Source organism: Athene noctua, chromosome 4 (assembly GCF_965140245.1).
Source record: "Athene noctua chromosome 4, bAthNoc1.hap1.1, whole genome shotgun sequence".
Lineage (NCBI taxonomy): Eukaryota > Metazoa > Chordata > Aves > Strigiformes > Strigidae > Athene > Athene noctua.
The window spans coordinates 28,098,721-28,242,899 of record NC_134040.1 but is presented as its reverse complement, the minus strand read 5'-3'; the positions used below and the strand labels follow the sequence as shown (position 1 = coordinate 28,242,899).

The following is a 144,179-nucleotide window of genomic DNA, read 5'->3' as shown; positions in this document are numbered from 1 at the left end:
GGGCCACTGAAACCAGCCAACTTGCCTGAACCTGAACTATCAAAAAACAGTAGTAAAAAATCGCAGTATCTTTTAATCTTGAATTTTCAAGCTCTATATTCAGTATTTATTAATAAAATTAACAGTTAGAAAATTTATAATTAAAATTTAAACTAGTAATTGTTAGCATTGTCTATATGACTATGGCATTAGCTGAACTTGTCTGGACATTACTTTAGTTGCTGAACCATGTTTAATGAGGAAGGGATTCCATTGTGTGACTAGAGGGAGAATGAATGCAACTTATAGTGTTCTAAGAGCTTGTATGAAATTGTCTTGCAGTGTATTTTAACATTAATTAACTGTATAGATACAGTTCAGTATATGGTGTATGCATACAAGTAGGGTTTTACGAAGTTGTGAAGTACCTGCATTTATGATCATTCCAATATTATATACTGCATCACTTATAGTAAAAATGAAAGGGAAGCATCTAACCCTGACACATCAAACTAATTAAAAGTAAATAAAACCACAATTATATATGATTTAATTCTTTCAGACACTCAAAAGCTCTATCCAACTGTCGCACTACACCACCAATAAAACAAGATACTGAGGGGCATAAGTCATGACACGCTCCTCTGCAAAGACCTCTTCTCCATGATGGTCCTCATGAAATGGGAGGGCATGGGATAATGAGCTTGCTCCCTCTCACTGTGGTAATCGAAATATTAGGTTAATTTTCATGGGGATAATTTTGCTTCATCACTTTTTATCAAGGAATATATACTCTTACAGTATAACAAGATCCAGCCCTTGGTTAGAAGAGAAGAAAGTTCAGAAGGAAGAATCAAGTGGGTATCAGAGGCTATGTCTGCATCATGGGACATGGGAACGTTGCCCAGCCCTTATGCTGTGCAAGATGAACTCCGGGCTTTCTGACTCCATGCCAGGATGAGACCTGAGCATGTATCTCCTGCATTTACACACCTTGATTTCTGCAAGGGCTGGCCAGGGGGGAGCTGCCAAGTGTCCTGCTGGGTATCTGACTCAAACTATCAGTGATCTCAACAGCACATCAGGGTCATCTGATCTTAAGGCTGATTAGACGTTTCCTCCCATTTGTGTACTCTCTTACCGCAAGGAATTTAAGTATATGAATGCCTCCTCCCTATTCTGAAAAGCCTATAAACATCAAATAGCTGTGGATTCCTGAACCGGTTTTCTGTAAAAACATCTCCCATCCCTTTGTCAGCTGGAACAATGTCGTGTTCCCTCAAAGGGAAGGAAGATAATGTTCTATGCAGGGGGGAGGAACTAAGGAATGTTATTTGGTTCACAGTAGAAAATTTATAAGAAGATTTTGATTGGTTTGATTATAAATGGTCAAAAGACTTAAAAGGCTTGAGTCTCTGTTTTCTTGATTTAAACAATTTGTTTGCTTGTTTTTTAGTAGTAATCACCTATTTCTGTAGACAAAAAACTTATCAACCCTTCATTATTTTAGGGAGAAGTTGAAAAAATCAAGCATGGTATTTAATAAAAATGTAATATTTAATAAATTTATTTCAGAGAAAAATAAACCCAAATAATACTGATCACCTCTGCTGAGATGTGATTTTTGGTGAGAAGATGCTCTTTTTTTATACGCATATTTATACTGATAATATTTGAACATGGCTCATTTCATAAAAGCAAACATTGAAATCAGTCATTAAAATTCAGTCTGTTTCACCAAACCCCATATATGGAAAATGATAATCTATTGTAGGATAATTCTGCAGACAGTATATAATGTAAGAAATGTCATTATTGTTACAATAACTCTTTATAGAAGTATTTTAAGGACAGTTAATTCTGTCAGTAGTTACTCTGTCCCTTTTCCCTACCAAGTAAAAGAGTCAGGTTCAGAAATATAAAAAAAGTCATATATACATAATTATTCATCTTGAAGTTGCAACAGAAGTGGTACATAGCAGCTAGTCTTTTTTAGTGGAAATTGATGGAAAGTACATTTAATGTGGATAATTATATTGATTTGCCATTTTAAATATCTTGACTGTTTTTTTTTTTAATCTTTGCAGTAATTGTATGAAATAAATGACAAGTTGATATAAAAAATAATGATTAAGGCAGGTCCAAATAAACAATTAAAAGCTAGTTCAAGGGGAGAAAATTTGTTTACAAAACATAACTGGATTTTAAATTCTGAATTATTTTGCTGTCTATTCTTTCCCCCAGTATCTGGGTATTGAATTCTGCTCTGCTTCTGTTGCTTTCACAATTGTTTTTTAATGCAAAGCCTATGAAGGCACACACTTGTTTTGCAGGGGATTAACAAAAAATATAACAAAAAGCAAAAAGCAGTAATTTGTATAGTCATTTCATTTTGCTCAATAGAGCGAAATGGAGTTACTCAAAATTCCTGTATAATTTGTGGTGTGTATCATAAGAATAGTATTTGTCACCATAACTACATAATAGGTAATTCTCTGGTATTGTCATGTTGTAACTGTTAGCTTTTATATAACCTCTGGTTTGTCAGTGTGTTGCTCTAAGTCATGAATTGTTGGTGCTAAAATAATTAACAAATTAATTTTTGGGTATTAGCAAAGCAGAACACATACCCAAATTGCTTTGCTTTTTTTTTTTTTTTTTTTTTTTTTTTTATTCCCTACTGAGGAAATGGCATAGCAGGAACCAATCTAATACTTATGCAGAACAGCATCTATTTTTAGTAAATCAGTTTTCACTAGATATAATTTGGGCATTCTGAACAGTATATGTGAACCATTGCAAATTTAACTCCTCTAGGTTAGGAAATAAACTCCATAGTGTATGTGACTAAGATGATTTTCTAACTTTAGGATATGATCTTGGTTTTGATCTATGTTGCAAGGTCACAAATTATAAGAGACTCCTGTATAAGCAAACAAACATTATATTTCAGGTATGTATCCTATACAACAAGAATACACATAGATAAATGGAGTGACCCAAATTAATGCAAATTCACGTAAGTTGTTTTAATGAGAATAGATTGGCCCCAAATATCTATACATGGAGGAGGCATCCCAGCAAAGCACAGATATTTTCATTTCACATTGAGTTTATATATATTCTACATTTGTTTCTTCCATCCTCAAATATAGTTCCAAAGAAGTGATTTGTATTTGTCCATTGTGGGTTCAGCCTATTAACCCTTATCTATTTATTTGCCTGTATATGTAGATTTTTCATATGAAGCCTGTGAAAGTAGTATCTAAGCAACAGCCTGAACATTTCAGCTTTGTCCTGAGGACTCTATTCAGCATTTAGAATGGAGCATAAATGTAGGTAAGCTGTAATGGCTATGGAGAGCTTAACCACTATATTATCTTACCTTGGCTTGTGCTAAGCAGCTGTAAGCAGTGTGTTATTTAAATGGTTACTATTTCCTGCTTGAAACAGCACTCTCACTGTTGTTGCCACTAATGAAACTACCTCAGAGGTGCTAACGTAGAGAAATGTTAGGAGAAGGAAGCAAATCACACAGGGGGGGAAAAAAAAAAAAAAAAAAATCAATGTTATACTCTGTTATAGTCTCTGCATCTGGTTGTTGGCATATGTGGGATTTATCAGGATTTACTTTTCAGATATTCAAATCAGGCTAATAAGTTTTGAGAGCCTATGATGTTGTTTGAATTTTATTTATTTATATATATATCTCAAAGACCTGCTGTATTTTTTTACCTGTAGGCCAGTGTGTTTCTTGGAAGGCTTCTCTAAGATTTCCTGCTCATCCATGCCTCTTCCCCACCAATACCTGAGACAGTGTGGTCCTTGGCACCATGGTAGATTTGGTTCTCTCAGCTAGAAGGACTATGTATGAAACATGAGCTCTTCTGGCTGGCCATATATCATGAGAAAGTTATTTGGCAGACCCATCTTGAATTTTTAACAATTGTGATGAAAAATAGAGTAAAAATTGTTTGAAAGATGACATGAAAAGAACTACTAACAATGGTGTGTGAGACTGAGTTTCTGTTGTTGGATTCATTTGCTACCGGTTTTGAAGGGAAGAAAAAGCCCACAGTCTCAACTGGGCTAGCAGCAAAACAATTCCCTATATGTAGATCTCATCTATATTAGAAAAGTCACATTGATTATATTGCAACTTTGACAGTGCTTCCACAATTTTTGCTGCAAAATGTGGGGACATCAGATGCGAAAAATTTTCAGTTTAGAGAAGGACTGGAATATAATACTCAAAATTTGGCCTTAGGCTAAAGCAAAGCTGAGGTTTACCAATATTAAAAGTGAGGGCATGAATTTAGGGCCTTAAAGCTAGAATTTCTCCTACAGACAGTGGGCTCTTCTGCCGGAAATGACAGAGTAGTAGAAATACTTGCTTTTCTATTAAATAACTTATTGCATGCCACCAAATAAAGATAAGATGCCAATGTAATATTGCCATGAAAAAGAAATGGAGGATTTATCTGTGAGAGAAACCTAAAAGACTTGGTTTGATGTGTTTACCTGTAATAATGAGCAACTAAAATTGATGACCTGGGAATTTTCTCCAAACAAATTCCCAGTCACTACATGCCTCTGGGACAGTGGTGATTCTTTGGACTCTCTGTTTTAGCCCTTACGATACAAATTCTTACTTTCTATGTATACTGAAAAGTATTTTGTAGCTTTGTGGTCACAGAGCAGTACAGATGTACACGTATACTTCTGAATTGAATGTTTATAACATAGTTATTTGCAAAATTTTCTCAGAGAAAAATAAAGTTGTTTATGAATAACCAAAATTTTCATGGCCACAATGTCACCCTTGAGTGTGGGAGTACAAAAAACATATATTTCAGCAAAGCAGAGAGAACTTAAGGATGGTTAGTAGAAATAAGGCTGAGAAAATTAATCTTGAATATCTTGGCAAAGGTCCATATTTTTACTGTGCCTAATAATGTCTTTGTATATATTGACAAGCTTGGATTATAGCTATACTATCCTGTAATAATTAATAGTTTTACAGAATAGGTTTGATTCAGAATTATTGCCCATCCTTGCCTGTCCTGTACTTATATTCCCAAATTAATAATGAAAGCTTTGCTATCATTTCAGATATCCAAAGGCAAGCAAGTTACTAGTAATAATCATTTCACTGGAAATGCACTTTGTTATTGTTTTTGTTGTTGTGCACTCTTTGAGTCCCTGTTATTATTTTCCATCTCTTTGAACAGGAGAAAAAATCACTTAAAAGAGATGTATTAAAACTGATGGTTAGACTAGATAGCCAAAGACTGTGGCTATTGTGTTATGAATTGCACTGATGCATAATGAAGGTTGATGCACCATAGCAAGAAAGTAGGATGACCCAATAATCTAGAAAAATACTAGGATACAGGTCTGAAAAAGAAAATAGAAGTTACTCAGAAAAAAATATGTGGCAAAGAATTTAATTATCACACGGAAGGAAAATACGAAGAAATGGGGGGAAAAAAAAAAAAATTACAAGTTTTTCTTATCATCTTGTCTTTCTGGCAACTGTGTGCCAACATAACACTATTTTAGTAGATATTATTTCAGATTTTAAAAAAAATACCCTTTTTTTTCACCAATAACTTCCATTTTAAGAATTTTTTCATTTTAGATTTTTGCTATTTTCTCTGCTCATTTTCCGTTTGCTTCTTAATGTCTTATTTATTTTCCTGTGTGTTGCCATATTTCTTTCCTTATTTTCTATTTCATTATTTCCTCCTTTGTCTCTCTTCTCAGTCTCTTTCTCTCACTCCAATCTTTTTTTTTTTTTTTTGGCTGGCCTCCACAGAAAATACTGCAGTATTTTTTTTTCCATACTATTCTTGCCAGTAAAACACTATCCTTGACAAAGGGAAAAAATAAGCTGCTGCTCTGGAGGTGGCTAGAAAACTGGCATAATACCAGTGAACATAATCCAAGCCTGGCATGGGACAGACTAGACAACCTAAAAACTTTTTCTTATATCGAACTTCAAGGCTTTCGTGGATGTAGTAAGGGAAGGGGACAGATTTCAAAATATTAAAATCTGTCATGAAGTTTTAATTGTGCAGGGCTTAAGGGACTCTGGAGAAACTCTGCCCTAAAACACACATTTCACTGTCAGTTATTTTGCATTTCATCTTGTTTTAAATAAAATAACAGTAAGATTCCTACTTTAACTACTTCAGCTCAACCTTTTACTTTTGCCAAGCAGATGAGAACAGTTTCTGTGCCAGGGGCAGAGGGAGCCACTCCTAAGCAAACTTTTCTCTGGAAAACAGTGGTTTAAATCCTGGATCAGCACTATAGTGCAGTGCACATGGGTAAGCCTTCTGGCAGTACATGTAAGGTGGAGGAAGGGCAGAGTCAAAGATTAAGACAGCGCCCAGAGAAGTTAATACTTTGGGGACTGTAGCACGTCCATATATTTCCTTTCCTTCCTTGCTTGCCTGTTGCCAAGACTGAAGACCTGTGTAGAGGGATCTGGGGGGTTTCTTCTTGCCTTTGTTTTGAGGATCCATGATTTCTCTGGCCTTCAAGAAGTACCTATGTATGTTTGGGTAAGTGTATTTAATTATTTCAATTCCTGTTTCATTAGTTTTAAACACACCCTTCTGAAAGACTGCAGATATATGCCATATTTAATAGAAACCAAAATATCCTCTCTCATCCAAGGTCATAACGTGTCAATTCCTCGGGAGACTTCAAGCTCATTTATTAGCACAGGAGCCAGATAAGTACATGATAGAAGCCATCACTGACACTGGCACATTAAACAGTCTTATGAAAGTTCAACAAACCTTCAGACACAATAATTTGACATCTTATTTTTCTTCCTCCTTGGTCAGCTATCCATCTCTATGTAACTGAAGTATAAAATAACCATTTGATTAAGAACTCTTATTAATAGAAATCCAAGACTAGAAGCTGTGCAAAAATAAAACTAACAGCACTTGAAAAAGTGAAGGATTCATCCCAGATTTGGAGCTAGTTTGCATTGCCATTTCTAACACATAGGACGAGCCTTTTATTTTCATATCTTGCTGTAAGTCTTTGCCAGCCTGCTTATATTCCCCAAATAGCTTCTGCTTCACTACATTTCCATCTGTACAGAAAGGGCATGGACATAAACACTGATAAACAGTGAATGAAATCTTCCCGACCTCCCAGCTACGGCAGGATACTGGCAGGCCATATTTTTCTTTTCAGAAAGTATTATGCTAGGGATTGAGTCTTTTATTGTGATTTAAGAGGGATTTTTACCAGGAAGCTGGCAGCATCAAGCGTTTTTTGCTAGATGTTGCACTGCTCTATGATATATTGGTGTGTGTCGCTTGGCTGCTGTAACAACCTTCCTCAAAACTAACAAAGTACCATTAACTATATCATCACCATTTAATCTCTGCAGTAGATTAAAGTAGATTTAGTCTTACATTTTTTTGTCTTATATTTTTCCTCTGATTAAGAACGAGATGGAAAAATGTTGTATAGCTATACTCTCCTCTGTGGACCAGTTGCAGCAGGAAGATATCATCTGTCTGTGAGTAGAAAACAGATTTCACGGGGAAGTTGTTTCCCATGTTAATTAATCAAGAAACACTTGGAAGGTTAGAGTTTGGTGGAATCCCGACTTCTTTTTGCCTATACCATTACTATACTGGTAACAACTGGTAGAAGTTTATCTGAGCCTGTTGAACAAATAACACAGTTATCCCCCCATCCGTCTATGACAAAAATCAAGCTCCTAAATTAGAAACATTTTAGGATATAAAGAAAGGTGTGGTTAGGGATTATAACTTCAGGTAATAACAATTTGATACAGAGTTTTAAATATCAGTAGAAGTAGATAAATCACGGAAAAAACCCACTTTGCATCTGTAATTCTGTTTCCTATGAAAGGAATAGTACCTTCCAGTGAGGTACCAGTGTATCACATCTTCAGAATCAAGCTGTTTGAAGTGATAAGAATAATAAGGAAATAAGGTCTGTATTATATGTTGAAATAAATATAATACGGTATTTAGCAAGTGTTAGTGTAAACCACAGGGACATTTACTCATGAAAAAGGGTATGTCTGTGTCCTAGAAAATTATGGTTAGATGAGAAAAGAAAAATGTTTTTCTATAACTAAATTAATATCACCATAACTAAGCTCACATAATTCTCATTAATATCAATAGGAAGATGATGCCTAGAAAGAAGATAATAGAACCCTTACGCACTTTTAAGAAGCAGATTTGCAGCTGATTAATTAATAAAAAAGATTAAACTTGCTTTTATACCCTGATCCTACACAACACACTTGCAAACACATATACATTCTGTGCCCTGCATTTTCATAAGTCAGCATGGATTCCTGAGTCCTGAACCCTCTTGTAACATAGACTAATAGTAGAAAACTAGGAAGAAAGGCAAATAATGTTCTCCTCCATTTAGCTGCTTCACTTCTAGACTGTTCATCTGAGCTGCTCGAGTTTGCAGGTGCTTTCCCACTTTCTTCAGAGTCGTGTTCAGAGAAGCCCTCAAAGAGTTCCTATGATGTGCAGTGGAGGCAGCTGCAGAACGTGCTGGGGGAGCCTGCAAGAGCAGGAAGACTGGGCAAAACTGCAGTTAATACAGTTCTTGAGAAAATTATTTTCTTAATAATGCTAATGAAAGAAAACCATGCTATGGACCTGACTGCAAGAAAGAATTGTATCCTTTAATGATAGATGCATGAATTCAAATAATATCTGGATTTTGATTTTGAATGAAAATGAAATTGCAAATGATTGGAGGGGCTACGAGTGATAGTTACGGTGAAGGGTTTAAATTGTCTGAAAGATAGACACCTGTAATGTTGCTGTTGTTTGCCATGACCATATGATGGAATAGGAAGGAAAAGACCATAGGCACTGTAGACATATTATCTTAGTGCTTTCCATTTTTCAAAACCATGGTGAATATAAATCCCCATTCCAAAAATCAGTGTCAGTCAACCTATCTTTTGGATGTGATTTGTAGTTATTGGGGGTATTGGAATCACATTTAAACAGAGCTCTGGAGTGCAAACATTGCCTTAGTTTGTCTGAACATGACGTCCTTCTGCAGCTGTGCAAGAGCAGAGTGCACAAAAAGCACATTACATTGTGTCATGCAGAGGTTTGATGATGTGGACAATGGCACTTTGTGAAGTCCTACAAGACTTCTGTCACATAGCAGTGAATCTTCAGCCTCTTGAAGCCAAAGAATTCAAGAGTGATCAAAATGCTTCAAGTGATAAAGAAAGTAGAAATCTCCCCACCCCCTCCATGAAATTTTGCATGCCTCACTGTTTGGTGAAATGCCAGACAAAGTAATCCCAAAGCAAGAGCATTAAAAGATTTCTGTGAAGGTTTTTTCCTTCTCAGACTTCCTGTGCGTATGTCATGAAGCAGCAGTCTGTGCTAAGAAGAGAGAAATTCCTTAATTTCTTCTGGGGTAATAGTCTATCCTTTCTTGGTTCCTCCTGCTATGGAGGTCCATAAGGAGATGGGGAGACAGAGAAAGGATTTACCCTTCTTACAAACATTTCCTTCAATTCCTGAAGCAAAGAATCAAGAAAAATAACATTTTCACCTATTGCTCCTATAGAATGTCGCCTGACACTTCCACAGAAAAGTGGAAGGTCCCTGAAACTTAAAGAAGAGGGCCCAGATAGTAATGGGGGAGTGACAGGAGGCAAAGGTGCAGTATGGGAGAACAGGTAAGGCAGAAACCAGAGAAAATGCAGAAGGGATCTTGTGCATTATATCATGCATCTTCCTATTACCATCTTTCACCATTCATTCATTACTTGCTAATTGATTATTTACTTTACTGATATACTAAGAATGCATTCAGGATCTGCTCATTGGACAAAACATATTCAGTTCATATTATTATCTTTAAGTGCCATATTTGGACTTTAATTGATTTGTCTATTGTCTTTTGTACAGTACAACATATGTACAATAATTAAACTTTTTAAGTGTTTATGGAAATCCATATTCTACACTACGAAAAAAATTTTTAAAAGATAGGAAGAAATGTATGGAAAGAGGAAAGAAAAAAAATTGAGTGATTTAATCAGCAAACCTGGAAGACAAATTCCATCCAAAATACAGATTTAATCGCCAGATAGAAAATCCCATGGCAAAATCCTATGATAAAATGTGTTCATTATACTGTAGAGGAAAGGGGCCGACAATCTGTCCATTTCTGGTAGATGAATAAAGAAATGTAGTTATTGATGCACATGAAGCAAAGGAAACCTTTTGCAGACTTCTGGAGTAGGGGTCCAGGTGTTGGAACAACTGATTCCTGTTTGTTGGTATCTCATTAGACACTAATTAAATTAATTAGTTATTTTTTATAAAATCTTTTTCCTGTACTATCTTTAAATCTCTTGGAATGCAGGGAATTTTACTGCAATCACAAGAATATCTAAACATAGTGAAGGCAGTTTTGCTTCCTAGTTTATCATAACATTTGTTTCTATAACAAAAATAAGGAAGATGGATCTATATGTAGTACTTTTCTATCTGATTTTCTAGATCTTCATTTAATGATGTCTGCTAAACAAATTGGACTTGAAAAGGGCTATTTTTCTCTTTAATTGTTAACCTTCCACTTTTAAGAAGAGACTGTGGATTGGCTTGGTGTCTTCTGTTTTCCAAATGGCTTTGAGAAAGGACATCAGGCAAACTGGGTCAGTTAGGATTCTGAAGTTAAATACCCCTTGAAGTACACTACTTCAGTTTCATTTAATAGCTCTTTGGGTTTATATTACTGTATAAAATGTCCCCACTGCTTAGTGATATGATGTTGTTTTAGATGCCTTATGTTGATAGCATTCCAGACCAAGCCTAAATTAATCCTGACCCTGCATTTGTAGTTTTGAGAGCCACTCTAGGTGTTTTTTGTAATTAGACCCTCCCAGGTAGCAGGAAGCTAGAGCTTTGGCTCCGTAGTTAGCAGCTGTGCTCCCAGCTGGGTGTGTTTATTATAAATGAAAAAGACTCCTCAAATTTCCATTCTCGGCATGACCATGCTTGGCTTCAGTCTCCGTTTCTGGACGTCACTGAAGATAAACATTAAAGGCAATCTGAATGCTGCCTCATAAAGATTTGGTTGACATAATGTACCATAATGATATATTTCTAATCAGTCTATTTAATGCTATCAAAGGATCTTTTAAAAAATGAATCATGACTTGTCATTTGAATATAAATGTAACCTAACTCAGACAACTCTCTGTATAACGAGCCTATGCAGTATAGAAACTGAATATGAAATGAAATATTTGCCTAAAGCATGCAGGTGATAGCAAAACAATAGGGCATTGTTGACCCATGGTGAGAGTATTTCATTGCTCATTTGAAGAAAAAATGACTTGTATTTCAATCTCATTATAAAAACTGGAAAATGTACTCTGTGGTTTTATTCACAACAGTGCACAGCATTTTATCGTCTCACACCCAATTTGGAAGGTTTAAGTGAGTTTTAAGGAGTACACAGGCCCAGTACTGGTTCTTAACATGGGAGGATTTCATCATTAATAGCTGTAGATCAGATATAAACCTCCATAAAACCAAGACATGGAAAAACGGCATTTAAAATTAGTTTTCCCTAAAGTCTCCAGAGTATATTTTTGTAAAGCTGGAGGTTTTTGTTTCAGGTGATATTTTTACATGTTCAAAAAATGATTCCTTTCCACTCTTCCTTCTATTTAATTCTCTAACAGGCAATCTTTCCCTCTGCACCTCCTAGCACTTTCACTGCTTTTTTGCATGATTCATTGAGCTTTTTGTCTCACATATTTCATTCAAGTGTAACAAATCCCCTCAAGCCAGCATTGGTATAGAAAAGGCTGAGAATGGGAAAGCAAAGTTATTTCATATCAGGGTTAAAGTCTTTAGATTATTGTTCTGCATTATAATAACTATAAATTTGTCTTTTTTTTTTTTTTTTAAATCAGAGTTCTACTTGAGATGCACTCTAGATTTCTCAGGCAAATTTCTCTCAGGGTAAATGAGAGTTTTGAAGCCAATTTCAGGGAAACTAGGTTTTCACTCAATTTCTTTGCTTTTCAGGTCTCTACGAGATAAACCTCCATTCTGCTGTCCTATTCTGTAAGTGCATCCTCCTTTTCAGCCTTCACATGGTTATTCTTGTAGATCAGTGGAACACAGAGGTGCCTTCTTCCAAGGTGACTTCCATGCTATCGAAAGCAATCACTTTCTTCCCTAGAAATATGCCTCTCAATGACCAGGTAGTCTCATTCAGCTATTTAGGAAGCATTATTACCCATCAGTATGAAAATGTATTTGATGCACTGCTCTATTAAGAATATATCTGGTCCATCACTGAATTTATTACCTCTCCTCAATAATAAGCTCCTCTGGACAGTGTCCATTCTTATCTATGCCCTGAGCCCGTTATCATCACTGAACTAATAGAGATAACACCAAGCATAACCATAAGAAAACCAAACTGGGAAGCTTTCAAGAAGACCAAAGGTATTTTGTCTCTACCTCTTTCCAAACAGAAGAGTTTAAAGGTGTTGATGCTTTGGTCATGACACTGTTAAAATGTAGTTATGTGCTCCTAGGTAGGACACTCTCAACCACAGATATGAATATGAATTTGACACTATCAACAAATTTTCTTTTAATGCAGTAGAACTGCATGGATGGCAGCCAGCCTCTCTACTTCATCTGAAACTAGTTCTATGATTAGCTATGTAGTAGAAATCTAATTATATGTTGCAGCATAATGCCTAAAGGATGAATAAACTGGCTGAGACCATATTCCTTCTACATGTGCAAAGTTTGGACATGCTCATTCCTTGTTTAACATTACAGAAAAAGGTGTGCTTTTTCTCCCAGAGATAAACATGATCCCATAGGCCAAATTCTCCTCTGACTTCATGCAATGCAGTCTCTCTGGGCTAAACAATTAGAATATGCTCCTTTATCATATTGTGCCTTAGCACAATTCTCTTCTTCTATCATGCATCTTAGAAATAAGATATATTTCGCTTTGGAAAGGTGAAGTTGCTCTTGTGTGTGCCAGCACAACCTGTCATCAGCTTGACAGATAGGAATTAAACCAAGAAAAAGTGTGTAAGTATTCATGTACGTCACAGCCTGAAAAATCAGTCCACGAAATTATACTGAAGATATTTTTCTGCTTCCTTCTCCAATTCAGTTACAAAAGATATTTGCAGTAATTTATTGCACAACACTAGAACATGTGAGAACTAAAGTTAGCTTTATGTTAGTATAGGCAACTGCACAATTTTAAACAGCCTCTGGACTACTCTGAGTTACACTACCCTGGAAGAACTTGCAAGAATAGATGGGAGTAGTGAAGAATTGTCCAATAGATTCTTCTGCATAGAGTTGCCACAGTGGTTGCTACAGTAGCTTTCATTATCCAAGTAGTGCAAACATCCCACAATAGAACTGAGGGACTTACTTGATAATTTTACACTATAAAAAGCTCTGAGATGATAAAAGTAGGCCACTTACACCTATTGTGAGAAAGATAGATCTTCATCTAAGATGGTGGTTTCAACTTCTTTTGATTATCATCCCCTGCAAAGGGGTATGACCTACTATGTAGTAAGCTTAGCCTCACAGCATTAATTCTGCTTACCATAGTCACCTTTTGGTGACCCCAAGAGCTGACAGAACACAGGGTGTCAACCCAGGTCTAAGATGCATTTGCAACGCATACAAAAAATAAACAAATATAATATAAGAAAAGAGTCAGTTGGAAGATTTGAATGTTTTGTGGGTTTTAGGAATATGATCCTTCAACTCCCAGTTTCCAGCAGATGGAAAAATGAGCAACACCCGCACTTCATAAAACTGAAACCAATGATAAGACAAGGTTTATCAGTCAAATCTAAAATTAGTTGGCCATGTTCTTAATTCTGTGTTAATACTTTATGAATGGGTATTTATATAACATTTACTACCTGCTTGAAGCACAAAGTACATTTAGTCTGTTCAATAATTGCATTATAATCTCTTTGTATTCCCTAGTATCTCAAGCCACTGGATTTTATTTATTAGTTCCTGAAACATGTTGGTTTGATGTTTAATAGGACACCCCTCTGTTTCACTTCTGTTTTTTTTTTAATCCCAAGTTTATGCTTGACAACCTCTATACTTACTCTCCATATTTGTAGGTTTTGTCATTCTCAGCAGTATTTGTGCTAAAAAGTATTTTGAAACTTACTATGTAGAAAATAGCGGCTGTGTTTCATCTCCACATGTATACTATCAGCTTCATTTCTTCCACTTGATTCTTTCAAATCTCTGACTAGGTTAAGAAAATCTCCCATTACTCCTACAGCTCTCTTGACCTTTCCATATGCTTTTTCATTTACTCATTTCACACTTGAGCTGTTGTTTCTGGAGAAGGCAAAATACAGCATATTCCTGCAAGTAATTTATTCTCTGAGACCAATTCAAACTGATCTCTGAATGACACTGCAGCCTTAGGAATGACCAGGTCGCCACTGTTCTTCACTCAAGGAACAAGAAAATCTATGCCCGTATGAACACCTGCTGTGGGAAAACATGAAGAAGGGAATGCTTTGACTATCCCTCTGCCTTTTCTCATAGCATGGAGTGGACTAGCCAGAAGGAAAACCAAACATCTCCTCTCCTTGTTGAATCTGCTGGCTCATTTAAGCTGATATTACAATTTTTTTACCCTTCTCCAAGTTCTCTGTCCCAAAGTAAAATGGGATGAAGTACTCTCATTCCTAAGGGCTGTTGCTCACAAGGAAAGTGCAGGATTCCCATTTCACAGACTTCCCATTTCACATTTCCGCTGGATTCATCTAATCTATATCTTTTATTTTTAATAGCCCAGCTAATGTAATTTTCGAGCCAGATTTAAGTTATGCCCATAATACCCTACTTTTCTTCATATGACTAGTTCTCTCATTCTCCTAGCCACTTTGTTAGACTTCTTTCCATTTTTACATTGGCATTTTAACAGCTTTTTATTATTGAGCTTACATTACTGTATATTAATGTCTATAAATTCCCCATTAATCTCTTATATAGCACATTTCCACTACAAAAAAAAAATAAAATCCTGTTAGCATTTACTCTATCGTTTTGTTTTTATCTTCTCTATGTACATATTTGGTAGAGAGGGCATATTCAGGAGAAAGATTTGGGTTTGCTTGAATAGGCTCAGCTGACTGTAAGATACTACCTTATTGATCATAAGATATTCTTCTAACAGTAGAATACCAAAAGAATTCTCTCAGCTACTGATGCACTCAGATAATTTCTAGATGTCTTTCCTCCCCTATTCAATATATTAAATCAGAAAGGGTCAGCAGGAATCAAAGGAGTAATTCACAGTAGACAGGGCAGTTGTGTGACCTTTTAATATCTTAAATATATATATATATAATTGCCTATTTTGATATAAAAACCTTGTTACAGTGAAGTAGTTATGTACAGGTCATTAGCAGCATTTTATATCCCATACTTTAACATAAAGAACAAATATATATATATTTATATATATGCCTGTTAATATATTTGTTCCTTAAAAAAAAAAAAAAAAAAAAAAATCTGTCAATCACAACATAGAACAGTTATGAATTATCAACATGACAGTAAGGGAAAATAATGTGGTACAGCATTTCAACTCAAATACGCCTTTTACGATGTTATGTGTTCATGTGTCTGGTTTTGTCTATTTTCCCTAACAGCTGTGAAAATCCTGGCTTTTTTTTCTATTGTCTTCTCAGACGTGGGAGGCAGCCATCTCTAAATCCTTTTGGGCAGCCACCACTACAAATTGTACTTTATTCTTTTTACTTTATTCTTTTTCCTTTATGGCTTTTATTAATACTATTTTGATAGTGACAACAATTCATTGGCTGCAAAATCAAACGCACATTGTTATTAGTACTTAGTACTGACTTTTGCATTCACGTGTTAATTTACTGTGCTATTCACTGGAGCCTTGTCACTTTTAAAATTTTTCATTTAAAGCTATCATTGATTTATCATTATAATACCTTCTGCAGCTTTCTTCTGTGAATGAAGCCCCCTGAATGACAAAAAACCCCCAAAACTATATATTCTGATTTTGTTCTTAAGTGGAACAAAATATCAAGTACACAAAGAAAGAAAAAAAATATATGGAACTTACAGACAAATATTCATATTTCACTATGTTATTTTGTCTCTTGCAGAATGAAATGAGTAGACAATAAGCTCTAAAGCATTATGAATTATGATTTTATGATCTATATAAATATTGTTTCATACTAAAGAAACATCAGTGTAACTGACACAGAAGTGAAGGTTTGGTATAATCTCTGATCCTGCATAGCATGTGAATACTTTCACATTGATCACTACTCTCATCATAGCCAGTCTTCAAAGATTGCAAAAGCATTTATATGTCCAGTGCCAAAACGGTATTGAAGCACTTACCTCCTGTTTAGGCACTTCACTCATAGAAATTCCAGTGAATCAGGATAGGTTCTTGTATATTCTATTACAGATTTGGCCTTAAGTGTTTTGCAGAAACAGAGCCATGACTGACATTTCCTCTTCCTTTTTCACTTAGCCAACAGAAAAGTTGATGTACAATATGGCAGGTTAGGATATTACCAGAAACATGACATGTCTTGGGTTTTGTGCATTTAAAAACTCAAACATAATCTTATACCGAGAAATACTGTGTATTACATTTTCTTTGATATTTTCTCCCTTAATGAAGAAGGAAAAGATCATTATGATCGTCCATTCCAATATTAGATAACCTACAGCCAACAGGAAAAATCTATACTGAGTTTAGTGGAGCCATAACTTGTACTGCTGTAGGGAGTTCCTGAAATAAACACTGCAGCATTAATTTCTGTGTGCTAGACTGTAGATATATACCCACTCAGACATTAAGTACCTACTTCTCAGAACTCCTGAATACCACAAAAGAAAGCTGAAGCCAAAGGGAGCTGTGATTATGTAGACTCTATCAAAATATAGGAAAATCCAAATATTTATTTACAAAACAGTTACAGTCGGACTGTAGCTGCTCCAGCACAAGTGTGTGCCACTACACCTATGTCCTGTCAGTACCTGAGGTTTCTGGATTTGATTCAATTTAGGTGCACAAAGAAGTGGTGGTAAGAGAATATGAGAATCCCTGTTCCGATGACAGCAAAAAGGTACATAATTACATAAAATCTGTTGCTATAACAAGCGACCATATTATATGCTTTAATATTCAGGAGCCAGGTGTTAATGATATATAACCTAACTTCACGATAATGAAACAATGAGGTACCAGATACATATGTCTGTTCTGTCGAGCTGTTCATTTTAGCAGGCTCTGGGAAATTGCTGCTTGAGAAGAAGAAAGAAATGAGCAGCTGAGCGGAACGTCAATATGCAGTACTTCTATGGAGATCACTTCACATTGATCAACATTTAAAAGATGTTTTTTTTAAAAAGATAAATGAATGAAGACAGAAAAAAACCCAGTACATTCAAATGCTAAATACAGCCTACACTGAGAAAAGTGAGAAGAATGTCATTGTCACACTCAGGATACACTTGCATAACTGTTCAGGCTATTAGGCCTAATTAACAATAAGTTAACAGATTCTTGCTCTGGGGGTGTTTATATGCAGAATATGCTAAATGTAGAGTTTGATACATAGCATTCAGTTAGATTCAGGTTAGTGCAAAATCACATAGAAGACACATTTGTGCTCTGAAAAGGAACTATGAGTCTAAGTACTTTTGGAATGCTAATTCTTAGTGCTAATCTTAATGATAAAAAAGAAATTGTGCATTCTTCATTAAACAAATCAAATAACATGTCAAATTATTCTTATGTATGCTTGTATAAAATAATATAATTGAAATATTTTAATGAAGCTAGACTGGCTTATAGTTACTGCGGTTGTTCTTTGTTTTTGCTTTCGTGTTGTAGCATAGTGTACAGAATACTCCAAACATCTACAATATGAAAGAAGTTGTTTTATTTTAACTTTCATAAATGACCCTGGACCCAAAGAACTTGTCAGGTAAAGCTAATGCAGCTGTTGCTGTGAATAATTCAAACAAATCACTTCAGCCCCAGTACGATGGAGCTGACTTCACAGTGGTAACCTCCATAAATACTGTCAGAAAATGGATACATTAACTATTAGTGACTGAAACTCCCAGTCCTTGGGAGGCGAAACTGGCTAAATTCTTTCTTGATTAACCTGACTGACAAAACTTCTCACTAAACCTTTTTTTCCTGAGAATGCATCAACTTTGAAACCTTAATAACTACTTGCTACGTTTCAAATGCAACTTAAATTAGAGCAATGAATTAATATGGACTGTAAAGCAGAAAGTTCCCGCATTCCCAGACTCAAGCGTGAAGACTAATTTCTTCTGATTTCAGTCCCAACAGTGCAACTAAATAACCTATAATACTAATCTAAATGTATGCAATGTTGTTTAGGTCATGAATGTACGAATTCCCACAGCACTAACTTTACACGTATGAGTGCTTCCATTTAACTCCGAGAATTAATTACATAAATAAAAACATTTCTAAATTATTGTAGGACAGAGTTCCCATCATTTTGGAATAATGAATGTTACATATAAATACCTTTCAGCTTTAAAAAAGATGAATTTTGGGACTAGAAGGATAATATGGTATGGAGAAGAGATGATACGGAACAAACATAACATATATATTGAAATGACTATTAGGTGGATGGAAAATTGACAATTTCAGAGTCTTTAGAAAAGCTGTTTCTTTGGAATGATACTTTGATGTCAACAGAGAATAAAAAGTAAAGGAATAAGAAAGATCTAAGAATTTAAACAGGAAAATATTAATAGCTGGGAAAATGACAGAAATTACAGCCAAAAGGAGGAGAGAATCATGAAAGTGGCCAAGACTTTTAGGACTTCTTGAGCCAGAGTACAGCAGTGTCAGAAATATGGTTTGTCACACTCTTGTCTACAATTTTAATGTTAATTTTTGGGCTGATAACTTTTTGAAAGACAACATAATCTTAAATGCTTATTAGGTGATTTTTGTAATTATTGCAGACCTGCTCATAGTAATCACCTGGAAATTTTTCTGCACGATGAACTATTCCTGCCTGGTCCTGCAATTCAGGACAAAGGAACAATTCCCTATGACTTTACTGGGAGCCTGCCAGAAGAATCTTCTCCTTAGTAAAAAAGTTCACCTAATTTATTCACTTGCTGGCATTACAGAATTTTCGTATCTCTAAGAATCTCCATTTAACTGTCCAATTTTCAGTAGAGAAATAAGATGTATTTTACAATTTAATTTGAAAAGTGGTTAGGTATCCTTCATTACATGTTATCCAGTGACATTAAAAAATAAGACTGTAATCGTAGGAATCACCTTGGATTGTATTAGTGAACAGTTTTTTGGTTTGTCTTTTTTTTTTTTTTTTTAAATAATGCTGATGTGCATCTTTAAAACAAGTCTCTTGTGAAGTAAACTCTCACTTTCACCTCTCACCTTCTCAGAAACCCTAAATGTTTTATTTAACAGTTTTCACCAAGTACAATTTCACAAGAGATTACTGAAACATTTTTAAAATGTAAAAAAGTTACCTTTTGCCGGGTATATCAGTTCAAAACCTGACTGAGCAATAAGCCAAGTAAATGTATTAATTCCTGACATCCTAATTTCCATTTCACAGCTGGACAGTCTGAGCAGCAGTAAATGCATACTTTTATCTACATGAATTTTTCATAAGGATGACCTGGTTGATCTACATGATGTGGTCTGGATGATCTTCCTGACCCTCCTTTCTGTCGTTTCCCCCTCTCTCAGCATGATCCTCTCAGATAAGTCTAGATTTATCATGTAGCCTGGTCAAATCAGCACACTGACTCCAGGGCAGGAAGGACTTCAGTGAAAAGAAGTTTTTTTGCTGAGAAACATGTTATGCCTGAGCCCCTCGAGGTTGTTTTCCAAGGGGGTGGTAGTGTTGCCTGCTGCTTGCATCAGTGTGTCTACCTAAAGGAATCTCCAAAAGAAATTCTCCCTTACATGAAGTCTTCAGCCCTATCTCAAAACACTCCCACATATAAGGAAACAGATCATGGTAGATTTTCACATGCATTTTTTTTTCCTCTGCTTTAAGCATCAGAAACCCTCACATATCTGAAAGCTTAAGGATATTTACTTATGTACTTGCAGATTTATTTGTTTCCATTGTACTGGCCTTAGACTTCACTCAGATGGCACTGCAGGATGCTGTTGTGCTACACACAATATAAGCATGTAAGAAGTTGTTTCTTACCCCACAGAGCACAAATATGTTCTCTCTGCCCGTTCTTATGAAAAATTACCTTTGGAGTTTCCATCAGCTTTTTTCATCAACTCAAAGACATTGTTGGGCCTAGCATATACTTATTTACAGAGGAAACCATGAGCTGACCAAATAATAGGCAGCATAGAGCACTTTAATACAGAAATGACTGAAAACATTTGATATAAAGATTTTTCAAGTGCTTCAGGCAATGGCTGTTGAGCCTAGAAAGAATGAAGCACTGATTCTCCCTTCTTTCTCTGATAATCCTGGGAAGAATTTTCTTCTTTTCCTGAGTAATATGTTAACATTTACTTTATGCATGACTTCTATGCAACCTGCCAAACTTGGGCAATCCTGTGTGGTAAATGATCTCACTCTAACATTTATCAAGATTGCATAAACACAAGTCACTAGAAAGAAGGTTTAAGATACAGTTCTGCTGCGGCCATGGGCTTCTGGAGATAAGAAATGCAATTGTCCCCTTGCTAATGGCACTGCATTGGGTATGGCAGTAGCTCAGTGCTGCTCATCAGTGTGATGCCGCAGTGACACAGCCATGCCGTCCTCTGGCACAAGTTGTCTTACACGTGGGCAAACTGTAATTCCATATTACACAGAAGAGGGTGGACAGAAAATATGTCCTCTTAGAAATCAGCAGAAACATTTCAACTGAGTCATCAGGAGAAACAATATCCCCTACAGGCAAGAACAAGACAATGAAAACTGTGTCCTCTCATGTCTTAAGGATTTGAACTTAAAGAAACATACGACAAAATGGTCAATAAACAACGATGCCCCCCTTTCTTGTTGCCCAGCAGTTTGAATGACTTTTCTGACCTTTAAGACATTGTAAACAAAATAACCAAGGAAAGAGAGAGAATTTTACTTACTTGACTATAGTCATCCCATTTTCAAAACTGTAAATCGGTTTCACTAAGTGGTCAAGAAGGGGCATCTTTCCTGCACATTTGCTCTTGTTACAAGCCCTTTCACTCCCACATAATTCTTACGTCTGAAGAATGTAATTCTTATGTTTTCTAGGAGTCTTTGCTCAGTCTTTCCAACACTCCCCACCCAGTGCCTCCCCTAGCATTAGCCATGTAAAAGCTAGGTGTTCTCTCTAAACATAGATTTAGGGTCTGTCTAGCAAATGGAGGGAGGAAGGTAGCACCACAGACTGATTCATCCCACCTTGAAAGAGGTATCTAAGATAGGTGAAATGAAGTGCTGTTGAGCTGTTTATGTTACTGCTTTAAAAGTGAGAAGTCTACACAAGTAGGTTAAAGAACATGACTAAGCTTTGGATGACTGGTCGCCTCGGTCACTGCACACCACTGAGGAGGTAACAGGCTGCAACTCTATCTTCCTGCGGAATTATGACTTTTACCCCTAGGCCTGAAGTGAGCCTTGTTTAAATGAGGCACAATTAAGGGTTGAAACCTTAACTTTTAAAGGTTTATAAAAAAATCTAAAGTGTTACCATGCATGAACCACCCAGCACAACAGTCACACTTAGATCTGGCACTGGTAGTCAAATGCAGTCAGGTTTAGGCCTCTGCTTTTACCGGCAAGAGCAGTCACACATCTCTCATCTGATACATGGGCCCAAGCCTGTGTTCTAATACATTCCAGCAGTACAGCCTGAAAGTACATGCATCAGAAATCTGGATGCAGGTGAGTTGTGGCTCTGGCTAAAAACAAATAAATAAAAAATTTTAAAATCTATTGCTTAAATAGAGTACAAATTTAGTTGCTTCATGGCCAAGAATCCAAATCAAAATCTGTCTGACATCCGGATCCTGACGGCAGCTGACTTTGACCCCAATTCCACCGTTAAGCTAGAGAGCATGTTAAGCATATCTGAAAATCAAGATCCCAGTGTGCCGTGCCCCAGCGAAGCAGCAGGACACCAAATAGCGTTTGTGTCCCGCCAGGGCCTGTTAGATCTGTACCACCAGCCCAGCTGAACACCGGTTTCATTTGTGCCCTCAATGAAATCCCTCCCTTCCCTCATGGTGAGGGCATGGCTGGTATAGGGAAAATGGTGAAAAATGCTGTCATATGCACCCTACTGGATGCTACTTTTGGAAAGACGACCATCATTCTAGCACTCTGCAAGTGCTGAACGGAGCGACAGTATAAGGGAGGCAGAGGGCTTTGGGGGGAGGCCGGGAGGTTTGGGGTTTTTTTTTGGGGGGGGGGGGAATCCAAAGCGAACCATGAAAGCCACCCAGCCGAGCCGAGAAGAGGGGAGGAGCCGGGGTAGGGGCTTGGCTCTTCCCTGGGCCGAGCCTGGCAGCGCGGCAGCGCTTTGCCAAGTGGCAGCCGGCTGCTCGGCCTTGAGGCCAGCGCGGCTGCGGGCCCCGCGCCCCCCGCCGCCGGGCGAGGCGGGGCAGGGGCGGCAGCGCTCGGGTCCGCTCGGGTCGTGCCGGCCCGGGTCACGCCGAGCCGGCCCAGCCCCCAGCCCGGCCCAGCGCTGCGCGGCCCGGCCCGGCCCGGCCCGGCCCGCCGAGGGGCCGCCGCGGGGCAGGTGAGGGCCGGCGCCGCGCCCCGGGGCCGTGCCGCCCGCCGCCGTGCCGGGGGGCGGCGGGAGCAGCGGCTCCGTCCAGGCGCTTCCGGGCGCGCCAGGCGGCGGGGGAAGGAGGAGGAGGAGAAGGAGGGGAGAGGTGGGGTGGGTGGAGGGGAGGGGAGGGAGGCCGCCTTTTTTAGGAGGGAGACCCTCCTTCGCGGCCGCCCGCTCGCAGCCATGGCTTTGAAGGAGGCGGGCGGCAGCATCCTGCCCATCAGCGACATGGTGTCGGGGCCGTCGGGCTCGCCGTTCCCCGAGGTGGTGGAGCTGAACGTGGGGGGCCAGGTGTACGTGACGAGGCACTCCACGCTGCTCAGCGTCCCGGACAGCACGCTGGCCACCATGTTCTCCCCGTGCCGGGGCGGCCCGGCGGCCGCCCGGCAGCTGCCCAGGGACAGCCGGGCGCGCTTCTTCATCGACCGCGACGGCTTCCTCTTCAGGTACGTGCTGGATTACCTGCGGGACAAGCAGCTGGCGCTGCCCGAGCACTTCCCCGAGAAGGAGCGGCTCCTGCGGGAGGCCGAGTACTTCCAGCTGGGCGACCTAGTGAAGCTGCTCTCGCCCAAGGTCGCCAAGCAGAGCTCGCTCAACGACGAGGGCTGCCAGAGCGACCTGGAGGACAGCAACTCGCAGGGCAGCAGCGACCGGTTGCAGCGGGCGGCGCTGGACAAGCGCTCGGGCTTCCTCACCGTGGGCTACCGCGGCTCCTACACCACGGTGCGGGACAACCAGGCGGACGCCAAGTTCCGCCGCGTCGCCCGCATCATGGTGTGCGGCAGGATCGCCCTGGCCAAGGAGGTCTTCGGCGAGACCCTCAACGAGAGCCGCGACCCCGACCGCCCCCCCGAGAAGTACACCTCCCGCTTCTACCTCAAATTCACTTACCTGGAGCAAGCCTTCGACCGGCTCTCCGAGGCGGGCTTCCACATGGTGGCTTGCAACTCCACCGGCACCGCCGCTTTCATCAACCAGTACAGGGACGACAAGATCTGGAGCAGCTACACCGAGTACATCTTCTTCAGTAAGTGCTGCCCGCGCCCCCGCCGCCTCCCCATCCCCGGGGGGTGCGTGGCGGTGTGCAGTTAAAAGTACCTCCGCACCCCCCCCGCTCCAACCCTTGCTGTCCCAAAGCAACATGTAGCTCGAGAGGAATTGGGGCAGCCACCTTCACCCCCTCTTTCGGCGCTGTCACCGCCACAGTTCAAATTTTCTTTTGGGGGGGGGCGGAGGGCGGGACAGGGCTGCCTGATGCCGCCGGTCGGAGCGCGGCCAGGGCGCAGCTCCCCCCGCTCCGTGGAGCCATCGGGGCTGCTCCCACCTTTCGGTGCCGAGTGTGCCGCGGGGAGGACCAGCCCCCCGGTCCCACCTGCCCCGTGTCGGGGTCTCCCGGCGGGGCGTCGCGCCGGTGCCGGAGGCTACGGCGGCGGGGAGGGGTCCCAGCCCCGCTGGCCGGGCGGGGGGTGCGGGCGAGGCGCGGGCGCAGCGCTGGCTCCGCCGCGGCGGGTTGCGGCGCTCCCTGCCAGCGAGGCGGTGCAGAGACTGCCACGGCGGAGCCCCGAGCAAGGAAGGGTTTTAATATTTTATCGCTGCGTTACCTTCCCAAGTGAGCGCACTGCGCCTGGGCACAGTCTCCGTGAGAGAAGGGGCAGCCGGGGCACGGCCAACTTCCCGAGGAGCATGAAAGGGTCTGGCTCCAAGGTGTTAAAAAAAAAAAAAAAAAAAAAAAAGGAAAGAAGAAAATAAACCATGCCGTAGCCAGTACACAAGCTCCTAAGCAACTTCGGTAGTTGGTTGTAGGTAGCCTTAAAGGTTTCAGGTCACTCGCAAATAGGAAAATCGAGCGGTGACGAATGAGTTTCAATCTGGCGAAGTGTGTAGTGCTATGTAGGGCACTGGCTGGGCAGTGGCTTCAGGTAATGAAACCGCAGCTGGATGGAGAATACCATCCCCTGGCAGAGATTTGTCTTTGAAAGGCAGAGGCAGCCTTAAACTGTACAGATGTGTTTGAAAGTCGAGTAAGCCTGTGGAAGAGAGGTGTTCTCCATTCACTTCTTTCTTCTTTGGCCTCTGCGTGGTCTCACGCTCCCTGAGCGCAGGAGGGGGATGCTTTGGTAGAGCATCTGCCTGCCTTTGTGCTGTGGTGGGAGATGCAGCCTCTAAGGAACTTCACCACCAGAGCAGCTAAACAGAAGCAACCTGTTTTGCGTGCAGAACTGGACCTAGACATGGTATTTAATAGAGGAGGGAAATTCATTAAATAGTTTACATTGTTTTATGTTATTTAGGTGGTGACCACACTTTGCTGAGCAGACTGAAGCACTTACATCGTCAAAACTATATTAAAAGAGTTTTTGAAGATTCACTGCATAGTTTATTGTCGGTTGTATTTCATCAGGATATGTAAAAATTGAGCTGTAGAGGAGCTTTACATTCTTCTGGGTGGACTTCTATCAATTATTTTACATGATTATTAAATCTCCTTTCTGAGAAAAGTGGACATACTGATTTTCTAAACAGTAGACATTTCTTATTGTTATTATCAATAGTTTGTTCTTGTTTGCTCAGAAATAGATTTGTAGATGCATAATTATTTGTGTTTGTGATGCTTATGATGCTTTGGAATTTTTTTTTGTCTGTTATGATGAGGTTGCTGTGTTGAACAGTGCTCTAATTCAGATCAGTGTTCCAAATTAATCCCTGGTGTAATACCACTGATTTATGTAGAATAAAGCCAGGGATGAATTGGATGTTGTACATCATGATTTTTGTTTCGATTTTTAGTCTTCCGGCTTACGATGTTGTAAAAAGTAAAACAGATAATTACTTAAATTGATACAGTTAACTGAAAAATTATGGTTTTGCTTAATGTTTTTGGGTGTGTTTTGTTTTTGTTTTTTTTTTTTTTACTTCTGAGTGCAAATAATGGCTGAGATAAGGTTGAAAAGATGGGGGCATATTTTCGGTTGCTGGTTATGGTTTTAGCAACCTTTTTGTTTAACAATTTTATACATTTCTGTATGATTAGATAGATTATTTTTTTCAGAAATATGGCAACATGGAGGCAAAACTTCAAAAATCACCAAAACAGGAGGAGAAACGAGCAAAACACAATGCCTGAAGTAATGCTTTAATTTTTGGGGGTTTGTTTTGTTTTTTTTTTCTTTAAACTGACTAAATGTCCAGTTGATGTAGACTGTTGATGAAAGAATACTTTATTAAATGTCCTGGATGGATTGGGTGTTTGCCATTGTTTTGCCAGACTGCTGCACAAGAATCCATCCAAGGGAGAGCAAACCTTGGAAGCTTTAGTGCTCTGCACCAGGGGTGAGAAGAGTGGTCAGGGTTACTGGCTGTAGGCTCTCCAACAGCATTAGCCAGGACCGTATTCCTTCCTCACTCACAAACAGAGCTTAATACACAAAAGCAGTCACTTTCCAATTTATGCCTTGCCACATGTTCCCATGATCCATAATTCCCCATGATGAAAGGAGGCAGTTTTGGTTGGGAGGTTGGTGATTTCAAGAGCTCCCATGGAGAATGTCCAACCCTGGACTGTGCCTTACAGACAAAAATATTGAGACAAAAAACTTTAGGGAGCCAATTCTGGTTTTGACCAGTGCCTGACACTTAATTCAGTTCTAGTGGAGAAGAAACCTAGTTTTATGTTCCACTGGAAAAAAGCCCTAGCTGCATTTGCATTTGTTACTCACAGCATGAACATCTTGATACCAGAAACTGTATTAGTTGTTGGTCTGTAATTCTGTAGCAGCCACACAAACATCTCTTTCATCATTTCTCCTGAGGACTTGTGGACAACTCTGTTTTCTAGTAGTGGTAGATAGGAAAGCAATTGGAAAAATATATGAGGGTATATACATTCTGCTCATTTCCTTAGGTTATGAGTAGCCGCATGAGTTTCTCACTGAGAGCTACTAAGGAATGTTTGAAGGCTAAAAGTTTAATCTGTGGTTTGTGGAACAGATTCCAGGTCTGTTTCTAGTATCTCTCAAACTTCAGTAGGTATTTTGTGTTTAAATGACCATCTATTACTTTTTTTAAAAAAAAATGGAAATTCCTTTATATTCCTAAACATTCCAGCAGATGAAATTCACCTTGGATACTACAGATATAATATTTAATTAATTTATGAGTTGCTTAATATCTAGGGATATTCATCTAGGGATAAATTAGCTGTTGCGGACTAATTCTGACTGAAGAACCAGAGGTCGTTTGAAACTCCTTATGAGGAAATAATGCTTCAGCCTTTAGCAACATGTCCTGACAAGTACAGAGAGAAAGACTTTCCTTCTTAGTATGCATAATTCCTATAAAAAATACTAGGTTCTTTGCCCCCAGTGGTGTGCAAGCTATCATGTATGCAATGACAGCTTCATTTATCTACACAATTACTACATGGCCAGAATTTAACTTGCACCTTGCATTGGTGGCTTTGTTCTGAAATGTGCTCACAGATCTGTTCCGTGTGTCCATTACAAATTCTGTCTCTTAATAGTCAATAAAAGGAGTAAATTTTTATGTGGTAGCAAAAAGGCTCTACCAGAGTGTACCACAAACTATTCCTTTTTTTTTTTTTTCCTCCCCTGATAGCTTGGCTCCATGCTATTGAAGCTCTCACCTTACCACATGTGAGGATGACTTGGGTCAGTTAACATGACATGAAATGCACATGCAGTTTGAGGAAGACGCTCAACTCTTTTGTTGCTTACTTTAAAGCTGCCATAGCAGACCACTGATTAATTACCTGTTGGTGTGCAGTAGGTCATGGCCTTCACAAAAGTTGCTTCTAGCTGAACACAGGAGACGAGAAACCAGGAGACCTTGCTTCACGTGGCTGCAGGCAACATAACATACCTTCAGTTAGCTGGTCTCTTTGTGAGGAAAGGATGTGATTTACATTTTTAAGCTTTTGTCTTTTTTTTTTTTTTTCATTTTTCTTCGCGGTTCACTCTATCTCCCAGTACTGTTGTGTAATGCGGGATTGCCTGTGCATGCTATTACTGTTTTTTTCTTCTGTAGAAACTAATTGGTCTTAATGGATTTTACATTTAACATCTGTTACACAATCTGACTTATGGGTGTTGAGAGCATTGTGCTCAGCTGGAAGCTTTCTGTGCTGAACTGACATGTTTATTGTAAGAAGAATGTAGTAATATTTCATGAAAAAACTTTGACATGTATTCTATTTTGACACTGCTGTTTCACATGTGACAATTTCTGTTTCCTTGTCTCTTGTTTCTTGTTGTAACAGGTGACATTTGCATGAATTTATGGTGCTTATTTTCCACTTGAAGTCACAGCACTCTGAGATGATACTGGTTGCTGTGGAAATTGTCATAAAGAAGTGATAATAATTTTGTAATCAGTGGGGAATAAGCGGTTGAGAGCAATGAACTTTTAGGAAACAATACTGTATTTTTAAAAAAACAAAACAAACCCCAGAAACCCCCAAAACTCAAACAAAACCACACCACCAAACCCCCCCCCAAAATCCGCCCACAACAAAAACAAAGCCCAACCAGCAATGTTTGCCTCCTTGCAATAAAAAGAAGAAAACAGGAGGTGACACTTGAAACATGAGTTACAAACATGTATGTAAAATATTTTGAGGTGTTAGTTGCTCTACAAATGCCAAATCCAGTTCAACATCCCACTGGGACAGCACGAGGATAGTGGGTTGGCAGATAAACCTAAACTGCTCTTCTGAGGGCAGTGGTATGAAAGTCATCCTGCAGGTGGTTTCTGTGACCATGCCAGGCTGCTCTCCATCGCTGCTTATTTGGTGGAGTTTTTGCTATGTGGAGTATGTGCTATTTTTAAAATTATTTTTTATATGGAACAAATATATCTGAAATGTGCTAGGCTAAGGAGAGAAAGGAGACCAAGACAAAAATAAAACAATGGTATTGCTTCTCTGTGGCACATAAGGTAAAGTTGGACAATTTACTTTGAGCCTGAACCAGAGCCTCAAAGATTAGAGTACAGATTTTTGATGGTAGAGGCAGACATGAAGGATTAAATCAGTATCGCAGGCACAATGTAGAAAAGCTTCAGACTTCTGACAGTATCAAGATCTAGGAATGTTTTTTCTGGTAGGACTGTTGAGCAAAGCCCTCTAAGGAGAGATTCTGTAGGCAGTCCTGCAACTTTGGAAAACTGACATAAAACTTCAGGATATTCTGCCTTATGATTCCAGCTGAACTCTACTACAATTTAAAAATAAATAAATAATAGACTACTCTTTATTCTGTCATTCTTCTAAAATATATGTCCCTGAATGTAAAGGGATGAATCAAAGAGTACAGTCATAAATTACTAATATAAGAATATCTTTCTTATACCAACACTTGACATATAATGTGTGATAATCTAGACTACTGAAACTGATATGCTGATTTTAGTCATCTTTTCAACTAAAAGACTATTTGCAAATTATTTTAAAATGTGAGATTAAAAAGAAGTTTGAACAAATTCAGCTTTTTAATAAATAAATAATGAAGACAATCTGCGTTCCTCTACAGCTGCTGTAAAGACACTGCTGAAGTGAAAAACTATGCAAGGAACCTTTTGTTTTTTCTTATGCTTCAATAAAAATTCACAAGACTGAATACAATGATTTGTGAACAGATTTTAATCATTATATACAGTTTCTGGTCTTATTACAGTAAAATCACATATTTATGTACTACAGAGCCACATTAATATTTGGAGCTGAGGACTGGAAATCTTGTGCAGTATTTTAAAAGTTAAATTAGAGATTAAGTGAGAAAATCAACTATCCTGGGTATTGTATACCAGGAACAATAATAGATAAGCAATAAGCACCTGGATACAAGCAGCTGTTATTTCTGGTGTTGGGAAATGGAAACATACTGGTTTTGATATTATCCCAGACTTGTAATTCTTGTGGATTACTTGGGAACAAAGTGACAGTGTTGAAGAAGCTGACTTTGCTGGATCTGTACTATTTTGCAGGAAAACTGCTTCTTGGTGTCAGATCACTTAATACATTTTCAGGGATTTATGACAGTAGTTGCACAGAAATGTTTACTTTTCCACAGTAGGATGAGAAAATCGTACTTTATTTTTTCTTTATTGTCAGTGTGAACTTGGTAGTTATCTACTGTTCAAGTGTAGACTTCGTGTGCAAAAGTTTTCCATATAATATTTTCAGGCACATAATTTAAAATTTGAACAGTACTGCTAATAAAATATTTTTTGCAATATATTTGCTTTCTCAGTATGATATGGCTGGTATTCACTGCTGGTTTTCTCCTTTGCAGCAAATATCACATTTATTATACTGTGATGAGAATTTGGGTAGCGAACAAAAATTCACTAAGCATTACACCAAGAGGGAGTTCATCAATTCTCACATTATCCTCTTTCTGCCACAGTTCCACATTTACACATAGGTCTCTAGAAATGAAAAACTGCTCAGGCAGCTCTCACAGATGTCAAAAGTAGAATCATAGAATGATTTGGGTTGGAAGGGACCTTAAAGACCGCTTACTTCCAGCCCCCCTGCCCTGGGCAGGGACACCTTTCACTAGACCAGGTTGCCCAAAGCCCCGTCCAACCTGGCCTTGAACACTGCCAGGGAGGGGGCAGCCACAGCTTCTCTGGGCAACCTGTGCCAGTGTCTCACCACCCTCATAGTGAAGAATTTCTTCCTTATATTTAATCTAAATCTACCCTCTTCCAGTTTAAAATCACTACCCCCTGTCCTGTCACTATGTGCCCTTGTAAAAAGTCCCTCCTCATCTTTCCTGCAGGTCCCCTTTAAGTACTGGAAGGCTGCTATAAGGTCTCCCCAGAGTCTTCTCCTATCCAGGCTGAGCAACCCCAACTCTCTCAGCCTGTCCTCATAGGGAAGGTGCTCCAGCCCCCTGATCATCTTCCTCTAGACTTGCTCCAACAGGTCCATGTCCTTCTTATACAGAACTGAACTCAGTACTCCAGGTGGGCTCTCAGGAGAGCAGAACAGAAGCAGGGAATCATCGCCTTCAATGCTGCTGGCCACAGTTCTCTTGATGCAGCCCAGAATACAGCTGGTTTTCTGGGCTGCAAGCACATGTTGCCAGGTCATGTTGAGCTTCTTGTCAACCAATACCCCCAAGTCCTCCGTGAGGCTGCTCCCAACCCACTCATTGCCCAGCCTATATTTTTGCTTGGGATTGCCCTGACCCATGTGCAGGACCTTGCACTTCATGAGGTTCACAGGGGCCCACCTCTCAAGCCTGTCCAGGTCCCTCTGGATGACATCCCTTCCCTCCAGCATGTTGACCACACCACACAGCTTGGTGTCATCAGCAAACTTGCTGAGGGTGCACTCAATCCCACTGGCCGTGTCACCAACAAAGATGTTAAACAGTGATGGTCCCAATACTGACCTCTGAGGAACACCACTGGTCACTGCTCTCCACTTGAACATCGAGCTGTTGACTGCAACTCTTTGAGTAGAACCATCAAGCCAGCTCCTTCTCTGCCAAGTTGTCCATCTGACAAACCTATGTCTCTCCAATTTAGAGACAATGATGTCATGTGGGACAGCATCAGATGCTTTGCACAAGTCCCGGTAGATGACATCAGATGCTCTTCCCTTCTCCACCAATGCTGTAACCCCGTGAAGCCATGTTGACTGTCACCAATCACCTCCTTATTTTCCATGTCCCCTAGCATAGCTTGCAGAAGGATCTGCTCCATGATTTTGCCAGGCACAGAGATGAGACTGACTGGCCTATAGTTCCCCTGGTCTTCCTTCTTTCCTTCTTTAAAAATGGGAGTTATGTTTCCCCTCTTCCAGTCAGTGGGAACTTCACCAGACTGCCATGACTTATCAAGTATGATGGATAGTGGCTTAACCACCCACCAGTTTCCTCAGGACCTGCGAATGCATCTCGTCGGGTCCCATGGACTTATGTGCCTTAAGGTTGTTTAGATGGTCTTGAACCTGATCTTCTATAGTGGGCAGTTCTGCATTCTCCCAGTCCCCTCCTTTGCCTTCTGCATCCTGGGCCATGTGGCTGGAGCCCTTGCCAGTGAAGACTGAGGCAAAAAAATCAGTCAGTACCTCAGCCTTCTCCATATCCCAGGTAACCAGAGGTCTCCTGTTTCCTTTCAGAGGGGGCCTAAATTTTCACTAGTCTTCCTTTTATCACTGACATACCTCTAGAAGCTTTCCTTGTTGTCCTTGACATCCCTGGCCAGACTTAATTCTATCAGGGCTTTGGCTTTTGTAACCTGACCCCTGGCTACTCGCACAATTTCTCTGTATTCCTCCCAGGCCCCTGTCCTTGCTTCCACCCTCTGTAGGCTTCCTTTCTGTGTTTGAGCCTGTCCAGGACCAGCTTGTTCATCCATGCAGGCTTCTTGGTATTTTTGCCTCACTTTGTCAGGATGCATTGCTCCTGAGCTTGGAGGAGGTGATTCCTGAATATTAACAAACTTTCTTGGGCCCCTCTTCCCTCCAGGGCTCTATCCCATGGTACTCTGACAAGCAGATCCCTGAAGAGGCCAAAGTCTGCTTCCCTGAAGTCCAGGGTGCTGTACGCCCTCCTCACTGCCCTAAGGAACTTGACCTCCACCATTTCATGGTCACTGCAGCCAAGGCTGCACTCGAGCTTCACACTCCACACCAGCCGCTCCTCATTGCTGAGAAGAAGTTCCAGCATAGCATCTCCTGTATTGCTTGGAGAAGGAATTTGTCATCAACACATTCCAGGAACCTCCTGGATTTCTTATGCCCTGCTGTGTTGTCCCTCCAACAGATATCAGGGTGGTTGAAGTCCCCCATGAGGACCGGTGTTTGCGAACATGAGGCTGCTCTTATCTGTCTCTAGAGGGCCTCATCCTCTTGGTCTTTCTGGTTGCATGGCCTGTAGCATACCCACACTATAATGTCACCTGTCCCTGCCTTCCCTTTAATCCTGACCCCTAATATCTTGGTCGGCTCCTTTTCCATCCTTAGGCTGGGCTCCATGCACTCCAGCTGGTCATTGACATAAAGGATGACTTCCCCTCCTTGTCTCCCTTGCCTGTCCTTCCTAAAGAGCGTGTATCCTTCCATTCCAACACTCCACTCATAGGAGCCATCCCACCACATCTCTGTGATGCCAGTAAGATCGTAGCCCTGCAGGTGTGCGAACGTCTCCAGCTCCTCTTGTTTATTCCCCATGCTGTGTGTGTTTGCATAGAGATATTTAAGTTGGGCCTGCAGTGAAGCTGACTTACTGTCTGGAATTCCTTTGTGCTGCTCTTCAGGTGCTCTCCTGCTGACCTGTGATCCCTCTCCAGACTCTGGGCATCTGTTGCTGGCACTGGCATCAAGGTGGTAGGAGTGGGATGAATTGATGTTCCCCTCCCTGGCAACTTTATGTGCTAGTAATATTCTACAGGCATGAGGAGAGAAACAGCAGAAAGAAAGGCCCTCTTCTTGGTCCAGCTGAACATCAGCATGGCCTGAAGAAAGTGACCAGAAGTAATTGGTCATATTTTGGTATGTTACTGGTTTAACGGCAAGATCTTTGTTGAGCCAGATACCTAGATGGGCAAAGAAGGAAAGTGTGTAAGGTTATGTGCGTCCATCTCACGCCTCTAGGGTCCTGGGCTTTTCGAGACTGTTGTAGTGCCTGGTGTAGTGGCCGGTGTAGCGTGCAGCTAGCTTAGCATTGCCCTACATTTTCTCAGCAGCTAGGCAGATCCTGGGTGTCACTGCAGAAGTGAATAGCATGGCCATGCTCTGGGTTTCCCCTCTGATTTTCTATCTCCAGTTTTGGATGACTTTACTGCCAGAGTCATGTAAGAAGTCTGTTACAGAGTTAAGCTGACCAAGGTCATGTCTGCAGGGCTTTTTTACATCACAGACCAATTATTTGGTTGGTGATTATTTGCCTTGGTATAATTGTTGAAAAATCTGCAGTCACTATACCAGCTAACATCCTAACCTGGCAAGATGTTATTTTTATATCCAAGGATGATTTTGTTTCATTTCTGCTTACAAGAATTGTTTCTTAAAGCAGATGGAATACGAACGGCACTCAAGTCATGGCTCTTTTATAAACTGAGCCACTGGAAGTCCAGTGGAAAATCCTTCCAAAAATTACCAGGCAAATTTAATTTTGCTTTAGCAAATCAAATGCTTCATGATGGATTTCCTGGGGGGGTTCTTCACTCCAACTTGATAAAACTGCACATTCTTTTTGCGAAGAGGTAAATCATGTTCTACTTAAAATTCATATATTGACTAAATGTTAGGAGAAAAAAGTGCTATGTCTAAAATGAAATTATTCTCAGTAGAGTTTAAGTACTTTTGTTTAAATGTTTTGTACGCTTTTTTAAAAATTATTTTTAAACCAGTAATAGCCATTCCACATTTAGATTTTGCCTCATGTAAATTCAGGATTACTCAGTGAATTTTTTCCTTTTTTTTCTGTGACCTAAATGGGATTAATCATATAAATAGGGACTAACAGTGTGTGAAAATCACACTCAAGTCCCATTTACAGCTTCAAGAGAGACCTTCACTGTGACTGAAGCAGCAAATGAGCAAATGGTCTTGGGCTAGTCTTTCACATAAAAGTGAAATTCAAACTACATGAGTGATTATTTGGTTTCATAACTGTTTCTAGTACACATAATCCTGGCAGGAGGTGAGCAGTGATGTTTTGTAATTTTCATGGCACTTGTAGAAACTAATGCCGTTCCATTTTTGTTGCATTTTATCAGATTGGGGTAACAAAACTTGTCATGTTTGTTACATTTTGATAGTTTAACTTCAGAATATATATTTAAATTAAAGAGAACATCTTGCTGCAAGGTGTCACTCCACTTATCACATCTCTAAATATTTTCAGTACTTCACCACACACATGTAAAAATCACAATGGTGTTAATGAGAGCTTCATGTTTCTAGCAACAAGATGAATACAGTGCTTTAAAAACGCTTATTTCTTCTTATGGAATGACTTCTGTCTTGATACTGTCTTTCCCAAAGTTGCTCAAATTAGGATTCAAAGACAGGGAACAGTGTGTTTACCCATTCTTTGCCCTGTGGGGTCTGCCTGGCCATCAGCAGCATCAGGACTCCTCTCAGTTACGGCTGGTGCAATGATTCCTTCATCAACATTTTGCAGCTGAGAGTAGCTGGGTCAAAATTTAGTCGTTCCCTTTCTCATTGCTCCCCATAAGCATGAACCCTATGGCAGGAGCTCTGAACAAAGGAGTTCAGAGACAGAGGCTGCTGCCTCTGGGGGACTGCCACCGCTTCGGGGTGGCTGCCACCACCTCTGGGCTGTGTGCATGTCAGGTTTGCTTTGTGCCGCTCGACTCATGTACCCTGTGCCTGACCTGTTTTCTATTCCGATGACATGCACTTAGTGAATAAAGAAACTTTTGAGGGAAAATACTACAACACTTTTAAAAAAATACTGTGAATAACTCAATCCAGAGACAGCAATGCAATTAAAAGTACAAGTACACACGGCAACAAATCTAATAAACTGAAGCAGATATGCTGCACATCTCTTTGGGGAGAGGAGTGGGTTGAGAAACTGAAGCAAGAAATTAACACCATCATTAACTTTTATTAATGAAATTAAATATTCCAGGTCTTCACTTAACATACGTTCAGTTGTATTAATACATACAGAGATGTTAGCAGAAAAATTATGATTCAGAAATTAAATCAGTCAGTATATTTTATTTTTTATATAAGCAAACAACAATAACCTTCAGATGCATTTTTATCTTTTCTCTTTCATCCTTACTGGATTTTACCCTTTAGTAGTATTAACAAATATTCCCAAAGAAAGACAAGTTGGTGCTCAGGGACTCTTGTCACATTTTGTTGTAAACAGTCTCCTGCAACTTAAGTTAATAGCGAAATTGTTTTACATTTTATTGAACGTAGATGTTTAGAGGTTCTTATAAGATTACAACTATGTCAGTGTATTTCACAGAAGTTATTAAAAGTGTGCTATCATTCCAAAGGCTTTTTATCAGTGAATATTTTATGTATGTCTCAGGTATCTGTGAAGCTCTATATTCTTTTAATAATAGCAGGAAAGAAGGCCCAGAATTGCATATATACATGAGTATATAAATAAATAGTGTGCAAAACAGTTACTTTCATAACTTCTTACTAACAGTTTAATTAAATCAGATTTTTTTTCTGTTTAGCTCAAATCCCCATTAAAACCACCAAAACCTATGAGAGTAATGACAAATGGCTGTTTTGTATATACAGAGGTATTCTCTAATGCTTCTGGCTGTTAATCCAAGGTTCTTTCACTCTCACTGGAACTCATGAATCCAAAATAATATGAAAATCAACTACAAAGTGTTAGAAGACAGATAAATAAGTCATTAAAATAGAGTGCCAACAGTTCAATCAGTGTAATATGTAGATAATACAGTGGAGAAAGACTAAAAAGTAAACAACACTTTCTGCTAGTTTTTCTTAATAAACATATTTTCTTTCCCTTTCTTCTCACAGTCACCCATTTATAGCCAGTCACTTCTCAGTATTGTTCTCTTCAGACAGCTGCTACTATTTCTGTTGTTAATGCCTACTGTGGCTTTTGAGTTGATCTGAAACAAAGCAGTGGCATGGCTACTCTCGCCTTTCCACCTATTTTTGTCTCTTTCCAGTGTTTGGGTATATAAATAACACTCATTCTGTCCTTCTAAAAGTACCAATATACAGCCTTATAAAAGAGGGATCAGTATTGCTGAAGCTACATGGACTTCAGGGTAAAAAAAAAAAAAAAAGAACAAAATAATTCAGCTATTTATGACGCAACATAGAATTAGACCATTGTTCAAGTAAAGTTGTGTCTGTCCTCTCTTGATTCCAAAATTTTGGCATCAAATCCTACACCTGCCTTTCCAAGTGAGTTACCCATTCAAAGTACCCCTTCTTTGGAGCAGGAACGGTCAGCATCTGTATGTGTAGATAAGCCTTATCTTATTAAAAAGAGTAAACCAAAATTACATAAGGAATATAACTAAGACCACTGTAATTCACAATCCTGCTTGGAATTTTTGCTTTTCCAGTACTTTCAGACTTTAATTTTCTCTGTTAGCAATGCCTCAGAAAGCTGTGCATATTTGTCTCTCTTAGTGTCACAGCTCACAAACATAAATATATGATCATTTTCTTTTCCTGTGAAATTTCTTCACACCGTTGGTTTGTGTCTGGGGATGTAATAAATGAGTATAACATTTCTCAATGTTATAGACAGAGATAGACAAAGTCTATGAGTTTTTACTCCCCAAAAGGCATGTAGAGTAACAGATAGTGATATCCTTTGGCTTTGAAATAATCCAGCAATTCTTTAAAAGGGACAAACTTTTCAGAAATGTTTCAGTTGTTTAGTATGTGATATTTTGAAACTATTTAAATTTTTGAAGTTTTACCTCATAACTTGCTAAGTTTATATCTTCCCATGACTTAACTGCCTAGTGGTGTAGCCTCCAGTCATAAATATGCTCACATTTTCATTCCTGTCCTTTTACTATTTACCTTTTCCACCTGCAGCTGAAGTAGTTTGGTGTCTAAATTGGTGGAATTATGCCCCTAAATAATTGCATCTGTGATTACATTTAATTACAGGAAGAGGAATGCACTTGCAGTAGAGAAGATTAGGTTAAACACTGTCTGTCTAATCAGGACCCTGGTGACTGACTTCTGGCAGTGCTTTCCACCTAAATCCCGTTGCTGTGGACGCGATGAATAAAAGCTGCATGGCCTGTGCAAGTCCACATCTTCAGGAGACAGTTTTGCTTTTCTGATTTGAGGGGTATGACAGACTTAGGAGCAAGCTCAGACATCTTTCACCCCTGCCAAAAACACGTGTGGGCCTCATGGTGCTTTTGTGTAGGCCTGGCTTGGCAGGGCCTATGGTTGGGCAGGGCAGAACTGCGGGGAGCTGGAGACCAGTCCTTCTGTGGCCTTGGGGACTGCCAGCTCCGGGGAGGGGCTAAAATGGAGTACTGGCCAGGGCTGGGGGAGCCCAGGGGGTCTGGAAGGCCAGTACAGCCTGGTGGTGTCCCCTTGGGGCCTGGCACTGTGGTGGCCACAGACCGCTGGCCAGGTGCCATAATCACGGGTTTGCCTCAGGGCCTCAAAATACCAGAGCAATGATTCAGGGAGGCATTTTTCACAATTTCATGAATTTTATAACAACATAAAATACATGAGAAATAACTCGTTATTTTTATGCAGAAAAAGCAAGGGGTTCTTGGTCAGACACCATTAAGGCGAGAGTTGCATCTAACTAATTATTCAGTGGCATGGCACACTGTGTTTCTGCAACCATGCTGCTGAAGCAGCATAAATTTAATAGTAATTGTCAATTTAATATAGTCAATCTAAATAATCTTTATATTTGGCTGCAAAATATGGAGGAAAAATAGCACCAATTGGTAACCTGGAAAAAAGCACACTGGAAAAAAATGATTTGCTTTTTAGACTAGGTACATATGTTTTATTTATAACTAATATTAATGATGTGGCTGTATGCAAGCCTTTTTATATTGTCATGCTTATGATGCATAAAAGGTACAAAGGAACTTGGGATGTTGCTTAGCTGTACTTTCTGAAAACAGTAAAAATATTCTAAAGTTTAAGAAGATGCACTATTTTAAAAAAAAATATTTTATTACATGCTTTTGGAATCAAGGTTATCTTCTATCGTCAATAGTGAGGCTACTAGCAAAAATAGTTATCCTTTTTAATGAACCATATAGTGAATTGTGTTTGAGAATAGTATGAGTCTAAAATTGACCTCCAAATCAGTGCTTGCAATCTTGAATATATTTTCAGAAAATCCAGCCAAGTTCAGTGAAAATTTCCATCTGCACTTCGAGTACCAGACAAGCAGCAGGGACAGACAAATTTAAATTTAGGTTGCTGGTTTGGAAAATTTAGTTCTTCTTATCACCTCCGTGATTGTCAACAAACTGCATTTGTTTCTTTTCCTTCTTATTCTGTGGTTATATTAGAGGTTTAGCAATACAGAAATTGACATTTTACCAAAGTTCACCTTGATTTCTAGCAGCGATTAGCTCTCAGTCATTAATTCATTAAATCAGTTTATAACAGTGAAAGCAGTAGTGGTGAAAAGTATTCACTGTATTATCAAGCAGTCATATAGTAAGAATATTGCAGTTTACTAGATAATTACCGCTGGTTCAGATTGGGCTGCCATAATTTCTATTCAAAAAGGTATGTGGTGTTAGACTGTGGATCAGTAAATTAAGACTATTAAATGTTACATGTGGTAGCTCTATAATACTCTCAGATTTCAAAGTCTGTAATAAATTTGTAAGTTTCTTGATAAAAGGAAATCTATTTCTCCCATTAAGGCAGCCAGGTGCTGAAACAGACTGCAGTGATGCTGTGCATGTGGTGCATCCTTGGAGGTTTTCAACACTCATCTGGATCAAGCCCCAGTAACCTGGTCTGACATTACAACTGACCATGCTTTTGAGCAGGAGGTTGGACTAGAGACCTCCTAAATTATCCTGTGATTCTCTTCTCTGATATGATTTCTGTTGGCATTGGCTATTTGAAATAATTTCTCAGGAAGAGTAAACTGCTGCAGGTAAATTAAGTAGTTGCTAGAGAGCTATACCTTCTGATTATTCTGAAAATCATAAGCCTCAAAGTCTTAACTTTATGTTATCTTTTTACTTACTTTTGTGTGTCCTCCTTGTAGTCAGAATTGAAACAAATAATTCAGGACAAAGTTTATTACAGGACTTTCTAGCCCAGAGTCAAAACCACAGAGTGTTTAATAGGCAGCAGTTAAGAAAGTATCTGAAAAAATGTTCAGAATGAATGTTGGATAGTATTGTCGTTGCTGATCACATGTTCCTTGAAGAAAGAAATCTCAGGAATTTAGCAAATCACCATTGTTTAAACCTCTAGCTATTTTTATTGTAATTCTTTAGATAGATTCTGGTGCTGTCACAAAGGTGACAGACCACCTTAGATTTCTTTGGGTTTTTCTCCATGTTGATATTTTTTGTTAGTGCTGAGTTCCTTTAAGGTGACATATTTTTTTGCTTGAGTTTTTTAGTCTCTCTATTTTTCCCCTAGCACAGATTGAATCAATTTATGTAGCAATGTGCAGAAATGCTGAACAGGATTTTTTTGGGTAGCCTGGAAAACTTAAAAAACCCCCATAAAGCAAACATGAACAATGCTGAATTACTTTTTAGTAGTGCATTGCTGAATGACTATACTGCATAACAGCAAAATACTCAATTATTAGGATATTTAAAAATTTTTTTTTTCCTTCTTGAAGTTTTGATGTAAGAATGGAACATGAGGCACTAGTACCTGGGATTATAAAAAAAAAATGTTGGGTGTTCCTCTTGCATTTCCCACATTACTGAAAAGATTGCTGAAGTGATATGTCTGGAGACTTTTTGCTGTTAAAAATTCTCTTACAACAACAAACTAAAACAGAAGTATTGGTTGCATTGATTGACACCTATTAGATAGATACACATACATAGTCATAGAAGCATAATAAAAAGATCTTGAGAGAGGTCTTATGTCAGTTGTAGGTTGTCAAAACACTGTTGATGTCAATGAAATTATGTCAGTTATGCCTGGTAATATGTTTTCTTTTCTGAAGGTATTCTCCTGGGGAGGGCATGTGTTGTTAAGGTACAGTATATTTCCACTGGCATTCATGGTGATGGAGGAATTGGGCAGATTGGTACTGATACCCTTGTTATGAGCTCACCTACATCACCTACGTAGAGAAGGTTTGGATGTCTTTATGGTGTTAACTAGTCTGTTTATGTCCACATTAAATATGATATATAACTCATGTGATACTGTATTCAAAACTTGGCTGTATCTTGCTTCTGGGAGAGTGGTGGAGATGGGTTCCCTAGAGAGGGAAGGAAGGGATCCTGAGGAACAGCAGCCACAGGGTTTCAGCACATCCCTTCTCCTCCTCCTCCTAAGCGTGTGTGACCTAGAAGCAGTGCATCATGGAGTTTAGCCTCTCAGTGATTTGCAGGGTCAGCCTCATCATTTCAGAACTTCTTTCAGGATCTTCTCCAGACTTTAATTGGTATCTTAACACTGCTTATGTCTATGTCATGAGCTACAAGCTTTTCTTCACAACCTTGAGGGCCAGATAATTGATTTATATTTTTAAAGTTAAAGCCTGAAATTAATGTATGATCATGTGAATCAGGATCCTGGTATCTACTGTGCCATGTTTTCACTATCTTTTCAGTGCCCTCTTTCCACCCTTATTTGTAGACTACCATTGGAACTACATTAGTAACTTAGCAACACAGTATTCCCAAATATTTCTTAAATTTAATATATCATAATCTTAAATCTATGCATCATATATAATTCATATCTATCTATCTATCTATATTTAACAATCTAAATATTTAAAGAAAAGGCATTAGCTAGATTGTGACATCCTGGCTCAGTACTGTAACTGAGTCATATTATGGTGGTTTGGGAGGCACATGACAGTTCTTGATAAGAAGTATTTTTCTTTATAATGTTATTGACAGGCTTTGAATACTTGAATATTCCTTTTTTTATAACATCCATGAAATAGATGGTTGTACCAAAATAATTCAGACTGGTATTTGCATATCATATATAATTGTCATTATTTTGTACATTTTTAAAAAGTTAAACAAATACCTCATTGATCCATGGCAATTGTTAGAATGTGTAAAATGTTGAAATTGTTTGTTTTAGAGTATGACTCGCAATACAATAAAATTCCTAAATTATTTTACACAAACTCAGAACTGCTAGTTTCATCTTGGTTCAAAGCTTCTTGAAGTCTTTGCATTCAGTTCCGTGATTTAATATGTATATGTAAAGATCCAGGGTACATACAGTTACCAAAATATAAATATTGATTTAGTAATCATTTTGTGTAGTGCTAAATCCTACATCAAATACATAAGAATTATGTTATCAAGTATAGAAGGTTATACTGAGTAGCTCTGCTTTTTGTATATTCTTTCTGAGTTCTACTTTTTTAATAGGATTTTTCCTCCACGTATTTCTCTTTCAAGATTGTGATGTTCCAATAGCAAAGTAGTCTCACTGCCACATAAAGCTATTTTCTCTTTACTGTCTTGTTCTTCAGATTAGTAGTGTTTCTCCAGCATTATTGGAGACAAAAATTACCATATTTTTGTCAGGACTCAGAATCTTGCTATATGGACTTTCAGACTCACTGATACAGTTTGTATTCTAAACATGGTTTTGTTGTGATGAGGATGATACAGAGTATCTGCACCAGCCAAATAGTATATAACACTGTCTTGCTACAGTTCTGGAAAGAATTAGTCTACAATGTTAAACTTGAGTACTTAAAAGCCTTGATTAACACAGTGGTAGTATAGAGATTACAACAAGTTGTAGAAATAAATAATATGAAGTTGTTTATAATCACTGAGCTTTATGACAGCTCTGCAAGTTTTATAAAATTATATCTATGCTCCCTTGGCTCATGTCATGTGTACTTAACTTCATCTGTACAATATGGGTCGAAGAGAAACAGGTCAGATCCTTTGCGTGTTCATTGAACAATTGTGGGTAATTGCATAGGACACAAAACAATGGAAACTGGGGCCTGTATGGACAGGAATGCGGTTGAAAGACAAGATAAAACCTTCAGCTAGTACGGATGCGGAGGCAGAACTCAAAAGTTCCTGATTTTCTGGTCCTGCAGACTGTTACGTTGCAATGCTTTCTATATAATGTGAATTAGATAATAAAATCTTGAAATTGTAAATTTGCAATAAAATATGTGGTAATTGAGAAGAAGCTCTTTTCTACCAAGAGATTCTTGCCATTAAATACTGTAGAATTTTATTTTTAGTTTCACAGTCTTCAGTCCACAGTCTACTGGGACTTAAGGGCTCTGCTGAGTCTGACACGACACACAGTACAATCTAACAGAAACCATTTCAGTCTATCAAGTCAGGGAATTTCCTATAAAAAGGAGGGCTTGTGTGTGTTTTCATAAAGTAGAATGACTAGTGTTATGAATATGATCTGTAGGTGTTCAAAATGTTTGATGGAAGACGATAGAATTTCACCTGCCATGTTGCAAATACACTATCTTTTTTTTTTTTCTTTTTTTACTTCTTTCTTTGTTATATTGATTTTCCACACTAGATGGCAGTGCCTTAGCACTAGTGCATGATAGAGGAATTGATTTAATTTGTCCAGGGGGGAAGAAATCCTTCTGTTTCATGTTTCCTTTTACATACATAGCTCAAAGAATTGCAGATAGGAGACTAGATTATGATTAGCCACATATGGATGGGCAAAGGAAGATGCAAATTATTTTCTTTCTTCCTTGGTACAAATGAAAATCTATTCAAGCTGATCAAACCAGGCTTGAATTGGCCGTAGGTGAGATAAACTGGTGCTGTTTCTCTGTGCTGTCCCCAAAGAATTGCAGTCATAGAAACTTCACATGAAACACTGTGTTGAGTTAGAGCTGAGAGCGCATCCAGACTCTGAGCAGATTGCCTCACAGTTTTGAGCCATATGTTGTCTATACTGAGAAGTCAGTGAGAGAAAAACACAGCTTCCTTCTCTTTCCAAGAAAACCAGGTGCTGGAGAAGTGGGGATGGAGAGCTGAGAGATGATGGGGTGAACCTAGCTATTGCTGCATTCAAGCTAGAAGACAGCCAGGGTACATAGACACACATGTGAGCAGGGATGCTCTCCTGGATTGTGTATTAGGTGAAAGACTTGAAGTTTACTGACTTTAAGTAGTCTGTGAAACTCTGTGAAGTAGTCTGTGAAACTCTGATGGTGAGGACTGAAGGGAGGTCATGATTAGAAACAAATAGACTGTAGAAGTGTAAATGAGACAGTAACAGGTGAAATCTGAAAGTTGGAAGCTTGGAGTTGAAATTCAACTTTGAATTAAGATACAACATTCAAAGTTTATGGGTGAGGTCCTTAAAAACACAGGGTCATTAAAGCAAACAAACAAAAACCCCTTTGTCATTTGTTTTTTGAGTGTCTAGTGTTCATGTTTTCAGTCTTGTGTTCACAAGCTTGAAAGAAAACCTCCACCTCATCCTGTGAAAGGAGGAAAGAGGAGTCTGAAAAACAGAAAATAGCAATAGACACTGCAGTTTAAATAAAATAGTCACATAACATTATTAGGAGAAATTAAATACCTTAGAAGACAAGTAACAATAGGAAAAAAAAAAAAAAAAAAAGAGGCCTGACATAGGAATGACTGACTGTATGAGAAACAGCTGAAAGAAAGAAGGTATAAAAGAGCCTGAAAAAACCCAAGATGTCAGAAAGTCAAGAACTGCCAAAGAAATAACTTTCTTTATGTAAAATTCCTGAAGAGTCTCTTCATGGTAGGGTTTGCTCAAAAATATTTGTTTCAAGTTTCAGTCCAATGTATACTTAACAGGAGGTAAATTTGATGCAATACCTTTATCTTGCTCAATGGAGTTAAACATTTTAAAATCAGGAGAGCTCTTGCCTGAGGCTAGGAAGAATACTGCCATGAATACATTCTCTTAAAGAAAATTTAACTAAACTTGGTGTCTCATGGGATCTCGTTGCATGCAGCTTCCACCTTATTTATTCAGTTTTATTTTTTGCTATATCCCCTCTGAATGAGATGGATAAAAACAAATTGAAATATGGGAAAACAAATTTCCTCTCACTGCTTTTTACTGGATCTGCCATAGCAGGCCGAAATTTCATTAATGCTGTTGGAAGGAAGGCAGGCCAAAGGAATGTTTACCTATCTGCCACCACAACATTCACAGAAACTGAATGTTTTTGCAAAATATGCTGTTGTTATTTGCTGTCATTTTTCGCATGTCACAGAAAATGATAGTCCTGCTTATAGTTTATTCCATAATTCTGCCAGAGCAGAAGATGCAGATGTTGTGCTATAAAAATGCAATGCGGACTATATTTGATAGTGTCGCTTTGATGATACCTTATTAGTTAGGGTAGGCAACAAATGGGGCCAAGCTGGAATTTGTCAGGAATTTTGGTGCTAGAGAGTGAGCCTCGTGCCTGGGCAGTGATGTGGAGGTACAAGTTGCCAGTTCTTTAAATCAGACAGAATAAATGATTGAATATAGACCTCTCACCTCCCAGATGAATTTTCTAATCACCAGGTTAGGTTGTCAAGGGAAATACCTATTCACTTTGCAACAATGATTTTTTTTTTTCTTTCTGAATTTGAATATAATATCTTGCCTTGAAGGTTTTCATAAAACAGAAACTTGTTTTCCAATTAGGCTTCCTCACATCAGTAGGAAGCGTGACACAGAGTTGTTTGAGGAAAAAGGTATGAGGTGTCTTTAGAAAAAATTAATTTTTTATATGAACAATATTATACAGAAACTTGAACTTGGAGAGATTTGCTGTTGCGTTCAGATCAGTTGTTTTTATGTTGTGTCTCAGTTTGATTCTCTTCCATCTTGCAGTCTGATGATAAACTGGGATTTTTCCCTTTGTACAGATCTTTGGGAAGTCTGAGGAAAGGAAATCATATGAAGAGTAAGTGAATTCCTTCCAGAGTTTCAGTCTTCCTGAGCATACAATTTCACAGACTGGATGATATACAGTATTTGGAGATATAGGGGCCCGCTGGGTACCCCAGTGCTAGAATTTCTTTATCATTAACATAATAGCATTTGCAGACTCTAAGCAATCTGCATAGTATGCAGATCAAATTCCAGTTAAAAAGAAGAAGTAATTTGTAAACTTTTAATGTAAGTACCAAAGGAACATGACATCTATATTTTAAAAATAATTGGAGGGTCTCATTAAAATCTGACTATCTCATCAATAGTTCTGTAGCTGTTTTCACTTTTTTTTTTTTTTTTTTAACAGCCATGCCCAGCACTTTGGGAAGAAACAGGAACCCTTTTCTTTTTCTTCATGCAAGCCAAGAGCAACTCGCTCTAATAGGAGATATCTTGCTCTCATGGCAGTTCTGATTAGATCTGAAGAACAAATGAATGACAAGATACTTCAAACCACTCAGATGGTTTGTCTCTACTCATATCCATGATCCAATTGTAAGCAGTAGGTTTGCCTTCAAGAATCAGTCTTTGTAAGCTTAAGGACTACCCTTGTTTGTTAAATGTTAACACCCATAATTCAAACTTTATTTCCTCAAAAAGGCCATATACTCTTCTAGACAATTTTCTTGGGTTTACTGTGACTGTGTTTTTGAAAAACAAAACCCAACAAAATGTCAGCTCTGTCTAGTTTTGATAATCTGGCATTCATGAAGAAAACATTCAAGGTGTTCTCTTTATATAGTGTGGCTTATGGGTTTGTACGATCGCTTCCCCTCCCCAATATTTTGCTTGCCTCCTCCTGATTCTGAAATGTCATCTCCACGACAGGAACAACAGAGTTACTGTCCTTGCTAAATTAATGTTAGAATTCCTCATTGCAGATTTTATGCCATCCAATCACTTCTTAGTCAAGTTTGTGGATTGCACTTGAATTACTCCAGCCATCATCTGGAAGATAGCCTTCTGACCCACTGGGCTTGGGAAGAGCATCCTGTCATAAATTCAATTTTGAATGGCTTTTCTTGTCATAGATACTCTTGCAAAATATTCATTATTCATTCCTGTTGTCTTCCTCCTTTTTGCTTTTTTCTTCCTTACTTGGACCTATACAGCTTTGTTTCTCCTTTTGTCATCATCTTCCTTTTCAGAGGCTTATAAATGAATTCATTATCCTCTCCACTGTGATACTGTTTTCTTTTACCTTTCTTTTCCCAGTTTTGAATTTTGTGTGCACTTTAATTTTTTTTCTGCTGTTACTATTAATATCCACCAATGTTTTGTACTCGATCTTTTTTTGTTTCTTTACCTCTAAGGTTGGGTTTTTTCATTTAAAAGTCTCTGTTTCCTTATACAATTGTTTCTGAATGGAGTACATTGTTTTACCAGCAGTTGAAGACTGTGTACTCATAGATTTTTTCACATGTAGTCCACTGTATTCCATTTTATTTCATTTATAGCAAAGTTAAAACCTTCAAAAGACAGCAGCTTTGGTTATTTCTTATTTGTGTTTGTTTTCTCATCTCTGTTCTGGAGATGTATGGAAAACTGCTGGTTCCCTTGTTTCCCTTCCTTAACTATTATTCTATGGTCACATACTGTTCCGAATCAATGCAAGTTCTTTGGGTGGCATAAGAGAGAATAGAGATTTGTATTTTCTTTATAAAAGGCCATGCTTCCTTTTTTTTTTTTTTTTTTCCTTTCCATTCATGTGTTTTAAAACAGGGCCTGAAATACATAATTTCATTGTTTAACACATTCTTACTTTACTGCATTCACAAGTAAAATTCTGCAACATACTCAAAATCCTTCAGTCCCATTTACTACTTTTGGTTGCTGCTGTAAATTCAAATCCTCAGTCCAACTGAAAAGCCAAGCTGGCTGCTAGAGAGAAGGTTCAGATGCAAGTGGAGAAGTGAGAAAGTTCTGCTGTAGTCTGCAGAGCTTCTGTGAATATGTTCTGCAAAGGAAACTACAACAATAGCCAAATTAACATTTTTCATGCTATCATTTTAACTGCCCTGGATTATTCAGAACCAGTACACTTAGTCGGCATCACATGCAGATGCCTCACTATGTACATGAGGACAGTTTCGCATGGGATGCAGCCTCTTTTCTGAACAATTGGAGAAAGGAGCTGATGAGCAGCAAAACCCCTTGGGATGTCTGAGTTCCCAGTAACTCAGCTCTGCAGTGAATGTTTTCCCACTGTACAGGCAGATACTCGCAGTAGGTCCAACCGGGCGAGTGTTTGGTCCTCTGATTTCCCATGCTTGCTGTGGCTACTCCTGTCATTCAGAAATCGACATTTAGGTGTCCTTTTTTTTTTTTTTTTTTAAAGTAACAAATGCATATTTCCTTCAGATGGAAAGCAGTTATGTCAGCTTTCCATATGAAGACCTAAGTATACTGAGTGGACATACTGCTAAAAGGCATGTTGTAAATTGTGGCTGCCCTTACAGTACACAAGTAGTAAAGCTTTATGCATTTTTATTTCTTAAGACAGACACACACAAAAAATAAAAAGGCAAAAAGATGAAATAACAGCTAGTAAGATTTTATAGTCTACATTTTTGTCCATTTTGTTGTTCTTTCAGGTTTTAAACTTTCTGCCTCATTTCAGAGATTCACCACAATTTATCTAAATGTACTGTGTGATAATAGCAGCAAAAGTAGTGAGTTAGATTTATACCTTTTCCACTGTTAGAGGCAATAACTTATAAAACTGAAATGCAGTCATTTCTACATAATTATGTAATTAATTTTCTTCTCTTTAAAGAAGTCTCCAGGAAATTAAAGAGAAGATGGCTGATTTTACCCATCTTGAAAATTATTTTAGCAAAAAAATCACAAAAAAAGGCTATCCTAAAAATTAATGTCCACCAGCTACTTTTATTTTTGTATTCTGTATTTTTTATCCTGTATTCTGTAGACTTAATTTTCCAGTTTTAGGTGTGTAATTTTAGTATTGCCTCACTGTAATTTTAACTTTGTGAAATTTAATATTCAAGTGAGTCTTAGTGGAAAACACTGTTCTCTACAAAGATGGCAAGAGAATCATGAAGCATTCAAATTCAAGAGGAATTGTTTGAGGGGGAAGGGAACATCATATTCAATCATGCCATTTCTTAAGAAGTCAACAACAAAAGACAGAATATTTATCTGGAATGGTCACAGCACTAAATACAGACAGGAGGCAAAAGCAGAACTGGCATTTTAATTTAAATATCCAAAATTGCTGGTCCTGAGGAACCCAGTTACCACTATTAAAATTATTCTTTTTCTTACTTTGGAAGCTTGTTACTGATACTCTTCAGTTTGGGATGCTGAGTGGTGTTGTAGGCTGTGCAACTCACACCTTGCCACTTCTCCTTCATTTCTGACATTCAGATACAGTGTGTATCTTGCAGTGGCACTGTTTCTCCTGGGTCTGACATGAGCAAAGCAAGCTGATGTCTGCAGGAATGGAGCTGAAATACTTTTTAGAAATGAAAAGTCAGAGCAGACATAAGGAGGCTGAAAACAAGGGCAAGGCAAGATGAGTGAAAATTTTTCCATTTTCCGAGTGCCTGAGGATGATTTAGTTGATCAACTGGTAGTACAAACCCCAGAACACAATGTATTCACACGTACATTCCCATTAGACTTGATGGACATGCCTAATATTTTATCATTTTGGATCTTAGTGGACGTGGTTTCCTATTTGACATTTAAAGTATCAGTTGAATTAAATCTCACAAAAGTGAACATCAGGCCTAAAACATTCTGTTCCATTAGGTTCAATCCATACCTTTTAGTAATAATCGCTATTTATTTTTTGTATCAGAGAGACCAATTGAAAATCCCTCAAAACAGCCACAGATTTTTGTTTGACACAATGAAGAAACAAAATCCCAATTTCTACATGTTCTTTCCAAGTCACATAAAAATTTTTCTTCCACTTGCAAAAAATGTATCATATATTTTTCATCCTTTCTGTTTACATTTTAAAATTCATTTGGGTTGGGGGTGATGTTAATTTTTTTTTGAAGTATTTGCCAAAAATCTTTAGGCAGAGGTTGCTGAATTTGTACTCCTTTCCCCGTCTGGAGGGTGGAATTCGTTTCTGAGTATGACGTTTTATGGAAAAGGTAATCAGAAATGTTACCTCATGCCTCCTTCCAGTTTACAAGATTTTGGATCTTCCTGAAGAACTTGGTGTAGTGGTGAATTTGGCTGTGTTAGGTTAACAGACTCAATGGTCTTACAGGTCTTTTCCAACCTAAATGATTCTGTGATTCTATGACTTTAAAATATGATTTTCTAACAAATCAAAATGGACTGAAATGTAAAAAGAAAAACAGAACTGCTTATTAGGTTTCCATAGTAACGTGTTTAGAATGTTTGTTCAGTTTTATTGCATAGTCCTGTTTGGTATGAATAGATCAGCTTGGCATCATGAATTTTGCTTCACATTTTACTGGGGTTTGACTCGTCATAGTAATATAGACAGCAACCAGTGTGACGTACAGATGAAGTCAGTAGTGTTTGGTGGCAGACTGTATAGACAATTAACTTCTTATTGCCATAAAAGTTCTATTCATATACTATATTTATTGAATGGAAGAGCCTAGTGTGAAGAAAGCTGCAACGTTTAGCTTAATTTTTTTACAGACCCCTTATGAAAAACATAGCATAATATATAAGGCTTGAAATCTTATTTCTTTAACTGTTGGTATTGCATATTACTGATGGTGTGATTATGATGTGGTCTGCAGAGATGAGAGATTTTCAGTTCATTCTCGTGCAGTGGGAATGGAGTGACAGTGCCTTTATTTCCTCTTGTTGCACGATCAGTCTTCCTTCCCACAGTTTAGTAGTGAACCTTAATTTTTGCACATAATCCTGCATCTCCTTTTGTAGGAAAGGTAAGGTAAACCAAATATTATCTAAACATTTCATTGAAGAACAAAATATAATTAGTAATCAAACATCACAAAAAATTGTATGAGGTGGATTATTTGCTCTATCAATCTTCATTTAGGTATACATTCTGTATCTTAAGACCAAGGGTAAAGATAGAATAACAGATTTCCTCTAGTAACCCACTGAGACATCTTTAGCCTTCTGTTTTATTGCTATCTCTGTACAACTTTCAGCTGTACTGGTTGGCTTGTAGGAGGGTAGGATGTGAGCACAGGAGTGATGTTCTAGAGGCTAATGGTCCAGTCCTTTGCCTTAATAAGTAAATGTACGTCATCCTGTTAATACAACTGTATCAATTTAAAACCTATCACTTTGTTCGCTATCACTACTTGTGTTTGTTAGAAACCAGTTTAAAATGTCCAGCCTTAGCTTTAGACAATTTATTCTTTTTGTTATGTGCTGATACTGCTTCAGTTTAAATAGGTCTTCTTGTTCCTTTAAAAAGAACAATCATATTTTTTCTGTGTGTTGGTTTGCTAAGATGAACAAGGTATGATTTTGTCATGTACTATTATTTGACAGTGTTGCTATTCCTCTGACCTTTCTAGTAGCTTTATTTTCTTCATCTGATCCTGTTTAAATGTACATTTTCTGAAGAAAGATAGAATTATATAGAGTATATTTGATGAGATTTTGTCGTTGCTGTGGCATTTACATATCTTAGGGTAACCTTCATTATTTTCACAAAACCATATCATGCAGACATTAGCTTACCTGATTAAGATAGTCATATCATTCTCTTTGTTTTCACCAGCTGAGAAATTTCTTGTCATTAGCCTAGCAATCAGTTCATTTGGTAGTATTACATTTCACCTCATTACATTACACATTCCTTTGATTCCTTTTTTATGATATTCTGATCTTAGCTTATTGACTTGTCTGAACGCTCTATGGTCTGGAAGGTTTTTCTTGATCTCTTCTGTTTCTGTGTTTTTTTGTGGTGGTTTTTTTTTTTTTTTGTTTGTTTGTTTTTTTTCTTTTTTTTTTTTCTTTTTTGTCTTTTAAGCTGTTGTGACTTTTTGCAATCATGTTGCAACCCCACTGAAGCCCTCACAACCTAGAGATCCAGGATAGTATGGCCAGAGTGAATGCAAAGGTGCTTTTAAAAAAAATATCCTTTCTATAAACTATTTCTTTGACATGTGGTTCTAGTGGTTACTTGAGTGGGGTAGTCCAGATAATTTTTCCTATTGCTTTAGATCTAGTATTGTTTGTCATACTGTGTAGATGCTTTGACAGTCAGTATTCATTGGTTTCTTGGCACTATTTATATAACAGTATAAACCATGTATCAGGGAATAGAGGCCTTTAACAATAACTTTTGGACATCTTTTATTTTTTTATATATAATCTCAATGGCTGCTAAGATGACAGGGAATAGAGGCCTTTAACAATAACTTCTGGACATCTTTTATTTTTTTATATATAATCTCAATGGCTGCTAAGATGATAAAAAGAATTTTGGAAGGATTCTATAAAAGGCAACACAAAATCACTGACTGAGGTATTTTGGTTGTGCAGCAAAACATCAATATGTTACAATACACAGATTCTACTTTTTGTGGTGTGTTTATTCCATCAGCAGATAATACTGACAGGCAGAGCAGCTGACATTCTGATTAATCTCACTTTATTTTATGTAGAATTAAAAGCAACTGTAGATAAGAACAGCTGACTGTGGGATTTCAGAAGTTTCTATTTGACTGTTCTGGTGCATAAAGTGCTAAGTGCTCTGTAGCTATAAGATCTTGCTCTTTGAAATTGCCAAAGCTACTTTAGAAACAATGTAAAAGATGCTTTTAAAAAAAAATCTCAGTACTGTAAAACAAAATTCTGTACCACATGATTATCGTAAACATCAGAGACAAAATCAGCATTTTTCAAATTTTGAGTGCAATTTTGGTTTTCCTCAGGAAAAATCCTTTTCCAGTTTTGAAGGTTTTGATAGGCTAAACCCCTGATCTTGTATTTCAGGTTTTAATAAAAGGGGAAGAGAAGCCATGATGAATGCCAAAATGAGCTGTGGATAAAATTAGGCTGAGAAAAAAGAACAGGAGAACACTTAGTGGCATTTATCACAACTTGCTAATTGCAAATTATTTTATATATGGAAGTTTTATAAGTACAGTTTTTTATTTATCCAAGAGAATTCCTTGGTTATACAATTCGGAATAATCTAGAAATTGAGCAGAATGTCCTAGTGTGCATTAACATTTCAGTATGTTACCAAATAATGTACTTTGTCACAAGAAAACCTCTTATCTTGTTGATGTTAGGATTGGTGATGTTCAAAATTGGAAGAAATAGCTGTGTCAGACTTTCACCCTTTCCTGTTCAAAAAAGTATTTATTTTATTTCGAGAATCTAGAAGGTGCTTAAGATTGTCACTGATTTTTTTTTTTATAGAGGATTTTTAAAAAAATCCCTTGGATTATCTATAAGACTATATCATGCAGTTTGATTTAGAATCTCAGCATAAACCGAACACAAGTGTTTCCCCAAGTCGTTTTTTTTCCCCAATTTTTATGTTTATTTGTGTATTACTGACAACTAAATATATTGCATCGTACCATTACATGTGGCTTGAATAATTTGTATCATTTATACTTTTTATGGTTTAATATTTGCAGCTCTGTGGATTGTTTTTCGTTTAACTTAATATAAAATTACTTTAATTATATCTTGAACTCTACTTGTTCCTCTTACTTGAAGCTAAAGATACCAATTAGAAAGGAATGCTACGTTTCCAGCAAAAATTGAGCAAAAAATTTGATACCTGCTGTGAGTGTTCAGAGAGCTGCTTCCAACTGTGATATTAATATTGCATTGTTTATCAGGAAGGTAACTTGCTGAGTTATTTCAAGTTAAAGGCCAGGGTTATCTCCCATTGAGATAATAGTAGCATATTTCTTCGTACAAATGTATTGATCTAATTACATTTTCAACAGTGCTACTAACTATGGTAGTCATACAGCTACATACATTATGGTTAAAATGACTTTACGTTGTACATTTAGCCCTAAATGATCTTATTTTTAAAATATATTTTAAAATTTTTACACAGTAGCTTGTTGCCTTGTTTTCTGGATGTTATTGTTACTGAACTTCAGTGATTCAAGAAAACTAACTGCATGTAATTCTTAAACATTTGAATGTTTTAAAAACAAAGTATATTTTCTTGTGTGTTAAAAAATGGTACTAATTTTATGATTTGGTAGATATTAGTAACTTTAAGGGGAAGTTACAAATTTAATGTGTTAGAGTGAAAAAAGCATTATAGGTTGTAGTCTGTCAGAATTCTACATTTTGCAGGAGTAAATAAAAAGTAACATTAAACATAGTCAACTAGGTAGTAAATTCAGCAGCACTCTTCAGTCATATTGTATATTTGATAGATGTTCCCAAAGTTTGTGGTAAAAATGTTTCTAGATCCTTTAACTGAAGCTAAACAGATAGGTTGCCAGCAGAGATAATAGCAGTATAATATTATAAGGAGTATTATGAGGAGGTATAACAGCAATTAGTCTTATTTCTCTTGGTAAGCATTAGTAATAATATTTTAAACTTCTACTAGTCCCTCACACTTGAAGATTTTAATGCACTAAATATATGATTTAGTGCTCACATCATCTCCAGGACATGTGGGATTACCATTTCCTTTAGATATAATATAATGCAAACAGAGAAGAAAATACAAATCTGCAAGGCATTTATAAGGGCTACACTAATCATGTGGGTAACTGGAAATTGTAGGGCTTTGCAGAATTAAAACTAAGGTGAGGAATTACATGAATAAATTTAAGTGTTTGAAATAGGAAGAAATGGAGAGTAGAAAGAAAATACTTCTAGTCAATTCAGTGCAAACTAGTTCTCCATGCTGAGCTTTTGTTTAATATTGATAACTAACAGTAGCAAAATGGCAGGTTAAAGCAACATCCATAATGCTGGGTGAAAGTTCATTATGGGAAATGTTATTTTTGTCTTTAAATTGAATAAGCCTCTAATGCACCAGATACAGTCAACCCTTGATTATCCAAGGATGAATTATTCAGTCTCAGGGTTAAGTGTGTGGCTGATGCAGAGATACCAGAGCTGGCTCTGCATGAGGTGGTTTCATTTCAGGAGGAGTGAAGGCATGCCCAGGCTGAGCACACAGTATGTTCTTGACTGCTTGCCGGGTGCCAGCTGGGGGATCTCCCTGCTCCACATTCATCAGCATTGGTGCCCTTTTCCTGCTTGCACCCCTGCTGTCTGTTCTTATGGCTGAATTTTATGTGTATCTTGTATTAGATGTGGTTTCAGGTTACCCAGGTTATCCAAGCCCTTCAGAGTCTGCAAGCATATAATGAAGAATTGATTTTTGCCTGTCATTTCCTCTCTACATTTTTTATGTGCCAATTTTCTAGGAAACTGTATTAAAAGTAGGAATAAAATTAAAAATGCTAATTTTAAAGTTATAACTTATATGTGACTTCAAAATTAGGCTTACTGCTGCGGTTTAGTAATAGGATTCATTATCTCTTCTAGTGGCAGAAAGACATTCCTACTACTAACTTAGACATTTTGCTCGCCTAGGGCTTTTGGTGCACAGTAAATTTAAACCATTCCTCAATGTAATTCTGCACAAAATTGATAAGACTATCCACTTCAGAACTTTGTGTGGAGTAGACGCACTCTGCAATAAATAGGAAGTAGCATGAGATTTAAATTTCACACAGGTTTATTTCAGATCCTTTTCACAACAAGTATTAATTAAGTCTCACTTTATGATATTTTTACATCTACATTCACAATTTTAAAATTCTCAATGATTGTTTTCGATGCTTTGCTGTAACATGCCGTGCATTTTGGAGTGGTAATTATACACATATATTCACATATGTAATTTTTGGCTGTGAGCTATATTTTATTCTAACAGAAGGCATCATTGGCACCGTCAGACCCATTGATTCTCAACCACAAAGTCCAATCTGTGTCTTGCGAGTTGGCTTTCTATTTATATATTATATTAGACACAGTCATTTGGAAATAATATAATGGAAATCCACTTATGAGACGTACTCATGTTGCTTTTAAATTAAATTAAATTGTAAATTGTACTACTAATACGTAGTTTTTGAACTACTTTTTTTTTTTTTTTTTTTTAAATGCAACATTTTAAATGCTTAGCACAGCCATTTATATTTCAATTCTATTCCAGGATGTAAGATCTAATCAAGCTTCCACTTCATGTAAAAAGGTTTATGTTTTTGTTTACTTCCATGATGGTAATAACAGTGTGTCAAAACACTCTGCCCGGTATGACTTTACCTGACAGGTTAAAGCTTTGAAATCTTTCAGATTATGAAATATCTATAATTGAATTCTTGGTCAATCAATGGCATTACCTCTGTAATCATAAGATGCCTTTTGTTTCATCAACATCATTGACTGCCTCACTGAGAAATATGACAATGTAATATTACATTCAGTGTAGTGAAGTAGATATCTGAAAGGTTAAAATCTACATTTTCATCAGTTCTGCCAGGGAGTATCTGAGTAAGAAAAAAAAAAAAAAAAAAAAAGATCCTTTTAAATAGTAATCTTTTCCTCTGGCCTTTCATTCCACATAATATGCTAAAATGATAGTTGCTTTTAAAATACCAAGCAAATTTTTCTTTAAAAGATTTCCAACTTTTTAATCTAATATCAGACTCCTGTTGAAATGGAAATAATCTAGTATCGGTATTTTTGCCTATTAGTCCACCTGTAATTCAACCCACCTGCATATGTCCCTCTGGACTTGGCTATAATGTGCTAGCTGGTCTTTTTGCTACTAGGCTGGGGCATTTTCTTCTTATTATATGTAACTCTGCTTGTGATATATTCCCACAGGATTTGAAGAGTTTTCCTCTGTGTCTTTGAATCAAATGGAAAATGTAAGACTTCCACAAAAATTTCAAAAGCTTTGATGTTGCTAGTAAGACCATAGGTAGCATTTGTTTTGGGAACATATGGCAATAAAGATAAGAAGGTGTTTCATATTTAAATCTTTAATTTGCAGGATTCCTCATTACCACAGAACCACCAGTAAAGTCAGTATAAGTTTTTGCCTTTTAAATGAACTATTTGTCTTCAATTTCCTGGACACTTTCATTGTAATCTTTAGAAAATGATTATATATAAAAGAAGAATGTAGGGAGGATGTATATACTTATTTCTGTTACGAGAGCACTTCACTGGTAATTCACACTTATACATCTGCTCAGATTTTGGATTTCTGACTCTTTGCCTCAGAGCAGAATGTGCTCTGCTTGTTTTTCACATGCTACCTCAGACTGTTGCAGTTGTAACCTATTTTCATACTTGTTTCAAGCAGCTTTTGTACAAATAATAAGTTAATTTGATCAGTGTGCTCTCGAAGATTGTCTCTTGCTGAGTAGCTCTCATCATTCTGAGTTGAGTTGTCCTTCTCAGCTGTAACTAGCTGCCTTTCATCTATGCTCCTTTGTTTAATCTGCCTTTTCTCTTCCATCCCTACTTATAGCCCATCAGCATTTGTGACTACTCTTCCAATTTCACCCTTTCTTTTGCATGCACTGTTCGTAAAAATAAATTTTCTACTATGATCCTGTGTCCTTCCTCCCATTAAGGTCAATCTACTATCACTGTCCTCAACAGTACCCATGCAGCATATGTATTTGCAACTTCTTGACTGTATGTTGTAAGACTTCCTCTGTGTTGATTCTAAGGAGGTTTAAGTTGCTTCAATCTGAAGACAGAAAGATGGGAAATAAACTGTATAAAATGCAATTAAACACCTCATGCAAGCTAAGTGCTATTTGATCAGTGTGCAGCTGCTTCAGACCAGATGGGCTAATTTCACTGTACACAAGATGTACTTGAGACCTAGGCATCTTGAGTAAAACTGCATCCTTTAGACTCACCAAAATATTTAAGCAGCTACAACCCTGTAAAGTGTGCACAAAACGCACAGAAAGCAGAGATGCAGCTCCCTGTCTCAGCAGTTACATGATAAGGATCAGACTGTTCTTATCTGATCAGCTTCACCTTATGGACGCTGTCCCAGCAAATTGGCGAGCTCCACACCATGAAGGTGTCACTAGAAGTGTACAAGGCATGGCTAAGCTGACAGGAATAGGAGAAGCAGGGTGGAGAAAGAGGAGGGAGAAGGCAGGGGTTGAGTAGGTGTTCTGAAGGACCCTGGAACATGATCCTCCATTTCTCCCAGTCTTTAGAAGCAGCCCAAATAAAATTCTTAGAGATATAAATTTTATAAATGTTTCTATCAATTACAAACCTTCCAAACAATGACTTTTATTCCTTCTTTCTTGCACTCACTTTCAATTCCTACAATGATCCTCTGCCTGCCAGCAGCTGGTAAAGAGGCATGCATTAAACTCTACTCATCCCTCTTGGCTCTGAAACTATATGGGTCTGAAATGTGTGTATCACTCATCAGTGCATGTTTGGCAGAGGCCCCTTACTGAAACAAAAAGTGGGTGGGAAATGGAAGAGGTGGCATTCTCTCTTCACTTGCCCCAAGTACTCCCATGCTCAACACCATACGTGCAGAAGAATATAAATCATCCGGACAGTCTTTGGTTCCTCTAAACCAGGTCATGTGAAAGAACCTCACGTTTTCTGAATTTTTTGTCCTGTGTTCCCAGACTGTTTGAAACACGTGCTGCACACGCTGACAGCTTTCCTGCAGTAATGTGAATAAAAGCTCCCCATCTCTAGCCTCCCATATCTTAGCCAGGACCTTCACCATTGATGACAGGAGTGGCTCTGCAGCAGATCCACAGAGCTGCTTTACTAGAGCAACTTGGTGACTAACCTGCATGCAATGAAGCTCAAACATCTGCACAGAGTAATTCCATGCATAGCCAGCTCTACACCACCACTGAGATGGTCAGCAGTTGCACAATTGCTCACAGCATGCAAGACTACACATACTAGGTATGTATAACTTCCTATTTCCTGACTTCACTGCCTGGTCTATCTAGGAGGTTTCTGGGACAATGTTTAAATCCAGTTTTACCTCTTCCATCTGTGTTTTTATTATCTCTCTACATGCTGTGTAAACTTTCATTCTATCCACCAAAATTGTAGTCTCCCTTGTACATAAATATTCCTTCTTCTTACATGAAATACCCATTTTTACAACATGGACATATAGCACATATCAGCAATACATCTGCCTCCCTCAACTGGGCAAGTTTCTTGGGAGACTGCAAGTCCCCATGTACCCCAAGCACAGCAGCAATGTGTCTCTCTTGAGTAACAAGAATAAGGAAAGTTGGACTGTGAATCAGTGCCACACCGTGGTAGAATAAAACCCCATACATTCAACAGAGACATAGGTGGAGTCTGCCTTGTAGACTTGCTGTGGACATGACCTGCTGTGGGTGAGGGATTTGACAAGCCTTGTTGGCCCTCAGGGTTTTTTTTATGAGGTGCTTTCAACTGTCTGCATCATTTATTCAGCCTGATCTTTTGATCGTGATAGCTTAAATGAGTTTTGTCAAAGTCCTCAAGTTCATTAGAAATGCAGGTCTGTTGCTGGGATGATGGGACCTGGTAACTCATTTGTCACATGTGACAAAGAGCAGAAACTGATACAGTGGGTGTTTGTGATCTTGACTCATTTCAAGTAAGAATCTGCCATGGTCTGGGGGTTCTTTTTTGAAAAACACAGGGACATCGATGTAGATTTGAGACATCAGCTTTTGGATGGCATCTCATACGTCACACAGAATAATCTGTATAATGATGCACTCATTTGTCACTTCTTTCTGGATATACTTTCAAACACAGAATTTTTTTGATGTGTTGCAACATGGCTAAGATTGCTTAGCGGTCTTCTTCAAGAATAGCCATATGATTTTTCCCTTCTGATTCATGTTTTGTTGTAATGTTGAGGAAGAACGTGTTCTGGTGGTGGATCTCTGGCAATCACTTCTACAACTTGCTTGGCCAAGGAGGGAACTGAATATCCAGATTTGCTACAGGTAGAATGGCACAATCTGGCAGCGCGTTGTAGTGGTGCATCACAGGGATGGCAATGAAGTACTGTGCAGATGAAGCACAGACTTCACAACATGTAGCTGAAGGAATGGCCAGTGTTGTGGTGCTCAGTGATTCATCAGAGCTCAGTGGCAAGGGGCAGCAGTACCCTCATCAGTTTGATGAATCTGTGGAACTGCAGTCTCCAATCTGCATCATGACAGATGATGTAGGCAGAAATGTAACTGGCTATAATATCTTCTTATGCCTTGTTCTTCAGCACAGCAGGTGGAATAATGGCAAACATGGGCAGTTGAAAGAACAGTATGTTTTGGTTTGGGAATAAACTCTCTTGTTTCAAAATTATTCTTGAATTCAAAGAATTCTGAAGCCATATCCTATGGTGCAGATGCATTTATATTGAGTTGCTCAATGCATCCCAGCTGTGCTGATGTAATTTTCAGGCAAGCACGAATGTCAGTGACTGCAGCAGCCCTTTATGCTCTGAGTCCTTGCTGCTTCTCCTCAGGACCACTGCTTCCTTCTCTCAGGAGCAGTGCCACACTCCTGCAGGTTGTGCTCATTCCTCTGCAGCGTTGCACCCTTCCTGTCAGAGCCCCGGAGTTGTGGAGTGGGACACATCTTGCAGAAGTAGCCAGCAGCAAGCAAGCCTGACTTCTGGTGGTTAGCAATATGAACAAAACCACACCAGCTGCACCTTCACAGCGAGGAACTGTGCATGACATCATTTCCTCACAGGCCAGAAACAGAATTCTGCATATACAGCAGTGGCATCTCATCTGGATATTCATACCTCAAATAATTTAAAGTGGCCTTTTATGCATACATCACATTTTCTGCTGCCTGCTTTCATTTCCCTGTCTCCGTAGGAGTCTGCTGTCTTTTTCAGAGAGGAAATCAGCAAGTCCAACATTACCAGTATTGCTGTTGCCACTTTCTTTGCATTTATCAATATCAACATTTCTTTTCACCTTTCCTTCTTTAGTCCTTGCGTCTCTTCAGGAACCCATCAACAGCCTGACATGGCAAACTCTGATTTTGATTGTTATAACATTGTCCTCTTTATTGTGCACGTACCCAGGTTGCCAGCTAGCAGCCTGTCTCGTTTTGGCCATATGTCATTTCAAAGCAAACTGTTACCAATAGATGTGTTTGCTGCTTACTAATTGCCTTTTGTAATTCTATGAAACTGGACTGTTTCTTTATAAATTCATTTAAAAAAAATTGTAGCAGTGCTGTTAATATTACTGATGGTGCTTTCTTTAAATGCTTAGCTGACAACACCAGTAGATGATTACTATAGCTGGGCATATGCTCTACGTTAAAAGTAACGCTCAATAGACAAAATATAACTAAGATAGTACACTACGTCATCATAAGTATATTACCAACAGTGATCCATAGTGAAGTATGTAGATGTTAAGCCTTGCCATTGGTGTTTAAAAACTACACCCTCTTCCTAAATAATAGTATTTTGGAAGGTATTACATGTGCTTCGTTGAATTATTGCTACAGAAAGCTGAGTATTCCATCTGGGAATCATGTAGTCATGGCTGTTTGGAAATGCTCTGAAATACACTCAGTGGCTTACTCCATTTGGAAGACTTCGGGATACTTGTGTGATTTTACTAGTTTATATACAAAATGACAGTCCTAGTTGGAATAGCTAATGGTTTCTGTTTCCAAGAGGTCTAAATGTTTAAGCCACTATCCATCATATCTGAGAAGTTGTGGCAGTCTGGTGGTGAAGTTCCCACCAACTGGAAGAGGGGAAACATAATGCCCATCTTTAAAGGAGGAAAAAGGAAGACCAGGGGAACTACAGGCCAGTCAGTCTCACCTCTGTGCCTGGCAAGATCATGGAGCAGATCCTCTTGGAAACTATGCTAGGGGACATGGAAAATAAGGAGGTCATTGGTGACAGCCAACATGGCTTCACTAAGGGCAATCGTGGCCTTCTATAACAGGTTTATAGTGCTGGTGGATAAGGGAAGAGCAACTGATGTCATCTACCCGGACTTGTGCAAAGCATCTGATGCTGTCCCACATGACATCATTGTCTCTAAATTGGAGAGATGCGGATTTGGCAGATGGAGCACTCAGTGGATAAGGAATTGGCTGGATGGTTGTACTCAAAGAGTTATGGTCAACAGCTCAATGTCCAAGTGGAGAGCAGTGACGAGTGGTGTTCCTCAGAGGTCGGTGTTGGGACTGGTGCTGTTTAACATCTTTGTTGGTGACATGGAGAGTGGGATTGACTGCACCCTCAGCAAGTTTGCTGTGGTGGTATGGTCGACACGCTGGAAGGAAAGGATGTCATCCTGAGGGACCTGGACAGGCTTGAGAGGTGGGCCTGTGAGAACTTCATGAAGTTCAGCAAGGCCAAGTGCAAGGTCCTGCCCATGGCTCAGGGCAATCCCAAGCACAAATACAGGCTGGACAATTAATGGATTGAGAGCAGCCCTGCAGAGAAGGACTTGGGGGTATTAGTGGATGGAAAACTGACCATGAGCCAGCAATGTGCACTCACAGCCCAGAAAGCCAACTGTATCCTGGGCTGCATCGAGAGGTGTGGCCAGCAGGTTGAGGGAGGTGACTCTCCCCCTCTACTCTGCTGTCATGGGACCCCACCTGCAGCACTGTGTCCAGCTCCGGGGTCCCCACATAAGAAGGACATGGAGCTGCTTGAGTAGGTCCAGAGGAGGCCATGAAGGTGATCAGGGGGATGGAACACTTCTTCCTTAAGGGAGCAGGCTGAGAGAGTTGGGGGTTGTTCAACCTGCATAAGAGAAGGCTCCAGGGAGACCTTATAGCAGCCTTCCAGTACATAAAGGGGGCCTACAAGAAACATGGGGAGGGACTCTTTATCAAGGAGTGTAGTTATAGGACTAGACATAATGGTTTTAAACTGAAAGAGGGTAGATGCAGATTAGATATATGGAAGAAATTCTTTGCTGTGAGGGTGGTGAGACACTGGCACAGGTTGCCCAGAGAAGCTGTGGCTGCCCCCTCCCTGGCAGTGTTCAAGGCCAGGTTGGACGGGGCTTTGCGCAACCTGGTCTAGTGGAAGGTGTCCCTGCCCATGACAGGGAACTAGATGATCTTTAAATCAAAACCCAAGCCATTTAAACCAATTTTTGGTTTAAAGATCATCATTTAAAGATGATCTTTAAACCGACCCAAGCCATTCTGATTCTATGATTCTATAATGAAGAAAAGGTAAGGTTCTTATAAGAAAAGCAAGAGATTCTTGGGGAAATTCGCAAAACATCAGGGCTTAGTAGTTTAAGTCCACTTGGGAATTAATTTAACACATGGTTTAGAAAACTGGAATGCCAGGAACATTCAGTTTAGTAGCTTCAGAGATGAGATGTAAGCTTTAGTGGCAACAGTGTCACTAAAGAGCAATTTATGAAATTGTTTCAACAATAGTTTTTGTTGCTTTCATGAACTGTGTTTGTAAACATTTACTTTTCATTCTGTTTACTTCAATACTGTATTGTTTTTAGCACTGCTAGAGCTGGTTTTTTTACTTGTGACCTTTTTGCTATATATTTCAATATGTAAGTGTGAACTAGCAGAATAGGGAAAGAAATGGAAAGTACAAAGGAAATTGAAAGTTCAAAGCTTTCACAGAATGCCTTTAGGTTCTCAAAGTCTTTCAAGTAGAAAAGTATGATGAAAATTAATTACTTGCTGGTACCAAAACATAATTAAGAAATAATAATGGACAGCGCAATATACAAAATTTAAACAACAGTCACAATATAGTATTAATATCTAAAATATTTATCTAGAAGCAATTTTTCAACTACATCCCAATATTTTGGCTTTTAAGTACATGGATGTAATTTTAATGATCTGAAATAAAGGCTTGCAAGTAAGAATTGATGGCTTTGGTGCTATGATGTTGCATTTAGGTCACAGTTCAGATAAGGCCTTCTTTACTAGTAAACTCAAGCCATTGAAAGCTGGCTATCCTGTTTTAATTTGAGTTTAAAAATCTTTTTGTTGTATATGAGATTGTCTATTCCTCAATTTTTGCTAAATGCAAACTGTATCTGGAGTAATGTTCAAAAGCATGCTTATGGCTTGAATGTGCTTATGGTGAATCTTCAGACTGCAGACTTTAGTCCACTTTTAAGTAAAAATCGAGATAAAGTTTAAATCACCTGTGTTTAATTTTGTATAGTTGATGGAGAGGGATACCTCCAGAGGAACCTGGAAGGATTGAAGTCGCATGCCATATTTTAAGATTATGATACTACCTCCCTTAGTGTTATCTTGATTTCAGTTGGGGATAAGTTCATACTCTCAAGTGTAAAACTTTGTCTGAATAGAAATCTAATTTTTTTAATAGGTCTTAAATATTTTTAAGCAGTGATATTAAACTAATCATAATGTTGTCATAGAAAATGAGCTGTTTAGCCATTTAGAAGAAATAGAGTTTGGAAGTATCAAAATGGAGGAGATCTGCTGGGGGAAAGTGTCACATAGGAAAATGAAGTACACCTTGCCTTAAAGCTTATTCTACAAAAGAGCATGGTGGCTGTACTGCATCAGACCAAATGTCTGTGTAGGCCAGTATCTCTGTCCAGGACAGCAGTCAATAGCCCCTTTTTTGTGCGCGAAGAAGATATTTAGTCAGAGACTTTTGTGGATGGCACAGGTATTTAGTTAGAGAGAGGCATGAAGAACAGAGGAGATCAATGTCAAATAGCAAATGACCAGAAAAGTGTATGAATACTGCTAATCCTATGGTGATACTTCCCCTACATATATATGGATAGAAAAATATTTTGCTGTTAATATTTGAAATGTAAATGCTGGCACAACAAAGTATAAGGCCTGGAAATAGATCTCTGGATACACTTCGGGAAACAATTTTTCAAACTATGTATTTTCCCTAGAATTTAATACATCTTGGGCCCCCCCCCGAATGTCTCACCAACAAAAGGTAGTCGATTTTGTTGGCAAATGATAAACTACTTATTTTAAAGCCAACATTAAACTTTACCTACCTAAAATACTCTTGAAGTAACTATTGTTCACAGGTCCTTTGTAATATCTTTATGACTTGTTCATTAAATTTAAAATATGATAATGTTTTATGTTTGAAGCAGTGAAAACTTTGAGATGCCAAAGCACATCAGTTGGCGTCCTGAAAAGAGCTGAGAAAATAATTCATCATTTATTTGTAGGATTTTAGTATTTTTTCTCTCCTTCATGAATCCTTCACATAGAACAGTATCAAATTCTTAGGTGTTGAGAACTGGGTTAGTTTTAAGTTCATAATTTTTTGTTGGTAGTCTTTTTTGTCAGTTTTTTGTTTGAATTTACAAACATTTGACATGTTTGGACTGATAGGATATTTTTGTCCCTTAGCTGTTCTAATAGAAATGAGAATGAATAATGATTTTTTTTTTTTTTTTCTGTGGATGTTAGCATCTCAGGCTTCAGATATCTTTGTGGTTTTCTGTCTGGAGTTCTGAGGTCCATAACCAGTGATATTGAAATCCTTTCATTGGAGAATGTTCATTAAAAATAGACTATAATATCTTTTTCCCTAAAAATGAGTAAACTCTATAATGTTTGTGACAGTGAAAAAGAGTGTTAAGTGTGGGTGTTTATAAACTTAGAACATGTTTGTTATGGGATCGATGACAACATGAAAAGTAGAAGAGAAAAAATTATAGTCAAGGCAGAGACAGTAACAGGGAACTACAAGTGCTTTTGTAGAATTCAGGAGAGATGGAATGTCTCATCCTCATGTTTTCTTCCTAGTGTGAAAAAGAATCCATGGTCTGAGATGTTTATTCTCACAGAGCAGTGGTGCTGATTAAAGTCTAGTTGGTTATAGATAAGCACCTAACCTTGAGAATGATAGTCTCCTAGTTCTAAATAGTATTGCTATGTGCTTTATAAAGTTTTAAATGGCAATAAGATGGTAAAGGATATTAACATAGTCTGTATAAACTAAATCTATTTTGAAAAACTGAGCTTTTGAAATAGAAGATGCATAATGGACAAAGTGACTTGTAAAGAATTAGCCGTATGAAGCAAATTATACATGGCTTCCCCTCACAGTTTAGAAAACATTTGCCCAAGAAAAATGCATACCTGGGCAACTGGATTCAATTGGCAGAGCAGTATAAACGCCAAGTAACATCTACTTACTGTTGCAGTGTTTGAGAGAACCTATTTCTGAAAGCTGTATAAATTCTTTACCAGATTAAAAACTGAGTACTATAAGAAAGGTTAAAAAATCTGGGATTTAATACTGGGTGGCAAAATTTTTTTTAGCTAAAACTCCCTGTTAAAGAAGTGTTTTCTAGAGAAATTGGACATGAAAAAAGAATTAAGCAATCTAAAATATTAAAGTGCAATTCTTTTCTTTGAAGATACAGGTAAAGTTGTTAACAAGTTACTTTGGGGTAGATAGCCAAAAAAGCTGAAGCAGCTTTTTCTTCTATTAATTTTTGTCATGGTCATGCTTATGAGAGATGGTACCAATGTTTTGTCTCAGCTTGGTGGTTACAGGAGAGTCCTTTGGGACCTTGTAATGTGCTACTGTTAGGTCTGAGCTGGTACCATGCAAGCATAAGGGGGGGGGGGGGGGGGGGGGGCTAGAATCAAGTGTCAGGAACTTCTCTGTCCTCTCATTCTGTACTGAGCCCACGTAGCTTCACAGTTGGTTTAAATGAACGAAGAAATTAAAACTCATGTGATTAAAGGTTACAGGTTTGGAAACGTATCTGTAGTCACGGTTACCCAAGCTTCTGTAAATGTGTATTTGCCTAACTGTTGAAAACTTGATGTCTCTGAGTATTTATCTCATGACATCATATGCAAAATCCCCATTTATGACTCGAATTCTGTTGTGCTTTGCACCACTGCAACTTTACAATTTGTTTGTTTCTTTTTTTGCATATGCTGCTTTAATAATGACAGAACAATGCAGTTTTTTACTAAAACCTTTGTTTTGATGTAGGTGTCCATCATTAAAGAAACATTCAGGTGGAAAAACCCCAATATATACCAATATATACACCTTCCTTCTCTTTTCAGAGGCTTGCTTTTGTCATGGCATTTCCTGCTATACCTAAAAGCATAGTGTTAGCCTAGTTATTCCATACACCTCTTTCCCTTTTCTGTAATTTTCAAATTAAAGTACATGAAAACTTTCCTTTTGTATGATTTCATGACACCTCATTTTTTGCCCCTAGAGCCAAATCCACCGTTGTGAATAAGCTTGCCAATGGTGAATTGTCTGCCAGAGTCTTTCTATCTCAACTATGTTTCCTAGCTTAATTGCTGTGAGTCAGCAGTAGGAAATTAGAAACACGCTCCATAATGAACGGAAACTGTCTGTGAGTACTGTCTTTTTAAAGTACAGTTGAGCCTTTACAAGTATGAGCTGATTTTTATGCTTTATTTTTTAAGGTCATGCTTCCATTCAAATGCTTTTTTCACTTTCAAAACTTAATGGGTTGTCATAGCTAGGCAAGAGTTGTAACCTGTAAATAGTCAGCCAAATGATCTTATATTTCAAAATCACTGAGATTTGTACAAATGCAGTGTAATTCTGAAAATTCTGATTATCCTCATGTCCAGCTATTCCTATGTGGAGTGTTGTGCAGTTTTGGAAATGTTGCCTTGTCAGCCCATGTGCTCAGAGTGAGCTTCCAAGACAAAGTTCCTATTGCAAAAATAATGACAGTGATACATTATATAGTGACACATTGTTTTACATCACAATGATTAAATGGATGACTCAGACATGATCCCAAAGATTTATGCACACTATAAACTTTAAGCATTTGAGTAATTTTAAGTTTGCACATAAGTCTTCCCAGGATTAGATCACAAAATTTAGGTGCCAATTGTCAAATATTTACACTAAATACCAACAAAGTGTTCTACTTGATAAATTCAGTTTAATGATGTGCCACCCCTTGATTTTTTCCCTTGCTTAGGACACAACAAAATGTTGCTGAAAGGGGGATCTTGATGTATTGCACTGCTAAACTAGCAACAATGTGCTATGGCACATTCTTCCAATGATTTGTCTTGATGACAAATAAACAATGAATCTAATCATTACCTTGAAATTATCCTTTCTACTTTTCCCTTCCTTTTTATACTTTGCCCTTACTTAATTTGCTGGGTGTCAAAGACACAGAGTCAAAGCAATTAGAATTTGTTTGGTGTGTTTTCACCTTAATTTAAGGCCTGAAAGCTTTACATATTTAGAAAGACAATATGAACAGATATTTATGTTTAGATCTGAAGCTTGCAGAAAATGTTTCTTATCAGGTTATGCTAAGCATTGAAACAAGATTTTTAGAAAAAATGTATGAGTAAACTGCATGATACTGCACATAGTAACAAGCTGCATGTTATTTAACTTGGAGTGTATTGTCTATGAGTAAATTCTATAAGCAAAAAAAAGATACTTCTTTGGGGATATTATTGGATAAGAAATACTTCTGTGGTATTTTTGAGATATAAGGTCAATACGAGGGTGTTGCTGGATGCTCCCTTTGTCAGGTGGTTTCAGTCTGTTGTGTCCCAGTTTTTCCATCTGTAAAGTAGTTGCAATGATTCTGATTACTTTTATGAAGTGTTTTGATATTTCTTTATAAGACGATGTCTTTGAGAGCCACATACAGTTAGTACTCAGTTAATGTAACATTCATGAATATATCTGTTAAAAAAACCCCAAATAATGTAACATTTTTCCCACTCCAAATTTTATGACAAATCCCATGATTTACCAAGAATCCTCACTCCCCACCCCGTCTTGGTCTTCTTCCCCCGAAAATCAAAACAAAGCTCCTGGATTCATCTGATTATTGAGAATGTAAGCTTTGTTTATTATTATTATTATTATTATTATTATTATTATTTATAATTTATAATGATTACTGGATTTTATAAGTTGAAAAGAAAAGAACAAACGCATCTCAGTAGAATGAAAAGGAGACAAATTCTATTTCCTTCTTCGTGTCAAGTCTTTAAAGCCAATGTTATGGTGTAGACTTATCTTTTGAATTTGGATGCTTGGAATTGGTATTATTTGTTCCCCTTTATTTCTCTTCCTTCTCTTTTTGCTTCTGGCTTTCACCACTGAGAGGGTGGGTGACCATAATTGTGGTGGAGTGTTTGTCCAGGAGGCCAGTATTGGAAACTTCAAGAAGCCTGTCCCAAGCTGAAACAGTGAACCCTGCTGTGAAATACTGTAATTCTTACTGAACTGAAACTTACTTGAAAAGCAACCATATTCATATGACTTCTTCAACTCAGGGGTTTCAGGAAGACCTGTGTGCAAATTGAAACAGAACTGGATACAATGAGAGAGAAGAATGATGTAAAGAAGAGTTCTTGAAAAGTAAATCTAAAATTGAAAAAATTACATTCAAGAAACCCTACTCAAAATCAAGACCCTTACACAATCCTATAAGAGAGCATAGATAAGATCAAGTCATCACAAACTCCTTTTGTGAGTGAAATTTGCAGTGAAAATAGCAAGTTCTGAAGTCAAAGAACGGCTTTTCCAAATTTAATAAACTACTTAAATATTCCATTAAAGTCACAATATTGGCTCATTTCATTCTAGAGAGAGATGTGAAAACAAACCAAAATCTTGAACTGGCACAATGATGATCCTCACATTTTTACCAAGGTGGATGGAACCCAGTCTCCTTTTCTTGGCAATTGTTTAATGCCAGATTCAGCGCTTTGTAATGAGGTTTCATGATGTGTGCCCTCTTACTCAGGCTGGGGTTCAGATCAAAGCACTTACTCTTTCACAGTCTGTCCTTGCTTGTGTCAAAATGTGTCCATATTTGGCTTTACTCATCTTAATTGGCTCTCCTGAGTTTCAGTTGCCTGCAAGTACCATAAATATAACTTTTTATGGTGAATATGTGGAAGCCAGCATTAAAAAAAAGGCTGGTTTCATTTGCTGGCAATTAAGATAAGGTTATTCATGCATGTATTAGATGGCTTTTTTTTCTTCTTCTAACTAATTATCAAAGGTCAATTTCAGCATCAAAGTCCTGAGTATCTCCACAGTCACTGACTTTCCACAAAGTCAAAGAAGGTCACATCCTCACAGGCAGTGTTCAGCAGTGCTGAATGAATGGTCCCACGGCTTCCACTGAACCTCTTGGAAGAATAAATCTTCCCTGAAAAGGGAATATACATTCAGTTCCATTTCTGTGTAGGTTTGTTTCTAACTTGAGAACTACTCAGAGTACATCAGAAATGAGTGATGCATACATGAAAAAGACATATATTACTTTGGGAAGTTTTCCAGCCACTAAAAAAGAATAAAGGCAGCCCTGCTTATGCATTCATCAGTTCCATCTGTTATCCAGTGATAACAGGCCTTTGGGATTTGTTTCAGAATAAATTATTAGCATAATGGACAACAAAAATACAGTTCATGTATCTACTTTAATGTATCATAAAGAAGTATCATTCACTTCTTTAGAATAGTTATAGCAAAAGGAAATGGCTTTTTGTCATAAACCAATGTTAGTAAAAGTAAATTAAATGAGATAAGAGATTTGTCATTTGTACATATAAAAAAAAAAGTTTGGCTTACATTGAGGAATTCTGCAGTAAGGTTGATGTCAGTGGGACATGATTTGATAGGTATTACTGGTTCATACTATTACATATGTTTTTTCTATTTCTTCTTAATGTTTAAGTTTTCTGTCTTTGGATGATACCTGCTAGTTGTTGCTAAACTTTGCTCTCCATCTTACTAATTGAACAAAAATCTGTCTTAATGGAATGATCATGTATGGGAAATTGTATGTTCTTTCTTACAATCTTTTTCTAATGAAAACTTGTAATTTCATGATCTATAGAAATACTGCAAAGAACTCGTAACAACCCTAACTGAAAAAAAGTGACATTTGTGGCCATTTCAGATAGTCAAGATATCCTACATGGCAAGCTATCAATTCTCCTTGACAGAGATTACCCATCTGATGAAAAGCTGACTGTGATACAGCTAAGAATTAAATCTCAAGTATTATAAGAATTAACTATAAAATGGTGTGTACTTTATTTCTTATTCTTTTATTGCATTGCATTGTATTGCAAATACTTGTATTCATTTACAAGAAACTGAAAACAATCCTCTGTGTGTGTACTTTCATGTATGTGTATTTCAGCAGATGTTTCTACATGCACGAGGAGGCAATGCGGATGAACCAAAGAAAGGAGTTGATTTTGCAGTTTCTTATCAATATGGCCCACAATCATTTTATGTTTCTTCAGGTAGTGAGTTCATTTATCTTTTTCTGGTTCCAGTGACTGTGTAGTGTCTTGTATTCAGAATACTTTTCCCTTACTGTCCAGTTTCAGCATTTCAGGGTAACATAGCTATTCATAGAAACTCATCATGCTTGGGAAGGGAAGAAGAAGAAAGGTGGGAAAAGTCTACAGGAGTGCACAAATGCAGGGAAACAGCACATGACTGTTCAGTGAAGACAGCACACAGGGAAGAGATAATTATCGTGGTATCTTCAGAGTCTTGTGTTACAATGCCAAGTTTGTACATGAATTAGAATAACCAAGTCTGCAGCCCACAGCTGTGGTTGATTACCATCTCCAGTGGATCATGTGATAGATAAAGCATTTGTTACCTGAGCAGTCATGTCTAGAAATGAGCACTTTAATTTTTTTCTGTCATGGATGTCTAGATGTCTTGTTAGAATCCTGGAATCCAGAAGACTGAACAGGATGATTTAAAAGTGGATATATCGGTCAAAATATAATAATGATTATTCTCTGTTTAAACCAATTTTGCTAGGAAAGTAGATGGTTGTATCAGAAATTAATGGGAACTATGACATCTGCTTTTTATATAATATGCTATAAAAGATGTATTTCACATCTACTCTGGAACCTTGTAGAAAAAACTACTGATTAGTGAATTACAGGGAAGTTACAGTAGATTGGTGCCAGTAAAACTGAGGTCAGAAACTGCTCATAAGATTTTTTTTAAAACATTGCATTCAATAATCTCTTAGTTTATTAGTGTATTATACTGTTGTCTCTGTAGCAGGAACTATATCCACTTATTATATCCTGAGGATACCCAGGCCTCAACTGGGGGTTCAGAGCCATTACTGTTCAGTGCTGTAGTGGCATATTATCAATTTAAAGCTGTTTTAGTGGCCATACAGGCATCATGCCTTCACAGGTGACAGAATACCATGTCTGTGCTTCTGACCTCAGGAGTGCTAAGGACTTTCCTATACCTCATTAACTGTGAATAATTTAAAGTTGCTGACAGCTATCATAATTTAGAGGGATGAACCCAGCTCACACCAAAGCAAACACTGGGAGAGTTCAAGGAAACCTTTGCAAATGCTTTGTGAAAGCTTAACTTGATTTAATGCATAGAATGAGTGACAAAATTTTATATTTAATATTAGCTTCATGTCCTTCTGTTGTAATTATGCAAATGCTCTCTTGTATCAAAACATTATTAAACTTTTAATCATATGTATTATGTTATTCAACAAAAGGAATCATGCTAGGATTGCAAGATGTTTCATCCGTAAGGGAAAAAAGATCTGAAGAGAAAGCTTGGTTGGGCAGGAGAAGAGCATTGTGCATAGTTATAAGTTGCTTGCGTTAGTAATTTTTAAGTCAGACTCCTTTTTATTTTGTCCTGCATTTCAATGAATACTGTATGAGAGTTCATGGGTTTTTGTTTATAGCTTTATCCTATGGCAGATGCAGCTAAGAAGCATTTTGTACTGAGCAGTGTTGGCCTGTTGGGCAAACACACTGATCTTGTTTCTGGACACAGCGTCTCCTGAGACACGGCGATTTGCTAGTATCTGCTTCCTAGCATCTGCGTGCCCAGGATGGCTGATGAGTTTATAATGATTTTGTAAGATGGGAAAGTGGAAATACAGAAATGAGGTAATAAGAAGAAATATAAATACATATGAGAACTTCCTCATTTTTTACTTCCTTGCCTTCATAGCTTCAGTCACAGCACTTGATAACCTTCTTTGACTTATACCTTCGACTGGAGAAATGTTGAGCTGCTACAAGGAAGGAGACATATGCCAAGGGACATGTAAACACTTAGGCAGAGAGGGAAGTATTCAGCTGGAAACTGTTTGCTACAATGATTGCTTTTAATTGGAATGTAAAACTAGTATTGCTTTATCCTGAAAAATGATAAAATAAAAGTGACTTTAAGGGATAAAACACACACAAAATATTTAATTTAAATGTCATTAAATAAAGTATGTTAATAGCAGAATTGTACATAGCATCTCATTTTTAATTCCTCAGGTACAGTTAGGGGAAATTCATATTCTTTGTAAGTATTTGAGGCCTAGACAATAAAACCAACTTCAGTTTTAATAATTAATTCGATATCGTTAAGGAAACATTTTTCCCCATGTTTTGATCTCCGATGTGTAATTGTATTAGAGGATAAAGATAGTAGAAATACAAATATAAAATAGCTGTTCTTAACAGGCAGAAAGGAAAAGATGGACGAGTTGGGAGTCCCAATTCACCACTGTATCACCACAGGTTTAGTCTGTGGAAGTAAGAATTTTCCTAGTTATAGTAGCAGCCACATAGCAGTTACTCAGATTTAGAGCTGCTTTACTGCAACTCTCTTTTAAGAATGCATTGGAGCTTTTCAGTTTATTATCTTCTTCAGTCAGCAATAGTACTATATATTTTTGGTGGTATAGCATCAGCCTGAGATACAACTGACAGTGAAAATCTGTTTGGCACTGTACTATGAATACACACATACCGAAACAGTACGGTGGGGACTTAGCTGAAGGAAATTGCTATCTGGCTATTCTGGCGGAAGAAGTGCACAGAATACGGAAGAACAGCATTAACCTTTCCTGTAGTTCTTAACAAATGAGAAACAATAAAAGGTGCTACATAGGGAGCTCTGGGGTGCACAGGGAATAGTTACATGGTTAGAGATATAAGTAAAGTTTAAAACACCTCTATGAATAAAAGTTAAAGCTATACTGTTGTGATTTCTGTGTCAAAATATTCATTATCTGTGATTACACAGAAACTTTCCAGCTACATGTGAAAATTCGTGGTACTTAAGAATGTTTTTTAGATTATTAGTTCCTTAAAATTCATGCCAGAATCACATTACTTGAATATGTTATTCACCACACAAATTCTGTAGAGGGAAAAATGTACATCTTAAACCTTAATTTCAGGATGTGTGCATTTTGGTAGGAACTTCTTGAAAAACAGTTATATAGTCTCATTCTCTATTTTCTGCTCCTTGATTTCATTACTGACAAATAATTCCAAGAATTATGCCAAAAATAAGGAACAAAAGAAGTCCAGGTGGGCCGTCGTGATTTTTCAGCAAAAATATATCCAGCTAAATTGTCTGAATGATGAAAAAATGAACATGTGTGGAAATTATACACCTATAAATTCTTCATTGTCTCAGAAGGGGCTTACCTACATTTATAATGCATATATTCTCTAATGAATATTTAGCTCTGTGCTTTCAGACACCCAAAAGTGACAATCCACAATGCCCATGAGAATAAAAGCACAAGGTATCTTTTTTCCCTTGACTCAGCCAGATGTCACTGTATTCATTTCCAGCACAATGTGTATGAAGGCATTTAGATTGTTCCTCATATGATACAATCTACTATTCTGAGGGTCTACAGGAGATAATTTTGTACTTATGTCATTATGAACTATTTTTTTCTCTACAATACAATCTTTCATTCATTCTTCCTTAATGTTTTGCCATAGCTGACAGATGCTCTGTGATTCTGAGCTTAATTAACAAAAACATTGCCCTAAAATAGCATACAAAAGTGACTTGCTCTCCCTTTGCTTGTTGTATTACATACTTCACTGTATTTTCTCATTGTCTTTAAAGTCTTTCCCTTCATTGTAAAAGTTTGTATCACAGAATTATTTTTGACATTAAAAGATTATATAGAAGCAAGGGTCCTTTCAGAAAAAATGTATATACGTTGTTGCTTTTCTTAGAAAGATTTGAGCTTTTGTGGGTTTTTATTGTAGTCCTATTTGAGGAAAAAAAAGCAGCCCGACTGCCAGCTTCAGTAAATTTTTGATGGATCAGAAGTCCCAGAACCTATGTCCTAAAAATGCTGAACCTGTATTTACTTGTGGCCATGGGAGGTTTTAATTGTCAATGTGAGCTGTCTCATTTGCCTTGAGGGTAAAGACTGTGCTGGTATTTCTAATTTATTTAGAAGTGATGAATTGTCCTTTCTTTCACTCTAGTCTTGGAACAAAGTGTTGCCTCTTTCCTTATCTTCCCAATTTCCTTTCTCTTTTTTAGTGTAGCTGGAGATTTACTTTTCTCACAGATTCCTTTACACAGGAACATCCAAAAGGGGGAAGGTCAGGTATGTTTACACTTGACCCTTAAAAGAAACAGTATTCTAGCAAACCCAGTGTGCCAGTTTACTTCCCTTTCTTCTTCTGAACCCTTCAGAAAAATCCATGTCCTTTCAATGACCTCCCAAAAGCACAGCATGAAGATATAATGTGCACCTCAAGTAACATCTGTTAAAAGAGACCAGAAAATTCATTTCCTTCTGCCTTCACAAGGATTGTCCAAGCAGTCCAGAAATTTCTCTCGAGGCAAAAATGCAGAACAAACATCTGTGTTATTCAGTATTAGAGCTGCTGTTCTTCCCAGATGGGTTCATAAGAGAAGACATGGAAGATTTATTCCTTTCTGCAGCTCTGTGTAGCTTCACAGAAGCCAGGCAGCATCTGACCTATAACTGTTCTTTGAAATCTGTATGTCATGTAAATTCCTAAGAAGCTGACGCATTTTTATTTGAAATGTTCATGTGTGTCTCCTGAAGTATCTAAACACAACAGACAATGCAAGTCTGCATTAAAAGAAGAAGAAAATACTATAAGTACTAAGATGGTTTTGTTATCAATACATCTTTCCCCACAAATTTTCTAATTATTTGTAATGACTAGCAAGTCAGTCAGGCAGCCTTGGACTCAGATTGACCACAGTTCTTGAGAAAAGGAGGAATCTTTCTTATCTATCTATGAAATTATTCACGTGATTAGCAATTTCTTCATGGGGCTTTCCTTTTATCTCGCTGTAGGTAATAATCATATTTTTTGCTTCAGAGGTAGGCAAAGGGTGATAAAACTAAACAGAGAAGACCTTGCCAGATTGAAAATGCAGAAGACACTCAATGGGTGCCTAAGTTTTTAAAAATTAATCAAGTTTCAGATACTTGACAGATACTGTTAACAGGGTAGCATGACAAAGCTGTTTCTTGAATAGACATCAGTGTGGTAGCATCACTATAGCTGCAAATAGTTTTATTCTGTCTTTGTAACATTTCACATGCCCATAAAACCTCTCCATGTACTTATTGATTTATGCATTTAAGAACAACAGGCAAACTTTTACTATGTTCCATTACAGCATTTCAGAAGGACTGATCAAACACAAATTTATAAAAAAAATATAGATTGCTCTAAGGTGAGCTATATGATCTCTCCTAGGTGTTTCTGACAAGTCTTGGTGGGGACAAAACATGAGTATGAATAAATATCTAATGCATAGGTTCCAAAATAGCTTTATATGAAGAGTTAGTGTGGCTTAACATTATGTATTGTCTCTGCTTTATATACTTCTAATAGGAATAGAGAATAATATTTTGCATAAACAGAGTAACCATAGTTACTTTTTCTACTATAACATCAACAGATTAAAAGGCCATGGACATCCAATGAAGTCTCAGTAATTATTACATTGAAATCTAACTTCCCAAACTTTTGGGTGTTACATAATTACACAGCAGCTTCTAGAATACAATTATTGGCAGTTTTATTTATGGAAAGAGAGTAGTTTCAGAGATACTTTTGAAAAGATTTCTCTTCTAATTAATTTTCTAAGCAGATAAGAGGAAATGAATAAATAGGAATCAACTGAATTGCAAGAAAATCATCACTTGCAAAAGTTCACCATCCTGCCTGATAGGGTTCCTGAAGATCTCTTTCCAGGCTAAAGGAGCTCTGTCCATTTTTCATTCTTCTCTTGAACAAAGATTTCTGTAAGAACTTCGAAGAGGTAATCCTTTGTTATTTAAATTCAAGTAGTTGTTCCTTGAATGAACTCTGAATTTTCTAGATGTTCAAGTCTCCAAAGTGGCATAAAATAGTCATTTTTGTAGCTCTGTCTGTTGGGTTACTTCCTGTCCTGTAAGACTCTTACTACTTGAATGTTTCGTTGGTTTTGGTTTGGGTCTTTTTTTTTTTTTTATCAACAGGATAATCAGAACAGTGGGTTATAATTAATAATGCATATGTTCTGAAGACTTTGTTCAAATTCAGGACTGGTATTTTCATATTTAAAAAAACAAACTGATGGATCAAAATCTTAGAACTAATGTTTAGCTCTAAGTACACAAATTATCAGTAATTTATATAAATACCTTTAAATGCCTGTCGTAATTTCAAAAGAGTTCAAACAAAATTGAAAAGTTATATCCTTTTGTGCATGTATTCATTATTTATTTTTATGTGACTTTTTCTATTATTACAGTGTTGTTTTCAAACCATTATTTTTATGATAAACTCTAAACATATACATTACTGTTTAAAATTTCTAATACTTCTCCCATAATGCTATACGTATTTGAGATGAAAGAATCTTCTTTTTAATTCTCATTTATGTTGCTAGATCTGTAATATAGTTCAGGCATGACATTTTAATCATCTGATAGAACAGAAGATTCATTTTTCATTAAAGTGTTACTCGTCAGCAAAATGACTAAATCCATTACTGACCTTTCTTTTTAATTTTTTGGGGGATTTCAGAAGCTTTAAAGAGTTGCAGTTCATCATCCTGATCTTCTAGGATCAGATTCATCTGACCTTCCCTCTGTGTTTAACATTAATTCTTTGATTCAGAGGATCCCATATTGTGAAATACTGCTTTAACTTTTTCTTCTCCTGTCAGTTAAAGGTAATATCTCCAAACTATACTGATAAGAAAGCAGAGGTCTTTCCACAGAATTAATCTGTTCATGTTCATACTTTTATTGTAAGATGCTTCAGTGGAATGGTTCTCTATTCCATTTATGCACAGTGAAGTGGGGTTTCAAATAACTGTGTCCTGAAATAACCCAAGATCCAAGAGCTGCTTGGTCTTATCTTACTTTCGTAAGACAGTCTGACATTACATTACTGATATTAATTTTTCAAATTACTACCCACAGTTAAATTCCTTGATTGCTTTATAGAGGATAATGAATTCTGTCAGATGGTATTTTGATGAATCTTCAGCCTAAAACTACAGTCTACCGGCATAAGTGAAGTCCATTCAAAGGTGTGCCATTCCCTCAGTAGCTTTTTTTTTTTTTTTGACATAAGAATCAATTCAGTCTAAATTTTGTATAAGTATTTGCTCTTCCACATTCCCTTGTTACCAGTAAAAAAGTGGATAATACAGAGTGAACTAAAGGAATTGGGGTGAACAGGTTCCTTTCGTGTTTGTGTCATGGTTTAAGACTAGAGAGAAACTGAGCACCATGAAGACGCTTGTTCACTCCTTCGCCTCTCAGAGACAGGGAGAAGAAAATATAACAAAAGGCTGAGGAATTGAGATAAGGACAGAGAGGGATGACTCACCCATTATCGTCACTGGCAGAAGACAGATTCCACTGGGGAAGAAAGAACATCGATTTAATTTGAACATCACCACCACCACTAATTTACCAATCAATCAGAGGACAGCGACAAATACAACCACATCTTTAAAAAAACACCTTCCCTCCACGCCTCCCTTCTTCCTGGTCTCAGCCTTGCTCCCGATTTCTCTACCTCCTCCCCCTGAGCAGTGCAGGGGGGCAGGGGAATGGGGATTGCCGTCAGTTCATGACCTGTTGTTTCTGGTGCTTCTTCCTCTTCAGGGGAAGGACTCCTCACACTCTTCCCCTGCTCTGGCGTAGGGTCCTTTCCATGGAGCCAGTCCTCCATGAACTTCTCTGATGTGAGTCCTTCCCATGGGCTGCAGCTCTTCATGAACTGCTCCAGCGTGGGTCCTCCCCACAGGTTGCAGTCCTCCCAAAAACAGACTGCTCCAGCGTGGGCTCCTCCCCGGGCTGTGGGTGGGCATCTGCTCCACCGGTGACCTCCAGGGGCGTCTCTGCTCTCTCACCATGGGCTGCAGGGGCGTCTCTGCTCTGGCACACCTCTCCCTCCTCCTTTCTTCCACTGACCTTGGTGTGTGCATATGTATTTCTGTCACTCTTCCTCCTCCTCCCAGGTTCTCCTTCTTATCACAGAAGCACAGCCACCACCACTAATTGGCTCATCCTTGGCCAGAGACAGGTCCAACATGGAGCTGGGGGAGCTTCAAGCAGCTTCTCACAAGGCGCCACTGCTGTAGCCCCCTGCCCCACTACCAAAACCCCACCACACACAAACCCAGTTTATTGTTCTCTGCCCTCATTATCGGGCATCAGTTTCACTGCAGTCACTTCTACTGTTACCTGTTGCAGTAACTTTGAGGGAATCCACACATAGCAGTAGGCCTGATGAGCCTTTAGTTTTAGCCAGTAGTGTCCTTGTAGTTGCTAGCATTAGTTCTGTTCTCATTTTGCAGTACAGTTTTGTTCAGCACGCAGAACAAAATTTTGGTCCCGAGTCAGGAAAAAATATCTTTTCAAACTCTTCTCCTCGGACAGTGTATCTATACCCACTTTTCAAGTGTTCTTGCAGGACAATCACATTATTATTATTGCTCTTTTGATGAAATGTAGAAACAGTACTCTGTCCTCTGTGGCCGCTTGCTCTTCCTCAGGCATCCTCAAGCTGTCACAGCCATGTGTTCCTGAGCATGGGGAGGGGAAAGACAGTCTTTCTGTGTGTTGAGCCTGAAATCTAGTGGATGGAGTCTTTTAGGGTGCTAAAATAAAGGAATGTTCAATTCAGGCTAAACAGGTACTTAGCTCAGCCTGATTCAGTTTTGTGCATGACAAGAAGCAGTGGATCTGAACTCAGAACAGTGACTTTAGGAATCTTCAGTCACTGAAGAGAATTTTTGGGATGAAGCTTTGGGTGGAAATACCTCCACTGTGCTCAGATCCCATTCTAGATGCCCATTCTCATGGGATAGGAAAACTCCAGAAGCCAGTCCAGCTCTATCACTGTGCATCTATAAGGACACATTAAAATGTTCTATTCAAAACTCAGAAACAAGTATGATGAGTCAACAACCCACTGTAACTGGGGAAATGGCAAACAGTGTAACAGGCTTATTAGGGATTTCTGGGAATGCTGTTGTGACTGTCCTCATGCCCTCCACATCTGAAGTTCTTTGGAATATAGAGCAGCAGCGTCCCCAGGCTTGTTCCCAAACATCCTTAAGGTGCACCTTGGCATTGCTATTTCTTCAGGTGAGATTAGATCCCTCCTAGCTTCTCTTCTCTTGCAGAAGCTAACTTCCTGTGGTAAAGAAAGTTTTATCTAGATAGTGGCTGGGTGTGATGGTAGCCCAAATTAATCTGATTATAGGCTGCCTTCTCCACATTCCCTTACCATAACTATCTGCTTCTAGATGTTGTTGACTAGTATCTGTTTAGCTACACATTAAATTGGAAGTGGGAAAGGATTATTAACTGTAAAAGGCCATTTCAGTTCACTTGTAACCTTAATGCAACAGCAGTGCTTTTCAAATGTAATGACTGCAGACACAGGTTTAAAAATTACACAAGGGAAAGCCTGGGAATTGTTTAAAAAACAACTACAAATCATCTGCTTTGTTTTAAAAGCAGAGTTGCTGATTTTTTTAATTCTTTGAAATTCAACCTGATGGTTCTCAGAATTACTTGCAAATGAATTCCACTGTGGTTTAATATCATCAGTGGGAAGAGGAGTGTGAAGCTGAGCAAATCTCTTGCCATCTGGAGTGTAACCCAAGCACCTGATAGTTCCATTCTGAGTCCCCTCAGGAAGCTTACAATTATATAAAATGTTTAATCAAAGCTGTTATGCCAAGTATAACTGCAAAGCTGACATCAACATAGGAAAAGAAAAGTTAAATGCCTCCACATGAGCTGTTCTTTTCACTAGAATTTTTAAAAGACGGGAAGAAGAGATAATCCAAATTTTTCTTCCTTTATTTGTGAGTTATTAAAATCACTCTTTCAGTAAACAGTGTCCTTCAGTTACTCTACATTGTTATTGTCACTTATGTTAATTACAGAATTAATGCCCATAGATATATGGCTCTGTTTCATGAAGACTGAATATTTATTCAGTTGCTTACAAGTGTACTAATTTCTCTATTCTAACAGTTAATCATGCAAAGTTGACTTAAACCCAACTGGCTAAAGTGCATATTTTTATTTTTTCATTTCAGTTCTTAAACAGAAAAGAAAGAAACATTGGAAGCAGTGATTAAAAACAAACACATCTATTGAACAATCTTCATGTAATTTGTATTTTTAATGGAAATTCGATACTTGGGTATTACAAGTATTTTATCAGGTTTTGGGGGAGTGAGAAAAAAATCCCACTTCTTGAAAAAGTAAAACCTACTTTAAAAGTATTTCTTAAAATATTTTGTTGGGATTTATGTCCACTTAGGGTGAATTTGTATTTATAAAACTGTTGGAACGTAGGCTTGTCATATTTAGGGATAGAATTTTTTTCATAACAGGCTGGAAAAGTGTGCAAAATCAAGTGATACTTTGAATAGATTTAGTTGGAAAATTGCTTGCATAAACAATCTTTTACAAAAAGTCAGTTTAAAAATTGTTTATTTTTTAAACATCATTTATTTTCAAAAATAATATAATTCTAGATTTCCAAAGCAAAATATAAATTAGTGAACTAAAATATTGGCATAAGAGAAGTGATCTGGATGATTGTTCTTTTTGTAATGGAATTCTATGAAGCTTGTAACTTCACAACATATTAGACATACTTCAGGATTTTAAAAAATTCCTACTACTTAACTGAAAATGCTTAAAGAAAAGTCTGAATCCTTTAAATACTTGCTAAAATCTTTGTAAAATATAATATATATATCCTCTGTGTTTCACTTATTCTTACGTTTGCAAAACCTTTCAGTGCTACTGTACGCTTGATCCTGCAAAGCAAGAGACTGAAAATCCAGAAAATAGTATATGTTCAGTAGTATAGATAAATTTCATCTAGGCTATTCAATGAACCTATTATTTATATAGCTGTATAAATAATTGTATTTATACAAATTTAAAATAGTGATAAATCTTAAATGTTCCGTAAGACAGGGATATTATAACATCAGCTGAGGCTTTGACTGCAATATTGTATCTAGTATTTGTTAAAATATGGGTATAAAAAATTCCAATTCCAAAAAAGAAATTGTCTGTTACCCTTTTGCATTGTAACACACTCTGGCATTGACATTGTTTTTAAAAACATGAGAAAGGAATGCAGATCTGATATTCTCAAACTGACTAAGGGAGCTACAGATTCCTTAAAGCTAAAGCTTTATTTTGCTAACAAACATAATAGTCCATTTTGACTGTTTGATGAATATCAGGACATACATAAAGGACCTAGTTAGAAGTAAATCCATACTCCCAAAGGTCCCACAGGTAAGGAGCAGATTCAAATACCTCTATACTGTCAGACAGTCTACAAATACGGTTCCACTTGTTGCCTTCAGGCATCCAACTTGGCCTCTAAGTGTATAATGCTCACAGATTGTTAGAAGTATTGGTTGGAAGGAACCTCCCAAAGTCATCTAGCTCAACCTGCTGCCAGAAGCAGGACTGTTGTCAACCTCATATAAGGTCAGCCTACCTGAGTCTTGAAAACTGCAAAGGGGTTTCACAGATTCTTTGAGCAACGTGTACCAGTGTTGCACAGACTTCCTGGTGCAAAAGTTTTTCCTAACATGCAACCTGAACCTCCAAAACTGCAACATCTTGCTTCAAGATTGCATAATTTTATTACATAATCTGTCTCTATTAGGGGGAGTTTTGTCCCATCAATTTATTCTTTACAGGTGTTGGAGGAGATGAAAATTATTGCTAAAATCCTTTCTCTCCTCAAACTATCAGTGAAGGCATAGCACCATGACTTAATTTATAGTTCCTTGTAGGAAGGCAGGGGAGGATTCCATTCAGAATTAGGAGAAGATGCAGTAGTCATGCTGGTTTTGAGGGATGTCCTTTTTTTCCATCAGGAAAAATTCAGTTGTGCCAGGCATCAAGGAAATCTTCACCTTCATCCAGAGACACTTTGATTCAGAGGGAAAGGATCATGGTTAGACCCCACCATGTGGTGGATGGAGTGTACCATCTGTGCTTATTTTGAACAGGAGATTGACTTGAAATTTTGTCAGCCCCTACAGCTCCCTGGGAAATTACATTGGCCTAATTAGAGCTGTACTAGAGCTTCACCTACAACTATTTACCTACCACCATTTCTTTTTTAACAAGCAGGTTGAAATTTCTGTTAAGCTAGTCTAATAGCAGGTTTATCCCGCTGCTTTAAGAATTGCTTTCATTTCAGTCAGCGTGAACTCTGAAGAGAAACAAACAACTTTCAGATTAGCTGGAGAAAGTACATTAGATACATCTGTACTACAAAGAAGTGGGCTGCTTTAATGGGCTTTCAAAAAAACCTATACATACTGAGGGTATTTAGGTTACCACTTACCTGTCATGAAGCATATTTGAGTTATCAATATTAATAGAAACATTATATAATTGTCTTGTTGCTACTGTCTAGAATTTGAAACATTAAACTAGCTAATTAGAAGAAACAACAAAACAAAAAAAACCCCACCCTCAGGGGCTGGTGAAAGTTTGGGCAATAAAAGTGAAAAATCTCAAAGAACTTGAGTGGTTCTCTCTGTTGGGTTGTTTTGGATTTTTTTAATGTAAAGCACCTGATTCCCATGCCAGTAAATATCCATTAAATGGTGCAGAAGGTAAATGCTGTAATTTCTCTCTTTCATGTCTCTTGCCCTTTCAGAAACTTTCCAGAGACTTGTGAAGTGGCCCATTCATCTTAATGAGATACTGCCAGGCAAATAATAATATCTCAGGGACATGGGTACAAATAGAAACCATCCCTGGGATGTCTCATGACTTCATTCATTTCAGTGGGTCTTCTCATTTTCCCTAATATAGTTTCATCTCTTGTGAGCTTGCTGGTAATTGGAGCATAAAGCTTTATATTTAGATAAACAATTTTGCAGCATTTTGATATTTCTTCTGCTGTTCCAATGTTTTATAAGACTCCTGAGTGCATCTGCATGCATTGGAGAGAGGAAAAAGCACTCAATTTATTTACTGTTAACAAAGCAAATAAAGCATGTGAGACTATGTTCCAAAGTATTGCACAAAAAAGCCTGAAGAAATTAGTGGGAAAAACAGAATTTAAGGTACTCCATTTTCAGTTGCGTGATATCTTCATAGCTGTGTAAGACCTCCTACATGCTTTCATTCGTAAGAGATCTTTAACCACTGAAAGAACCTCAAGTTATAACTGAACTATGCCCCATCTTCTAAGTCTTTTGGTTCTTTGAGTTTCTATCTTTCAATTATCTTTTTTATTATGCTGTTAATAACTGTTTTTCCTAGTTGGCAATTATTTTTTATTTGTAACATACTAGAAATGTGCTAGGCAAGCACTAAAGTGATTTTACATCTATCTCTAACTACTTTTCTTTCTGTTGCCCTTTCTTTTACCTGGGATTTTAATCCTCATTTAGCTTTACCAAATGCATTAGATTCCTTGAATTCTATTCAGTTTACTTCATAGCCTTGTCATATTCCTTGACAGTCCTTTGTATAAAGCATGCTGTCATTTAAATTATGAATGCTTCTGTTGCTCCTTTGCAGCACTTACTCTTTTGAGCTTTACAGGGTACACCTTCAGGTAGAATAATTCAACCTTGTTTAGTGTGATCAAAGAACAAGCAAGACTTTAACTAGAATTAAGATTAGCTATATCTCTAATGCTGCCAACAGCAATGTTAGATCATCTGGAATGTTCTCTACAAAATAAGGGTGAAGAAGTCAACTACTGAGCCCAGTAATGAAACTTCCTACCTGCTAAAGAGATGAGGTGATCATGGCAATTAGAAAGAATTGTTTATTTCATATATATATATATATATATAAAATATATATATTGTATAAGAAATATATATTGAAGAAATAACATCAAACAAACTAAACAAACTAAACATCTCTTCCAGGCATTCATTTCCACCTAATCCTATCTGTCAGTGTTAGAATTGGATCAGTCTCTTCGAAACATGCTAGGTTCAGTCTTGCATAGACATATAACTAAAGTCATAGGATCAGTTCAGTTTTTTAGGCACTTAAATCCTCTGATCATCTGAAATGATCATCTACCTATCTGAATTGTAATTAGCACACCATGGCCATTTGTTTTAAGAGATTGTACGGACTTTATAGAGCAGTTCCTAGCTGAGGAAGCAGTTGTTAGTTATTACTATCTTTATTTGGCTAGTATAAAAGGCCTTGAAATTTTGAATTTATTTATGAGGATTTAGCTATCATTAACTTCAGACTCTGGTAAGAACTTGAATTCACCTACAATTTTATTGGAAATTTATGGAAATCCACAGTGAAATTGTAGGGAATGAAAAGCTCAAAAATCTTTAGGCCATGATTTTCAAGAAGGATATAGTCTTTTTAAAAAATTACTACACAGTTGTGTTCCATTGTGTTAAGGATCAGTTATGTCTCTCAAGCTTACAGCTGGACACAGAAAACAGCTGCCCTGTTTTATCTTTGCCTCCATCAGCTAATGAGTAGATTTCCCAGGGAAAACCCTGAATTTTCAAGGATGCCTTTTGCCTTGTCTTCATGAAATATTTTGTGATTTTAAAAGGACATTACCAAATGGAAGAGGTTGAAAAGAATTTTATAGGAAATCTTACCAAAAAGGAAATGCAATTCTAAAAAAGGCTATCAGAGGTGATTTTTTCCTAATGAAGTATTGTTAATCCTCATCCTGTGGAAATGTTTTAAGCAACATATTCTCCCACTTTAACATGGAGATACTTGAAAATGCATCACAGCCTACACTGAATACTGTGTAAAGAAAAACATCAGAAGTAGTTATCACATTAAAAATATAACTCTTTAGGCCAAATACTTTTAGAAACTGTCTGATTTTTTTTTCCGTTTTAAGGATTAAGAGATTTTGCACTGCATGAAAGAATTCTTATTTCAAGCCATCTGCCCCTATTGCTTTTTTGGTTTTGATTGAATGTCTAGACTTCTATCTCTCCTCTTGTAATTAGGATTCTAAAATTGATTTGTCTTCTGGTTCCAGTAGATAAAGACAGAATTTATCTGAAAATGATATTGTTTCTTCAAGGGTGCTCATAAATCTTCTTATAATAAAATGAAACATATTAAGACTTTAATGAAATAAAACATGTGAAGAGTTAGCTTCTTGGGCTGCTTCTGTAGCTTTTACTACAGTTGGACTTTTTCTCAAACCTCTATGAAGAAATACTTGCATAACTGCTCTGACAGAATCTTAACCAGTATATATTTTTGTACTGAAAATTGCACAGGTAGAGTTACTGATAGAGTTGTTTAAAGGCAGGTGGTGGTGACTCAGGTAGTTAGAGATGAGTAAGTTTGAGGTCCCTGGGAGATGCATTAAAGAGCCCCTAGTCTGCACATCCTTATTGCACGTGATTTCTCAAACCAGAGGTGGTATATTTGAGGCTGATGCAGATGAAACCTGCCCAAGTTCTGAGCAAGCTCCAATCCAAACGTTGTTCAGTGTTTGACATTGCAACGTGTATTGTCTGGTTTAACAGAAACACAGGCTCTCTCAGCAAAGCTCATTATCTTGGACGTGTGTTCCTCTCATGCCACAGTTTCCCATCTGGTTTTGGCTCAAAACACAGGGGACAAGTGCATTGTGTGTGTGCACCTGTGTGTATCAGTAGGAAATCTGCCAGTCTGCCATCAGTGGTTCTTGATCTTTTACAGGAAGACTTCACATGAGAAAACTGGAAAAGTCATAAAGTGCATTGGAAATCACTAGCTAATATTGTATTTCTATATCTAGCAATTTATATTGCTTTGATTTTTCTGGAGGCCTACTTACTATGTTCAAGTTTAGCCAACATTAGGATAATAAATACCAATAGATTTTTACCTCCTTTACAGGCAGTAAATTCCAGAATCATCCATTTAAAAGATATGAATATAATCCTGTCCAAGTTTCACTTTGATACCTGTTCTGTGTTGTTGGTTTGGGTTGATTTTTTTTGAGTTTTTGGTTCTTCTCTCCAGTGAATTTTTTCCTTGTGTATATATTGTTCCTTTAAAATGTTTTTGCATCTCATGCTACAGCAGAGGGTGTGAAATATTTCTCATTCCACTTGAAGTATGGTTTTAACAAAATCATACTATGTTAATCTTCCTCCTTACAATGAAACAGCCAGAAAACTAACGAAATATTATTTGGTGACAGATCCAAAAGGGTTGTTATTAAGCTTTATTATTACAGTACCTGTAACCATGGGGGTTTTTAACTGCATAAATAAAAAAATTGAAACCCTTTACTGAAGTTTGCCACTTAATTTCTGTTTCTATACTTTCTTTAAAGAAACATAATAATAATAAAATGAGTTATAAAAAGATATAAGTTTAGATACATTTCTTGTGCTGGTAAAATGACATCATTTCATGGTTATGTCAATATTGGCTTGGAATTCATATTTTTTAAAATAATTTGAATATGTATTGACTGTTTTCTTAAAGTGGATGTGACAGCAGGAAGCATTCATGAAGCCTCTGGTTTAGGAGAGAAACATGTTGTGACTTGTTGCTGAAAGACTTTCCTGTGTTTAGGACTGAGGTACAGTGGGGAACAGGTTAAAGAAGTTGAGAGAGAAACCCTGGAGACACTGTTTCAGAGCTGTCTACCAGGTACTTGATAATTTTGGGTTATAAATTATACTTTGTATTTCTTTTATTTAGCATATTATAGAAAAGAAAAGAAAAAAAAAAACAATCTATCATCTGCTCTTCAAGATCTGCTAGTCTAAAGTAAAACTAATCAAATATATTTCTTTCGTAAGATGGCTGATTATACCACCTGATCTGAGAGGATGCTTCCATGTTGCTTGAATAGCAAGAGGCAATTTCAGTAGTACTGGGATAGAGTGGACAAATAACTACTCTTTCTGAATCAGTTGTCAAGAGAAGGACAGCCTGAAGCATTAATGAAAGTGAATTATTCCTCTTTTATGGGTTTTATTTACTTACAATAATTTAAGCAGTCTTGATCTATCAGTTTTCATTCCTAAAGTGTAAATCTGTTTTGAATTACTGTGTTTTGATAAGAATATAAAACTTAACATATCCTCCTGCCAAATACTGCTCCTTTAGAGTTAAATCTCTCTGACAGCTATTTTGCTTTTGACTGCAACACAAGTTGGAATTTACTTCAGAAAGTGGTATTTCATAGACCTCAACCAAACTACTCATTCATTTATCAGCACTATTAAGTCAATAGTTGTCTCTTATGCACCAGAAAGGAGAATAGGAGCAATTTCAGGGTGAATTAATGTTTTTTCCTTCCTCTCAAACTGAAGATGTTGAGATGATGCTGCGAGATTTTTATACCTCTTCATTGCTCTAGTAAACTTCACACCTTCAGTGCTTCCAGGAACAGGGTTTCTTTCTTTTGCAGTCTTTGTTGTTCTTTGCCCTAACTGCAGTACAGGGTTTATAGCTGTGAGGTTCAAAGCATCACTCAAGGTACAGAATAAATTTTTTGGCCTGAGGCTGAGCTGAGCTCTGTGCTAATGTAATTAGATGTCTAATGGAATATGATCTTTCGGTAGCTTAAAGTTAACTGAAGCTAAACTATGAGCTTCTGCACTACAGTGCAGTCACCACTGACTTTCGTATTGATTTCTAATGGCAGCTTTTCTATATCCTTGCAGTGTTTAGCATCAGTTGTACATTAATCGCCGCGTTGCTTGGGGCAGCCTGATAACTTCAGTCTGGGTCACATGTTTGCTATTGGGTTACACCAAGTAAAACACTATTTATATTTTTGATCCAATAGATGTATAGTTACAAATATAGTTAAAGAAGGGTGTTTTCTCCTATTCTGGAGAGAATGGTCCATGACCGGACTTCATGGGATTCACAAAACAGGGAACTGAGAATTTGAAGCTACATGAAGAAAATTAAAACTCTCTCTCAGGGACTGCATTTATAACCTGATTTTGAAAAAGGCAAAGTACCTTTTCATCTCACTTGTAGCCACTGTTCAGGAAGAGATTCAGTACTTAATCCATTTCAGCTGTTTTTTTTCCATTTGTCTTCTTGTCTCCTGACAGCTTAGCTTACCCGCTGCAGATGAGTGAGCTGTGGCAACTGGTGGGATAGTGGAGAGAAATGGGGTATCTAGGATTAAGCATTTTGGTGACAGTGAAAAGCACAAGATTATTGTGCTTCAGTTCCCCATCACTGCTCTGGTCTAGAAGGTGACTGATATTCTGTGACTATTAATAAAGCTTTTTGTATTCATGTGCTTTCAAGGACAAATTATTTTTCTTGAGAGGGTGGAAAAGCTTCACCTCTGGACGACATGGTTGTTAGGTGAGAAAAGGGTTGTATTTCAAGAAATCTCATTATACAGGCTGAAGATACTTCTGCATCTAAACAGAAACAGAAAAATATCATTGCCACAACTGAATACTGGTGCAATATAGTGTCAGGCTTGAAGTAGGTAAGTGTGTATAACTGAGATCACTCGAAGAGGATTTTTAATTGCTCTGTTTTATATAAAAGTGAAATAATTCTTTCCAAAATATGTCTTTAGGATATGGTGGTGCTTCTCATGCTACTGAGTTCAGGTGTTATAATGAAGGACTTAGCATTCTTGACTTTCAGTCCAATTGTACCATATTAATTTGCTATTTTCAGCATCTAGCATCCACAATAACTATAAAATTCCCAAGGAGGATACCAGGTTGTTATTACTAGACACTAGATTTTTTCATAGTTACTACTCACTGTAGAATTTAGTAATTTAACTAGGATTCTTTCTTTAAGTTTCTGTTACCAATTTATTAACCCCTGAGAGGAGATTTAGTTGTTGGTATTATTAAGTATTGTTTGAAAACACGTCTTTTTGCAGTATCACTTTTTCTTGGTCTCCACTGTGGGTATGGAGACTTCTTACTTCTCCAGTTCAGCAGTTTTTTAAGCAAACAGCCTTCAGCCTAGATCTAAGGACTGCCTGTGCAGTATAGCCCTACCTATTACAACTGGGATGGGTGGTGTCTGACTCAATAAACAATTATAATTAATTTTCTGTAAATATTTTTAAGCATTCTTTGTATATTACATTTTCACTTTTCAAAGGCTAGGATGTTTAGGCAGAACATAGCCTGTACAGTTTTGTTCATATAGCAAAATCTGTAGCTGTTTGAATAGCAAAGGAGTTTATCCACAATAGAGAAATTCCAGCTCAAATTTTTCCCACAAAATTGAGTTAATAATGAGCCAGTCAGCCTGTCTATGGATGATTAGTAAGGAGGACATAAACACCCATTTCACAAAAACAGTGCTCATTTTGGGGGGTTATTCTGCACTAGTTGTTGATAAAATTTGGATTGATATCCTAAAATTCAAGTGTTGGTACCCTAGTCCTGTGACTCCTTCAGTCAATAGTCACTGGGTTAAGTTCTGTAAACTGGAGGGTGTTTGGTAAGTAGCCTTCTTCCTTCAGGAGGGGGCTTTCTAAATATTTCTAAATATAAATATTTTGTGTGTCCAAAGAAGAGCAACAAAATTGGTGCAGGGTCTAGAGCACAAGTCTACAAGGAATGGCTGAGAGAAATGGGTTTGTTTAGCCTGGAGAAAAGGAGGCTCAGGGGAGACCTTGTCTTCTCTACAACTACCTGACAGGAGGTTGTAGTGAGGTGGGTGTTGGTCTCTTCTCCCAAGTAACAAGTGATAGGATGAGAGGAAACAGGTTCAAGTTGCACCAAGCAAGGTTTAGATTGGGTATTAGGAAAAATTTCTTCACTTGAAGGATTGTCAAGCACTGGAACAGGCTGCTCAGGGAAGTGGTGGAGTTACCATCCCTGGAAGTATTTAAAAGACATGTAAATGTGACACTTAGGGACATGGTTTAGTGGTGGACTTGGCAGTGCTAGACTTGATGGACAGTTGGACTTGATGATCTTAATGTTTTTTTCTAACCTAAATGATTCTATGATTCTATAAAACTATTTTCTCATTTACCTTGTTCCCCCCTTTTTACTTGTAATTTTCTCTACAGAATTCAGCCTATTACATCTAGAAAAATATACCTATATCTATATCTTGAGTTTGTGAACTTGATTACATACTTATTCTTAATGTTTTCTCATTTTTGTAAAAGACATGAGAAACTGAACAGATTACACGAAAATATTGCCAAACTATAATCATCTATCATCAAAAGATATAGCTATCAACCTTTTTTACTCATACATGATTGTGTGACTCAAAATGTTTAAAAAATTGAAAGTATAAAAAGCAAACCTCAAAGATTTCAAAATATTACTCTGTAGCTTGTACATATAATTTTGAAGTCATGGTCTGCAGCCTACTTCATGTCATCCAGCCTAAAAATCCTTCAGGCTTCCTGCACCCTGCAATTTTTTATTAAAGATTTCTTTAAGCTTTAAAACCTTCAGAACTTCAGAAAGTACTAACCTTCAAAATTCTTCAGCTTCTTATAGAAGGATCACCACTGGGAAATTGATGCCTCATAGCTACAAAAAACGGTATTCGGTCACAAATTACAAAGTTTACACCACGCATGAATAATATCAGTTTCTCATAATGGAATTTATCTGGATGCTGATACTAGTTACGTAGAACAAATGAATGACTATGTGCCCCAAAGGAAAAGCATTTTCCTTCTGAATATTTATAGGTGTTAAATTTAGTTTTATTAGAACATACTCATTCATATTATTTGGATGAATAAAAGAAATGAACTGTTATGTGTAACATTCAAAATACTTCCAACAGTACTGAATTCAGAATCACTTATTTTCCATTTTCTATAGATGTTTATTGCCCATGTTCTTCTATTAGTAAATAAAACACTTCTGTTGCAGTACAGTAGTGATGCCATATAAGCAGTGATATAGTGACATATGGGTACCATAGATAGCAAAAAAAAAGATACCTAAAGCGAGGTTACTTTGAATTCTTTTCTGAACTTCACACTTCTGATAAATACATGTAGGGTGAGAGAAATACATAATGTTTTGAAAGAAATAATACTAGGTTTGAAGGCTGCCCACATGCACAGTGTTCCTCATATTTGTGTTTATCAGGTATGGCTGTTAAAAGTGTTTTAATATTTCGACAGAAATTACAATTTGACAGAAGTTTTCTTCCCTTACAACTATTAGATTTTAGAAATATCAAAGCATTTCACTTCTTTAGCTGAAAGAAAGGTTAAGGAAAGCATAAGTGATGGGGAGAATAGAAAGCTTTTAAGCAAACACAGTGACTGTGACAGTATATTAAGTTATAAAGTTTCTTGAGATAAATAATGTAAAAACCTATTAGGACACTCCTGTGTCTCCTGCCTTTTCCTGTGTTCTGTACTAGAAACAGAGACTAATATAATCTGCTCCTCCCTGCTCTCCCCAAAGCTAACATGCATGGTTTGTAAATGTTGATGAATTGCCAGCAGCCTGACAGATGGAAAGCAGCTGCTTTGGTGGCCACTTCTGTCATGAATCTCCATGAGAAAGTTGTCAAGAAAGCTCTAGCTTCTCTCCCCCATCCCAGCTCTTACATTAATGCCAGCTTTGGGTGCAGCTTTCGCACTGGAAATACAAAGGCTCTGTATCTGTGTGCATGCCATCTTCTAAAGATAGCCCTGATGCTGACTGGAAACCAGTGTATGCCACTGATTTTCATTACGAACCTGTAGAAACCACTACAAGCCTGTAAGCCTTGCCTGAGTGCATTGGCTTGTTGGCACATGTGCTTGCTCATCTTCTGAGGCAATCTCTGAACAGAAGGTGAGCAGGCTGTGGAGATCAGGTTGTTTAGAACTACTCCAGAGGACGGTCACTAAGTGTAATAGGCATTCAATCTAGTGCTGTTGTTGATGTAACCTACAGAAAAGCAATGGAGAAAAGCTAAGGCAATAATCCTCACTACCCAATTCAAAAGATCAGGCTAGACACAGGGAAGTGTGCACCCTCCTCTCACAGCAAAGCAGCTCTTTTTTTTTTTAAGAATTGCAGTAAGTCACATTATGACCCGGGAAGTGATGGGGAAGTATTAACTGGAGTTGCATATTCCAGGTGGTACCTGGGTGGCTTTGACAGCTCTGCCTTGAGTCCCTTCTAGTTTCCATGTGGTTCTCTCCATAAGGATCCTGTGAAAAACTCTTGATAGAGAAAATGTAATTGGAAGTTATTTATCAGTTATGAGAAGTTTTTTTCATTATACTTTTAGATGATTAGCATTCTGAGTAGGAAAGTAGTGCCCCCTTGTGCCTTTACTGCTTAGTTCAGAGATTCTGAAGTTTCCTGCTGGTGTGATACAGAATTATCTGGTAACACAAGTAAAAACAATATCATATGCTTTTCAACCATTTAGTTTGAAATTCATTAAATCAAACTGCATTAAACTAATGAAAAAGCAGGAATTAATAATAAAATTTACTGTTTGTATCTTCATACTTCAATGTTAAGCATAGTTTCACAGTCTCCCATTGTCACCTCTGGTATCAAGAGATTCAAGAATATCCCAAGTACCAAACTTCTTTCAGGCATAAATGCCTAGGATACATACTGAACACTGCTCAGCCCTGGTGTCCCTGTACAACCAGAGTGCTGTCTCCAGTGGTAAGACTCCCCAGCACAAGAAGGACATGGACATGCTGGAGAGAGTCCAGCCACAAAGATGATTAAAGGCTTATAGTATCTATCACATAGGAGGAGGCAGAGAGAACTGGGACTGTTTAGCCTGGAAAAGAGAAGGCTCAGGGGGGTCTTATGAATGTGTATAAATACCTGGTGGGACAAAATAAAGAAGGTGGAGCCAGACCTTTCCAAGTGGTGCCCAGTGATGGGATGAGGGCAACGAGTACAATTGGTAATACAGGGAATTCCATTTAACTATACAAAAAAAAACCCTTTTACTGTGTGAATGGTTGAACACTGGTACAGGTTGCCCAGAGAGGTTGTGGAGTCTCAGTCCTGGTTGATTTTCAGAACCTGACTGGACATAGCCCTGGGCAACCCGCTGTAGTTGACCTTGCTTTGAGCAGGAATTTGAACTAGATAATCCCCAGAGGTCCCTTCTAACCTCAGCAATCCTGTGAATTTACTTCCATCTCGCTGAGGATTATGAAGATAGCCTCCAAGGGTTAGCTAAACAGTGTTGGATCATACAGGCACACTTTACATTCAGTCTCTAGTTTTTGTAGCCTTAATAGCTTTTCTTCCATTACCAGCAAATGCTTCAGAGGTACCACCAGCTGTGATTTGGGTGGTGTATGCTGTTCATTGTCAGTATGCAGAGTCAGCTTCAGAAAACAAATGAGCTTTCCTTTGGTGTAGTTTATATGGTTATTAAAAGACTCAATATATGCATCAACAGAAATGATGAGCAATTTTCAGTAACCATCACCAAAGTGTTTCCTCGGCTGGGTTACTCTGTCATGTATTGATCAGGTCTAATGGTGCTGTTTTCATTTTTTTCTTCTACGTAAACAGCTTGAAACAGAATTTAAATGCCAAATTCTCCCTTAAATAGTCAGTTCCCACTAGGCAAATAATTTGTAATGACTAATTTAATTAATGTACAGGATGGTTTGCAAGCATGAAATTATACTTAATTCTTCTTCAGTAACTTTGTCAGGAAAAGTTCAGTGCAAGGTTTTTGCAAGAAACAAAGACTGATTTAGGTGAGATTTTAATGTTCTTTTATCCCTCAAAAGTTATAAACCAAATTTATTTCACAAAATGTGACAGTGATAGTAGAATTTAATAAAATTAAAACTACTGAAAACACAGTGCCAAACCTAGGCTCCTGTACATAATTTTAAACTGAGCAAATAAAGCACTTTATCACAGCAAGGTCAAATTAGCAAATTATTCTCTACTGAACTGGAATTAGATAATCAAACTAATTAAATCCTCAAGTTAATACCAAAAATATCCTATCTTCGTATGTATTCTGAGTGAGTCTAAGGAAGTGGCTACATGTGTGGGTTGCAGATCCTAACTAAAGAATTTTCCCAGAGTTTTTTCACTGAGTAATTTGAATAGGTAAGTGCTTTAATACTGCCAGAAGGCTATGCTCTAGCATCTAAATGACATTTTTAAAGGTAATAACAAAAAAATTCGACAAGTAAACTTCCATGGAGATTTAAACCTTTCCCATATATTTATTCAACAGGAAAAAACACCAACTTTACCAGGAAAATTACTGAAAATAGAAGTCTAGCAGACCTTATTTATTAGACAGTGCCAGGTGACAAGCTCTAGTATTCCAAAAACTACACAATGCCGAAGTAATCACTGAGCAAATTTTCCCCCTCTATGTGGACTCATTGGTTGCTGACATAATAGCAATGCATATAAAACATAGTAACCATGCAGAGGTTGCATGGACAGATATAAAGGACATCTCCAAATTAATAAAAATGAAGAAGAATGAGCTGCTTAAGGCATAGTGGAACTTTGACACTCTTTCCCTCCCATAGGACATGTCTGCACAATGCAGTGGAGCACATTTTCAGGCAAGTGCTGATGAAGCTTGTCCGATGCCAGGAGCAATACACTTGATGCATGTTAGCACTGCCTTGGTGCTCAGGTGTAGCAGTAAAAACATGCCATAGATAATTCTCAGTGTGATGTGTTAGTTGTCAGTAACTTTGATAGTCTCAAACCGAAGTGTAGTGCAGAACCAGTAGTTGTTATAATGGTGAGTTTTGTATATAAGCTGAGAAAATAAATCCCTATTCCTGGCTGGAGCACATTACATTAAGCACTACTTCTGTTGTTAAAGTAGTGTTGTAGATTTAATGATCCATGTGGTTTTGGCTTCTGGGGTTGAGGTATGGCATTCACTATGTGGAGGAATGAAGTACATCTGGAAAACAAGCATCCACAGGAACCTGTTCTTCTGAGCACACAGAGAATGTACTTTGTAAAGCACGGAGTTAAGAGTCCAGACTTCTCCTCAGTGTGCAGGATACCCAATCCATATCTATATGGAACTCTCCAGGACCACTTTTCCCTTAGTAAATACGGCTTCACTTGAGAGGTCAAAGTTTCACAGAGGAAATCACACTGGTGTCCAACAGAGAGAGACATATGTTTGCAGGAAACAGATGAAGATCAGTTAATTATTTTAAGAATATTATTTTATATTATTTATTTTAGAATAAAAGTTTTCTTTTCCTTCTTTATGCAGACTTCAAGTGCAAGTATTAAAAAGTCAAATATTCAACTTATTTTTACAGCAGCTAAAGGAAGTTAAGGAGATGGGTTATTAACCTTCAATTTTAAATATTTTTGAACATTGAGGCAGTCTCATACCGAGAGACGCAAATTGAGAGCATACAAGATTGCAAACGAGAAGCTTATTTGCTGCTGCTATTCACCATTATTCACTGTTAATCACTGTTGCAGTTCACATTTTTACCACTGAGTTAATTTCATAGAATATTAATCTATAGTTTTAAAAAAGCAAACAGAGTAATAGTTAAATCCACAAACACTTGCAGAACTTTGCCTCTCACTTCCTGTCCTCCCTGTAATTTCACAGAGGGCAGATTAGGGCCAGAAATTTAAAAGAATATAGAATTTTTCCTGAAAGCCAAAATGCCTAGAAACTTCTTTTCAGTCTCCCTCTCTCACCAGCCTGATTCTATTTGTAACGTGCAGACTAAACGCCTGTCTCAGTGCTTAATGCAAACTGTCATAGCATCACTTCTGAATAAATAAAGACTAGTTATTGTGCTTTGCACTTGAGTAGAGCAGGTCGAGCTTGTGGGAAATGGCAGTTCTATCCCAGTTTCATCCGATCAATTTTAAATACAGTAGAAATGGCAAATAATTGTGATAAGTTTACAAAAAAAAATAAATTAAAAATCAGTTGTTATTTTCAGATTTGATCAGAAAGTGTGCTTTCTTGTATCCTCATATTCCTCTCATGCCCTGGCCTCCACCAAAAAGTAACACAAAACCTCCCCTTTTGTTTTCATGTGCTGTGTTTCGTTTGCTTTTAAAGCTTTTTAAAACGTCACATGCTGCTTTTCAGACATCTTTCTAATGAACACCCAAGAAGAGCCATGGAAATATAAAATCCCATAATTGATCTCAACCTAAATGCATAATTTTAATTCATATGGATGTATTAAACTCTTTTGCCTTTTCAGTCTTCAGTGTTGCGGTAGTCCAGGAAATACTGCTTCTATTTTCTCATAGTCATATCCACTCTGTCTACTTGGCTTGGTGTGTTCAGTCAATGTGTGTTGCACTTGCTGCTCTTCTGCCCTGATTCTGCAAATGCAGCCGCCAATTCATTAGCGTTTCATTTGCCGTTCATGCAAAACTATAGGTATTCATCCAGTTGATATTGTGTACAGATGCAGCTACATGGAGCCCTGCTGAACACAGGGTGAAGCTTCAGCATCTGTGTGCTGCACGCTAATTATCAGTTTCCAGAATGGGGCTGTGCGTAAGCAGCCTAGTTTGCCAGTCTAGTGCTTCCCTTCATTTGAATCTTTCTTAATACTTTTTAATGATATCAATAAATGAGATCATAATTAAAACCTGAGCAGATCAACAGTGCCTTTAGATTTTTATGTGTAATCTCTTAATCCTGTACTAATATTAGACATTGGTCTTTTTTTAAAATCTAACATGTCCATGCTAGTTCTTAATTTACCCAAAGATTAGCTTTGGTAAACCAACCCATGAGTGTTTCACAGCAGTCAGCTGATTTCCTTTTCAATTCGTCTTTTACATGATTTATTGCTTGCTGAGAGAGCCTAATTAAATCTAATGGACTGCTGGTATACATCTATTGGAATATTGACATTTTATCACCAATTAGTCTGTGTTCCTTATCTTATTATGTTGTTAGCTGGCTTTATATCACTTTACCTTATAGGATTAGGAAATGTTTCTTCCTCTGTTTTTCAACATATTTGTTTTCAGTTAAGGTGTTAAGGTTTTTTATTTGAAAAATAGAAACTTTACATGTCAGAAGGTAACTATACAGAAGATGAAGATGTATGTAACTGGAAGGCATAATCATCTTAAATATCCTTCTCCTTTTCACCACCTGTATATTCTTTCTTTCCAAAATGCATCCCACAGTTTTATATATTAAGCTCCTGTATGCAAATCTGCTTTCAAGCTAGAATTGCTTTCTTTTTTCCAAACCATTTTGCAACAAGAAACTTCTAATGTTTTCAACTGTAGTATCTTCCTAAACTGTAATGCACACTTCTTTCATTTGGAGATAGTGCTGCAGAAAAGACTGTCCCCTCGCTTCTTGTACTGAGTGTCTCATACCAGGAGGTTTATTTACACTTGAGAAGAGTGACCATGTGGCCTGCTGCAGCATTAAATGCATGGGGGGCTGCTGTGGGAAGCTTGACCAAAAGCAGTCGTTGTGAGTGTCAGAGCTTCTGTAAGGTTACTTAATACCTATTAACTATCTGTCTCTGCAGCTGGTCGTTAAAAAAAAACAGCAACAAAGCAGATACAGGCAGATGTGCTTGTGCAACACCACCATTTAGATTGTATGTTTTTGATCCCTCCTTAAGTATTTCTTACACTTCTCAGAAAAGGAATGGAAGAAAACTAAGCAAAAGTGAGTGCTAAATCAATTTTGGACATCTAGACTGTGTTCATTATACCAACTAAAAAGACAATAACTCTGCCTGAGACGAAGTAGTGCCATTTATACACGAACAGTCTCTTCAGCCAATCACTGTGGCCATGTGCAGCCAATTTAGTGGGAACAGACCCTGACGCATGCTCTTTCCAGAGCCATGTCCAAACATTGTCTGGAAAAGAGCGTGTTGACATAGGATATAACTGTTCAAAGAAGACTGCGAGCAGTTATACACTCCAGCCAATCTTTGACAAGTAGATGAATTTTCTTACATTTGCTATTATGTATTTATCTGTAGGGGCTTTCTTTGCATAGTTCATCCTTATGCTACAAGATTTAATTGTATTTCACTGATTTAGGTTATAGGTTGAAGAAAGTCAACATTGAAATGTCTGTGCAGAGTAGTAAAAGGGGGACTGTACTACGTAAAAATTTGGAAAAGAAAAATAAGTCCAAATGGATTTCTGCAACAAACTGTTATAATAGCACTGATGTCAGCAAAATTTAACTACTTTATGTAGGCACGGTCCAATATTTAGCATCCTGATACGAGTTCATAATAGATTATCTTCACAATATCCTTCCATAATATATAATATCTTGCATTTATGTGGGGCTTTTTGCACACACTGTGATGCTAATTAATGAGGTGCTATACCTATCTACATTTTCTCTTAATTTTTGGTGTAATGATGAAATTATAGAGAATATGAAGCCATTATATTAAATATATTCTGTCATGAGTGAAGTATTTGCTACATATCAGGAGACTTGCTCACCAAGATATTATCTGTGGACTACAGGATTATTGAACAAAACAGCCTATAAAAAAAGGATATAAATTAACTGTCTGCACTGTTGTTTACATTAGAAATACATAGTATCTCAGTGATACAAGGAACATTTCTGATAAGAATGACATTGTTTTATTAGTAGATTTAGTCATTGCACTGTGATCTGAGGCAGCTGAGGTGCTAGCACATTATTTACCTTAGTGTTTCAGGAGGCAATAACCTCTTCCAGGTGTGTATGGAGAACAAAAGAGAGTTCAACCTTTAGATCTTCTGTCCCCCTTCAGCAAAACCTACTAGAGTATGTCTGTCCTTGCTACTTTTACATGTCCTTTGAATTCTGCCCCTGCTGGTGACCACTCGTGTTGATGTATGCTGGTATCTGCCCTACAAATACACTGCAAAGAAGAGATATATTCCTTTCGCTTCCAGAGGGATTGGTAAGTCTAAGTTTCCTCCCTGGAATCATGGTACTGGTGGATAAATTTAGGGTTTTCAGGATGAATATGGAATAAACTTTTAAGGTTCCTCTCCCATGAAAAGATATTTAGGATCCAGTGGCAGTGAATATTGAATTCTACTCAGTTGCTGCTGAGACCTTCAAAGCAGCAAAGTATGTTACATTTTGCCTCAGAAGTGAACACAGGATCCTATTTTTTTCTAAACAGAGTAACTGATACCTAATGCAGATAAACTAGGGAAATGTACAGGTTATTAACATAACCGCAAAAGAGTTACCTTACCGAATTACAAGAAAGTTTTTCATATGTGTTTAGTGCAACAGGTTATGAAATAAATTCATAATGAGACTAGAATACAGTTATTTGGTTTTGTTCTAGACTTATAGGTGGCTCTATGCAGATAGTAGTGATCATGGGAAAATAACTGTACATTAAAAACACCGTTACTGACTAGTTCTTATGTAATAAAGTAGCCCGCTTCATAATGTATTATTATTCTACTGATGATTTAACAACTTGTATCACAGATGCATTAGATGAAGTAGCAACAGCAGCAGAGATAGCGGCATAAACATCATGCTCCACTGCCTGCTCTGTGCTAAAGAAATTAGAGTGTAGGAAGAAAGTATATAACATTGTGAGTGCTGAGACTGACAGCCATGGAAGTGATGGAATCTTATGAAATCAACAGCATGTAGGATACATACTCACCAATTATGATGGCAGGGCTTCACTAAAAGGTGAACCCACGATCATTGCACCCAGAGCTGTTAAGATAGTTTCCAAAAGATCAAGAGCAGCATCTATAGTTTTAAATAGATAATACAAGTTGTTTGAATCCAGCAGCTCTTCTAACACAATCTCATCCTGTCTCCTATCTGTATGAAGTTTGAACTGTGAAATGTTTTTTCCATTCTGGGTTTGGAATATTATTCTCATCTGGCTTCAAAATATTTTGTAGTCCCTTCTTGTCAGGGATAACAAAGTGTCTTGGTCCTACACGCTGTAGCGAGAGCTTGGTTGATCTCACCATGTCTGTAGCCCATGTGTGTAAATATGTGTGCTACTGCCAAATGCAGACCAAATTCTCAGGAAGACCTATTGGGTAAGTTTTTGTTTGTTTTCTGAGCAGAATGCAGGATTTATAACAATTATTTTGTGTATAACTTACCAGCTTCATTGTGAGGTGCAACAGATTGCATGTTGCATTTATTTTTCCTTAAGCTGGTATGCTGTTCTCTTTTATGTAGGCTGGGCAGAGGGAGGAAAGATTGCTCTGCCTGGTGCCCTCACTGTAGGGCTGTATAGGATGTACTGAGAGTGGAAGAGGTCTGCAAAGCTCCTAAGTGTGGAATTCCCAGAAAAAAAATTGATAGCCCACAGCACAAGCAATTCAAGGAAAACCTGGTTTTGTTTTTTTTTTTCCCCTCCCCTCATTTATCAAAAGCTTTTGAGAAGTACCTACGAGGAAATTATCTAGGCAGACCCACCCCAAAGGTGTAGCTGATTTGAGGGTCTCATCATAGATGTGGCTAGAAGACAATTCCCAGTTCACTGAATTTGTACTATCACAAGCAACCACACATAATCCTGTTTATAAATTTACCAAACTTCAAAACCTTGTTGTTTTGCTTGTTAAAAAGCTTCTGAATTCATAATAGGTTAAAATCAACTTATTTTTGTACCAACATTGTCATTTCTGTTTGCATTGTTTTTTCTTCTTTTGGGCTTCTAAATTATTTTTTTTTTAATAAATTAAAAAAGCTAGAAGCCCTTTATTTAGTTTGAAATTGTCTTTTATAAGCATGGAAAGCCATAAACAAACACAGTACTCTAGGTCAGGTCTTACCTTTACCTTGTAGAGCAGTACAGTATTCTCCTTCTGGGTATGTTCTGGAACCACATGCAACTTTTTCCTTAATGACTCTATTACTTTGTTCAGAGGAACTCTGATCAATTAACGCAACCAATTTTTTCCTTTTGTTTCTACTCAGATGCTTAAAGAAGAAATTCTTAATAATGTCCAAGATGTACCGTTACACTTCATGCTGTTTCTATCATTTAGGTCTTCAGCATCACTTCATTTCTCCAGTATGATATCCAGATCTTCCATCTTAACTGTAATATCTTGCAGCTTTGTGTCTACACTATGTTTTAGCAGCATGTTTCTGTGCAGAGGTCATTACTACCGATATTAAATGAGACCTATCTCAAGAATGATTGCTAACAAAAAAACATTGTCACTTTTTTCTAGCTCAATAATTCAATTTTCAGTGCATCTTCACTTCCCATTTACTCAAGTCTGTAGCCACTTTTGTATTCCTATATCAGTCCTCTTCTTGTCTGATTTTTTGCAGATCATTGCTGCACAAGTTTCACAATACTCCTCAAATGATTAAGAAGTTTTACTGATGTCTTAGCAAAATATTTATTGCTCAGAATTCATCTTTTCATGCAGCTGCAGATTCTATTCCTATCAAAGTATTTATAGCACACCCATCACCAAAGTCCAAGAAACCCACAACAAGCGGAAAACAAAGCGTATTTACACAAACCCACTCAGAGGTCTTCTGCATTTAAACACTGAAGGTTTTTCCTTCACATATATAATATTGCAAAGCACTTAAGGATTATTCATACTTAAATGCCCAAGAAAAGTAAGGGATTATTTATATTAATTCTTGTGTAAAACAGTAAGAAAATTAAATTATATTGACGTATCTCATTTAGCTTTGTTTAATGCTTGTTTATACCAAATCACACCCATGGTCATTTTGACGTGACGCATGGTCATTTTACAATCACAGTTAAAATAATTTCATTTGGACAACACTTTAATAATAATGTGAAGGGAAAATTAAGTTTAAATCTTTAGGTCTATCTTGCATTTTTAAGCTCCATGACAAAACTGGTTAGGACTGTTTTACAGCACAGAGAATAATGCTGCCACCTTTTTATGGACAGTCCCAACTGAGAAGCAGCTTTTTTCCTCTTTACTTGGTGACATTTTCTTTTTGGTTATTAAAAATAGAAAAGGACAGCTGCATACTTAGATGTGCATTAACTTCATAAATTGTTAATCCTGCTCACAGAGGGGGTTAGTTTAATGCTGCGGACTGCCATTCAGTGGCTATCATTGTTTCTTACGTCAGAAATCATGCACATCAGGCAATGTTTGCTTCTCTATGAATTGAGCCTATTCTCAGGGTGTCCCTTGATGCAAGCAAGAGTTTCATTTATTTTTGAAAAAAAGCTCAAGTAAAAAAAATAGACATAACTGAAATGACTGTCTAGCTTGTGTCCCTGAGCAGAAATGAGTGGGAAGCAGGTTTGCATCTTGAATGTCAGCACTAGTGCTCCTCCTTAGAGACCGTTAGCTCCCAGCTTTTCCCTGAGAGGGCTCTCGCTTTGAGTGACCCTGTTCTGACACCACAAGTGTTAGGGCATCCAGGTCCATGTTTAATGTGCCAAGCAGGATGCTGTGCTCTGCCGCCAGCACCGTCGGCGCTGCAGCGGACCTCTTTGCAGGAGGCTGCTGCCCATTTTCTTACATGGATGCTTCAAAGCAGAGAGAGACAGGCACCACCAAGTGACCTTAAGAACCTGCAGCGGGAGGCAGGGCAGGAAAGGAGCATGGCACATTCCTGTGGATACTTATGTCCCAGTAAAAGCAGGATTTGCAGTGGATTTCAGCCTATGTTACTTTTGTTAGCTTTGTCTCTGATCAGCTACTGTATATACTACCATTTCCAAACCTCTTTCACTCATTCACTTCCCAACCATAAGCTTTGCTTGTATTTTTGTTAAACTAAAATGCTCAGTGTACTTAGCGAAGTCTTTATCAAAGAAACGTGAGTGATGGGAGCCTTGAAATTTTTCATTGTTTATATGAAAATGAGAACAGCAAATATCTCTAAACTGTGTTTCAGCTTAGGGGACAACTGAAAGCCACATCAAAAAAAGATTTAGGTATATACGCTGAACTTAACTAAGTCCAAAATGTCATCCTAAGAAACCTGACTCAGCTATTGCTTCACTCTGGAAACACTGACAATCTCTAGCAGAGTTCCCCACTTTCCAGGTTTTTAGCTTTCTAGTGTGCCTGTGCCTGGACCACCTACAGAGGTTGTTCCACAAGGCAGAAAGTAATTAATCATCTAAAAATGTTGAATCCTTTCCTAGCAGCTATGTTTTAAAAAACACATCTAAATACACAAACTATAAAGAATGAACTGCAAGAGCAACACAATGGTTGCAATACAGAATATAATCCTAACGGTGTTGTTTGATGATGACCATGAAAACATTTTCCAAGTTTTTGGAAACCAAGAGGTCTTAGAAGGTGCTAAAAAGGAGCTGAGAACCTGCAGGTCCACCTGTAACACCACTGAATATAGGAGTATATGTCTCCTGCACATATTCAGATTAATGTATAAGAATAAAAGATATGAGCTCACTGATTCAAATTCATGTTCTGATATGAGCATAGTGAATGACCAGAGCACCTTCATCAGCACTGCTAACATGAAACCAGGTTCACAGCGGTGTAACTCTTCAGAATCTGAGCCCCGCTTTCAGAAATGTATCCATATGGACGTGCCAGAATTGAAATTCTCATTACTGAGGACAACAATAGCAGTAGGAAGCAAAGGAGACAATGATTGTAAAATAATTGCCTGTCTCCACCTGCTGAGGAAAAAAGTGGCATTTTTTGTGTTATATGGATATGTCATATAATGTCTTACCATTAGTCAAAATGTATTTCTATATCTATATTTTAAGTACTATATCTGCATTATCCATAGATACTGTGTAATCCAGAGATACTCTTATTCTGATTACTTTACAATACATGTTAAAATTATTCCTATTCTTTCCCCTTTTCTCCCTTTTATTCTTTCCTATAAAAACATCAAATAGCTCACACAAATATCATAAAAGTGATATGTGGAGCTAGTGGTTCAGTTGTGTCACAGACATAGGGTGATGTAAGATGTCAAGGATATATTTATAGCACTGGTTGTGTTCAGAAAAATCTGCTGAAATATTTTTTCAGTGAAAGATAGTGGTTTCATCAAAAGCTAAAATATTTTAAGCACACTGATCTACTTTTTTTTTTTTTCCTAGAAAAAATAATTTTAAGAAGAAAACCAGGTGATTTCCAGAAGAATTGGAAGTTAATGTAATAACTTTGAATTCTTTTTTTTTACTTATGTGGATTTCCCCACTTTCTTTACACTATTGTATAAAAATACAACATCCTACTTGCTGAAACGGAAAAACTTATATCTTAAAAGAAGACACAAAAATTAAAACTCTCCCTGAGCAAGAGAAGAAACAATTCTGTTCTAGACCTTTATATATCTTTTCAATGTAATGCCCCCACTGCGATTATATATTACAAATACCTGTGTTTTCTGTTTTCTTACTATTCTTATACTCCGCTGAGAAGGATAAATTATAAACAAACAATATCAATGACAAAAGGTTGAAAAGTAAAGCCGAAGAAGCTCTTAAGTTTAGTGTGAAGGATGGTCTTTTATTTTGTTTTGGGTTTTATGCAATGAACTGTTGGTGGCATTTTTATTTTGGGTTTTTTTGTACAGGGAACTGTTGGTGCTGTTTGTGTCAGAAGGCATTTCATGACTGGTTTAAAGAACTTGATTTAAAGTCTTTCTCTAGAGAAAGAGCACATATAGACAAGATGGTGCCTCTTGCTTTGTGTTAGTATAATCTTAATATAATTCTTAAAGAATTAAGAACACACCCAGCTAGAATAATGAAATAGTACCATATTGCAGTCACCATTCCATTTGTGAAGCCTTTAAGCTTGGTTGTGGGGAAATGGAAGGATATATCAGGAAAGGGAATTCTCTCTACACGTTTCCTTTCTTGTTTTGTTTTGTTTTGTTTTAAATGCAGTCTCTTTCAAAGGAAATCTCAAAAGTTTTTCTTCTGTCAACAGAAGTCCCTGCCAGTGTTCATCTCCTGTCTGTGTGGAATACAGGCAGCTCTAAAGCTCTGCCATTTGTGCATACTAAGGCTAACATGAAAGCTAGATCTTCTGTATCAGCATATTTTTCTTCCTCTTTTCCACATTTGTCTACACTCTTTAAGGCTAATAAAAAACAAATAGGAAGCAATAATTTCATAAACTTTTGACTGCAGTGTGAAAATCAGACAAAGTAAACCAGAAGCATCCAGAAAAAAACAACACTGCAGTCACTGGATTCTCCTTCATCTTTTCCACGAAGGACTTCTTTTGCTTTCCTAAATTTGTCAAGCCACAGTAATACTGTGGCATACCATGCATTAGCAGACCAGAAATACTAGTAAGAATGTACAAGAGGGACCTCTTTTACAGTCTTATGAGATAAACCTGTTACCTAGTTTATGATCTTGGTTTTTCTTTCTCTTGCCCCAGATGTATTCTATTTTGTAATTGCAAAATAAATTTGGAATTTATTTTGTAAGAAATCAGTGGGATAAATTCTAGTATATTATTAGTATCCAGTTGTCATATATTTTCAGCAGTAGATCTTGAAGCATTATATAGGACAGACGACTCATATTTTACAGATGGAGAAACTCAGGCACTGAAACAGAAGCACCCTGACATTCACATTGACGTTGAAAATCAGAAGGAAATTACATTTTTAGACACAAAACCAATTTGTTCAGGGTAAATGCCTTGTATTTGAAAGCTCAATGTACTGCTGAATAGGAAAGATGTACTATCATTGGTAAAGCTTGCTCAAATTAAGCTAGCATATAAGGGAATCAAAATAGTAATAGTAGGAGAAACAAGTATGTAGGAGGCAAAATATTTCACTATAAGAAGCCTGAGACCAATGAATGTAAGAACAGAGGAGTATTTTGATCCTGGGTTTCTTTTTGGGGAATACAAAAAGTGAGAAGAAAGGGCACACATAGCTCTTTCCCTGACTAATAACTTGCACTTAGAAATCTGAGTCACTGAAGCTACATCATTTGCCCCTGAGAGTCTCTATGTACATAGACTGGTCTTTTTTGTCAGCTCCGGTTGGTGACAGAAAAGAAGCACCATCTCAGCTGTCATCAGAAGCAGGTTTCAGTTTGGGTTGCTGTTGGAAACTTCCAAATGCAGAACAGCAACTGTTATTGCAGACTCATGTTGACATCTGTGAGGCAAGTAATGAGTCTTGTATTCTGAAGTAGTAAATATTCCCAAGCCTTACAGCTATTAGAAGAAAGATGCATTTTCATGTCAACTGCCATTTATCTTTTTTATTAATTTTCATGTTTTATGCATTTTATTTTTTTGTACAACTAAGATATGATAGTTCTTACACGAATGAAATGAAAATACCAATTCATGCAAAATAAGATGATATTCATTATAAATGATCACTTACTAAAATGCACCAAATGCTGATTTTATAACTTAGTGACTTTTTCTTCATGTGATAATATTCTGAAGTAGTTATTCCATCTGCTGGTCAATCCTCTGTTGAGCCAAAGATGGGAAAAAAATTAAGCAAAGTATATTAGTTTAGCTTTAATGAAACTCTAGTAAAATGATTATTGACTGTGCCTTTAGTCAAACTGAGGTAGAACTAGTAGTGATAATCAGAATGAGGTTATTATTTTCTGCGTAATGTTTTTACTATAAGGTAGGTTACTATCATAAAATGAAAATTTCTCAGGTTTGTTTGGCAAATGAAATTTGATGTAAAAATTTTCAATAGTACTGTCTGTTCACTCTCTCAAAATGATTTTTAATGTATTTTTCCTTCCTGCTCTCATTCTTGTTGTTGCTATGCAAAGCTACAAAAGCCACTCAGATCCTAACTGAAACGTTCTTCAGATAATTTACTGGAATGTAGGATTGTGGTGAAATGTGTAAATAAATGTATATTTCTCCTCTGAGATTCTCATACTTTTTCTTGTAGGGCTTTTTTTGTTGTTTTCTTAAACTCCATTAGGACTAAATTAGATATCAACTATTAATATCTGTATTTCAGTATTGCAAATATATGTTTGTGAATCTGTCAAGATTTGGTGTATTTTATTGAAAATAAATTCTAAGAATAATGTAAGAAGTGAAATTTTCACTAAATAACACTGTCACCCACTTTAGATAGCCTCCTGTACTCATTTGGTATTCAATTTGCAGGATAGTAGAAAATCAGTCCCTGTTTTATTATTTAACATTTTTATTATTTAAAAACTTTGCAGATGTAGTTAATATTTCAATAAAGAATGAGTTTAAACAAACACATTTCAGTCTGAGCTGGCCATAATTTATTCATCGCAAACTGTAGTAAGTGATGAAATATCTCAGTTATGTATATTGATTGTGTTTCCAGATAAATACCTGAAGCATTTGGAATAAGTGGAGGATGAAGTCTTTCTACTCTTTCTAATGCTGGTTTCACCTAGGCTAGTAATCAGAGTCTTTGTTACTTGGTCAAGGGTGGAAATGTCATATGTAAATGCAACTATTGGATGCAACTAGCAGTAACCTTACAGAAAATATTTCTGTAAGGCATGAGGGATTTAAGGAATAAGTAAGCATTGCAGGCAAGGTCTCTCCACTAAAAAATTGCACATCATGTTGAGCACAAAAGCAAATTTGAATCAAGAGAGTATATAGTATCTGTAGGACCAATTTTACAAGCCTAAAGTTTCTCAAAACAGTCTGGTGCTGTTTATCCCTTCAGTTCTGCTGCAAGAAGATGGGAGGAGTTCCTTGGGAAGACCTAGGGTGAGGCAAGAAAGTGTTGTAGAAGGTCAAGAGGAAAGCATGGAAAAGTCAACCAGGACCTGGCTGCTCCATAGACCTATGTAGCTGCTTAACCAAGGACAGAGGAAAGTCTTCTGGCAAATGATACTTTCAGTTATATCCAAATTAAATTCAGACACACTGAAGAAGCAGGGTCTTGTGCTTGAATGGAAATTGCTTATGGATGCTTTTGTTTATATTAAAAGCAACATGGATTTTAAGCTTTAAATGGGCTTGCTTAGGCATATGAAGAATTAAATTATATTTCTAAAAAAGGACCTTCATTTTCCATCTCTTCCATCAAGACTTTAAGTATCTAGCTGTGGAAAATACTACTTTGTCTGCTTTCAGATCATCTGCTTTTTGTTGTTTAAAAAAAAAAATAATTTTTGTAGTTTATTGTTTTGACCCTTGTTTCTTAGTCCCTACATTAAATCTCTCATTCTTATGTCAGATTTGGGTTGCTTGTCCTAACACTTAAGGCCTTTGGTTGCCTATTCTCAGCTAGCCCCTATCATTTGCTGTTGCAATGGCAACTTTCAGCTCCAAACAGACCATGGTGACTTTCTGACTTTCTCTGTTGCTCACATTCATGTCACCTCTGTTCCTGCTTCTTACTTGATGGAGAAGGTACCACTAATATCTGCAAAGTTATTGTGTTATTATCCTTCAAAATCCTCCTTAAAACTCTCTGGATTTGTGCTGCTCATATAAGTTTTGACAAAAGATTAGACAGCTGGAGGTCTGAGACAACCAGCCTATCATGCTGACCAATACTGCATTTTCTGGTACTTTCACATCTGTCTGTCTCTTACCATCTGTTGTTTCTTGTCTTGTTCTTAGATTTTAACTTGCTCAGGGCAACGGTCATCTATTAATTAATGATGATGCAGCCCAACTATATTATACACAATGTAGCCTATTACTAGACCATATAGTCTGCAAGGGAAATAAAATTAATATTAATAGCAACAACCACCTCAGTAATGGCAGTAAATCCTTTTTAGACTTGCCTTTTTATTACTTTTATAGGAATAGGTGGTGAGGAAACGTTTAGGTTAGTTCAAGATATGTAACAGCACTGTTATCTTAAAGCATTATCTAAGAAGTGTCAGAAGAAATTTTGCAATATTTCAAATATTGCCATTAGAAATCCCTGTATGTTTTGAATTTCTAAATGTGACTAGTATAGTCCTGTCTCTTAAATGTTGGCTGTTGGTTCTGCCTTGTCAAAGATGTAGTTTGTTCCGCAAATACTCAGGATTACCATTAAGAACTTCATTGTCTTTACTGTACTGTAGTTGTAATCTGTCTGGTTTCACTCTTTCCCAAGGAGAATTCATTTAATAAATTTAACTGTCAGGTTTTTTTATGTTTGTGGGTTTCTGTCATATAGTCATCATATTCTGTTTGTATAGATAAACAATATTTATAGATGCAGATGATTTGCAATCTATTTTAGTTTTGCAGAGGACAAGATGTTATGTGCAGTGAATTAATTGTCCTTTACATATTCAGTAATTTTTATTTTACTTAAATATATACCATATCAATAAGATTGGTTTTCTGCATAATGTTTTCATATTTTCTGTAGCTATTCACTTGGAGTGAATGCTTTGGATGTTCCATAAGGCTGATCTAGGAATTAGGATCTAAAGATAGTGTGTTATTATCAGCATGTGTTTTCGATGGTTTAGGATGCAATGCACTATTAATTTCATATTGTTTTACTTTATTTTTAATGTACCATACTTTAATGATAAAACAGATGAATGGCACTGCTATAGTTGAAACATTAGTCTGAAATGTACTTCAAATGTACAGAGAAGTGAGAAAGACCTCACTGATGGCCATCACTGTTACTTACGGAAAGCTTTCAGCAAACATTTCTGGCCTTTTCACAGAAATTTTGAAGATTGAGATGTTTCTATTATCCCAGGGACCAGCAAGGAAAGGCATAAAACTGTACAAATATAATCTTGAGTATATGCTGAATTACTTCCCTCTTAGTGCTTGAACCCTTAGGATAATTCACTGTGGACTCTTACCCAGATCATACCATTCACTGCTAGTTCTCAGTAATCAAAAGTAACATGCAGTCTTGATTCAAGTATGCATTTCCCATTGTTTTGCACATGCTTATTGCCTAAAGTGCTATCATAAGTATCATATAAGCCTGTCAAGATTGTTGGTATCTGAAATATTTCTTTAATGTGAGACTTTTTCTAATGCCAAAGCCAGTGCATGATGTTTTCACAACTTTCTGCTAGCATGTTTTATACACGTTCTGTAAATTCACTTCGACATTAATTTTTTTGTGTGTCAGTAGGAAAGAAACCTGTAAAATTGAAAGAGCTGGAAGGAAGAAATTAAAATTACACATTTTTAACTAAAGCTATTGACAAAGTAAAGTAATGTGAGATGATACTAGAAAAACAGAAATAAAAATTACCAAGGAAAAATTTTGGTTTTGTAGCTTGCTTTCCCATTTAAATTCAGGTACTAAGGTGATGTTTGGTTCTGTCCCTTCTTTATTGTTTATTTTGTTTTCCTGTTGCTCATACTGTTAGAACAAAGTAACCATGACTGAGACCACTGACAATCCCTAAAGAGGAGAGTTCTTACCTATGAGTTGTGAATGAACTTTCTGTAAAAGGAAATATCACAACAAAGAATCCTGAAATTGATTCTTTAATTACTCTCTCTGCTTTAACTCACTTTGGAGCTTCTAAGAGAGAGACAGTGATTTTGGAAGTGACTGAATCCCTGAAGTCCCACTGACTCATAGACCTTATTTGAGATGGCATTTTTTACATTCTGTGTATACATTTATCGAAAGTAAACTATATATGATAAGAATATTAAATCAAAATATTTAATGCATGTGTGTGTCACAAGAAGGCAAGTAATTGCTTCATGTATGTTTCAAATTGCCATAAACCATCACTGAGAAGTGCAGTTTCTTCCCTTGAATATTCTTTCCCATGCCTCTGGTACCTTTTGTTCTGGCACAAGCATTTATGTGGCCACATTGGGAGCCATATCTGACAGCTGAAAAGTTAAAATTAATTTAAGAAAAATGAAATTTGAATGGTTCAAAGAAGAGAGTCGCTTATCTGGATGGAAAGAGATTCAGCTTCACATTGCCTAAAACTCTGATTAGGGCTTTGCCAAACAGAGAGTTGGTGGCTAAAAGACTATTTCACACTTGAGCAGATGCCCAACCAATATTAATATTTACAAAGCAGAAGGCAGCAGGCAGAAATGTGGTTGACAACAAAATGAATTTCCTGATTGAATTACAAATAAATATTTCCTTAGAAGAATGGCGAAGGGAGTGAGAAGGGGAAATGATGCTATCTGGCAATCTCAGGGGAACCCTCAAGGATCTATATCAGGGATAAACAGGGATATAGAAGTCAGCATCCTTCCCCAGCCTAACAGCTGTTTTCTCTGAATGTGGGCTGAGGACACAGAATAGAAAATAGAACTGAGCCTCTAAGCCCACAGGTTAAGCAATTGTTTGTAGTTTATCCTCTGAATCCTGGGAGGGAGACATATCTGGGCTGTGTTTCTGCAATGCAAAGATGGAGTGATTTTCTTTTTTGTCACTTCTGCCCTTATAGAGCCTTTGTAAGTTGTGTTCTTGGCTTTTAATTTTTTTTCTTCCTGTAACTTAAGCCTGTGTTAGAGGTGATTTCAAGAAAATGGTTAATAACAGCTTAAAGATATTTACATCCTCGACACTGAGATCCTCTAGTAGCTCCTAGTATCCTAGAGTTGAAAGAATAGGAAGGTACCATTGCTTTTAGCTATGAGGACAGTGTAAGAGCTTGAAGACTGGGTTCTGTGTCAAGGAACTCTCTTCCAGTGATCGGCATTAATGAAGTGAACTTTCTGCCAGCACCAGTTAGGGGAAAGAAGCACTGAAGTCTTAAGGGAGTTTATAAGAGCAACATGATCAAATGTTGTGCTTTTGATTATTTTCCTGATTTCTTTTTGTAGTAAATTGTGAACATCACTCTAGATCAATCTTATTAACTTTCAGATGCCAAATTTATAATTTGAAGATAATTTGGAGTTTAACATCAATTAACTATTTCTTTAAGGGAAAATATTGCATCTAATAAGCATCTAATTAGTATTTTTAAAAGACAGAACAAAAGATTTTAGCTCTTAACTGATCGCCACTGAGAAATAACCAGTCAAAAAAAGCAAATAATGTTAGCATACAGAGCTGAGCATGAACCTACTTTACAGTTTGGAAATGAATGACAAGCACATCTACCAGATGGTGCCAAGATGTTACTGAAATATGACCAATTGGGGCTCTTCACTGTAGCAAGTGAACTTATGGAAGAAACATGCCTTTTATAAAAGTTATTCTCATTTGTCATTTGTATCAATGCATTAATTTCTGAGAGTTCCTTCAAATATCAAAATTATTTTAAGTACCTGCATTTTTAGATTTTGGGCATAGGAAAAATATTTCTTCAGGTGGAGAGAGAACAAATCAACCATTTTACATGTAAAATACATTTGCGTATTTTACATTTGTTTACAATACAATTCTAAAATACAATTGCTTTAATTCTACAATAGCCAAAACTCTCCAATCTCAAGATCAAGTACAGTCTTACTGCTACTAGTATAATATTTGCATTTTATTGCTATTACTCTGTTGTTAGTGGAGATTAATATAGCATATGACCATCACTGAAAAATGCAATGACTTAACGGATCTTGCTTTAGGAAGAAAATTCTGTACTGCTTCAGTGAGTCCTATTTCTCCAAATAACTTACATACAAAATGTGAAGCATCTGGTTGACTCTGGAAGTTTGTCTTCTAGGAACTTGTCAGATAACTTTACAATATCCCATTAGCTCGGTTAAACTTTCTAAATTTTGCTTCTGGGATTTTTGCAGAAGATCTTGCAATCTGTTTGCTAAACAGTGGTCTTTTCAAGGGTCATCAGGAGGGTTGACATCTTTGCAAAGTATTGACCTAGCAATATAGTCCTGTAATGGATAAAATCTGTCAGGCATCATACACAGTGAGTGAATATTGGCAGTATTAGTGATTTCCTGACTTTCAGTCTTTTGATGTTGATTCAGCTTGTATCTTATCTGTTCCAAGCATTTCATCTTCTTATATCTCCATCAGTGCATTAAGACAGTAGCCATCTCTAACTCCACAAAATAAAAATATCATCTTCAATAGTTGACTCTGTAGTTGGATGTGAAAATTATTGATCTTTCATGTTATCTTTAGCTTATCTGATAGGAAAAGACACTTCTCAGAATAACTTCAAAATTTTCAGATTAATATATTTAATAAAAAGCTGTGGACTCTTCATTGGTTTTACAGTAATGCAACAAATTGTCTATGCCAGAATTTCACTGGCTCTCTCCTATTTAAGTACTGTTTTGTCTACCACAAAACCCAGTTGAAAAAGTAACAAATGAAAGGAATGTGGTTTTGGTTTTTGTTCAAGACATGATTAGGGTGAAATATCTAATGAATTCAAGCTGGGCACAGGATTGTCATTGTATATCTTCTGTCACTCCAAATAGCAAAAATGCTTCCCTCTCTATATATTAATTAGTCATTTTATGTTGTGAATAATATTAATATTTAAAATATTAAATTTAGACTAGAAATAAGCAAAGAAATTTTCCATATTGATTTCTTTAACTCATTCTACTGTATCCTTTCTAGAAGTTAGTTTAACATCAGGTGGTAGTAAATGTGACAGAAAAATATTTTTATATTGTGGGTTGTGGGTTGGTTTTTTTTTTTTGAGACAAAGCACTTATCATTTACAGGCATGTGGTCCTAATCTGAAAGATGAATTGGTTCATTCACTTCAAGTACCACATAACCATTCACACACCATCGAGCTTAACACTATTAAAGGGTAATTTCCCCTGTGGGAGCTATGCCCAATACAGCCTCAATCTCTACGGTGTCTTTTTATCTTTCCATGGCAGGTAAAGAGATTTAAATAAAAGGCTCCATCAAGAGTGCAATCACAGACATATTCTTCCTATTGAAATACCCATGAAACAGCAAATAAACACCCCTAAAAATCTTAATGCTCCTAAACATTACCAAGAAGACTTCAGTGTACAGTTCCCACTTCAAAATTCTGTGTTGAAATCAAAGCATGTGAGATGCCTCATGGGCTTGTCAGTAGAGTACAGAAAATATTATGGGATGATTTGCATTTCCTATTAAATTCTGAATGTAGTAAAACATTTCAGAATAATCAAGGAGTATATTTTGCCTTCATCTCTCATAATCACCATGATTTTTTTTAAATTTCTCATAATTTCTTTAGTTTGTCTACAATGTTCATTGAACAACCTATTATTATAGGTTCTATATTCTATCAAAGATGATAATTAAGTCTACGGTGAGTTTTTCTTTAGAACATATTATTTTCACATGTTCTTGCCCAAATATTTGGGATCTAAAGTATTATCTGCAATAATTTTGCTTGGTTTCTCCTAAAGATTAATTTTCCAGGGATGCCAATAAAAATACGCTTTCTGAGTAAAGGACTGAAAAGTTATAGAAATCATTTTAACTTCCTTTTTGTGTGTGTGTCTAAGAAGAGACAGTATTTTTTCACCCTTTCTGCTTTTATGATTAAATTGTTTTCCTTCTAAGATCTTTTTTGCATTCACACTAGAATGATCAGGCTTTATTTTTGAATTATTTTTTTGTAACTTAAGGTCACAGAGTGTGTTTTCTTTGACTTGAATGTGGTCAACATTTAAGTCTAAAACTTTCTTCAACTGAATGCAGTTTTGGACCCAGACTCTCAACTCAGAATCAGCTTGTTAGTGAAGCCAAACCAATTTACATGCCCTGTAGGTATGAATTTGAAGCTCTGCCAGAGCATAGGGCATATTTATAAAACTGTTTTGATAAAATGTGAGTAACCTAAGTGCTGCTCTTTATGTCAGGGAAGCCCTGCTCAGATTCACAAGACCTCTCTGTGGCAGTCTCGTCTGCAAGCCAACTTGCTTGGCTTTCTGAAATCACATAAAAGTCAAGTTCTGCTCAAAGTACTGAAGTAGATATGTCAACAGTGCTGGCCTTTTACCCAAGAGTTCAGGGCTTAGCACATTAATAAATCAAAGCTTCCCAAATACTAATTCTGTCATGTGCCCAAGGGGAGTTAACTCACTACTTCCAAATGAATATGTTACTCTGAAGTAATGGAAGGCAAAAGGAACATTCGCTTCATTTTATTGAAGCCATTCTACTTTACATTGACTAAAGCCAAGCGTCAGTTTGGTCCAAGAACATGAAAGTGTGAGCGTTTGACTATCCATAGCAATTCGTCACTCATCTGAAAGGAGGAAGAAAATCAGAAATGCTGAGTTTCAATCCTCCTTTCCGAAAAATACTTCAATATTATATACTGTGGTCTTTGGACCAGGCCTTTAATCCAAAAAGTAGTTTGAAATTTTGTACCAGATGAGACCCAAATTGGAAACTGAATCTATTTTTTTTTAACTTGAAGTAATTTGAAACCACACGGCATAAAGACTCCCACACAAAGTTTTGTTCCGATGAAATCTCTACACTGAACTCTTCAATTTTTCCTGTAAGTGCAAGCTGTCAAGAGCAGAGCTTGTCAAGACCACTTAGATATTTCTCACATTATATACTAAATATTGTTTGCTTGGGGTGTCCATAATGGATAAAATTCATCCACAGTCAGAGGGGCAGCTAAGGAATGCATGGCACTTAATTCATGAGTAGGCCTGCATATTAGCCTTAAAGTTAAGTGGGACATGGCCTTCCCTCTCCCCACCTCCCAACAGGACTAAGTTAGATGTAAGTTGCAATACCTAAAACAAGTAGAAAAGTTTCCTTGACAAATTGTATGGAGATAAAAAAACTCACATAAACTCCCACTGCTAAAGCCAAGCAGTGGATTTAGCTTGATTTTGTAGTGCATTAAAGAGGACAGAGTGCAGTGGTCAGGAAGTCCCTTGTAAATTTTGCCTGCCATAAAGCTAGTTTTAACCTACAGCTCTGGTGGTAAGCAGCACGCTGAATCTCTTGCTGGTCTCGGAGTGAATTCCTGAGCTGGGCTCTAAGAACAGGATTTCCTTCTGAAACTGGAAACATCATTAATTTGCCACAGAAAATGTCAGGGGTTTAGAGCTATCTTTTTACAGATATTAAAAATAATCTTTTTTAAAAATAAAATCAAAGTTAAATTAGACATAAAAGATAATAATTTACCATTGAAGTGTGATATTAAGCACTGCAAAGTCTGGTAATGAAAATGTTCCCACAGTAGCCGTAACCTGTCATCAGATTTCACAGGTGACTTCTCTCTAAGATTTAATTTAGTGTAATACTTTGAATGTTGGTGAAAGGTAAGAAAAAACCCTAGATATGTAAGATGAATAAGTCCATCATAGTGTGAGGTTTGATGAGTATTTTTTCTATGACTTTATATTAATTATAGTTAATTTTACTTAGAATCTTAAGATTAAATCATCAAACACAGTAGGATTCATCTAATATTCACTCTGAATATAATGTAATTTTGAGATAGTAGGTAAAGTTCATTCAGGAATTTAACATAACTGTGTACCAGACTGAAGGTCCTGCGCAGCCTATAAAAATAAGGATATTTCCCTATGAATAACTGTGAAAAAAATTGCATTTCATGCAAAATCATGTGCAAATTATATACTGCCAGTATTCTCAAGCATTCAAAAATTATGAAGGAAACTGCAAATAGTATTGTTGGATTAGATATCATTTCTCCTACCGATACAAATAAAAATAACTTTTGTTCTCTTTGCTATTGTTTCTGAGCCACCCAATATAATCAGTCAGTATAAAACCCTGTTGACCTCCTGTTTTCATTTTTTATGAAATCACTTAGAAACATGGCATATTTTACTGCATAAGTACTTTTTACATCGTAATTTTATTAACAGTTTTGCTGCAATATTTGTAAGGTGCATTCTCAATAAAGTATTTGCTAAAAAAATTTTGCTTATGCAAGACATAGTTTCGTTTATAGCTATATCAGTTCGAAGGAACCCTTAATTGGATTACTTAATTCAACAGACTATATCTAGTAGAACTGGGGTTTTATTAGAAAAAGTACATTTGAAGAAACATATAATTATGAAGATAAAATACCCCCAACAACTTTGTTTTCACTAGAATTGCATCATAGAAAACCTCAACATTTTGGGTTTGTTGATTGGGGAGGGGGGAGGTTAATTGGTTTAGTTTTTTTACATAAATCAACAAACAAGCTTAATTTTATAGTGCTGGCAAGGGGATTGATAAATCATATAACTTTTTTCATGTATATTTTCTGGAACAGTAGATAACATCTCTTTAACAGATTCCATTCTTCTTGATTGAGGTACTGCATATTGAACACATTTGAAGTGTTGGTTATGTTTTTTTTATATCAGCTTCAACTCTTATCTATGTGTCTTACATACAGCTGTAAGTATTGTACTCCAAAACTAAGACATTCCATTCTTCATGTCAATACAGTAGTTATTAAAATAGCTAAGCACAGCAATCTATGCATATGTTCACAACTTCTTTTACATTCTGCAGTAAAACTGATTTATAAACAAACAAATTATCTTTGAGACACTGTAGGACTAAAGTAGCTGAGTGAGGAAGAAGTTAATTTTTGCATCTGCCACTGCACATACAATAAACTGGGCATTTGACCTACAGAGAGAGAAAGAAGAATCATAGAGTCAGTGAATGGTTTGGGTTGGAAGACACCTTTAAAGGTCATCCAGTCCAACCCCCCTACAATAAGCAGAGACATCTTCAACTAGATCAGGTTGCTCAAAGTCCTGTCCAACCTGACTTTGAATTTTTCCAGAAATAGGGAATCTACCACCTCTCCAGGCATTGTTCCAGCCTTTCACCACCCTCACTTAAAAAATGTCTTCTTTATATCTAGTCCAAATCTACCTTCTTTTAGTTTAAAACCATTACCCCTTGTCCTGTCGCTACAGGCCCTACTAAAAAGCCTACCTAACTTATAAGCCCCCTTTAAGTACTGAAAGGCTGCAATAAGGTCTCCCTTGAGCCTTCTCCAGGCTGAACAACCCCAACTCTCTCAACCTGTCCTCACAGGAGTGGTGTTCCATCCCTCTGATTATTTTTGTGTCCCTCCTCTGGACCGAATCCAACAGGTCCATAATTATCCTGTGCCGAGGACTCCAGAGCTGGATGCAGTACTCCAGGTGGGTCTCACCAGAGCAGAGTAGAGGTGCAGAATCACCTCCTGGCAATGTTTCTTTTGATGCAGCCCAGGATATGGTTGGCTTTCTGGGCTGCAAGCGCACATTATAGGCTCATGTTCAGTTTTCCATCCACTAATACCCCCAAGTCCTTCTGCATAGGGCTCCTCTCAATCCACGCATTTCCCAGCCTGTATCTGTGCATGGGCTTGCCTCAATCCATGTGCAGGACCTTGCACTTTGCCATGTTGAACCTCATAAGGTTCACACGGACCCACTTCTTGAGCTTGTCCAAGTGCCTCTGGGTGGTATACCATCCCTCTGGCGTGTCAGTCACGCTTCTCAGCTTGGTGTCATCTGCAAATTTGCTGTGGGTGCACTCAATCCCACTGTTGATGTAATCGATGAAGATATTAAACAGTACTGGTCCCAATACAGACCCATGAGGGACACCACTTATCACTGCTCTCCACTTGGATATCAAGCCATTGACAACCACCCTCTGGATGTGATCATTCAACCAATTCCTTACCCATAGAACAGTCCATCTATCAAATACGTATATCTTCAATTTAGAGAGAAAGATGTTGTGGGGGACCATGTCGAAGGCCTTACAGAAGTCCAGATACACAACATCCATAGCTCTTGCCTTGTCCACTGTTGTAGTCACTCCATCATAGAAGACCACTAGGTTGGATAGGCAAGACTTGCCATTGGTGAAGCCAGGTTATGGAGCAGTCAGGTTAATTGGATTTGTATACGATTTCTTTTGTTTTAAGCCTGTTGCATTAATGTTTAAGAAGGTAAGTGTACACAAAAACTAAAGTACAGATAAGCAGAGTATCATTATTTTATGCTTTTAATGTTTCCAGTGTGGTATTTTTCTGTGTTGCAGGACAAATCTTCAAATAGTTATTCAGACTGTACTTTAGGAGTAGCCACAAGCAATTTAGACCTACTCAAGCTTTATTTATCTTCCAGAAGTATGTGATTACAATTTTCAACCAATGGTTACTGGCCAGTGGATGGTTTGCTATGGTATTTGTCAAGTTCTGTTCCTGACTGGAGCTCTGTTGCTCAGTAACTGTTTGACGGAGAGGACTTCTGGTTTCTGTTTTGATTTTCATATCTAGAAGAAGTGGATTTTCACTGCAAATAATTAGGTTTATAAGTTTCTAGTTTATTTTCCATTAATATTTTGTAGTATTGCTTGAAAGTGATTCTTTTATCAGTCAGCTCTGACAGGAAATGTTGGCTAGAATGTGTGCAGAGAGAAACACAGATGAGGAATAAATACAGCCAAAGTAAATATAATGTGTCTTCCTGATCAGAGAAACATGTTTGAGATATTATCTCAACTTTACTAGACTTGGGAGTCTAGTTGTCGCTGTAGTAGGTCGTGAGTAAGCCCAGGTAAAGGATGAGCTCACTTTCTAAGAGAGGCACAGCCATCTAAGAGCAATAAAGGATATAGAAGGGAGAAGTTCAGTGTCTACTGGAACTGCCTGGAGGAGAAGTGTTACCTGGGAGCTGTTTGGAGAACTGGACGGTGGAGAGGGCAACTGGACATATCTGGATAGAGGAGAATGAGCTGGAGAGGACCAAAAATCAGTGACCCACTTCCAGCTTCTCTAAGCTGAGGAACCAGCAGCGGGTGGGAGATCCTAGAAAGGGTGGGAGCAGGAGGGACAGTTTGTAAGTCAGTTATGTGTAGTATGTTGTTACGTGTAGTCAGTGTTATGTGTAGACTTGGCAGTGTTAGGTTTACAGTTAGATCTTAGTCTTTTCCAACCTAAATGATTCTGTGTGCACAGTGGAACAAATACACTTTCTCTGAGTTTTTAAGAACTATTCTGCACTCCTGGAAAATAAGTAATTTCAGGTAGACTGGGCTATTTGAAGGTCTTTGGTGTTATTCTGGAAGGGCTGAGAAGGTGCAGTGGAGACAGCATCCCATCACACAATCCCAGCACAAATGGGTGTGCCAGCAAACAGGGCAATAGATGTTTTCTGAATTAGAGATGTAGCTGAATTTATCAAATAATCCCTGATGTTGAAAATTAAACAAATATATTTTGAGTATTCTTTTTTATGTATTTATAAATTCTTTGGAGTTTTAGCAGGTGGAAAATATTGTGAGAAAAACCTTCCCTCTAACAGAACTGTTGCTTCTGTTAATAACACACTGCTGAGAAAGTGCAGGAGCATATAAAGAATTCTTTGTGAGGGAGGATTTGTTAATTTTTAAAGGGAGAGGTGTGGGAGAAACCTGTGTTTGGATTAAAGTCATTGTGAATTTAGGTGATTCAGTGAAGCATAGAGAGCTCAATGCTGTAAGGTACTGAACCCCAGGGCTGTGATCCAAAAGAAGCATTTAAATACCTGACTATTGTCAGGCTCATGAATAATCTCATAGAAGGGAATGAAATATTTTATATTCTTGAAGGTATATTTCAGTGCTTTTTTGAAATAGATCCTTAGTACATTGCAGGGCATGAGCCCTTGAGAAGCAAGGAGTACCAATAAATAAGTAAGTATAAATAGACCAGCTAGAAATAATACCTTGATATATGAAATTGCAACAAAAAAAATGGTCAGGAAAGACAGTGGTGAAGACTACAGAGTGTTGCTAACAGAAAACTAGTTTCTTAGTCATAGAGTGTGTTGTTACATTTGAAGAAGCTACGACTGTAAGCTAGATTAGATATTGATGTTACTCATGTTATTGAAAATCAGAGTAACAATACTGAAATCACTATCTGATTAACTAATCATGTTTATAATTACATGCTGCAAAGCCAGGATAATTCCATAATGCCAGCTGACTCTCGATTTAGCATATTCATATAATGGTTTGAGGTATGAAACGAAATGCCAGTTAACAACAATAGAAAAAAGGCATGAAATCTATTTAAGAAGGTGAACATTTTTCTGGAAGAGAAAGAGTAGTGAAATCGCTGCAGTCATGTGCTAAATATTTGGGTTGAATATAATGAAGTAGAAAATTGCTTGTATTTGTCACTCTGACTAATGTAAGTGCAGGCCCTGATGGATTGCTGTGTCTCCTCTTTAGATCTTGGTTATTCATGGGTTTCTTTAGATGGCCTACAGAAATGTGACATAGCATCCTGGGATGATGGCTAAAACAAAAGTAAAGCAGGTTGTTGAATGCTGCTGTTGTTAGATTATCATTTATTTGCTTTTGTGTTTTGCTTTGTGTTGATTTCCCTTTTGTCTCATATAAAATACTGCAGTCTTCTTAGATTCATTTGAATCATAGAACTGCACTGTCAAAAAGACACGAGTGTTCATATTGCTCCTGCATTCTTTATAATTGTAATTATATTTCTAATTTGTAATTCTGAAAAACAGAATACTGAGTGACTCAAAAACCTCCATGCAACTCTGCCCCAGTAACTCAAAGTTGAGCTGTCATACCCTGAGTTTTGATACTGGCAAAGGCAGTTAACTGATGCTAATGGTGTTTGGGTAAACTGTAAGAATAATCTATTTTTGTAAGATATTTAGATACCTAAGCTGTTTGGACATTTTCAAGATTTGTAGCAGATACACAACTGCCACTGAAGTCCCAGCCTACATTTTCATTTAGAAGTTTAAACATCTTTGAAATTTTTCCCTTTCGTCTGATGCAGCACCTCTTGAACCCTAGGTAATTCTGTGAGCTTTAGGTAGTGTCCTAAGTTAAGATTTTGATGTTTATGTGATGTCAGCACAGCATCATTTCACTTTACAGCTGGAGTTTTGAAAAAAGACTTCAGAAATGAAAATGCACAGATGCATTTTGCACAAATGAACAGATTTAGCGGCTACCACTTAATTTTCACATTTATATTCTGTTTAAGACTTCAAAGTAAAAGTGATATCTGTAGAGAATAACAGCCTAGATCTGATTTTCAGGCATGTGAAGTGCTGAGCAGTGCCTGCTGATAGGCCATCAGACCTCTCTCCCTGACATTGCAAAGTGCCTCTTTACCAATAACTTCATAACCTCCTTTTCCCTGCCAGCTTGTCCATTAAGAGGTGTACGACTGAATTCTGAGCTTCTACTGAGGCAAGTCTGGCATAATAACTGACAGTAAGAAGTGCGGTGAAATCATTATAGGATAAAAAAAAAAAAGCTTGAAGACTTTGTCAGTAGTGAGAGATCTCTGTTATTCTAGGATTAATACTTCTTTTTCTGTCCAGAGCTTCTGCAGAGTTAACATCTGCAGAGCATATGTTCTGGGAAGGTGAGTTAAGAGCTTCCAAAAAAAAAAAAAAATCTATGCCCTTGGAGTATTTTTATTTAAGCAAAGAGTTTGCAAATTTTATGGCATTTATTTTCCTAATACTACAAACTCTAATTTCTCATAATAAACTTCTTGAGGTGTAATAGCAACCTAGCTTATTTAAACTTGCCTGCAGGGATTTCCAGTGCAGATAATCTGTGAGCATTATGCATGTTTCATTTCCTGGATTCTTAGGCAGGCAGTGAAGCTATTCTTACTGTAAACATTTTTAGGAGTGAGAATTTTGAGGACCAGACCTTCAACTTGTGCACCAATCTGGTATAGTTCTTTTGACTACAAGGAAATGCCACCAATTTATGCAAGCCAAGACTCTGGGTCACATTTTTCTAAATGGTATCTGATCAGTTCTCTGTGTAAACCAGTGCTTGCTTAATACTTTTTCTCTCCTGCCTTGTATTAGGACCCCCACAACGAACCGTTTCCCCCAAACAAGACCATGAAGAAAGGAAGCACGACAAAGTCTTGGACAAGGGCAGTGAAAGTGGGACTTCCTGTAATGAGTTGTCCACCTCAAGCTGTGACAGCCACTCAGAAGCGAGCACCCCTCAAGAAAATGCCACCAGCACTCAGCCATCCGCAGCCAACCAGCCAAACACTCTGACTTTGGATCGTCCGTCTAAGAAGGCCCCGGTGCAGTGGATGCCACCACCAGACAAACGCAGGAACAGTGAACTCTTTCAAACTCTCATTAGCAAGTCCAGAGAAACAAATCTTTCCAAAAAGAAGGTATGTGAGAAGCTGAGTGTTGAAGAAGAAATGAGAAAATGTATCCAAGATTTTAAAAAAATCCACATTCCAGATTACTTTCCAGAGCGCAAACGTCCCTGGCAGTCTGAACTCTTACAGAAATATGGGTTATAGTAATCAACTCTTTCATGACGTGTCTCTGGGGTGTTTGATGTTTATTAAGTTGCCACTAATTTACTGATGTCCTCCTCCTGGCCAACTCTGCCACCAGAGCTATTCCTACTGCTTATTTTTTTCTGTGAACAGTGGATGTTGGATAGTACATGGTTTCTTTAAAAATATATATAAAAAGATAGAAACTTAAAAAAATACAAAAGGCATCTCATCTAAACCACCTCATAATAGCAAAGAAAAAAGTGCATGGTCAAGAAAGATGGTTTTCAAACTGTAGTCAGTTGAGCTTCATAACCGTTTTGGAACTTACGGAGTAAAAGTAACAATCATCAGTTAACGCCTCGTTTTATGTCACCAGTAACAATGACTCAGACTCACTATGGATGAAGAGATACAGGGTTTAAAATTCGATTGAACTGGTTTCGGAACTAATTCCCAATGTTCTTTCAATGTTAATGCAATAAAGCAAATACCTATTTTGCATGAGCACAATGTTACAAATCACACAAGAACAAGAGGTCATCTGTTGCTTGGAGAAATATTTGTTTGATACCAAGCCTATAAACATAAAATGTCTAAGGGATTGAATTTACTTTGTTCTGGATCTGTGATTTTTTTTGTGTGTACAGTGTTCTGTATGTAAGGATGGTGTAAATATGCCTTATACTGTTTTATTATTGCACCAACATTCATCTATTAGTGCTTGTCAGGGTTATTTCTGTGAAATGCAAACTTATGGCAGATTGTGAAAACTGGTTTGATGGTCTGAAAGTTTCTGTTATGTTAGTCACTAAAATTGGAGAAAAATAAAACAGACTTTAATGTATTTATTAAAGGAACCATCTGGTAGATTTTCTTGACTATCATTATCTCCCCTCTTTTTTTAAAAATAGAATCAAGCAAATTGTTACTTTTTGTTTAACATTTTCATAACTACTCTGCTGAAAAAAACCCAACCAAACAGAAAACATGTTTCAAGAGTGGGTGAAAAATATTTAGGGTAGTACCATTTAATTGCAACCACCATACAGACTTTTCAAGAAGAAGAGTTACACTAAGAAGCAACGGGAAATTAACTAAAAAACGTAATGATTTTACTAAAAAAGCAGAAAACAGTTCCAATTTGACAAGTTCACAAAAATCAGCTTAGAAATAGAAGATTTAAAATATCACAGCAGAATGTGCTACATTCAGAAATGAAAAGTTTTCTATGAATAGTCAACTGTAAATGACAGACCTATTTTCTCAGATCAGATACAGGAAAATCAATACCTCTCTCATTACAACACCACTAAGAAGATGTCTGTGGTTCAGACAGCCATAGCTGGAATGGGTAAGGACTGCTGGAGTTTGCAAGAGAGCTGTTGTGTTCTTACAGACTTGAAATTATTACTGTGTGCACACACAAAAACATACACATACACATTAAGAAGGGCTCATCCCCAAAATGTATTCTATAGCAGGAACTGTACAATTGTGTCAGAAGAGATGTTTTACATCCGATGGTAATTTTAACTCTTTAGCTAAAGCAAAGAGGACTTCTTGTGTTGTTATTCACATGGTTATTACTAATGCTTGTATTTTCAATCTTCTAATAGGCCACTTTAAAAAAAGAATGCATACTTTTCACAGCAGCTCAGCAACTTCTTTCACATTTTTTTTTTTTTTAACCTATCTAGAGCCAGTTAATATCCAACTCAGTTAATCAGTTGGCCCCAACATTTCATGTTTTTATAACTTGAAAGAGTATATCTGGGCTAATTCTAGTCTGCACCAATTCAGTCCAGTGTGAAATCATTTGGCTTCTCAGCTCTACCCTTATGTTCCTTGCTTGCTTTGTCTGGGGTCCAGAAGACCCATTCCTTCTTTGGAAAGTTTCTAGCTTTTTAGACACATTTAGCATTTGTGTTCTCTCTCTTGTTTGATCTTTGGCTTCCTAGTCTTTACATGATGAAATTTCCAACTATTTAACCATGACTTACTAACCTCCAGTGGATACAATTCTGGTTTTATTTAATTTAAAGTTCGTCTATTATTGAGAGCTTTTAAAAATCTCACACTGAATTTTCTTCTAGCCTTTTGAATCTGTCTTCATTGCACTTCTCCCACTTTATTCTGTTTTCTGTCCCCTTTGTTTAGGCTAATTTTCCATCTGGGATGATGCCTTTTAGATTCAAACAGCATCTTGAACCTTCCCATTAAACCTTGCCATAGAGTTTGGGGATTTGTTTTGCCTTAGTTATTCTCAGTACTCCAGGCAGGACCTACCTGTGGTATGCTTAGGGGTTTGTTTGACGTGTCCATCCATTTTAATTTGTCCATATAGAGATGTTTTTATACTCTTTTAAATATTTTTTTTAATGTACTACCTAAAATTTCTCAGAGCATTTTTAATTCGTTCTTGAGGAGAAGAGAATATTATCTTAATACATACCTTAATATATGGGCAACATAAATTTTATGATAACCTTAACCACTTTCTGTGTTTTCACAAGGCATGTGAGTGATGTGGCAGATAAATTACATTGCTGTTACCTAGCAACCACAGTAGCATCCTAAAATGAAGTGTTTTGGTTTTGGAGTTGCACAGTTTACACTGTTCTTCTTACAGAGTGAAAAACTGGGATGTGTTATAGTTGGAGAGAGTGGGAGAAAACATCGGCTTCTGTGAATCCTTTGGTCATATTCTCTAATTCCCATCACACATTTTACCCAGTTTACCCAGTTACAGCTCCAACCCTATCTATATGGTTATTAATCTACAGTTTTCAGATTCCAGCCTGTAATTAGGGAGAAAACAGGCTGAGGCATTTGGTGGAATGGAGGAGCTTATGGACAGTTAGATGGCTAAGATTGGTAGGAAATGCCCAGGTGTTACGAAAGAATTGTGTATTAGGACATTGGGGGCTGATTGCTTCCCTTTGTCTTCTGTTTTTCTTACTTCTCTATGATAGCTGCTTTTTCTTTTTCCATTTCACTCTTCTTTTTCTCTTCTTTCCAGATATTCACTTTGTTACACAAAGGAATAGTCTACCATGGGAATCTGTGCCTTTTATTGGACTTCAGTGGAGGTGGTCATTATATTAAAATTCCACTCCATATGAAGTTTATGATTTTAAACCAACATTTTTCTGGAAAGGAAGGAAAGATCAAAATACTGACATTTGTCAATCTTAAATTTAAAAAGGAATGTAAATAATAAATAGTTGTATTTTTCTTTCAATATTTCATTTACTATTTTTATATTAATTTCACATTTTATAGTTATGTTTTAAAGTTATATTGTATCTTTAGTTTAGTATCATTAAAGACCAAGTAGTTTTTAGTCAGCAGATGCTATTATAAATCATAATTGAATTGATAATTGCTTTGTCAAAATATATAAAAAAATTTAAAACAAGATAAAATACAAAGAAGTAGTATAGCATGTAAATGAAGCATTTGTCTGTAAGGAAAGTAATTCTTATAAAAAACTGAAATATTTCTTTTTCAGAATTTTTTTCTAAATCAACACAAGCCCTTAAATCATGGTTGTATTGGGAATTCAACATCTAATATATATCCCTTTATGTTTTTCAACTGAGTTTAATTCTTATTTTTTTACATGTTCAGCAATATAAAATGCGATATTCTAGATAATATTTAAAGATTTGGAGCTGATAAAAATAAAACAAATCTTCCTTCACAAGTAGTCTCTCAGTAAAGCTGATATTTCACAGGAGTACCATATCAGAATCTGCTGCAAAAATAGTTATCATTGCCTGTGTTTATTCACTATAAAAGTTAATTTTAAGATCTCATAATGGATATTATGTGTGCCAATTTTTATATAATTTATTGTTCTAACTGAACAGATGGGGAATAGAGGTACAATTTTGCCATACAATGATGTTTACACCTTTAAAATGTGTGAACAAAAATCAGAATTACATGGTGGACTAATTAGTCTGTTGCTGAAGAAATATTTCTGAACCCTTCTTCACTAAGAAAAATTTACAAGTCTCAGAATAATTGAAATTAATTCTGAAACAGAGTTTTAGAATTCACTTTGATTCAATTTGAATTAAATGCTAAATTGTATAAAAAGCATCATTTTGTGGCTTTCTTTTTAAAAAGTGATTATGCAAAATCATTTGACTTGCTAATGCCGTCTTTGTTCAAGTAATGATATTCAAAAATATACTTCCTACTGGAGGTGGAAAACCCAATTTAGTATACTTGGTAATGAGAGGGCAATGATGGGTTCCCTCCATGAATGACTCATGTACTGAGCCAAGCTCTTCAGGATGATCAGAAATTCTCAAGAAACCTTTAAGTTTTTGCAGGATCACACCACTGGTATGGCTCACCATAAAAATAGCATTCACACATTACTTCAGCTTATATATTGCAGGCTGCCAAGTAGTTTTTTCCTTTCCAGGATCTATTACCTAGAAGTAATTTTCAAGCTGTTTCCTATTTTCCACTCTACACCTGTCTTTTCCATAGCTACTATGGACATTCATACAATCACTTTTATTTAAGAGCTTATCTGTTCCTTGCTTGAAGGCACATACCCAAATTCAGAAGGGACTCCTATAGTCTTCACACTGGAAAATGATGGGGGAAGCTGGGCACACTGGGAATGTTGCTGGTTTGAATAACCTTCAGCACTGCTGGCAAGAAGACGCCATAAAGCACAAGCTGGAAGGCAAAGTCACATCATCCCTACAGGTCATGCTCTCTTTCAGGCTGTGAGGCATCCAATACTTTTAGCAGTGTCCCGTCATCCAGTGAAGTGAACCATGAAGACATCATTCACCAATAAATGAGCCGCTGATGCTGTCATCATCCAGGTTGCATTCCACAGCTGCTGTGTGTTGGTACAGCAGCTAAATAGGTCATCCTGGTTCAGATATGGTGATGCTGGGCTGCATGAGGCTGGTGCAAGCAAGAGATACTACTCACACAGTATGTCCATTCATGGAGATGTACTACTTATTGTGGGTTTCTGTAGTGGATACCTGCCTTGACAGAGGTGTACCCTGCATCACTGTATCTGAACAGGGACCGTTGTTTTATTCTGCTATATCATCACTGTTTGCACAGAAAACAGCTGTCCTGTGGGACCAACTCCTGGGGTCCTTACATGTAGATCCCCAGCTGAAGATGGAGATCTCTGATGCTGCATTACATTCTTCCTTCTTTGAAACTGGTGACAGTGTGCAATGGGGTGCTGAGAAAACAGAGTACGAATGGTGCCCAGAAGAGAAACTCAGCACTGACTGTGCTCCCATCTGTTTGAAGCCTGGCGCCCTGGATCATCCTCTGTTGCAGGCATTAGATTGTGTAAGACACTTTGGGGAAATGCACAAATGGAGTGAGTGCAGTTAATGACGAATATAAGAGCACACATATTTGGGAATTTCTCCTCCCCTAAGGGCTCCGCCTCTTCTTGCTGGGCCATCTCTTCTGAGATAATAAGAAAGGAAAAGGGACTGTGAAAAACAGTAATAGACCATATGGAGATAGTGAGAATTTCTGTGTCCCTGTGTTGCGTTGACTTTTAAAAGTCCTATATTTCTTCACAATGTTACTTTATGTACCTTTTTGAACAGAAAAGGGGAATGTAGAAATAACTTGATGGGATTGGTTTTGAGATCCTAGATCATATAATCTTTCATACTCAGATGAAGTTCTAGTATTGAGCATATTAAGTGTTTCAATTACAATGCAGTGCAATTTTTTAGCATGAAGTCACCCCAGAACAGATGAGCACCAGTAACAAGAAGTAAATTAAATTAACATAAAAGGAAGAGAGATCACAAATAGGCAATAAATAATCTTTCCAGATTCTGAAGCAGCATTTAATGCTGAAGTACTGTCACTCTATCTACTATCTGCTTAACATCCATGCACTTCATTAATTTAATATTGATCGATTCATAATGTACGCAAAGCTTAGATTTCTTGTGATAAATTTCTGAAAGACTGTTTTCTTCATAAATGTATAATGTACATCTTAAATGTAAATTTTGACAGTGGACAACACCCAATGAAATATTTCTTATCCCTACTAGATTGCTAGTTTGGCCTAGGATGAAGTGTAGAAACCATCAATCAATGACCCTAAAAAGCTTTTATGCTGTTTCTGTTCCTATTTAGTTGAATTGTGTGTTTCATGTGGTGTCATTTTTCTGTTGAAGGTAGCATTAGATTCAATAAAACACAAAGCAGTCACTGACGCTTTGACCCTGAATTGTTCTGATTTATACCTAGCCTTGCTTTAAATTACATTAGTAGGCTTCTGACATCAGCAGTTGAGATGACTGCTGAGTGATTGAACACCTGCCATACAGTCAAGAAATTATCTTAAAGGGTTAAAAATAGTCCTTGCCACTGTGGATTTGGAGACATCCCAAAGGGTTAAGAAGCCCCAGCCCCTCCAGGACATGGCATGTGGTGGTTCCGTCACTGGACGGGGAGGGACTAGGAGCCCTTGTGTACCCTTTCCAAGGGAAAGCTTAGTTTCACCATCTTGCGGAACTAAGCCTAGTCTTTGGGAATAAGCAGTTGCTCTTTCACAGGTTTTATGATGTTAGTCCCGAACATCCTTATGGAAAAATTAAGCAGCGCCCTTTTGGCCCCTGAAGAGAAAATATGCTTGGCTTCTATTTTTTGACTACAGTCACTAAATTTATGTGAAGAAATGCCTGGAACTTCCCTGGCAGGTGTAGTATGTATTTTCAAACATGTCTTGTTACTCTCCTTGAACTTCTTCCAACTGTTCAATACTCTTTTGAGAAAGAGATACCCACAAATGCACATACTGTAGCTTTGGTCAGTAATGGAAGGGCAGAAGTAGAAAAAAAAGGTTATTCCCTTCCTGCACTGTGATGGGATGTTTCCATATATAGAATTCATTATTGCATGTTCTTTTTTACTGTCTCCTTATACTGCAAACTTATGCCACTTTTTTTTTTTTTTTTTTTTTAACATCTCTTTCTCCTGGTTACTTCAGCCCTCTGGAAATACACAGTGTAGATTTTCAATTATTTCTAACCAGACCACTTTCTTCAAAAGTTCAGTCACATTTTACCTTTTTCTATGTTTCTAATTACTCATGAGTCTTTCTTTTTTTTTTTTTTTTTTTTTTAACTGAATTTCCCATTTCCCACATCCCACTTACTTTATCTTAGATAATTAAAGATGGCAAATAAAACATGAGAGACATTTTCAAAGGCATACAGGTGAGAGATCCCTAACTCCCTGTGGCATTTATTGAGACTTGGGCACATAACTTCTTTTTTCTGTCTCTGAAAAACTCATGTTATCTCTGCAGTGCTCCCCATGCCCTTCCCCTCATCTCAATAGGACCTGTCAATCATGTTTAACTGCAGCTTCCCACTTCCACTCCAAGTCCATTTGAAATAATTTTACAAGTAAGGTTTCTTGAACTTGAAATCAGGAATTATAATATTGTCCCATTCCCTTCATCTACTAATTCTGTAGTGCTTACTGAAAGGAATAATCAACTTTGTCTGACAATGGTTATGTTTTAATACTCCTTGTGAGTCTGTCTCATTCTCACACTGTGGCAGACAGCAATTTCCCGAGCAGCCTGTGATAGACATCTCAGCAGGAGGCACACAATGGTGCTGCTCTGTGGGGTACAAAAATAAGAAATCTTATGCATAAAAGCTTCCAATAAATTAGCTGTACATCAGTGTTTCTGAAAATCTACAGAAGACTTCTGTGTCCCTTCACACACAGTGAATCTGCCATGAAAGGGAAGAGAGGGGGAAAAAAATCAAGAACAGGACAAAAAATCTTCTTCATGGCTTTGAAAGTGATTTGAGTGATTTTCTTCAGTTTCCAAGCACCTGGGAAGCAGTGAAATCTTTAGGTGCTTTAATTTCATTCTCCCCACATGATTATCTTGATTGTCTGCTGATGGACATCCTGTGGACTGGGGCTCCCAGCTTATTGAATAGTTCCTAGCTGGTACTCAGGAGCTAAGATCCTGATTGACTTAGTAGTGGCCATCACAGGTCTCACCTCCATCAATACCCTACCTTAGAAAATACAAATGTAATTTCATAGATCGTGCCTCAAGAATGGTGTAAGTACAATATACTACTCCTAGGAATTTTGTTATTGGACCTGTGCCACATCCCATCGTGATTTTGACTTCAGAAGATCACAGCAAAACTGCAGTATTATGCAGGACCTGTGTCCAGAATTAGCATATCTTGTTTCTACTGTATCTATTAAAGGATTATTTTCAGCTGGTAAGATACCAGGCTTTTCAGCTGTACACATGCTTATGCGATTATCTGGTTGATGCTTCCTCCCAGTTCTGAAGATGGGTTATTTCTTTTTTCCTCTTCCCTGCTGGTGCCTCAGTCACCCAAGAATATTTTGTAAGAGTGATTATTGATGCAGTAGGTGTGTGCTAATTTACTTAATATCCCGGAATGCCTATCGTGATTCAATTTTTATTCATTTTGCATGAGATGCATGGTTAGTGCTTTACAGTTAAGCATAAAGACTTGTCTCCTGCCCCAAGACAATTGAAAATAACAAAACAAGAACTGGGACTGTTGATGTGAATGTAACATAAATGCAAAGAAATTGTTTGTTCTCTGTGATTTCTATTAGTATTCCTTAGAATGGTTCTGTTTAAACTTTATTACAGTGTAGAGTAAGATCACAATCTCTTCATACTCTTGTTTTTAAATCAATGGAATTCCTTGTGAGTTAAATCAAGTTGTGTCTAGACCGTGTTTTTCTGCCCCAAATCTTCCTAATTACCTGTCTTCCTCTTTGACACTTTCATACTTTTAAGATTTACCAAATTACTTTGCTCTACTGTTTGCTGACCAACTGTGTGATCAACTAACTTAGAAATCATATCATGCAAATGAAAAACAGAGGAAAAAAAGTATTTATGTACAACTTATTCCCATACTGAACATTCTGGTTTGTGTGTGATAGCTGAGTTTTGTCATGTGTCACTAAGCAGGAAAGCTCCTGAATGGTTGAGGATGGTTCTTCATAAGCCCTAATCCTGCAGCCTAATGTTTAAGCAAGACCCTATGGCTGGGGAAAGGTCTGTTGGTATGAATGGAGTTCTTGCCCATGGGTATCTAATTGCAGGGTTAATTAAAGTTAATTAATTAAAATTGAGTCCGCAAGCTTCCCATCTCTTCAAGTCCTAGCAGTGTAGAGCAATATTCTGATGCAGCTGGTAGCCATGAGATCTTACATGGTGGAAGAGCGATAGCTGGAAAGAGCATCATGTTCCTCAAAAAGACTGGTTAAGCAATTAAAAAAATGGACATTTAACAGTTTTGTAAATGCAGCTACCTGTAAGAATGGAAACACAGACCTTCCAGAGATTCAAGGCAACGTCTCTCCAGCTTAATGCCGCACAGCTGGATTCTCTAAGTAACCCCATCCATGAGGCATAAATACTGGGGTAGGGGGGCTAGAGGGTACTTTTCTGCTCACTGACTGCATAGGACATTCCATGCAAAGATTCTCAAAGACAACCCTGAAAAGGGGCTGTTCGGTTTCTGTGGAAGGCATTTGTCTGAAACAATTTGCTGGCCCATCACTGCCTTTAAATGTTGCAATGCTTAACATTTGCAGATGCACTTATATTACCCAAGTGCAATGCTGAATGGTAGCAAAGGTGTATTCTTCTCCTTGCAGAATCACCCTCTGTGTACTTCTGTGCTCTGCTGTTTCATATACGACCCAAGTGGGAAAACAAACTGCTTTTTTTGACATTTTTTTGAAAGGGAGCTATTCATTTCTTGCAGTAGGGATATTTTCTGACAGGGGCATTCTCCGTAAGCCATCATTCACAAGTTCCTATTTTCTTCTTCCTTTTTCAGGCTTTAGCTCCTGTGTTGCACAGCAGAGCCATGTAACTAAAATCATTGCTTCCACCTGGGATTCTCAGTTTATTGGACACCACTAGAGGAGAGATAGTGACTACTGCTGCTACTCTCCCCACCACAGGAGAAAGTAGTTATGGCTTTAACCTCCTTTTCAGTCTCCAATGCCTTATATAGCTGAATGATGCCAACTGCATAGTCTGCGGATTCAGCATGGAATTTGGGTTATTTTGTTTATCAGTTTGTGGTTTTTTTCCCCTCTGTAAGCTTTCTTCTAGAGATACCAGCTGCAAATCTGGGCTGGCAGCCAACTTTGTCTCTCCTTGAATAAAAATAAGACAGAGCTAGTGGGAAAAGCAGAGAGGGCAGCAGAAGATCACACAGCAACTTGTACCGATCACGCAATGCTTGCCCAAGCTGCAGGAAGCTGCTGAGGTGCTGCCCCAGAGAAGGACTCCCAACAATGTCTGTATAGACAGATAGGCACCTGCAGATGCATGGCCCCTTGCCAAGCAGAGCCCAGGTGGTGATGGCAGTAAGCTGATTTTAGCTTCTCCTGTTGCAGGACACAGAGCTGCAGGAGGAACGGGCTTACAGTCCCTGCACCAGCTGGGCCTTGGCTCCCCCTCTCCCCCTGTACTGCCATGACACCTGGGTGGGAAAGTGGCCGTGGAGGGTCCTGGAGGGAGCAGAAGCAGGTGCAGTGTGCTCAGAGACATGATTTTCCTAGGCTGAGGTGGGAATCATCAGCGGATTCACTGTGGGAAAGCCAGCAGCACCTCTGTGCCATTTAGGAGAGGTTGTGAGAGGGGTCTTGAGGCTGGAGTCAAGGACACAGAAATAAGCATGACTGTTCAGTAGATGGATGATGAGGGAAAAATGGTAAACAAACTGCAATTTCTTCCACTGCAAACCACAGAGGGTAGAAACATGCCTCCAGAATGAAATTATGTTGAATAGTAGGGAAATGGAGAGGCATTTCTGAATTCTGCTAACCTTGTCTGGCCCAGAAAACTTTCTCTCATATTAATCCAACCTTTCACTGAACTGATAATTGCCTAACAACACAGACCTTCCCTTCCCCCTCCTTACCCATCCACTCATGGTGCTTTCTTCACCAGCTGCCTTTTGACTGATTGCATTGCAGCAGTGCTGTGTAATGGACACAGATCTGTCATAGGGAATGACTGCTCATCTCTGGCGTCACTGAGTCATCCCCAACAGCACAACAGGTGTGTCCCCCATTAAAAAAAGAATTAGGCTTTCAGGGAAAGCCAGAGCAGCAAAGGGGTTCTGGGAGATGGTAGATGGGGCTGTCCAGATGTGCTGCTGAACAAGCTAGAGACTGTTTCTGGGTACAAGCCCTGGGGTGTAACCATTTGGTGTATAATCAGGTTGCAGGCATTTGGGTAGTTAGGTGATGATGGATGGGCAGATACCTGGAGGATTAGGCAGCAGATGAGTTACAGTTTAACAAATGCCTGGGATGCCTGGATTGTAAGCAAAGATGCCAGTCTGCCTCTTTATGAAGCCCCTCCCATGGGCTGACGTCCTGGCCTCTGTCCATCCCCATCCCCAGGGAGGTGCACACTGCCCAGGGCTGGGGCTACCCCTGGTGCCCCGGCTGCCTCGCTCCCTGGCTGGGGCAATGGGACCAGCCCTGCCTGCCAGGTCCTGCCCTGCTGCTCCCCAGGGAGCCCCGTGGTCCCTAACAGCATATATTCATACCAGAGCTGTTCAACTAGATATATTCCTAGGAAAAACAATAAGACTGAAATACTAAAGTAGTAAGGAAAAAAAAATAGTCACAAAAATGCAGGAACAGCAACAATGCCTCTGTCATATTACAATTGTGGTTGATTAAAAGTCATCACTTTCCTGTAATTTTTCAGTATTTTTCAAGTCAAGGAATACACACTGTGCAAATACGTGCCTTGGACAGCTCTGCTCACTGCTCATTTCCCCTTCCTTGCATTTGAAACAGATCATAATAATTTAATTGAGGACAAAAAGGTTATGTGCTTAAACTAATACAGGACAGGAATGAAGCTGTAGCTCTGTGTATTGGAAGCAATCACCCACAAAATATAGCCCTTCTTCCAGAACAGAAGTGTCCAGAGGATGATGAAATGTCAGCATGCTTCTGGAAATACCTGCTTGTTAGAGAAACAACAAAAAAATTCCATTCTCTGTTCCCCCCCCACTTCAATTTATGTTAGTGCTAAGACTGGCTTTTAAAAACAATGGAGCTGGTAGAAGAAAAAATAGAAACCTTAAAAATCTTGTCAACAGGGAGCGAGTTGGGCATGTCGTTAGGGATATGGAGAAAAGATCTCTTCCTATTGTAATATATGAACAGTGTATCAAACAAAAAATGATGTATATACATGTAATGGGTTCTAAATCCTAGAACTAGCATTTGTCATTCATTGCCTACTCACCTCTCTACTCACAAAATCTTAGATCTTTGCTAATTTAAACACTGTCAAAATAACTGTCCATTATGTCAGTAGAGAAGAGTCTTTAAAACTGGAGGCAAAGTGTCTTACACCCCTATTAGGCCTCCTTTACTGTCATTGCTTGTGAAGAGCCTTAGTGCAAATGAGAATCTGGCACATTCCTCTGCATAAATACTGCCATTTATTAGCAGGTTAAGATAGGAGAAGAAGAGTCCTTTTGATGCATAGCATAGAAGATAATTAATTAGAGTTGTAATTCAGCAGAAAAGTGTTAAATTTAAACTTCAGAAGAATTATAAAAATTAATGAATTGACCTGGAATCTGCTGAAATTTCTAGCAATTTACTTAATTGCCCTAAATTAAATGACCTAAAATCATGATTGGACATTAAAAAATTTAATTGATTGACCTGACCTGTAATCAGGCAGTAAATAACAAACTGAGGAGAAATTGATCGTAAATGTATATTCTGAGAGGAAGAGAATGCATCTCTATAGGAAAATACAAATAATTTATGTAATAATTTTTGGCCTGTGAAGATTACTATTTTAAATCTGTTTCCATTCATTTCTAGGAAGACCCAAACGCTTCAGCAGGGGGACTTCAAATAATATTTTGAATGAAGGAGTTCCTAATATAAGCATTTAAAACAGGAGATGCCGAGTGGGCAGTTTTCTTTCTGCTGCTCTGTTTTCGTACCTCCCTTAACTCGCATCTCCTTTGTGCTCTGAGTGCCTGGCAAGCAGTCTGTCAGCTGTCGCAGATGTTTGAAGACACGGACTGATGAACGTGCTCTATATACAGTATCTGTGTCTGTGCTCTTCAGATTTTAATGTGTTTCCTAGATATTTAGCAGCGTTTCCTAACACTTATACCACATCTATAAGTGAAAATAGCAGGGACATTTAGCTTAATGGACTATGAAGCTGGTACAGCTGAACCTGAGGCACACACAGAAGACTTACATGTTGTTCTTTTAAAATAACCCCAAGAGTTCCTAAATAAATAAATAAATTAAAGATATTAAAACAGAACCACAAAGAAAGAAATAAAAAAAAAGAGGTTCTGCAGTTACGCTTTGAGGATCCCAACTTCACTCTCCATTTACATGACTATAAACTCCGACTAATGCCACTGTGCATCAGAAGAGAGTTTGGGCCAGTGTCTTAAGTACTGTGGAAGACTTAATCATGCCATATGTTTGTTTATTTTATCAATTCTTCCCCCACATATGACTAACACATGACATTCAGGCCTTCCAGGAGATGAAAAGAGCTGCATCCACAGCATTCCCGGTGGGTGCCATTCACACTGGATGTAACGCAACAGGTTAATTTAAATGCTGCCTTCCCTACACAAGGTGTAGCCAGCCATGACCCATGCAGGGAAGGTTCACAGCCTTTGCCACCTGAAACATTAGAGCATATTTACTGAAATAATTTTCATCAGCTAAGTGGCTGTTTCCTCACACTGATTGAAAGTAAGCTGACTGCTCCCAAAATGCCAGCTTTTTCCATTTACATTGCTTTTCTCACTCTGCTGAAATCATGACACGTGTTCACCACAGCAGTGGGTGCTGCCAAATGGCATAAGATCACTTGCACGACAGGAATAAAACTGTATGAAAATCTAAGGGATTTGAAAAGCTACTCAGAGGTTCGGGTGGTTTATTCAATAAAAGCTAAATGAGCAGCCCCTCAAATACAGCTTCGTAGGGACCTGTGCATCCTAAGGCAGAAACACTGCAAACACTGTGAGTCAGCACTGAAGTTCTGGGCAAGTTTCAGTGTTTGTCAGAATCAGAAAGTCATCCACCTAATTAAGGATTGATTTTAAACTTATACTTCCCCTTCATTATTATGCACTGCAAGAGCATACTACAAACATTAGTATCCCATTATTGGTTCATAATGTGGTGCCATTACTCTGTCCCAGCTCAAATTACCACTGTAATGGCTACTGGCTTCCAATAACCTACCCCAATGTGAGATTCCACAAGGGAGAAACAGTTTATGTGAGGCACCACTATAAATGTCTTGTAATATGCATAAAAGACCAAATTGCGCATAAAAGATTGAACATCTTCTGAATGCAAAGCCTCTGCACTCTCTGCAACAGATGTTTTCTTTCATGCTGCCCAGAAAGCATATATCTTGGGGATTCTTTTAATGCAAATATATAACACTGTCTCTATAAACAGTTGTCAGTGCCAGTCATGGCATCTACTTCCCTTCTACTTTCCCATTGATTTCTCCATTTTAGCTTAGGCTGGGATGTGAATATGTGAAATAATGTAGGACTCACCCTTTAGAGTACAAAAACATGCAAGCGCTGTCCTCTGTGGAGCTGCTCCCAGTTCTCCTATCACATTCAGTTGATCCATGAGATTTCAGTTACCTGTACTGCAATTAAATTTGGTTCGGGTTACCGACAATTTCTTGTTCATATCACTGCCACATCGCGGAGTTCCCTTCTGTTCAGTGTTCACATCGGTCCTTAGAACAGACATGGTCTGCTAAATAAACACCACATACGCTCTGTTCCCCATCCAGGCCCTTTAAGTTTATAAATATTTATTTATTTTAAATTTGAATTTTTTCAAAAGACTTTATATTTCTCTCTTCCTATTATTCTCTACAGTTGCCATTAACTAAACTTTGACTGAATAATCTTTGAACTATATCCTTAGGAGTAAGCCACATTTTAAAACAAAAGATAACATATCACTCTAACAGGGACATGCAATTCAGACTACCACTTCTTTTCACACAATTTATTTATGCATATATAAAATGTAGACAACTACCCAATCTATCAGGAAAATTCTCCATTTAATTTTTCTTTCATCTCTCTTCGTCTGTGATCTGCATCTCACAGTCAATAACTCTTTTCCTCCCACATGATATGTCCGTCATCTTGCTTTTCTACAATTTTAAATGAAAAAGGCATACTTTTTTTAAATCCATGCATGATTTTTCATATTTGTTGATGCAAGAGCCTATAGCATTTTTTATTTTACTTTTCAGAAAACTAGTTCTCTCTCATTAAACATCCACTTCTTTGCCATCCATCATATTAAAAAAACTTGCATACTTCATAGTATTAAGCAATGCCTTTTCCATTCACAGCAGTAACCTGCAGTCAGAAGTTCTCTACTTTTTCTTCTGCATTCCTAAGTGAGAAGAGATTGAAAAGTGTGCTATTAAAAATCTCTGATAAGGGTTGGGGACCATTCCTGCTCAATTCACTGATAATAAAGTTCTGATCGGAGACTTGAAGTTAGACTGTAGATGTGTGAATGAAAAAGTTTAAAGAGCCTACTAATGCAAACTGTGTTATTCTTTTCCTAAAAGAGGGATTAAGACTTTCCTCTGAGCCCATCCTGAAACACTGAAGTTAGGAAGTATTTTGACAGAGTCTTCTTGAGTTTTCATTACCATGGGGACTCTAATAGACAGGTATCTAAGATATTGTGTGGAAGTTACTGGTTTCCCCTTTTTTTTAGTAATAACATCTGAATTTGGTGATGCTCTTACTTGCCAATTTTACCATTATCAAAATTACATGTCCTTATTTCTTTGATAGATTTCTAATAATGTGATATGAAACACTGTTATGAAGTAAAGATTTTATGGTATTGCATTCAGGAAGTGCCAGGGAAAGGAAGCTATTTCCATCAAGTAATTAAAAGGCTTTAATGTTTTGATGTATAGGGCAAGTGGAATCTCTGACTGGAATAACAATTTGTGTTTCAGTGAACAATCATCTATCTGGAGCCATATTAAAATCAAAAGAAATGGAATATGAATAACAGAAACACAAACCATTTATCATAGTGAAATCATGTTATTGTTTTATAGGAACTTTGATCTCAAATCATATTATATTATATTAGAATTAAATTATATTTCTGATGAGATGGAACATATTTATGTTAGAAATGATCTAATTTTCAGAAGGCTGTAAAGAGGTCTCTGGAAGGAAACAAAATGGTTGAGGGGGTACATTTGTTTATTCTTGCTTTGTAATTAACAGTCATTAATGACTTAGAATCAATCTGATTAATGGGGCATTGTCTTTGAAAATTTGTTTTGTGTACTGTGAGGAAATAACTGAGGAAGAACTGTGAGAAAGGTTATTAAGACAGCACCGACTTCAATAATGAGTCTAAACAAACTCTATATCACTTCTGATGGAACAAATTAACAATGAACACAAGGAAAAAAAAAAAAAAGTCTTTGTAAAGACAATTTACCAAAAGCAAGCAGTAGACTACAATTTCAAACTAAGACTTTTAGGAATGACATCTGACCTCTAGCCATCCTATGTGACCCAGAGATCCCAAGAGTAATATTCTGTCCCTTTCAGATTACAAATATGGCCAAATACTTTCTAAGTTAAATTTCTTGCGGCCAGTTGAAATTAGTGGGGACATACACAATAACTTTAGTAGGTTAGATTGGATCTTTGTCTTCTAATGAGACTTAGCTGATTTAGGTAACAAGTACTGGAAAAACGACAACAGCTTTATATTGGAGAGCCTCAGCTTCTATTTTGATAATAACTTGCAACACAAAGCTAGCTGAGTTTCTCTCTTTATTGGTTCTCTTTGTATTAAGGCTGATAGAAACTGGTGTCCTGATTTCATATGGCAGCATTTGAGCTCTTATTTTCTCTGCAGGACTCATACCTGCAAGTATATTCTGTAAACTAAATAATATAATCATTAGTACAGTGGATCTGCTTTGGTACTGGTAGCTCCAATTAGCTAGGAAATTAGCTAGGTCTTCACTGCTAAGATTGTGACCAGACCCTCATTAGCTCTATTGATTTCCATTTACTCACAATTTGAAAAGTCAGTTACTGAAACTGGGCATCTTCAAGAATTGAGGCCTCTTTGATTGTTTCAGCTTTCTTCATATTCTGTCAAAGCCTCTTCTTCCTCCTGTCCTAAGACTGAGCTTCCTTCATACGAAGCATTTGATTATAATCTATTATTTCTGAGACGCACAATAAAAAATTACTTTCACCTCAGCTGGCTCTACTGAATATTATCTAAAATTTTCCATCTACCATGATGTAAGAAAAACTTAAGTGCCCAACTGCACATGATGAGCATCTGCTCTATTGTCAACTATTTCCAACATCAGATACTTAAATACATTTAGATTTGAGAAACTGTAATTTTTCTTGATTGTAAACATTTCAAAAGCTATGAATTGTTAGCTTCTTTAGATACCAGAAAAGACTTAAGCTGAAAATAAAAAAAAATCTGATATAATGATTTAAAATCACTGTAAAATAAATTATTTTGATGAAACAATGCAGGAACAAACAAGCAGGAATTCTGTAGACACAAACAATTACAGACCTCGGTGTTCTGTGTTTTGCCATAAGACTCTATTCCCTCACCTTCCATAAATCATTTGTTTAGGATGTCAGAAAAGTGCTTAGTTTGCATCACTGAACACTTAAACTCAAGCATTTCTGCAAACCTTGAGAATCCCTTGTGTTCTTTTTATTACTTTTTTTTTTTTTCTTTTTCCTAGGAAGCTACCTTATATAAGATTAAAATAAAATCCTTACTTACCTAGAACCCTGAGTGCCTTATGAAAATTCATCTTAAGAAATTACTGCAAGTAAAAGCTTTGCTTTCATTAACCTGAATGAGATTATCACAGATGAGCATGCAGTGAAAAAGAGGAGGAAAAAAAAACCCAAACACAACAGATACGTAATGCTTAATGCTTCAAACTTTTTCTGATGTAAAACTTCCATTCTTGGGAGCCAAAACCAGAAACTACTTATGTTTCTGTCATTATGGGATCAAGATGGTTTCATCATGGATATGTTAGCAAAATGAGCTGATTATGAGCCTGTTGTGGTTTGAGCTCAGAGAGCTACTGAACACCATGCAGCTGCTGACTGCCCTCTTGCTGCCCAGGACTGAGAAGGGGAAAATACCCAAAAAGCAAAACCACTCACTCCCCCCTTCCCCTTCTACACTGAGACGGAGGGAAACCAAAGACCCAGGAACCTGAGATAGGGATAAGGAGAGGATGATCTCATCCTTTAAGGCATAGGCAAAGACAAATCTCATTAGAGGAAGAAAAAAAGAAAATAACAACAGCAACACTTAACAGAGTAGGACATGAGAAGCATTACCACATCTTGAAAACACCTTCCCCCATCCCTCCCTTCTTCCTGGGCTCAGCTTTGCTCACGATATCTCTACCTGCCCCCCCTAAAGTTGCAGGGAGTGGGGGATGCAGTCACTCCTGCCGCTTTTTGCACCTCGGGGCAGGGGGGAACTCCTGGCCTTCCTCCCCTGTTCCAGTACAGCCCCCTCTCACAGGAGACAGTCCTCCACAAACCAGCTCCGACATGTGTCACTCCCATGGGCACGTGGGTCACCCCTGTGTGTGCCAGTGCTGAACTACAACAGCAAGGCCTTGTTCCCATGGGGTCCTGGCCTTTTTCAGGCGCAGTCACCTGTTCCAGAATGGGGCCCCCACAGGCCGCAAATCAGTATCTACTCCACCATAGACCCCCACGGGTGGTGGGGGGAGTGGCCCTGCCGTCCCACCACGGGATACAGGGGGGCTCTGCACTGGTGCACCTCTCCCCCTTCTCCTCCTTTCTTCCACTGACCTTGGCATTCACACAGATGTTCTCCTTGCCACTCCTCCTCACAACTCCTATAACTCCACCTAGATTCCCCTTCTTAAATATGTTCTCGCAGAGGCACAGCTAATTGGCCTGGCCTTGGTGCAAAGACAGGTCCAACCTGAAGCTGGGGGAGCTTCAAGAAGCTTCTCACAGGGGACCACTACTGTAGCCCCCTCCCCTGCTACCAAAAAACCCCACCGCACACTCAAACCAGGACAGAGCCAACAGCAAAAAAGTTTCTGTTTCATGATCTGTCAGTGGAAGCAACAAACTGCATCTATTCAAGCTTAAAGCCACAGAAAATAATTCAAAATAACATATTTTAAGTAATGTTGTTAAGGTAAAGAAAAATAGCATGAAGACACAAAAATTAAAGCATAAAAAAGAAGACGCAAATTCTTTGCATCTAGGTACAAGGCTGATTTTATTCTAGATTATTTTGTCTATAATATTCTATTATTAGTCTTTATTATCACTGTTGATAGCTCTCCAGTTTCAATAGCTGATGAACAATTTTTAAATATAAATTTCATTCAATTATAATTTATCTAATATGGACCATTTTTCTAATATGGACATTGTATTTAAACATAAAAGGATTTCTCTGTGAAAGAGGTCTTGTGAAGCTTTTCATTGCATATTTGGCTGGTACAACAATTCTTTGGTCTGTATAGTACTATACCTAACTCTTGCCTGAAGAAGAGGAAAGTAAGTGAGAAACGCAACAATAATACTGGAAGACGACTGAGATGGTGGTTTGTGTTAAAAATAGTCTTTCTTATGCAATCAATTCACTTGAGATGTCTGAGTATAGTCTTTAGTAAAAGCAAGTATACTGTAAATAAATAATAACAAGTACAAATATAAGTTTAAAATTATGTTCCAGAAGCCTATTAAGGACATACCACAAAACTCACCTATTACATTATCCATCAGAGTGGTTCTATTGGAAGAATGTTGTTAAAACTTTCAAGGTCGGTCCTTACAAAGTTAGGAATCTTCAGTTATACTTGGTATTAAAAAAATATGCAAACACCTTCGATAGTCTAACCTGGATGTATAGTTTTTCTTAGAATTTGTGTCATGTTCAGGGCACTAAATAAAAAATATCCTCATTTTTTAAACAAATGTTCATTATGCTTAAATTTTGGAAATGAAAATATGTTTCTGAAAAGAGTGGGTTTGCTCCTCAGCTGGAAATATGGCTCCCAGGAATAC

At 37.5% G+C, this 144,179-nt stretch overlaps 1 protein-coding gene across 2 annotated transcripts; it reads left to right on the top strand.

Moving 5' to 3' along the window:
* Positions 1 to 23,053: 23,053 nt before the first annotated feature.
* On the top strand, positions 23,054 to 124,818 carry KCTD8 (potassium channel tetramerization domain containing 8). 2 transcript variants are annotated; one of them, XM_074903817.1, is made up of 6 exons: positions 23,054 to 23,937; positions 33,357 to 33,372; positions 40,871 to 40,886; positions 45,362 to 45,373; positions 111,836 to 111,851; positions 123,548 to 124,818. In XM_074903817.1, the coding sequence occupies exons 1-6, from the start codon at positions 23,094 to 23,096 to the stop codon at positions 123,946 to 123,948; spliced, it is 1,305 nt and encodes a 434-aa protein (XP_074759918.1). In that variant the 5' UTR covers positions 23,054 to 23,093; the 3' UTR covers positions 123,949 to 124,818. The 2 variants fall into 2 exon arrangements, with proteins under 2 accessions (XP_074759918.1, XP_074759917.1); XM_074903816.1 differs by lacking the exons at positions 33,357 to 33,372; positions 40,871 to 40,886; positions 45,362 to 45,373; positions 111,836 to 111,851 and having other exon boundaries at positions 123,488 to 124,813.
* The last annotated feature ends 19,361 nt before the right edge of the window (positions 124,819 to 144,179 follow it).

Coding starts and splice junctions, on each gene's coding strand:
- KCTD8 (XM_074903817.1), top strand. CDS start 23,094: ATGGCTTTGAAGGAGGCGGGCGGCAGCATCCTGCCCATCAGCGACATG.